At 32.9% G+C, this 117,988-nt stretch overlaps 5 protein-coding genes across 5 annotated transcripts; 1 reads left to right on the top strand and 4 right to left on the bottom strand.

Moving 5' to 3' along the window:
- Positions 1-7,991: 7,991 nt before the first annotated feature.
- LOC148275817 (transcription factor E2F5-like) lies at positions 7,992-44,129 on the bottom strand. The gene is made up of 7 exons (XM_088235163.1): positions 43,783-44,129; positions 43,120-43,391; positions 23,639-23,817; positions 22,105-22,304; positions 20,882-21,120; positions 18,335-18,749; positions 7,992-8,274 (listed from the first exon to the last, which is right to left on the bottom strand). Exons 2-7 carry the CDS (start codon positions 43,387-43,389, stop codon positions 8,141-8,143), a joined length of 1,437 nt encoding a protein of 478 aa, XP_088091289.1. The 5' UTR covers positions 43,390-43,391; positions 43,783-44,129; the 3' UTR covers positions 7,992-8,140.
- Positions 44,130-44,447: 318 nt separating this feature from the next.
- Archease (protein archease) lies at positions 44,448-45,946 on the bottom strand. The gene is made up of 3 exons (XM_088235165.1): positions 45,791-45,946; positions 45,526-45,550; positions 44,448-44,883 (listed from the first exon to the last, which is right to left on the bottom strand). The coding sequence occupies exons 1-3, from the start codon at positions 45,849-45,851 to the stop codon at positions 44,493-44,495; spliced, it is 477 nt and encodes a 158-aa protein (XP_088091291.1). The 5' UTR covers positions 45,852-45,946; the 3' UTR covers positions 44,448-44,492.
- A 3,642-nt stretch (positions 45,947-49,588) lies between these two features.
- On the top strand, positions 49,589-54,575 carry DCTN3-p24 (Dynactin 3, p24 subunit). The gene is made up of 4 exons (XM_088235164.1): positions 49,589-49,758; positions 49,835-50,050; positions 52,554-52,751; positions 54,201-54,575. The coding sequence occupies exons 2-4, from the start codon at positions 49,835-49,837 to the stop codon at positions 54,318-54,320; spliced, it is 534 nt and encodes a 177-aa protein (XP_088091290.1). The 5' UTR covers positions 49,589-49,758; the 3' UTR covers positions 54,321-54,575.
- A 3,621-nt stretch (positions 54,576-58,196) lies between these two features.
- nan (transient receptor potential cation channel subfamily V member nanchung) lies at positions 58,197-84,885 on the bottom strand. Its single transcript, XM_088235166.1, has 14 exons — positions 84,722-84,885; positions 83,326-83,504; positions 81,892-82,020; positions 79,354-79,492; positions 77,518-77,707; positions 73,535-73,688; positions 70,387-70,641; positions 68,442-68,922; positions 66,815-66,918; positions 65,725-65,984; positions 63,636-63,745; positions 62,112-62,293; positions 59,778-60,020; positions 58,197-58,407 (listed from the first exon to the last, which is right to left on the bottom strand). Exons 1-14 carry the CDS (start codon positions 84,810-84,812, stop codon positions 58,285-58,287), a joined length of 2,640 nt encoding a protein of 879 aa, XP_088091292.1. The 5' UTR covers positions 84,813-84,885; the 3' UTR covers positions 58,197-58,284.
- A 3,187-nt stretch (positions 84,886-88,072) lies between these two features.
- Positions 88,073-107,533, bottom strand: LOC148275821 (uncharacterized). Its single transcript, XM_088235167.1, has 12 exons — positions 107,466-107,533; positions 106,456-106,658; positions 105,522-105,670; positions 104,540-104,670; positions 103,518-103,602; positions 102,161-102,253; positions 101,976-102,083; positions 100,689-100,779; positions 96,053-96,123; positions 93,197-93,411; positions 90,690-90,808; positions 88,073-88,271 (listed from the first exon to the last, which is right to left on the bottom strand). The coding sequence occupies exons 1-12, from the start codon at positions 107,531-107,533 to the stop codon at positions 88,171-88,173; spliced, it is 1,434 nt and encodes a 477-aa protein (XP_088091293.1). The 3' UTR covers positions 88,073-88,170.
- Positions 107,534-117,988: the final 10,455 nt, after the last annotated feature.

A 117,988-nucleotide genomic window follows, 5' to 3' on the forward strand; every position in this document is an offset into this window, starting at 1 on the left:
TATACGGCCTAAGCCGGTTCCGTGGCTAGTGTTGTGGACTCACAGATCAGAGGTCCGAGGTTCGAACCCACTCTTCTCCAACTTGATTTCCATTTCCTAATAGTGAGTTAATTACAACCCGTTGAAAATGGCCACCAAAATTGAAATATTTGGGTAAATTGTAAGAATGCTATATTTATTATTTTTTTTTTTTTAAATAAAAAATATGAAGAAACAAATGTACAAGAACCTTATGTGGCAAAGACAAACAAGGGCAATAGCCAATCTATCTTCATCCCACACTGTTTAAGTGGCGAAGAGATCTACAAACAGCCGGAAGATCTATCCCAAAGAATTCCAAGTTGTGTGACTAATATGTATTTGGAATGTGTGATATTTAAGAGTCAAAACTGTAAAAAAAATAATTTTATAATACTCATACATAAAGCAGTTTTAAAAAAAAAATCTGGTTAGAAAAATGCGCTGATTTTAAACGATAAATGTATTTATACTGGCACTGCAGTTTTGCTCATAACATGAATGTATTTAGTATTTGTGTAAATTGCATTGTCACAGGAAAGCGCCTATAAATGTTGTACCATAGATAGATTTACAGGATCACAAATACATTTTCTTGTCTATTGAATCATATTGTGGCCACAGGGCTTGTGTCTCGGACTCACAGATCAACGGTCCGTGGTTCGAACCCAACTTGATTACCATTTTATAATAGTCAGTTATTTTACAACTCTTTGAAAATGGCCCTCAAAATGATATATTTGGTTAAATTATGAGAATGCAAATATTTTCTTTACAAAAATAAAAGAAAAAAAAAATTACCTCATTATTATTCCATACATCTTTTTGTCTATCTTTAACTTCTCCAAATGTTTAATAATATTTGCAGGATACCTAAGAATGGGCCTTTTTTTTATGCCTAAGTGAGAGCCAGCTATAACGTCACATTATTGTTGTAAACAAAATAATATGTACATTTAAATAAATAAATCTACTAAATGTTTCAATATAAAATCTGTAAAGACAATCATTCACTTAAATTCCAATAAACCACAATTAAAAAAAAACATTCCTGCAACTTTTTAACAAACAGTTCCATCTGATTAATTCGTTATCTCTTTTAAATATTTTTTGTATAGACAAGGAAAGAGTTCTGAGCATTTTTTCACATTATGCCAATAATACTTTATGGCCTTTACACCCAAGTTGAGAGGTGAAAAGGCCATTAAAAAACGAAGAAGAAGAGTAATAATACTTTATAATCCAGTTTTTTTCAAATCCACTGTATGAATGAATTTCTAATTTTAAAATGGAAATGTTAGTAGCTCTCAGTTAATCTCTAGAGGCACTCATTTTACACATTTAATAAAATTAAGTTGTGTGTCCATTATAAAATAAGAAAGAATGTAATTATTTTGTATAATATTTATATGGCACTAGCCGTCCCAAATGAACTCAATCTTATGTTGTGTGAAAATATATAGAAAAATAAAATCTAGTCATTGTAAATAATATTATGTAGGTATGCAAACAATTTTACTGTGATGAATTGTTTTAAAATTTTATATTTATCTTTTTAATCATTTTTTTATAAATAAAAGTTATGCATGAATTTTCTCAATAATTCGGAGATAAGAAGACAACACATTTTAGTGTTGTTTTTTAAACTTTTTTTGATCTATAAAATCCCTTTTTCTTTACTCAACAATATTTTAAATATGGCCAAATCTGGAATTCTAGGCATTTATAAGCTTTATGACCCGCCGTTGACTGGTTCAAGTGATCATTTTACACATAATGTTATACCATTCACTATTTGTCTATGTTAAAATATCTTTATTTCTGAAGTAATTCTTACATCTGTTGGTTTTTGTGAGTGAGATTCATCTGAATTATTTTACCTACTAGGCATTGGCCTAGTATATAATTGGGTAGTGTTTACGCTCCGCGGCTAGCAGTTATGTAGTGCCTGTGGGTACAATTTTTGGCCAGTTTTTCCAACAAATCTGGTGTTATTTCTTAAATAACACGAGTTAAACCGCAATTTTAATTCTCCAGCATTACCACATTCAAAAAGCAAAGATAAACATAGGACAGTCAAAGATACCATACAATGGTCTCGAACACTACAAGGACTTACCGTACCACTTGAAAAATTACACTGGAGACAAATTTAAAATTAACCTGAAAAAGCACAAGACTACACTTACCAGACGAGACATAACATGACTAGACCTTATATTTCTTTTTTTTTTACATTTTTTTGCACCACAACAGGCCAGGAGGCCTAATTACAGTGGTGAATTACATCACAGAGCACCCAGGCTTGAGAAAAATCACGTTTTAGTTTTTGTGTTCTCGCCGGGAATCGAACCCGGAACCTTCCGTGCGTGAGTCAAGCGTCTTGACCACTACACCACGGAGGCCGCCATATATAACCCTTAAGGTTTTTAACCCATTATACAACCCTAAAGGTTTTTTTTAAATTAATAAACCAGGCGAGAGAAGTGTGCTTGTTAATTTAATTGATGGATGCATCGAGAAAATAGGAAACTGGATGGCTGAAAACAGACTTAACATTAAACCCATCAAAAACGGAACAACTATGGGTGGCTTCAGAATTTGATCCAGGATACGGCCCTACCCAATGTAGGGAGTACCGCTTTACCCACCGTTAAACTACTGGGAGTTTTACTCAATTCTGATCTTTCTCTTGACGCTCAAATTAGTAGAACGATAAGTTTATGCTTTTACCAGCTGAGACAAATTAAATGCATATGCAAAAATTTGCCGGTTGATGCCGCCCGTCAATTAATAAATGCGTTTGTAGTGTCTAGAGTCGATTATTGTAATGGTATCTATGCAGGTCTACCAATGAACAAAATGACTCGCCTACAATCTGTATTGAATGCTGCAGCGAGACTTATTTTCGGAATCTCTAAGTTCAGTCATATCACTCCACTACTTCGGAAACTACACTGGCTACGTTTTCCACAGAGGGTCGAATACAAACTCTGTTGGCTTATGTATAAGTCACTGCACAACTCTGCTCTGGAATATCTAAGGGAACTATGCATTCCAGATGAACTAGCTGACAGGCGTCTCACGCTTAGATCAGCTACGTCTACGGCGAGAGGAAAAGTTATTATACCTCTACGCAAACAGCGCACTAAACTTAGTGAACGCGCATTTGCGGTCGCAGGCCCTATGGCATAGAATGCTCTTCCAGCAGAAGTGCGAGGCTGTAAAAGTGAAGTGATGTTTCGGAAAAAACTTAAAACCCGCTTGTTCTCTAAATCATTTGAATAAATTTGTAGCATGTGTCAACAAAATATTGTTTTAATTAAATTACAAATTTAAAAGCTTAAAAAAAATTTTTTTTTTAACTATAAAATCACTATGTAAAGCGCCCTTAAGGTATTATATTACGAAAATGGTGCTGTATAAGTCATCCATAATAAATAATTAATTAATTAAATAATAAAAAATAGACCACGGGCTTAACTTAACCTTATAGGAAATAATCCAATCGCGTAAAAAATCACAGGACCCTGGAGGCTAATTAGCAGCACCATTTCCGGAAATAATGTTGTCACCAAACTTGTCACGCAATTAATTTATGGTTTTAAAAATTGAACATGGATTTTCAAAGTAAATTTCCACAATTTGCAAGTGTTAATCCGAGTGTAAGATGTTCCATTATTAGAGTATTGTTGCAGGTTACAGAACACAAATGTAAAAAAAAATTGTCGTCATTAGTTTGACAAGTGACAGTATTACAAATCGAAAGTTCTGACAACAAAAAAAACCGTTAGTCTCAAATTTTATTCCAAAGAGATCCTTCATCTCTGTTAATATATATATTAATACTTTACTTATTGTGGGTGTTCATTTTCGAATCGTATTAATTTGTTGTGTAAATTATATAATTTGGAAAAACTAAAATTAATTTACTTTTGTATGACAGAAAATTAACCAACTTTAAAATATTTCAATTACATTAAATTTGTCACTCCTCTAAAAGTTAGCACTTTGATACCAAAAAAAAATTAACTGATAGGTATTAGAACAGAGATGGAGATTTTTTTTGAGAAGGAATATGGAAGTCAGGCATTTACGAAGCTTATAATCAGCTGTTATTAGCTGGTTTTAACATAATCGCAGTGAAACATTCGCAATTAATTTTTGAAAATTTTATGAAATATGGATGTTTATATATAGGTAGAATGATGAATGGCAGTGTGTAAATAAAATTATAAAACTTTTTTAAAAAGTAGCAATGACAGGACATAAAATCCCAGATTTCCATGCTCTCCCATCACAGCAAAACACTCATTTGTTCACAAAGATTCGGACATGGTTAAAATATTGTTTAATAAAATGATATGTTTATTTTATTTCCAATAATCTGTCTCTATAAGCGGGAGTGAATTATTACTCAGAGGTGGAAGCTATTTGTTAGTCTCATGTCTTTAAAAGAAAAAATATTTATCTCAAAATTAATACGCATTTGCACTTTGATCTGTTGCTCCTTAAATACTCTTTGATTCTGTCAGATTATTAAAGCAGTTTTCCTCAAAAAGTTTATTAAACAAATAAGCACATAGGTTTTTGTAAAAACAAATTATAATTTATTTTTTTAAATGAAGTAGTTCTACACGGTATTTTTGACACAAAATGGTAGAAAATTAATATGAAGCTTATCATGTATATGCATATGAACATTATATTAAGTTTATTATTGACCAATAAATCATACATGTGCATATTATATTATCCATAATTTGTTTTATTTTTGATTGAAAAAGAACAATGTTTGTTATGCCCAGTCAAAACACTGTGGCTGAAAATCTAAATATGTTGAAATGTATTGTCATCTATGTAAGTTCATAACCGCAAAAGAACTATTTATCAAAATGTTCAGGGGTTAAAGAAATTAAGTACAGTTTATTTTGTGTTGTTGATTTATATTAGAAAATCTATTTTTACGCGCATGCGCCTATACGAAGTTAATTGTGGCAGTCGCGCATGGCGTACTTACTGTATCGCTTTCACGCATATCAAGTACGTCTCATCAGCTGTATTGGATTTCAGGATGTACGCGGTACTGCTTGTTTCTTTACTGTGGATGATTTATTCATAATGAATTTAATTGAATGCAAGAAACCTGTTGGTCAATTTCGAAATTCAAATACACCGATCAATGCGGCTTGTCCCATTCAACCGAAAACAGCAAAAAAACATATTCTGATTTTTTTGGCTCATATGCGGTATTGAACTTCCATAGTATACTTATTATTATTGTGTCGTCACAAAATTTTAACTCCATGGACAGCAGTGTGGTAAAATTTTTAGAATAATGTGATTTTTTTATGTGCTAAAGAAAAAGGTCGTCATTTTCTATCCTCAATAACCTCTTAGGTACTACTACTGGTTATAGCTTGGCAATGTGCTTGATTTAAATGATAATGATGTTATATGATTAAATAATAATAAAAACATTCCTTTAGACTTAGACCTACAAATAGACGAGTCACGCTGACGCACTCATCTATTTATAGCATTCATGAAGAAGGATACAAAGACATCTTTTTTAGTGGTCAACTCAAAAATGCTGATTTTGAAGTCACCTAGGCCCACGAATTGGAGGTTAACATTTTAAAGGGAATAGGGACAGTAAAAGGCGGAAGTAAAATTGAATTATCAACCATTTTATTAGAAGGTTGTTCGGGGCGAAGGAGCCCACCGTGCAGTGAAACCAGACAACGGCATCCCATTACAGCCAAACTATAAAACCAAACAGCTTATGAAAGAGTTCTGTTTAAAGCTACAACAGGCACCTACGGTCAAAACCACGTTCTCATCACTGGCAATACGATACAGACAATATAGTGACTTCTAGCACCTCTACCAGTGTACAGCAGTCTAGAGATCAACCCTATCATTCCTATATACATATAGGCAACCTGACACACCCACTTTCTGGAATTTTTACTATCATTATGACAATAACCTAGATAAATATAAAACGAGGAGTAAAAAATAATAATGGCAACTAGGTATTAAATAGACAAATTATCAACATTTACAATATGTACACAGAATACAAAATATATCAGAATGTGTATTTTTTGTTACCTTTTAAAACAACAAATAAAAAAATTTAATCAACACAATTTTTAATTCTTGATGATCGTTAAAAATAAATATTTTCAAATGTAATAAGTAAACTAACATGCCGAACGCAACAAAACACTTTTAACAAAACAATTCCAAGTGAAAATATAAGTGCGCCACGAGCGCTCGGATTCAGAAAGGAGTTACGGTCATTTAGCGATACTTGCTCTGTGTTTTCACTCGTTTATTGTAACTTATTTCCACATACAGGTGACTATAATTTGCTATAAAAAGTTGTATAAAATTTAACATAACAATTTTTTGGTTCTTTCATTCTCCAATACATATTACGGTGGACAATTTTATTTTGTACATAGATCACTTACTTTCAATTATATGAATATTTGGATGTTGCCAGGAAACTACTGCCGAGCCGACGTCGAGTTCGAAATACATCCATTTTTATTATTTTTAGTTTTACGATAAAAAGAGTACAAATATACAAAAACATGCAAGTTTCAATTTGTATGAAAATATTTTGTTTTCTGTGAACTTGGGAGCACTTTTCTATGGAAAATATCTAATAGATTCTATAGAAATAAATGTTATCCAGTTCGGTTACTCTTATCTCGAGCTTTGGTATTACAGAGAACTCTTTATGTTGGTGTACGAACACGTAACTCGGTTGCGCAAATTCTATCTTTTCAACCGCTACATCGGTTGTGATCATACACTAGATAAACATGCGGAAATCGTACAACCCAAGTTAAGTGCCAAATATTTCTAGTATTTTTAACATTTCCACTCCTTGAGCACTATCCAAACCCATTTACAGTAAATATTGAGCACATTGTAAGAAAGTGTATTATTTTAAAACCCGGTAACAGATCCCAGTTTATGTTATTACTTTCTTAAAAGAAATATATGAAAAGGCACATTTACATATAATTCATTAGGTTGAGTTTACAAAATGATACAATTTTGCAGTAAGTAGTAAGCCGACTTTACATTAAAATGGCATAAAATAATCATTAATAACTATAAATAACCAACATTTATAACTTCTACAATACAAAATGGGGAAATAAATTGAGCTCGATAACCAAATCTGTAAAATGTGAATAACATTAACAAGCACAGCTCGCCCACAACTCGTGCCGTTTTCGGTGTGATGAAGTTCATTTGGAATAAATATTATATATTTTGTACAGTTTTATCTCGCAGCTGTTGTGAGGAGCTGTCCACTACAGGTTTGATTATACGTGTGAAATATAATATCTTGTAAAAACCAACATTACAATGTTTATGTGTAAAGTGAGACTACAACATATTTATTATTAAAAGTCGAGTACAAAACTAAAATTAATTGATTGCACAAATTGGTACGATTCGCAAAAGGTAAGTATAATATTGATAAGAAATAATTTCAAAATATTCACATAATACATTGAATCGCAAAGGTGATGGATGAGGCATGCGAAGTATGCCTCGAGAATCTGTGTAAATATTTTGGACTAGCTGAAAATCTGCTTCTTCCATTCAAATATAGAATAAAATTGAAATTGTTAAGTTTACATTGAACATATCACTTGCATTTAAGATTAAAATAAACATTTGCGATACAATATAACTTAAACAGAAATTAACAGTAATTATATATAATATTATATTTACAATAAAAAATATCTCTACAATCAACGTAACATACCCATAGCTGGTGTGAAATTATCCCTTTTAATGATATGTAGAAACTGAATTGATTCACAGGCTAACTAACACAAAATATTGATTAATTCTACCGGCACTCTTCTCTTGCATTATACACTCGCCGACTGTTCCATCCCTAAAGTGGTGAGCGCGCGCAGCATCTCGTAAGATATTTCGTTGTAGCCCAATATAACCGTGTATTGTCAGTTTTCATTAAAAAGTCATCCGTTTATTGTCTTTCCAACTTGTACGTATCGGTTTGTTTGGAAAATGTTGAGGTAAAATCACTACCAGAGTGTCCGGATTGGGAGAACTGTTTTTATAACGGCCTCAGATCGAAGTCAAACAGGTCAGACAGGCCCTCGTCCGGGTCCAGTGAGAATATATAATCTTCCGTTAATGGAGGGTCCAGGGGCAGGAATGGTGCGAACATCTCTTCAGCGTTCATGGCATCTGAAATGGGACACACATTTTCAGAATTACCGTCGGTTCTGTATAGAGAATACTACTCTCTCTTAAAAGTTTAAAGATAAAACTATATTAAAATAATACCTTTGCAAAAATTCACCATCATCAATCACACCTACTCACATGTAATTATGTAATTAAAGAAAAATGGTTGAGTAGACATAACTTAGACTCTTGTTTAAATACGGTGAATCAATATGGAATGATTAAATACATAGCATATTGTTTAAGATTAAGATAATTTTTTTACTAGTCATTGTAATTTTGTTACTCTTCGTGATGAATAAATAAAAACATCGCTATACTAAAAAGTGTTGAATACCTTGAAATCTACATGTTAATTTATCACGACACATTTCAATAATCTCTATCATGTGATATCTAAAAACATTATTAACATTACAATGGGTATTTTCAAAAAAACTATCAATATAATATTATAAATACACCGGTCTTCTGTTTTACACATTTTAATATATTTATTTTTTTCGAACTTTAATTTAATAATACAAAACGCTAATAAAGACTCTGGATATCTCCAGTTATGAAAACCATATTGTACCTAATGTCCATGAACGGATATGTCTATTGCCTGATAATAGTGATTTTTAAGTTTTTTTTTTTAATTAAGATATAATAAACAATTATTCATTTTTGTTATTTGATATACTGAATCAATTTTTATCAAGGAAACCTATCCATCGTTATTCTTAGTGTACTCATTTTTTTTTTTAAATATGATATTGCGTGGCAGGTGTCCCCCATGTAAAAATGGAAGCCGGTGTATAATGAACATGTGAAAATTAAAATAAAAGTTTTATTACTAAATCTTATTTAACAGTTTGAATTCTACCTATTTCAACTATTCTAAAACGGCAGTAGAACAATTATCATATATTTTAATAGGTTTTATGTAAAATATAATTAGATTTCATATAAACTGTTTTGTAAGACAACCTATGATGAAAAAAATTGGCTGCCCAAAATGCAAACACAAAACTGTTCTTTCTGTACAGACAATATCATCGAGTTTCTGGCACAAGTTAGTAACTACATTTTACTAGCTGTGAGATATTGCACTTTTAAAATTAAAAGCTTATCCTAAGTCAACAATTCAAATAAAACTCTAAGTTTGATATTATAAAATATTATTTTTAAACAAATATTATTTGATGCCATTTATAAAGATTTTTCGAAAATTTATAGTTACCAACTTGTGCCAGAAACCCAACGAAATATGAAAATGAACCTGTAATGTATGGGATTAACACGAAGCACATAAATAAGGATCACAACCAAATCACTTCCAAGCCAGGAATGTGTATGTAGGTATGTTACAAAGTTTATGATGAAAAGCGATCAAAACCAAATCCATGCGGTCTCTTACATATTATTTGTTGGTCCCAGAGAAAAACTTGCAACATTCATGTTGTCACTTTGCACAGAAACATATTTATTAACATAACATTCTGCAAATTCAAAGCGTTTTTTTATTGCAATTTTTTCTCTTTATCATATTGTAACTTCAAGGGTCAAAAATTTCTAAAGAATACCATGCCATTTTGTATTTTTTGTTGATTACTGATTTTAATTATACTTAAAATTTAAGCAAAACAGTTTATTTTGTCAAAAATTTAGTTAATGATATTAATAATAAATGTTTTGGAATCAGATTTCTACTACAGATATGAAATACTATATTTTTATGCATTTGTTCATTAACACATTGTAGTCGGGCGCTTCGAACAATAGACTCTAGCCTATAGCGGGTGTTTTTCGCGATTAGCGCAAAAATATATCGCTTTCTTAAAATTGACACAATTTCTAAACCAAATAATATTTTCGATCGAAATTTTCAAAGAAATCATATTTGACATTTGATCATCAAAAATAAATAAATTTAGGTAAAAAGTGGTCAATAATTGGTTTTACTTTGCATAATCGGTCGGAACTATCTATGATTTCTTCATTGTTAGAAAAATGCCACGCTTTCCATATCTGCCGAAACCGGTCTCTGGACATCGTTTTAGCAAAATAAGGAGTTTCGGTTGTTGGTTCAGTAGACCAGTACTCGTCCCTTATATCCTTTCGAACTTGTCCCATCAAAATAATCAGCCCCAAAAACTTTTTCATTTCTTTCAAAGTAATATTTTTCCACTTTCCCGATTTTTTATATTATTTGTAATTATGTGAGTTTTGGTGGTAATATCTATTAGATTCGTTTATAAAATATTCAAACAAATCATCACCGATAAATAACTCTATCGCATCACTTACAGTTTGAGGACAATGGACATTTGAATTCAAACCGCGGCGGCCTAAAACGATTCCAGAACTGGAGGATTATCAAACGATGACCACTCGTCCACATCCTCATCTGAGCTCGTCTCCGAATCAGAATCACTTTCAATAGTGCGACGGTGAAACGTTCTAGGTCTTGGTATTTGTTCATCATCACTCGGTTCTTTGTCTGACAACTCTTCAATGTCATCATTCCATGAACAATTAGATAAATTGTCGGCATACACTTCATTGTCACTATCATTGGCTTGTAAAGACATTTTTGTAGGGGTAACGTCCTATACAATGCTAATATATTCAAATAAGAAAATACCAAACAGTAAACAAAACAGTGCGAGCGGTATGAAAAATAGTCCAATACGTGAAATGACTCAAACTAAACTGGAGATTGAGATCGCATAAAACTCTAGATTTCTGGCGACGCCTTTACAAGTGGCACACTAGCCAATCCGGACAAGGCATCTCAAATAACGTCGACAGACTGTCGCCTATTACCCCAGGTAGCAAATCACCCTTCAAGGCGTTTTATTTCACGCTGATAACAAACCCGTTTAATGCCGTTTCCCGCCAACAACCGACAGTCGACAAAAACGGCATTTGCCGTGTCCCGCGGTTGACCGACAGTCCGCGAAAAACGGCAAATGCCGTGTCCCGACGACAATGTGTTAAAAAGCAAAATTACTTGTTGAAAATGAATACGGGTGTGTGCCATTAAGCTATTTTGGGAGATTGTAAAATACAAGTCATTAAATGACAAAGTTTATTTCTTGCAGCTTGACCATTAGAGTATGATATATAAATACAATTGATTAGTGAGTTGTCGAAAAGCCAAAAACACAATAAAAAATAATTAGATGGGAATTTTCCAATATAAAATACAGAAAAAAATGGATTATTGAAAGTCATTTTGGATTTAATACAACTCACTCCCAGCCCATTTCTAACTTTGTTCTTAATCGTTCTGCAAATAATATATTTATATAAAAATAAATTAATGAATAGTTGTTGGTTTTTTATATAGAAAGAAAGCTATCTTAAAAAGGCAAAATATTAAGACATCTGTTAATCAAGATAACACGGTTAAACTTTATTTGATTATTCAATGTAAGATAAAGCAATTTTTATTTCACGATTTAACATCTCAGTTTATAGCTATCGAGTTTTGGTAAATGTAGTTAGATTAGCAAGTTTTCATAATATCACTAAAACAAAAACTTAAAAAGTTTGAAAACTTTGAGGCTGATGACAGATGCCCTGTGGGATTTATGAATTTATTTTTAAAATGATTTATCATTTGTATTAAAGTTGACACATTTCCTTACTCATTGGGACAAAAGTCCTGTTTAATGATTAAAAAGGTTAAATAAATATCTCAAAATGGCTAAAATTTTGTGTCTATCTAATGGGGTAAGTTGTGACGATGACACTTTACAATATATCGCGGGGTAATTACTAAACTAGGTAACTTCAAAATCAGCATTTGCAAGTTGCCCATTAAAGACATTACCCATTTTTTTGTCCTCCAGGAATGGGATAAATAAACAAGTCATCTATTCAAATCATCATAATATGAATTGAATGAATCACGACTCGTCTATTTGTAGCATCCGTGGTGGAAGATACAAATGTGTTTTTAGTGGGTAATCCAAAAATGCTGATTTTAAAGTTACCTAGTTGTAAAAATCTCACGATATTATATTTCCCCGATGATATGAACCGAGTTATGGTTCTGTGGTAGTTTCGCACACTCACGTTTCAGAGGTTGGACCATGTTCTAGCAACTGATTATTCTCTAATAATGAATTACAATCGACAAATGCAAAACTAGTATGAAGGTAGTTAGAAATGAGCGGGTGTTAGGATATAATTAATATACATAATAACATTTGCATTAGTCTCTGGTGATACATAGTAGTATTTGTTAGAAGATATTTGGTGGAGTGAAGCTTGCGGACAGACACATGAGCTGAATCCCATGGTGCTACAAGCGAGTGTGGGAAGCCCTCGGGCTACACAGTGCAGCCGACATGGGATCCCGCTCACATCCTCGCCCCGTGTATAGCCTTTAGCCGCTGTTAACCTACTCACCGGCGCTTCGGTACCAGCGGGGAACTGAACCCGGGAACCCGAGCGTGCCAGGTAAGTTGCTAAAATTAATAATTGAATGCCCAATTTAAAGTCAAAATTCATCAGTTTCAAATTAGACTGACACGTAGAAATCTGCATACGGTAAGACACTTTAAAACACTATTTAAAAAAATCATTTGTACAAACGCTGATGAATATTTCAATCATTTTCTAGCCGCAGAGTGGGTGGTTTGATTATTTACTCAACTTTTCAAAGTTCTTTTGTTAGACACGCAGATTTAAGATAATTAATAAGGATTATTCTGATTTTAGATACTTTTGCAAAACGAGGTGTCTAGAACGCCCATGAAATTTACATATTTAGGACACCACTAATATTCCAATATAAAATAAATTTTCAAAATATAATCAACTTTGTCAATTGATAAAATTTGTAACTGAAAAATAATGTATTATTTTCAAAATGTAAATATGTACTTGAAATTCTCATAATGCCAAAAATTGACTCAGGCTTTTTTTAAAATTGGGTATTCAATTTACGATTAGTTTTGGATATTTTTATCCATTTCAAGTTGCGGTGGTTAGTGCGTTTAGCTGTCATGCGTGAGGTTCCCAATTCGATTCCCAGAATGGTCCTTATGAAACATTGACTGAAATTGAAATTAGGTTGGCACCTTTACCATAATTGAAGACAGAGGAGGAAAATATTTACACATTACACAACCTGATAACAAAATACAATTCTTCATTATTTATCTAATGATGAAATAAGTTTATTTAAACAACAAAGATGTAAATTTTTCATATACATAATTGTTGATTTGATTAAACTATTTTAAAAGCACATTTATGTATATATTGCACCATGAAACTTAAGTGTATTAAGCTAGAAACTTCATTATGAAATTGATTTTATTATTTTTGTTTAAGAGAATTTGGCATAAACTAGTGGTTTGGGTTATCTCTACCTAATACACTAATTTACCAATAATATTTATCATGTTAGTGCATTAGTGTATTATGTCCTAATAATACAGTAAAGCACTAAACCTCTACTATTATTTTAATACTTAGTGTTGTTACACCATTTAGCGGTATTTAAAATTTCTATAGTAAAGTAATATATTCTGAACAAAATTGTATACTTAAATGCGTAGGTTTTGACAATCAATGTTATCATTTTGGCTACCATCACAGGAGCCATCTTCAGGGTAAACTGTGTGTTTTGTAGAAAAAATCTGTGTTTATGTACCAGTAATTGGACTGTGTGCGTGCCATTTTTGCAGTCTCAACATGGTTCACGGCACACTACACGCTACAAAAATGACACGAAATGTGCCTACTGTCGACTGCGACACGGTACAAATCACTAGTATATAAAAACATATTATATCTACAAAACACACAGTACCCCGAAGATAGCTGCTCCAATGGTAGCCGAAATATGGAAACAAATCCAACTCAAACGGAATCAGCCAAAAAAGATACAAATTTAAAACTGTATACTTATCTCAAAAATGACTTTTTTTACTTAATATACGAAAGTATTCAACGTGCGATTATATCATTGTAAAAAAATAGAAAAACTGCCAGATGAAGAAATCAATTTGCTCCGCATTCAAAAACCTTAGAAAACTATATGAGTGATCTTGTTGACTTAAGCAATGAAAAGAAAAAACCCCTTAAAACCCCGTAAAACTAAATTTCTTTTGTAAATAGTGAAAAAAAATTAAAGGGTTATATAAAAGAACACTGCGAAATGTAGCATTTTAGTTTGTTAGAAAACTGTTAGTTTGAAAGGCGAAAACCATTGTGTGAACATAGTAGATGGAAGCATGTTGTTATGTACAAAGTTTTAGTGGACTTTTGAATAGGATTTTCCAGCGATTTGTCTACTTACATACTTTCTGCAGATTATCAGCCGGGCATCGTAGTGTACATAATTATTTCTTCCGTGTGTGATAAGTAATCTGCATAGTACCCATAAGACACCCGTTGTAAATCTTATCTATGTGCTTCACCACTTTGGTGAGCATTAAAATAAATGGAAATCTTGGCACCTCAAAGAATCAATTTATTAATCCTTCGAGGTACCTACCGTTAATAATCCATTAATTTGGCATATAGACACAGCAGAACTATTTTTGAATGCCATACAAGATTTTTTGTTGTTTGCGAGACATGATGCATTTTTACACGATTTTACAGGTGGACTTTATTGATTTTAAATGTTTCTGAGTAATAAATACACTTTTAATTTAGGTATTCTCGTTTAAATTCACTTCAACAGAGAGGGAAAAATTTTTGAGAAGGGAATATGGAAGTCTAGGCATTTACAGGGCTTATGACCTGTCATTGGCTGGTTTAAGTGGCCACTTTACACACTGTGTAACATTCACCATTCTGCCCATGTTTGAACATCCACATTTCCTCAACTCTTCCATCTGTTGACTTTTGGAAGAGAATGGAAGAGTTGAGGAAATGTGGATGTTCAAACATGGGCAGAATGGTGAAAGTTACACAGTGTGTAAAGTGGCCACTTAAACCAGTTCCCTCTCAAAAAATTTTCCCTCTCTGTTGAAGTGAATTTAAATATGAACAACTCCCTAGGGAGGAAATCCAGCCAGTCTGCAAGCATTTGGACATAATCAAACATTGTTAGGTATTCTCGCATTAGGTTCTTTAGGACCAGTTGCACCAAAAAATAAGTAAAATTATTGATTTGTTTTTGTTAAAATGTGATCCTAATGTCGGGGACTCGCAGATCAAAGGTCCGAGGTTCAAACCAACACTACCCCAACTTGATTCTTGCGTTCTAATGGTGAGTTATTTATAACTCTTTAAAAATTACTCTCAAAATATAAATATTTGAGTAAATTATAAGAACGCAAATATTTCATTTCTAATAAACAAAAGTTACTACAAAAATGCAATAAAGAATTAACTTGAAACTTTTTTAAACTCTTTTTTTTGTGCAACTGCCCAGACTGTTTATAGCATCAAAAAATGTCTTTAGTGTCCATAAATCCAATTTGATCAAGGGTGTTTTATATTGAAATTGAAAATATTTTATAATCTTTTGGATTATTAAAATTACAAAGCTTTTCAAGAAAACTAATATTAAGCTTAGCTAGCTGATAAATAATACAGAGCAATATAATATTCTTATGGTGATCGTTTACAGTTTGATCATATCTATATAATATATAGCCTGTTATTAAAATGGTACTCCTCAATTAATGGTATAAAATATTTCAATGGCCAAAATCTTATAATGTGATTTCTTCAAATGAAGGGCGGTGTAGTTTCCGTAGAATGGTGGGATTTTCTTCAGTTTATATATTCCAAACCATGTATCAATGTAGCAGGAACCAGCCGAGGTGTTGATATGTAGTACCGTCCTAGCTAGAACTCAGACTGTGATGTGAAATATAACAACACAGATCCCAGAATGAGATCTAGTTAGGCCGGCACATGACTTGTGCACTTGTTGATACAGAGTTATTCAGATTAATTAGGGTTATTCTGTGAGTAAACGATACAAAAAAAACAGTGACACAGCTACCATAGACATCCCTACCTTTTCCATAGATTTTGACATGAGTCCCATCATATTATTACTGTGTCAAAAGCGTTGGTAGGAATTATCGATTATATTAATTAACTAAATTATTTTAACAAATTAGGGGAAATATGTTAATAAACAGTATAAATACAGCCGAACAAGGAAGATGAAATCGACTGAATTTGCTCATCATAAGCATTACTCGATACATAGAAAGGTTTTTCTTAAAATACAATCGCAATAGCATATTATCAACAACAACAAACCATCACCCTATTTCCACTAAAGGGTAGGTAGAGAGGATAGAATTCCGTATAACTCTGTCTTTGCTTTGATCCTGCTTCCTCTACATCCATACATGTTCTCATGCACGCGTGCCGATTATTCTGACTTTTGACATGCCCCTCTAAAAATATTTGTTGGATTTGCTCAAACCATGTCTTTCTCGGTCTTCCTCTATTTCTGCATCCATTAACATTCGCATCATAAATCATTTTATATTCATAGCGGTTCGCTTGAGGTGAATGTGTCGCTCCTGCACATTTTTTCCTTTATTAACATTCATTCGTTAACAATTCCAATACATCTTGGTATAAAATAAATAATATTTTTTACCAAGATAAATACCGTTGTGAACTCACTCTTCCAATAGGTTTCTCTCATACTAAAATAACAATGTTTTCTTTAGTCAGAAATCAAGTAGCTTTATTTATTTGCAATTTCACTGCGATTTTTATTGAATTTAACTCTACCGCTTTCATTGTCCCCAACACTGAGTTTGGTCAATTATACGTAGGACTTATGTCGGATATTGTCATTCTTTATTATATATACCTGGAAAATCTATGATATCCCACCTCCACCCCCACCTGGAGTGCCACAAGTCTAAATGCGTCAAACTGATAAAAATGACTGTGGATTTTGATATTTGCAATTTTCAACCGCAGATCAATATAAAACCATGAGGAAGTTCAGTGGTTTTTTTTAAAATTTTTTATTTGTTAATAGACTGTTAAACTAAGTAATTTTTTTTTTTTTAATTTTTATATATCGTATTATCGGCGCTACGATTTTTCAAAGTTTTGTATTTCTGAAATAACTCCGCGTGTAACGTCAGAGGTTCATTTCCGCTTATTCTCATTCAGTTCTTCCTATTGGTCCAGAAGCGACAAGCAGACCGGAAATCTTCCATAGCTCTCAGATCATAGGTTGATTCACATGAACCAGTGACGTCATTCAAAGTAGGGCGTTTTTCTCAAAATATTTTTGATTATTTTTTCTGTACATTTTCAAGAAACTTTGCAGTACAATTTTATGCTCTAATTTTTACCCCGCGTAAGAAAACATTTTTTGTATCCAATTTCCCGTAGGGCTGAAGTTCCTCATTTATTCAAATCAATTATACTGCAGTACAAAATCATTAACAACAAATTTGTCTTTAATAAGGAACTTCACCCCTACAAGAAAAAAAATAATTAAATAAATACTTTGAACGACGTCAGTAGTTTATATAAATCAACCAACAATAAGAGAGTAGTGAAAGATTCCGTTTTACTTATCGCCAACTATCGGCAGAACGGACCGAGAAGAAGCAAAAGAGAACTTGAGACGTCATTATGCGGATTAATTTCAGATTTTTTTTATTTTTAAAACAGCGCTGATAATACGATACAAAAAGAATAAAATATTTTTTTTTACTTATATTATATAATAGTTTTATTATTTTTATTTTTGCACCACAACAGGCCAGGAGGCCCAATTATAGTGGTGAATTGCATCACAGAACACCCAGGCTTGAGGCCACCAATTATAGTCTATTAAGAAATATTTTTTAACAAAAAACCTACTGATCTTCCTCATTGTTAATTTTAACACTTAATGACTGCCACATTATGTATTATAACAGGCTTAAGAAATTATTAAAGATTATAGATAAATATAAGAAATTATGCACTCTGTATGCGGTTTTAGTGAACTTTTTCTCAGATTCCATTAAATGTCATACTTCAATCAAAACACATTTTTGTTACATATGGCAACCTTGATGGGGGGGTGCAATATGATTGATTTAAAAGATGTGAAAAAACAAACCGGAAGTGTGCTGGTCCTCTGTCTGGAACTGGAACCGGCCGCCGCCCATGGGCGCGAAGTCGTCGCTGTCGTGGATGAGCGCGTTCCGCACCCGGCACACGTCGCGCGCGTCCGAGTGCGGCGCGGCGGGGGCCGCGGGGAGCTCGGGCGCGGACAGTATGGGTCCCAGAGCGGGCCGCGTGAGCGTGGGCGGCGGGCGCGCCAGGGTCGCGCTCAGGTCGCGCGCGGCGCGCAGCCCGCTGGCCTGGCGCTCCATGTCGGCGATGAGCGGCCGCAGCAGCGCCTTCTTGTCCTCCAGCAGAGGGTCCGAGGTCACCTGCGCGGGCGACTCGGGCTTGGGGCACAGGAACACCTCGATCTCATCTTTCTCCGCCTTCAGGTGGATGATGTATCCTTTCTTGTCCGGTTGAGGAACCTGAAAACATGACAGGACCATGATTCTACACTGGTTTATTTATTGGACATATTATTCATTTACTTATAAACATAATACGGTAAACAGTAAACTAGCACATTTGGTTTACATTTAATAAAAAATTAAATACAAAAAAAGGTGGTCTTATATGAGGGTATTGGAAGCAAAGATGGCAACCTGCAAAATAATATTTTTTTGGTTATGATGTCATTCTGTAGTTTTTCAACTTTATTTTTATAAAAATCACGAATTGAGTTGCAAACGTAGTTAAAAATCAAACTTTTGATGGTTTGAAAATAGTGTAATATGTTCCATTAAAATATAGACGGGTGTCAAAACAATAAATCTTATTTTAAGAAATCGGGTTTGCAAACAGAACGACTAGTGTATAATAAAATCTGAACAAGTTTGTCCTTTTTTTTCTTTTGTCGAGCGGAAACAAAAGGAGACGTACACATTGTTTGTCGCTAAAAATATTTATAAAAGGGGCATCCGCAATTAAGGACTCCAGTCGAATTCTAATATAAGTGACGTCATAAAACAACCCTTTTCTAAACAATGTTTTTTTAAAGTACTATTCTTTAATATTTGGGGAACAATTATAAACATTACAATAAATGAAGTCACAGTACATTAAAACGGAGAAATTAGGTTAAAGAATTGTCGCATGTAGAAAGTCTCGAAACATTATGATTTAGGATCCTGTCATTGTTCGGAGGAAACAAAGCGATACTTTTAACTGCTCATATATTTTGGTAATGAAAAGAATTTCGAATCCTAATCAATACGTCTATAATCATATTCAAAAATAAATTAAACTTTAGTGATTAATAGTTGTAGGCCTAAATCGAATTAACTAATTAAATTATAACTCATTAGGCGAATCACTTGCTTGACATGCTTATCTAGAGACAATAATATAATGTATAATATAAGGTACTAGTCAATAATAATAAGATTAATATTTGACTGATTTATATAGCGCCACACTTGTGAAAAGGCACTTTTGAGCCGCTTTACTATTAAATACTTAAACTCTAACTAAGCTATAAACAGGCACATTATAATCTGATGTAAAATTGAGGGTATGAGGTTACTTTAAGATGTGGTTTTATTGTACCAAAAATTTATAAACAGAAGAAGAATTGTTAAAATCACTAATTCATTTGAATTCATCCTTTAATAAATTATTATTGAAGGTATTGTAAATAATATTGTCTGGCACAGAAAAACCTCAATGAATAATATTATGTAGGCTATTAGTCTAATTAGATAAATAAGTAGTTTTATATTCATTAATAAGAAGTAATGAAGAATTTGGGAATTATTGTACGAAATGTAAATGTATGTGTAAACGGTCATGCCTAAGAAAAAATAGAAGATACGCACATCATGACGAGTAGCGAGGCGATTGGACTTCTCCGATACACTGAGTAATGTTTATAACGAGCATCAGTCCAGTCGGTCCCATCTGCCTCGTAATAACTAAGTTCGACTGTATACGTTTATTTTGGAAGATCTGTAGGATACGGATTGGTTGGAGTTCCTACCCCAGTTAGAGATTGACAGAGAAGACACGAGGTTGCTGTTTGATGTTTATTTATTACATGGCGAATAAATAATGAATTGTGTCGGACGAGTGTTACGTCGATGATGGGTTGAAGTAACTGCACTTGAATTACATGCTGGAGCTGAGCGAACTGCACTGATCTTGTTAGGCTGACTAACTGAACGGGCTGACTGACGTTGGCTGCGTCCTGTGGTCTCTTTATAGACGACGTGCCTTTGTAGTTCATTTCTTCATGGTAGGGACGATGTGAATGTACTGCAGAACAATGCTCCCGGTTTAACGTGCAATACTATAAGAGTTGCATTATATGAATGTATTGCATTCGATAAAAAATTATAACATTGCATCGTCTGTCATTAGTCTACTTCAGGTGAACTAATTTAACACGTTTGTGTCATCGATTATGGACTATGGACCCTACAGATCATATCATCGGCTTACTATGAAAAACTCATGTTTATGAAAAACTCATGTTGAGAATTCAGACGGGGAAAATATAATAAATAAAGTGCGTGGTAAGTTGGTAAGGTCATAAATATAATAAATAAAGTGCGTGACGTACATTGAGCGTGGTCTCGGGCGGCGCCCGGATGGGGATGACGGTCTGGTCGTGGAAGACCCGGATGCCCTTGAGGTCCTGGTACGTGATGTAGGCGTAGCGCCGGTCTTGCGACAGGCGGCGCAGGTGGCGAGTGGCGCACGCCAGCGCTCGGTCCAGTTCCGCCTCGCGCGTGCCGAGCCGCTGTAGCGCGCGAGCGAGTCGTCGCCGTCGTCCCGAGTCCCCGCTCGCCTCTGACCCCCCTGGAAAGGGGACACGATTTTATTAATTTATTATAGGAAATATGGGCGTACAAGCAAAGGCTGCCTGCCTATAACAATAATAGTATTCTTTCCAAAAAATTTCATGAAGTTGGGACTCGGGTCCACATAATTACATAAATAATTTAGAAATACTATCTACCTATTTATCGACTATCTATCACTACCTTTTTGCTAATTTTAAAGAGTTTTTATGTTGGAAACATTTTTCCAACAATCAGAAGGTCGAAGAAGCACCTGAAACAGCTGACACTGGCATACAAAAACTGGTGCCCGGACTACAAAAATGCCTCGATCCGGACGGCGATTACGTTTAAAAATAGTTTAATAATTTTGTGAATTATCCTGTAAATCTTAAATTGAATACTAGCATTTTTCGATCCAACATAAATGTTGTGAGCTTATTTTTTGTATGACCCTCGTATTATCGAATCTAGTTGTTATTTTTAATAGATTGTTCAATTTTGAAAATATTTACTCATTTCAAATAAAAATTCCTAACAGGAGAAAAGAAAAGCCAGTGTTATGTGATCTCCTTAAAGTATGTCAGGACATATCTTAACTTTTTGAAAAAAAATAAAGCATTTAAATAAAATTACATTTTGTTCGATTTCTGAAAAATCTCAAAATATTAGGTGATGCAATTTCTGTGACCGCTACTGTAGAATCATTTGGTTGAATTATTATTGGCAAAAGTTAGCGGATGGAAATTTGAGAAATATGGATGTTCTAACATTGGCGGAATGGTGAATCAAGTTATAAAGTGAACACTTCAACCAGCCAATTTAAAATCATAAGCTCTAAACGGATAGGCTTACATATTCACTTTGCAAAAACGTTCTCAATTTGCAGGCAAAAAATTTAAATACTCAAATGTTGTTTATTAAAACAACTGGTGTAAAAAATGGTATACCTATTGTAGTCGTAAACGTAAATAAAATATTGAACATAAGAAAAAAAAATTACCACATTTCCACTGAATGTTGTTTTTCGATTTCTTCTCCAGTATGCCGATTCCCTCGAGGACGTTAGTGATGTCGTATATCCGTCTCTTTTGTACTTCCAGCTTTTCCGACGCCACATTCAAGTCCATAACACCATCGGGAGAGTTCTTCAAGAGTTGGACAAATTTCTTCGTTAACAGACTAAGAGATGTATCGAAACGACTATTGACAAAAGAAACAAATGTATCAGTTCAAACGACAACAAACATTTACCGCACACAAAACCAATAAAATTTTACTGCTCAGTAAAACTCATACAAGAATTTGCATAAGCATTTGTTTAACAAGAAAAAACTATTTTCAGGACAAATCATGACAATGATTTTACAAATTAAAGTCAATATTCATGAATCTTGGCACTTTATAAGTTATCCATAATATAAAAAGTGATAAAAGGCATTTTATGTTATTTAGGATACAACTTAATTATTTTCGCAATGTAAAAAATAATTAAATTTAAGGGAATCTATAAATGTATTCTGAGTCATTAAAATTTTTTCGGCAAATAATAAAAATTTCTTAAGGTATGGATATTATGAATTATAATCAAAAATGTAATTATACATTTAAAGGAATTTTAAAAAATTCTCATGACTCATTTAAAAAAATAAATTTAGAGGTAATATTATTATGGTAATAATAATCAATCTCTCTGGCGCGGTGCAAGTGCAACAAATGGATAATAAATATTTTTTTTAGTTCAACACATCTTTTAAACTTTTCGACTTAAACTTTTATTTGACCATCTTCTTTACGACTTTCTTTCAGCTTTAGCTTATGCAGTATTTCTATGCACACAATGATGCTGCCCTCACAAAGATTGAGACTGCGATATACAGATGTTTCGTATTGATTGAAACAAATACAGTATAGGCTTTATAATAAAAAGAAAAAATATCAAAAGTTAAATACATATATTTATATATTATACAATGTAATTATACGAGCACACACAAGAATATTTTTTAATGTGCCCTACCTTTAAGATATAAAATAAATGATCTGAACAATTGAACAACGAGCCTTTTCGATGTAACGAATTTTTAGATTACTTCACACTCATTTTTTTAAAAATAAATATTTGCATTCTCACGTTGAACCTTAATTTTAGGGCCGTTTTCAATGAGTTATAAATAACTCAATATTAGAAAATGCGAATCAAGTTGGGGTAGAGTGGGGTTTGGACCTCTGATCCATCAGTCTGCAGCTTTAGCCACAGGACCACAACCTGATTTGTGTTATTCTTTAGCAGTATTTTTTATAAAATTACTAATTCATAAAAACTTCTGGAGGAATAGAAAAAAAGTCGATATGTAAAATTAATATAGATGGCCCCATTTCTACGTATAATTATTTTACTAAAATTTCCCGGGCGTAATGGCGCTGACCACAATAATGTTCTCCGCGTGCCTATACGAAATTGAACAAGAAAAGGTACCGTTCATTGCGCATATAATACCAGTCATAGTAAAATAAATGTCGGCAAAAGTATTTACCTAGACCTTTCTGAGAACTTCTTGATAGTGTTGGCAGCTCTCCAGCTGGGCGTGTGATGCTGTTTGTGTGGCCTTTTCTGTTTCGGAGTCTTGAATTCTACCTTCATGGGGACCACAGCTGGCGTGCGGGAACTCCGACTTCCACTTTCGCAGCTCATGTTCAATCTCCGCTTGACAGCCTAAGAAAAAGAAAAAACTAACTATCGAAAATGTTTTCCAAATTAAAAGGTTCTTTCAGCATATCGCTGGTCGTCATTATCCCCAGTCCACAGAATAATCTTTTGCCGGGAGACAGAATAAACTGTTCCTAAAATCAAACCTAACGCATTATTTACTCCGATCCGCGGTACTGGTCTACTTCAGAAAGCTCGCCTCCTATTGGTCCCACACATATCGTATGATTAGGGAACATATAATAAGAGTTAGAAATCCCCAATATGAAAATATTATCTTTCTCAGAATTGTATATTAGTGATAAAGCACGCCGACCGACAATATTCTATACAATCAAATTGATATTTTTAGCGATCGATGTGTGGATCCGATTAATATAAAACTAATTTAAAATTAAAGCACGGTGAGCTTGCCTTTTTTGGAGACACACCATAATTAAATAACATTTAAATACATACACTATTTAAGTAGTAAATTTAAAAAATTGGCATTTTTGAAAAATAAAGTTTTTTTTAAAAACATAATTGAAATTGATTTTAACAGAGAGGGAAAACATTTTTGAGAGAGGAATATGGAAGTCCAGGCATTTACAGGGCTTATGTTTGGTTTATGTGGCCACTTGCACACTGTGGAATAGCTCTTGTTCACAAAAGTGGATGTTCAAACATAGGCAGTGTGTAAAGTGGCCACTTAAACCGGCAAACGACAAGGCCTTAGCCCTGTAAATGCCTAGACTTACATATCCCCCTTTCAGAAATGTTTCCTCTCAGCCGTGATAAATTTTAATTATCTATTGCGTGAAGATATTTGATAAATTCATTTGATTAAAGTGGTTTAGAAAATACTAATATCTTTGATAGAAAACCATAAACATAAAGAATCAAATGAATGATATAAACCTTTTTTTTCTCAAATTATTTATACAATATAAACTTACTTTTGCCATAATTTTGAATACTAAATATTTTTAACAAGCCGGTTAGTAGCATAATACCTTGAAATAGTAGGAAATATAACTTGAGGTGAGTAAAAATTAAGTAAAAAAAAAATAATAAATAAAAGTAGATTGAGTTTATAGAAACCGATTTATCATTTCAATTATGTTTTTGTATTATTTTCTATTGATTTCAACGATACTATTATTTTGCATATTTGATTATGTATGTAACTACTTCTTTGGAATTTTATTATTTATACTTTGTTTTTCTGGATTGTTATTCTATTGCATAATATGTTATTATAATTTTATTAATTTTACTGTGTATTTTTTATTGTTAATTATTATGGCTTAACACGGGCACACCCTGAAAAGCCTTAATAAATTCATAAATATGTGTAAACGAGTGTAGTGCTGAATGAATTAATTAATTAAATGAAAATAAAGTTAAAACATTGTATGGTCACGGTGAGGTTGCATTATTATGATATTACAGTTGCATTTGATCTAGAGAAGTGCAGTCTTGTAAGAAGTAACGTCTTGTTTGCAATAGCAGTGGAGCTGAATCAACTCATCAAGTGGTGCGTGAATTTTTTTACAAACTTGCATAACTGTACAATCACTGTTGGTTTAGTTGAAATAAAATCCATACTAACTATACTTTTTATAGGTTAAATGTCGAGAGAAAAAACTTCCTCGAGTCACTGTGTGGTTACCCGAGGTTAGGAAATGATCGCCTGATAATCACGGTCTCTTTTCATCTTATTAAAATTATGTGCGTCTTGCTTAGTGATCTAATTAGATTGCATCTCTTTCTCGCAAATGAATGTTTTTTTTATATATTTTTTATTTAAATCTTAAAGTAGGGCACACATATCATACATATTTTTATGTGTGTTCTAATAATAACATTGCAAATATATTTAATTTATAAATTGTTTATCACATATGTCTTGACCATTATTTTAAATTTTGATATGTTTTTTCTTCATAAATATTTTTTTCCATTTCGTAATACTTTTTAATTGCTTTAAATAAAATTGAATTTTGTGACTTTGCCTTTTTACTAAATGGAAGTCTAATTTTGTTCTTTTCTCTAGTATTGTGATCGTGTTCATGCTGGTTCCGATCAATTTTTTTCCAAAATTCTGTTTTTTTATTAGAGTTTATAATATGTTTTATATATTCATCTCAGGTTACTCGATATTTTGTCATTTTCGGAGATCCCGATCGACAAAATATTTCATTAAAAATTATCTAATATACCTAAACACGTATTGCAATTTTTTTCCTTATGTGTTAAGGTTTACTAGAAGATTACAAAAAAATTGTGTTCAATATTCATAGTAGTTGCCTAGACACGAATTAATTAAGTGTAATATTGTTAATTGAATCGGCATTCACTTCGTAACACTTTATTAAAATTATTATTATTGTTACACGATTTTTATTCTTTTACTACTACAGTTTCGGTGATTCATTAATTTGTTTTTGAATAGATTCTATAATGCATACAGTGAACAATATTCTGTATTTACTAGATTAGTTTTATATCACCCGTCGATGGGAGGAGTGCTACCCCGAAACTGTAGTAGTGTTCTTGTAAAAGAATAAAAATTGTGTAACACTAATAACAAAGGGCTTTACTTATAAGCCTGGTATAAATTTACGCCTAGGCATAGTGATAAAATAAGAATAGGAAAACCATTCTTATTCTACCACTATAATAAGGATGGTATTCCCATCTAAATTATAACGCTTCACCTAGGCGTAACTTTATACCAAGTTTATGAGTAAGGCTCAAAATTTATTTTCATGATAATTTAATTAAGTGTAATTTGCAAGGCCGGTTACATCACAGAAACGGGGGTGTTAATACATTCTAAATTTGATGCAACAGAGGGAAACCATTTTTGAGAAGGAAATATGGAAGTCTAGGCATTTACAGGGCTTCAGACCTGTCATTGGCTGGTATAAATGGCTACTTTACACACTGTGTAACATTCACCATATTTAGGGCATGTTTTAAAATAATGATAATATTTTATTGATCCCAAACTTTCAAAATTTTCCTTCTTTTAAAAAACACACTATCCTGGATTCAGATTAAAAATATGAACTCTTTTTTTCTATGATATATTTTGTTGCCCTTTAATAATAAGGAATACTTTTATGTTGTTTTATATTTCCTTTTTTAATCACTGTAAAAAAAACCTTTTAATCTTTTACAGAATATTTTCTTTTCTCTTTCTTATATTACAAAAAAATATTATAACTATCTATTTATTATAGGAGCAAAAATTCATAAAAATTCTTGTATACCCAGGAACAGGCCATTAATATGCATTTCATTGCTATGTAATTATCCTTTATATTTTGAATACTCCGTTTTACCTCTTATGTATATTGTAAAAAAAACAAAAAAAAAATATTAAAAAAAGTTAAATGTTTCCCTGGGTATGGGACACCCCATTTTTTTAAATAAAAAAACAAATATAAAAATTGCAAAAGAATAAATAAATATATGATAATACATCAAGAATAATTTTTTTTTTAATTCGGCAAATACTTAGAATAAATATTCAAGGCTTAATTTGAACTGTTAAAAACTATCATAATAAAAAGAATAATTTAATGAACAGGGTGATATACATAAGTAGATGTACACCTGGCTTATTCCAGCAGCATTTGTTAAATATTGTGCTAGGGGCCCAGGGACAAGGGAAGAAATTATATTGCCAAGAAGCCCCAGTTATGTTATGTGGTACTGCATTATGTAAGGGTGACCCTTCCTCTGTCTGTGTGCGTGTGTGTGCATGTGTCGGTTGGACACCAATACAAGAGGACAGCTTCTTGCAGAGGGGGCTTCTTGCAAGATGCATTCATTTGTGAATATTGGTGTTTGCATAAGTGTGGGTATTTATGAAGGGGTGGTCAAATATTTTTTGCATAATATTTTTACTGTATTTATATATTTTTTAAATGTAGGATTTTTATATGAAAAAAAATACTATTTCAAAGATAAAATTGAAGGGCTTTTTGATAAAATCCTATTTGTCAAATTTAGTGATTTTTCGGGAGAGAAAACTGTCTCGAAAGTTTTTTGTCTCCTGTAAAATCACTAAATTTGACAAATAGGATTCAAAACACCTTTCAATTAACATAGGATTAATTACATTAAGATAACTAAAATCGACCAATTTCAGAAAAAATAAATAGCCTTTTCTGCAAAGTTATTTAATATAATAAGAACATTATATAGGTAATTTAAATTTGATTAATAGGAAAATAATTCATTAATTCAGGACTGAATTTTCCTTACCAAGGAGGATTTAAGTAGGAAACTGATGAGTTTTGAAATATCTGAGTTTTTTTTTTCATGTAAATCAAATGTTTGCCTTTGTTATTTTCATATTAATGTGCCATGTGTTATTTTTATTTTTTTTAAATTATTTTTTTAAGTTTTTTATATTTATCGTGTTTCTGATTTTGTATAATATTTTATGTGTTGTGTCATGTTAGTAAATTGTTTGTCCCAGCTCAACACAGGATTTAAGTCCCGTGGTTTGAGACTTTCCTCAAAAAATGTAAAATAAAGTACTGTGAATAAATAAAGAAAAGAAGTGACAGGTTGATACTTTGGTTTACAGTTAAGTGGATCAAAGTTGTCCATTGTGTTGTTTTTTTTTTCATATCTATTAATTTCAGTTACACTTTCGTTTTTTAGCAGCTACCTATAAGAAACTTCACATTATTACACAAGTTTGTTTATAAATTTGTATAAACCATTTTAATTTTTGTTATATGTCGACCGGTTTAAAAGTTACTGCTTTATTTTCATATGTATGTTATTGTTTATCCAAATGACTTATTTTTTTGTTTATCCAAATGTCATATTTCGGTATAAATTATGAATAAACAAAAATACTAAATTAAAATAAATTACTTGTGGTTCCAAGGTAGTGTTGAGGACACACATATCAAAGGTCCGAGGTTCAAAACCCACTCAACTACAACTCGATTCCCATTTTTCCAGCACAATTTATTTACGACTTTTAGGAAATGGTCTGAAAATTTTAATATTTAAGTAAATAAAAACATAAATATTTTTCTATCTTAAAAAAAATTAAATTAAATAAAAATGCTTCGAATCTCAAATGTGTTTATTGCGACTGTATTTTTTCAGTACATATTATCTATGGAAAAAAATAATATAAAATTTTTAGAAATAAATTGCGAAATCCGGGAAGGTTGTTAACCCCTGGATGCATATTATGAATGGAGGTAAACACAATAGTTAACTGTTATAAGAAGGAACTGCCAACTAACTGGCAAGACTGCAGCTGTGTTGGGATGGGCATGCTTGTGTGAGTGAGTGCGTGCGTGCGTATGAGTGTGTGACTAATCTACCTAGACAAGGTAAACTTCTGTGATGAGCCCAAGATGGTATAGACGTATAGGGGTAATATATAATACATATATAAATATACGGGGGCAATGACACATTTGTGCAAGGGGGGGGCCAATCCCAAATATACTGGTTTTTAATGCAAATAATTATCCAGCAAATTTAAAGTGAACTGTTAAAAAAATTCCATTAAATAAGCTTCAAATTAACCCAGGAGGAAGTTCGGTGCTACAGGAAATTTAATATAACAAGATGTTATCTTATTATATACAGTAAAAATTAGAGCATTTAATTGTACTGAGAAGTTTCTTAAAGATGCATGAAAAAATTTATAAAAAAGGTTTCAATAAAAACAAACTACTTTTAACTACGTAAAAAGTTATTTTTAATATTTTATATTAACAATATATTCATTTAACATTTGTTGAGACACAAGTCCCAACTCCATGGAACCAAAGTCCTGTGTTGAGTAGGTACAAATATATGTATAAAACTTTAGACAGTCAATATCACCACATTTACTACATATTATAGCAAAAACATAATTTAAAAACACATGGCATATCATATATTGAAAATAACATGCAATAAAAAAAAAAACATTAAAAATTCATGAAAAAATCAAATTTAAATAAAACCAACTCAAATATTCAAAAACCCATAGAGGAGTTTCTCCCTCAAATCCCTTCCCTAAGGAAGATCCAGTCCTGAAACTTTTTTTTAAAAATAGATTTGTCCTTGAGAGCTTAATACGCTCTTCCAAAATAATAACTCGGGATTTTCTGTCTCGGGATTTTTGCCTGAGAGGGCCCATTGAGTGGAAAACACCCATCAAGGATTCTGATTTTATTGGCGTTTCAGAGCCAGACTGCAACACTTCAGAGGAGCATTCCTCATAGTCAACTTTAAAAAAATTTTAATAATTTTTGACAATATACATTTTTTTAAAAAGAAAAAATTCATTATCATTTGAAAATGGAGAAAATCCTTTGTCTCCGACTAGCATCCCTTCCACAAACCCCAATTCCTCTCCTACCCAACTGCTTCCCTAGTCCGCGTCCAGTGCGAATTGTTTCATTGTTTAAATAAGTTTTTAATCTCAATAAAAATAAATGTTTAAAAAAAAACAATTTTCCATATTTTTAAAGGTACATCATAAAATATGTTCCTCTGGAGGTTTGTTATAAGGCACTGAAAAACCGTGTATTTAGAGGTAATAAATAAAAATTAATCAAGGTGAGGGTATTTGCGCTATCTGTGCCAGTCTAAACTTGCATATAAAAATATGTTTGGCAGTAATTTGGAAGAACACAAAAGACGGATGTGATCTAAATATCCATCCCATCTTCCCCAGTAAGAAAGGGGAAGATGTGGGAATAAATCCCCTCGGGTGATTGGGGGAAAGTTGCATGGATCAGCAGCCTATTGTTGGAGAGAGAGAGAGAGAGATAGATAGAATAAGACACAGTAGTTGGTAGAATAGTAAGGGGGATCGTACCTACCCACCAAAGTACCAGGAACTCGCCAATATGAATCAATTGATATTAGATCTAAATTTGTTGCAACAGAGAGGGAAAACATTTTTGAGATGGGAATATGGAAGTCTAGGCATTTACAGGGCAGGGCTTATGACATGTCATTGGCTGGTTTAAGTGGCCACTTTACACACTGTGTGACATTCAGCATTCTGCCACATTTCCTCAACTCTTCCATCTGCTGACTTTTGTGAAGTAAAAGAGCTGAAACCTTTATCATACGGATGAGATTCATCCGGCTGAACCAATTCACCTAGTAGGCAACGCCTGAAAACAATTTTCCCATTTTTATGCTTCTTCTTTTAGTTAGTCAATTCAAGAATGTTTTGAGTGTGTCCAAACATTTGGATGTGACATTATGAATGCAGTTTGAAAACATGTAGTTTTTCTCTTTTTTAGAAGAACACTGACGTATCTCTGATTTTTTTTGGGCGATATATATCAAAACAAAACAAGACTCAAAACAAGCTGTATTATAAAGGACGTAAGATGTTTAATAAGTTGCCAACATATATTAGGGATGCTGGGTCTATCACATCATTTCGTGGGACGACGATGATTTGTTAAAAACAAACTTCCACATGGGTTATAACAATGTTTAGTTTTTGAAATTATTTTATATATATATTATTAGTTAAGGTATAACTAGATGTTCAAATTTATTTCTACAACTATCTAAAATAAATACAAAAAGTAAAAAAAATATAAATAATTTGAGCTTGTCAGGTGGGATAGAGGGGATATGGAAGGAGGTAATGAAAAATACACCACCCAGACCAATTGAGAAAAAAATATTGGATTTCTTTCTTACAACTGGCGGGAATGGAATCCGCGATGCCAGATTCACAGTTGGACGTCTAACCAACTGCGCCACGGCGCCTGTCCATTGTTCGTTAGAGTGACCATTGAGTAAAATATGATGCTACAGTATTCTTATATTTTAGCAGTCAAATGAACAAATACTACAAAAATACTGGGCATTATAATGTTAATATACATTGAGTTACGAGCATTAATCATTTTGAAAAAGTTTGCTTTTACTTTCCTGCAAAATGGCAAATTTTAACATACCAGTGAACTTCTGGGGATGCAATATATTTGCTATCTTATTTACCCAAATATTTTAGTCAAAAACGCTTGATAATGCAATACATAAAAAAAATTGTCTTAGTTTGAGTCTATGATGAATAAACTTTCTCATTACTTGAAAATGGAGATGTCAAAAGCCGTAACAATGGGTGCGCATGCATTAGAAGATGTATGAGAATATACAGAGTGGTGAGACGTTCTATGCTTTCTGCCTACGCTACGAAGAAACGGCACGATTGTTTATCATTAGGCTAAATTGTCAAAAACAGGAAGCGACTAAAAACAACTGTCTGATGATTTTAATGCAACTATCTTAGTGTCGTTAATCCATTTCATATTTGTTAGCTTTAACAATATGTGCTCATTGAATTTAGTCAAATATTATATCAGTTTGAGTTCACAGAAACGTGCATTATTTAAATTTTATGATTGGATCTTGAAGGTCAAGATTCACGAGTTTAAAAAAGGTTTACGTTCATAATGTATGCATTCAATTTTCCTTAATCGCACAATGTTACTACCCGTAAAGATGAAAATGTGCAAGAAAAAGTATACAAAAATGACTCGTATAAAAACCGAGATAAGTATTTTTGTTTTTATTAATACAAATTATAAATTGAACAAAAATATAATTATGAATATTTATTTGTACATCATAATCATCATTTTCTTATCCACTATGGTGCATAGGGCACTGTATCAGTAAACTAATCAGTGTATCTCGATCATTTATGACATGACGACAAAAGAATCAGTCTCGCATTTCGGGTGCCTGCCCAAGGCGACTTTAATCATATTATAACGGAGATGAAGAATATTTTAAAAGTGGGAATATGGAAGTCAAGGAATTTACAGGGCTCACGACTTGTTGGCTGGATTAAGTGGCAACTTAGCACACTGTTTAGTCGGCCTCGTGGTGTAATGGTAAGCGCGTTTGCCTACTATGCAAGAGGTCTCGGGTTCGATTCCCGACATGATTAATACGAAATTGACGAAATTTGCATCGGGTTGTGGTCCTGTGGCTAGTGTCTTGGACTCACAGACCAAAGGTCCGTGGTTCGAATCCCACTCTACCCCAACTCGATTCTCATTTTCTAATAATGAGTTATTTACAACTCGTTGAAAATGGCCCCTCAAAATGAAATATTTGGGTAAATCAAATGCAAATATTTATTTTATTAAAAAAAAAAATATTTAAAAAATGTTTTTACACTAAAATACTTCATAGCCCCTGGACTGGTACATGAAGATTAAGACTGATCATCTTACCTTCATGTAACAAAAATGATCAAGATACGCTGTGATTGGTGTACTAATGCAGTGGCTTATGCACCAGTAGGTGCGGAAAAGGGAATGATGATGATTGAGATGATAGATCAGAATGGTAAATTTTACAGTGCGTAAAGCGAAATTCATCCATTGAAATACAGATGCTCGGTGTATGTCCAAGAGACAGAATAAGAAATTAAGAAATAAGGCGCCGGGCCGGAGACGTGGATATCACGGATCGTGCAGCAAAATCAAAATGGAAGCGGGCAGGACACTCGGCGAGGCAAACTGATGGCAGGTGGACACCCAGAATAAGCTAAAACCATGGTCAAACAAAAGAAGTGTTGGAAGGCCACAGAAAAGATGGGTCGATGCCTCGATAGCCGGTAAAACATGGATGATGAAAGCGGGTGATATGGAGGAATGGAGACATGTGGAAGAGGCCTTTATTCAGCGGTGGAGACGATAAGGCTGAAGAAAAAGTAAAGCGAAAATTTCAACCAGTCAATGGCAGGTCAAAACCTCTGCGAGTGCATTAACTTTTTGAACCGTATTTCCTTCTCAAAAGGGGTCTCCAAGGCTGAAGAAGTAAAGCGAAAACTTAGACCAGTCAATGACGAATCAAAACCTCTATAAGCGCATGAACTTTTTGAACCTTATTTCCTTCTCGAAAGGGGTCTCCGTCTCAGTTGAAATAGGTATTATTTTTTTCTTTCTTCTATTTAATGACAAATATATTTAAATTATGCTGCATGCGCCAAATTCTCTATTGTATGCAAACTCTTTTTACTTAATAACCATGAACTAGTATTCAATTACTGTACACAGTGCAAATCAGTGCCCATTGCTTAGAACAAAACAAATATTGTATATCTGTGAACAGTTTTATATATTTATAGAAATAGGTAGTCCTTATTATAACTGCGACGTAATTAAATGCAAAAACCATTTTCTAAGATTGTGACTTGGCAATATTTTTACTGCTATAAAGGGCAATGTGATAAATTGTAATATTTATTAATCCAAGATAACAAATCAATTTGAAATTTAAAACAAAAAATGTTTTCTTACACAGGGTAAAAATTTAAGCATTTAATTGTACTGCGAAGTTTCTCAAAAAGGTTTGAAAAAATTCATAAATAATATACATTTTAATAAAAATTGACTACTTTAAAACGTCACAAGTTCTAGGGAACAGCCGTTTTAGAATAGCCAAGTTTTGATATATTTCCAGTTTCCGGGAAGCCATGTTTATTGTGTTTAAAAAAAAACTTGTGTTTGGCTTCACAAACATCAATAGATGGAAGAATTGAAGGTAATAATGTTCAAATATATGCAGAATGGTGAATGTTACACAGTGTGTAAAGTGGCCGCTTAAACATTAGATGTGTAAAAGTTTGGATTTTGACTAAGGGAGGAGACCATTGCAGGAGACTGCTGCGAGACATTGCATAGATTTTAATAATATTAAGCATTTGTCCAGATGTTTATTAAGATTTATGTTTAAGAAATATTTTTTATTTTTAGTGTTTTTTAATAATATGCATGATTCAGCTTTCCATTATGTTGCATCCCAACTCAACACAGGGCTTCTGGCCTCATAGAGTTAGAGATACGTTATTTAAATGAATAAATAAATAAAATAACAAGTTAATTAAGGTCACAAGCCCTGTGGATGCCTATACTTCTATATTATATGCAAAAAACACCACTTGCTTACTTTAGAAGATCGCCGTCTACTGTTGGACATGGGGGTGCTTCATGACATACTCAGTGGACGCCTTGATAGTCCGGCTCTTTTGTCAGAGTTATCATTAAATGTCCCCGGCTACCGCACCCGTCACACGTCGAGCTCTCTATTTCATGTGCCAGCAGTTCGTATGAACTATGCCCAGAACTCTCCACTTATACGTTTTGCTAGTGAATATAATTTGAACTTTCCCCTTATTGATCCATTTGATTGTAAAAAAATAACATTTAAAATGCGCGTCTTAAAACATTCTTTTTTGTCTTATACTTAGTTTCAATAATAAAGTTTTATTTTATTTTATTAAATTTTATCTCTATTTCTTAATATTTTATATATATTTATATTTTCGATACCTGACACCCTCTTTCCAATATAACACCCACACACCCACCCTCTCACTCACTTACACTCACACAAACACACTAGTATGTATTGTACGTGTATTTAATGTATTTCTGTGGATATCTGTCATTGGTTTTATTCTCTGTATATGTTATTTGTTATATTTGTATTACATGTATTACTGTTGATATCCCCAATAAATAAAAAAAAAAAAAAAAAAATATTCCCTTCTCTAAAATGTTATTAATCTCTGTTGTAATATGTTAATAGTAAAAAAAAAAATATTGTAAACTCAAGACATGATCTGGACTTTTTGGTGCAAGTCTTACTAGATTGAAAAAATCACTAAGATATACTAGATCTTGTCTCGAGGTAGTAATTATTATTTAATTTTTTGTTCTAGCTTTAATTTTCTTTATTTGTATTTTATTTCAAATGTGCCTGTATGTATTATAAAGATTTGTGTTTGCCATTTTTTGAATGGACTAAGTCCGTTAATAAATAAATACAAAAGTTATCAGATTCTTGGTGGAAATTTACCATAATTTATTTTTTAAGGAATAACCCGCTATGCTTCTATTTTAGAGGCTTTTCAGCAGGTGGGAGAGACGGGATATTTAAGGAAGTTATGAAAAATACGCCACAAGAACAATTGAGATAAAATATTTCTTGGATTTTTGTCTTGTAACTGGCAGTAAACAAACCCGCGACGCAAGTTTCACAATTGCCCGTCTAACCAACTGCGCCACGAAATAAAGGACAAGAGATGCTATAAATTAAAACAAAATAGTTGATAGTTAATCCAATTCAGATCGTGGGGTCCCGGCCGCAGTGCCGGCGGTGGGAGTGACAAATATGTAAATACTAACAAATTCGGGGAAAATGATTCCTGGCAAATTCAACGTGGTTGTACACTGCAATATATCAGTCACTGGCACCTGAAGTGTACGACAGCTCACCTTACTTTAATGAACCAGATGATCAAAGATATGCAGCATTAGGTATACAATTGCTGTGCCGTGAGCATCCTGTACGGATCAGGTACAATGATGAATTGAAAAAGGAAAATTACTTTACACATACAAAGTTACCAAGAGATGCACGAATGAAGGGTAGACGGCTAAAATGGGCTCATTAATTTTTTTTTTATTTCTTTTTTTTTTATTTGGATAACCAACAGCTATAATTATCTTATATATATAACAAAACAAATAACAAATAAGCCAATTACAGGTTTTCACAAGTAGCATCACAGTCAGTTAAAAAAGATTCTCGAACATAAAATTAATAGTAATTAAATGGAAATTCAAAAGAAAAGAAAAAATACTAAGAATTATTTTGAAAGCAAACACCGTGCGTCATTAAGATTATTTGCAAATAAATCTATATTAAATGATTTATTTATAACATTAAAAGTTCGCCATAAATATGAATTTTGCCTATAATTAGATGAAACAAGAGGTATGTGAAGAAGAGGTTTATTTCTTTAAACTTTGGAAGGAACATTGATAGAAAGTTTGCATAGTAGTTCAGGACAGTCAATTGAACCAGAGGCAATTTTAAGTAAATGAATTATATCCGCTATTTCACGACGTTTTTGCAGAGGCAATAGGTGATGTTGTTTACATATATGAATATATTGGTCGGATTTTAGACATATTAATGTCATTTTTTTTCCTGAATGAGTTTAATAGAATGCAATATTAAAATTTAACAAAATCTGGCTCCCTATCTTTTAAATTTTAGGAAATAAATATAGGGTCAAAGCTGGAAAAAAAACCAATCCAAACGTGATGATTGCTGTCGAATTCAAATGTCATCGGTGCAGTATGCAAAACTAAGACAAGCATTATCAACATAATCAGGAGAGGGTAGCTGCGTGGTTTGGACATGTAGAGCGAATGGACCGCGAAAGGACGAAAAAGATTTACAATTCTAGAATGTGGATGTAGAAAACGAGGAAGATCGAGAAAGACATGATATGACCAAATCCAACAGACACTTGAATATGGACAGGTCAATAGTCAGAATAATCAACGTGTGTGCATGAGATGTATGATGTGACATTCTATCCTTTCTGACTACCCCTATAGAGAAACGGCATGTTGATTTGTCTGTTTGTTGTTACAGAGAGCTGGTCAATAATAATTTATTTATGGGTGTGGTTTTAGATATCATTAACCAATTTAGATTGTGGTCAAATTGAGAGTATACTAAAAAGTGAATGATTATTAATTTACAACAATATAATTACATTAATATCAATTAAAAACAATTGACAAACATCTAACAAATTTTTGAAAGGGAAATATGAATGCCTAGGCATGTATTTTATTTTAAATCCAGGATAACCAATAAAGAAAGGTCATCAACCTATGTAAAATATGATTAGCGGCAGAGTTCAACATGCAACGCTATTTCAATTAGCATGCTAAGTATTTTTAAATATTAACATTACTTTTTTTAGGAAAGCTATGTTTTTGTTTTAATAAAATATCCGACAGACTGTCGGCGTTCAGACAAAAATTACTAACCCTGAATAAGTCCGTTTTGTGTCGGGTATACCATTCGAAGTGTAAAATTGTGACTTTTAAGAGGCAAACCTCAATAAGGTGACTTAATCGATAGGGACGAGATTGTCAATCTTTTTTAAGTTCGAGATTAGCAAAAATTGACTAATCTGCTTTCCTTCCATACTTTTATTTGCTTTTTGTGTATCTTGATATTTTTATGTTTTTTCATTTTGTATAATTTAATTTAGTACTCAATGGTATTTGGCATATTATTTGTTACTCTCGTGTCTTACTATTTGAATGTAGTTATGCAGAAAGCAGCCAGCTATAGAAAAGTGAAACTGAGATAATAGCACCTTTGTGAAATGAGTGAATAAACAAATCAGTTTGAATGCTTTTGGCTTTAACAAATGATAAACAATGAATAAATGAGTTTTTTTAATATAAAAAACAAGAATTTAAGTATATATTTGACCAGTTTCAATAATTATTAAAATGCGTTAAGATTTTTCTAGTGCTGTGGGTGTTTTCAGCAAATTGAGAAATGCCGTTTTTGTGATGGACACCATTTTCAGAAAGTGATTAAAACAATTTTTTGTATGAAAGCGGTCTGGCTGTTTTCAGCGGGACATAGAATTGACCTTACTGCACCCGACAACATCAATATCCAATTTTTCCAAAATTGTGGACTGGCTGCTTTCTGCATAACTATGTTCATTTATAGTATAGAGTGAGTTTATAGAAACCATATCTCAATTATCACTTCAATTATGTTTTTGTATTTTTTTCTATTGATTTCAATGATACTATTATTTTGGATTTTTGATAATGTATGAATCAAAAATTTTATAATTTATATTTTAATATTTATATGATTATTTTTTTTACATTGTCTTCTTTGGAATTTCATTAAATACACCTTGTTTTTCTGGATTGTTATTCTATTGCATCACATGTTATTATAATTTCATTTAATTCATTTTACTATGTATTTTTTATTGTTTATTATTATGGCTAACACGGGCACAGCCTAAAAAGCATTAATAAGTTCATTAATATTTAAACGAGTGTAATTTTGAATGAATAAATAAATACGAATAAGAAAACTTTACGTAATTCGTAATAGTTTGCTTTTTTACTATGTGACTTTTAATACTCTCGACAAGCATAATTCAGTAAAGGCGGATAGAGTTTATCGACAGTTTAGGGAGATTTTTACCATTTTTTTTAAGAAGTTTTCTTCCTAAAAACAACCTTTTATCTTGTGTTTAGTTATTTGTATAATAAAACATAAAAAACTGAACATGCTTAAAATCATTTCTTTAAATAAATCTTATTTTTACTACTACTACCATCACGCCATTTCCGTAGGGGTAGGCAGAGAGAATGGACCGCCACACACGTCAATCCTGACATATATTCCTAGCTTCTTCCACATTCATACATCTTGTCATACATGCCCTTCGGTTCTGTCTGCTTTTGACATGACCAGACTTAAGATTTTGGTTTATCTGATCATGCCACTTCTTCCTCGGTCGTCCTCGTCTCATGTTACCGTTCATTTAAATCACAGACATTTTTGTGACATTTTCCATTATTTCTACTTAAAATTATGCCTTCGGTAATACTTTAAAAAAAATTGAAATACTTTAATTGAAACCTTTTTTTATAGGATCGTATTCTCTTTTTTTGAGAAAAGAAGATAATTCTGGTTGTAATATTCAATTTAAAACAATATCTTATTGACTTTTTCGTGACCTTCAGACCAGCTCTTTCGAAAGCGATGGCTGGTCTGAAGGTCAGTCTATTACCTACCAAAATATTTTAATTTTGGGGGCCATTTCCAACAAATTTTAAATAACTCAATATTAGAAAATAGAAATATGATGGAGCAGTGTGCGAACCTGGGACCTGTGATCTGCGAGTCCGCAACACTAGCCACCGGGCCACAATCCGATTCTTAATATTGATAATTTCCTAAAGGGTGAAACCCAGTCCAAGTCGAAAATTCAGACAAACTCAAAATATTGCTGATTAAACTAACTGGTACAAAAAGAAGTGCAAAAATCGGAGAATATTTTCAGGCATTGCCTCGTAGGTGAAATAATTCAGTCAGATGAATCTCACAAACATCAATAAAGGTTTCAGCTCTTTCACTGCACATAAAGTCAACAGGTGGGAGAGTTGAGGAAATGTGGATGTTTAAACATAGGCAGAATGGTGAATGTTAGCGTGTGAAAAGTGATCACTTAAAACCAAATGACAGGGCATAAGCCCTGAAAATGCCTAGTCTTCCATTTCCTTCTCTAAAATGTTCTCTATCTTAATGCGTAATGTGTTGATTAATAACTCCCCAGGGGTGCTACTCTGAACCACTCTTGTGGCACGAGAAAACAGTTTTTCTCGTTTATTTTGTATGTAAATACACAAGATAATACGGCCACGAGAGCGTTTGGAATTCCAGCCCAGGGGGGTGAAATCCAGCAGATGTCTACAATCTTTTGGACAAATTAGAAAATATTGTTGAATAGAAGAATTCATTAAATACAGGTGTTTAAACACAGGCAAAATGATGAATGCTTTACAGTGCGATTACTTGAATAAGCTAATGACAGGCCATATGCCCTCTGACTTTCAGACTCTCGTGATACCTTATCAAAGAGATTCTTAGATTCATTTGACTACCATGCTAAATGTCTCAGGTTTGGTTTCTAGCAAGGTTAACCATAAAAAAAATTGTTTGTGAGTATTTTTTCAATACGATATTTTTTCCTCAGACTGCATCTGAAGTGTGTCCCTTTGCATAATAAATGATAAAGCTAGATTGCAATGAGTGTCACTTCAGTGCCCTATGCACCATCACATGTGAACAAGGAAGAAATGTATATTTAATAACAAATTTTAAAACTATACATTTGTGTTATTTACATATTGCAAACCTCGAAATCTCATCATCAAACATCAACAGATGGAAGAATTTACGGAATATAGATGTTCAAATATTGGCAGAATGGTGTTGCAGTGTGTAAACTTGCCACTTAAACCAGCCAATGACGGGTCATAAGCCCCGTAGATGCCTAGACTTCTATATTACCTTCTCTTAAATGTTCTTCATCTCTGTTGTAATATGTTAATATAAACAGCTCCCCAGGGAGTTGAATCCAGTCCTTGTCTACAAAAATTTGGACAAACTCAAAATATTGATTAAACTTTTTAACACCTCCTCTCAGGCGATCTCGTTATGATAAAGGAGAAGCATATTCGCATATGGCTAAAATATTGGGTAGCTTCTCCCAAGCCGCAAAAGACACCGTTTCCAATTGAAACCAAATGTAATAGAAAAACCTTGGTTTTCCAAAGGCATTCTGAACAAATTTGAGACATCTTCTATTTGCAGAATGCACATTGGGGACGGTTCTCATTTGTTCTGAATCCATGTCCAGGACTCCGCCATGTGCGAATGTCAGCTTGAGGAGGAAGATCTAGATCATGCTTTTTTGGATGCCCCACAAACGATTTGTTATCCTGAGTTCCTATCTGACCTGTCCGATATCAACGTCCCATTCCCTACTCATATTCGAACTCTCTTGTTCTCACCCAATAAACATGTATTCAAAATTGTATGTAAATATGTAATTTAAAAATTAAAAAAATAATAATATTAGCATTCTTATAATCTAACCAAATATTTAAATTTTGGTGGCCATTTAAACGAGTTGTAAATAACTTACTATTAGAAAATGGAACTCAAGTTGGGGTAGAGTGGGGTTAGAACCTATAATATTATAAATTAAATTAAATACTAACACACTAACTTGTGTATAGTACCAACACATGTGCAAATATTTAAATAAGTAAAATCTGAAACTCTACACTGGCTAGAACACCCCAGTTAGAGGCGAAAAAAAAAAAAAAAACATTTAAGAAGAAGAAACTTTTTAGCAATTCTATGAGTATGTCCAAATGTATGTAGATAGGCTGGACATACTTAAAGCATTGTTGATTAAACTAACTGGTATAAGGAGTATAAAAATTGAAAATTTGTTTTCAGGCGTTGCCTAGTAGGTGAAATGATTCAGCCAGATGAATCTCACCTACATGATGGGGGTTTCAGCACTCACTTCACAAGTCAACAGATGGAAGAGTTGAGGGAATGTGGATTTTTAAACATAGGCATAATGGTAAATGTTCCAATGTTTAAAGTGGCCACATAAACCAGCCAACAACAGATCATAAGCCCTGTAAATGCCTAGACTTCATAGTTTTTCCTGTTGCTTGAAATTTAAAGAACCTTTAGTTCACAAACAAATTCTACACAAATTATCAGCGACACAAAGAGCTATGGAAAGGCGAAAGCTGGGTATTTCGCTGAGAGACGGAAGAACCAACACATGGATAAGAGCCAGATCAAAGGTCAACGATGTGGTCCACAGGGTTGCCAACCAGAAATGGAGCCGGGCTGGTCATGTGGCCAGAACCACGGACTAAGAAAATCCCCAAATGGCGACCCAGGACGGGCAGAAGTGTTACAGGCCTAAGACTTATGTGATGACATAAGACGGGTTGCAAGAAGTGGTTGGATGCGGTTGGCTCGGGATAGGGAGATGTGGACACTTCAGCGGGAGGCCTATGTTCACCGTTGGACAAGCGACGGCCGATGATGATGATCAATGTTTATCATCACCTCTTTGCAATGAGGAACTTTAGCCGGTAAAAATTAGAGCATCTAATTGTACAACAAAGTTTCTTAAAAATGTACAAAAAAAAATTTATTTTAAAATTTTAATAAAAACGCACTACTTTAAACAACATCACTGGTTCATATGAACCAACCAATGATATAGGAGCGGTGAAGGATATCCGGTTTGTTTACCGTAAATGAACCAATCGGGAGAACTGACAGAGAAGAACCTCTGACTTCACACGCGGAGTTATTTCAGAAATACAAAATTTAAAAAAATCATAGCTCTGATAGTAAGATTTATAAAAATACAAAAAAAATTGTTTAGTTTAATAGTCTATTACGAAATAAAAAAATAATTTTGAAAAAGAGTAAACTTCCTCATTTAAATATTTTTCGTATTATGGTACAGCAAATACATTGTATTACTTACGGATGGTGTTAAAAAAAATATGGATATTAAATGCTCGTATTAAAAAAAGCAAGTCAAAATTATTACAAAATGAAGATTATTGTAAATGAGAAAATATTCTATAACCTGATTTAGACAAGTTTTAATTGAAACCCTTGAAACAGGTTTGACAGCATTATAAATAAATAAAATTTGACAATATGTCTCCAAATAGAAAGGAATTGTGATGAATAAGTAATACATAGATTAGGGAAACATACCACTGAAACTAAAAATAGATAATGAAAAAAAAAGACCAGGAAAATGGGAAGGTACATCTTTGTGTGGGTGAAAATGGGAAAAAACAATTGAATATAGAATTCAGAACTAACCTCCGATGTCTTAGGTGGTACTAGGGGGGCTTCTCTCATAATCTGGTGCTGAGGAGTGACTCCATATCCATGGTCCACTAAGTGGTAGCCAACCGTGTGACTCGGGCTGACTTCCTCCGCGAACGTGGTCTGCGGATCTTCATTCTTGGAGTAGCTAGCGTCCGGAGACCCGTGTATCACCCTCCTGATGATGGGCACTCCGTGCTTGTTGACCGTACATTCCATCTGCCCCACTTCGGTCATGGCCGCCCTCTTAACGCCGCGAGGCATTTCTGACAAAATTGTACAAATAATTCATCAACCTAACATCCCGTCAACATTTAAAAGAAAAACTGCAAAGAGTGCACGAGACAAAGTCGAAATTTCTCCCCCATACTCTCGCGTATAGGTTGGGAACGCGAGCCAAACACGTTACTGAAATCAAGGCGTGAAAACCCATAAATCGACCGAATTTATCGTTATTTTGTAACGTAATTGCATCGAAAGGGTATACAGAAAAATAATTCCTATTATAACTATGCTTACGTCACTTCGCGAGGCCAAAATTGGATTGAATACCATGCCTACGAAAGCGAAAATTGAATCTCTTTCGGGTGGCTGGTCATTAGAATTCCGATCATAATTGAGAGAAAAATAGTGAAATAAGAGCGTTGGTTTACTTACTGTTGAATTTGGTGACTCGAAATCGAACTGATGTCGCTCGCGGGCCGCTAATCGGTACATAAGATTTTTCAAAATGCGATCGCTACATTGTCGAGAACTAGAAATAAAATGTCCGCCGCTATGCCGCTTGTTATGTATGCAAGGGACTTGCAGCTGTCGGGACGCTCACATATAATCATATATAAAAGAAAAGCGGTCGATTTTTAAAAATAGCCGAAAACTATGTACATGGCGCGGTCCATTGAAATGAAATTGAACTGTAAAATGCGCAAAATAGTGCAATTCTCCGGTTCAGAAATATTTACTACACACGCGACAACCGTTGCAATCGAGCTTTTCTGAACATCTGGCACCCAGCCCGCTGTAGCGGTGGCGCGAAGAAACTACGCATGCGCAGAAGAACCAACCCCTATTCAAACCCCAAGAACGTCCAAATTACACCCCATTTTCCGTAAATTTCCAACTCATATTACTTAACTGAATTATCTTCACTAATATGTACACTAAATACCCTGGATAATGGAGAATCAAATAGAGCTTTTCCGCGAACGGACCTAACCTTCACAGTGTCAATAAACGTAGTGAATTGTTGTAAACAAACATGGCGTAATGAATGACAGGATATGAAGCTGATTTTCTAATGTCGATTAATAAGAAAGGGCTTATTTTAAGAAAATTTATTAATTAACATAAATCATAAATATAAAAGATCAAATATCGATAATAACAAATATTTCATAAGGTGTATCTTGGGACGGCTCGACAATTTGCATTGCAGAATAAGTGATCGCTTTGACTTCGGTTCCTTGGGGGTGCTTCCCGAGGGTGAATTCCTCCCCGAAGCATTTGCACCTAATTCTAAATTCCGAGGTATTGAATTCTAAAATCTGTAACTTTTTGCAAATCAAAAAGGGCTCGGCCGAAAACAAAAATAACAGCTCGTCAAGAAACCTATATAGGAGACCGATCATATCATCGGCTTCCACCTCAATTTCCTCGCATTTCTTTATTTCGACATAGTCCATTTCCGTCATGTAAGCGAACATCGCCATCCCGCTTTGTTCGAATGCTTCTATTAGAGTATTTCCCCAGGCATGTATCCTGAAATGAAATAAAGAATATTACATGACACGTCGATACAAGAAAATATTTTTGACTCATTATTTATATGATTGTTGTTCATAGAATTTCTTGCACAAACACCTGTTAGAATTACAAAAATTCAAATTATAAGGTCATTGTACTGCCCATACAATAATTTGATAGGTATGCAAATTTTATACTTGAGTAGGTACTTTATTATTAGACATAATCGTCATTTTTATTATCGATTTTTTGCTTAAGAAAAACTACTTTTTTAACAAAAATATTTTAAGAAAATTTCATTCTTACGATTTTTTCCGTCTAAAACCATATCTTGCTTAGTAAATTTGGTTTAAACATTTAAGAAAAAAATATGTTAAATTTTGAATTAAAGAATATTATGAATGGACGATAATTATTTACAATTATCAACTGATGGTTAAATGCTATTTTCTTAGTGAAAACATACATCAGTACATAAACATCCGAAGCTCTATTCTATATGCATGTAATATAGACATTCTGGCCAGCTGTTATATACTGTTATATATGTAGATACTACTGAGAATGAGCTAGGATTGATTGTTGACTGTTGAAATTTTTCGTAAAATGGTGTAAGATAAGATTGCTTTACATATTATCTTCCTTATCGATACTTACTGGACATCCGCCGTATGATCAAGATCTGAAAATCAACAGAAACATACATTAGATGAAACAAACCAATTCAAAATAAAGTGTTATCATTTTGATCAAATAGCCTAAACGCCAATTCCCAGAATTTACCCGCCAAATTACCGAAATAGGTATATATGCGTAAGTACTATGCGCGTGTGCGAAAGAGTGACGCATTATGTCGAAATGCTTTCGGGAAGTGTGGAAAATCGACAAAACAAGGTGGTGAAACGAATAAAAAATGGCTTACATTCATATTTTACAGGGGCGGTTGACAATTCTTCACTAGTGAAATACTCGTTATCTCCCATTGGATCACTTTAAATCGATTTAAAATTCTAGAAATAATTAATCCATGAGCGAGATAGATAACCCCAACGGAAACGTCAAATCAGTAAATACATGCGTTTCATTACAAACCTAACCATTTGAAATACTTTTTTTATTTTCTTTTATGGCTGTTAAATAATGTTTTAAATACTATAATATAACATGGTGCCTTACCGAAATAGATAAAAAAGACTAGAGGCCTTCGAGATGTAGTGCTACAGAAAAATATTAGGAATTTTCTGGAGAGACCACATCACTAATGACAAGGTTCTCAGCAGAATCGAAGAAGGGAGGCACCTAATCAAAACCATCTTATTGAGGCAAGCTCAATGGATCGGCCACATTATACGCCATGAGGGTCTTCTGCATGACATCATAGAGGGAATGGCTGAGTGGATAAACTACAGAGGGCGCCCCGGCGGGAATATTTGGAGCACGTGTGCGAGGATTTAAACTGCGTCTCATATGTCAAGCTGAAGAGGGCTGCAGATAATGGAGACCAATGGAGGGCGAGATGCAGGACTTTGCTGCAAACCAATCCCCAGGATTAAAACGAATAATACTACAAAATGAGTTAGGCAAATTTTACAAAAGTATTTCAATTTTGGTTTTCACGAGTTTATTGTATTACGAGCATTACGGCACAGAAACAAATTCAGTATAAGGTTACCTTTATTACAAAGAAAAGTAGTAACATGAAAATCGAAGTAAAACAAGATCACTCGATCAGTCCCTATTATTATTATTATAAATAATTTATATAAAGCTATTTTTGTGAAAACCACCTTAAGGGCACTGTACAATAATTATCCCAACACGTATTGCAGCTACATAGCGCATAAGTGGTTATGATTCTAGTTCCTGGTTTCCAATTGGCAATGGGCAGCAATAAGGCTTATTACGGGAGTAAAAAAATATTCTCACATCTCACAACATCTTCAAGATTTGCACTGGTTAAGAAGCCCAGAGATAATAAAATACAAGCTTTGCTTGACAGTATGCAAATCCCTTCATGACTTTGCTTCAATGTTATTCAATTGCTGTAGTAAGAGCATTAATTCCCTGTTTGAAGCATTTATTTTGTGGAACATTATTATTCATTTGATTTTTAATAAAAAAATTATATTTGAAAATATATTTTTTATCCCTTACGGATTTCTACATTTATTTTACAAAAATAACATTTCATTTTTTATTTATACTCTGTAGTTGATACATAATAATATTTTTTATATCTTTTGAAAAGTAAAATGAAATGAAATTGAAGTTGTGAATTAAATGATTTAAATGAAATAACTTTGTTTTTTTAAGAACCAATTTACCTTTTAAAAATTTAATAACAAATTAGTTAAGCCAAAACACTATGCCTTCTTCGAGGTTATTACAAACTAACATAATATATTTAAAATATACACAGTGAGGGTAGAGTGGGTGAGGCTAAGTGAGGAGAGAGGGGGTAGGAACTGGGGATTTGTGTGCGTATTTAGGGATAGAAAGCCCTGAAGAAGGTAAAGTGTTTTCCCAAAACTAGGCGGTTTTAAAAATAAAGTGGTACACAGAGAAACAAACTGATTTCATTTCGATCTATTGAATTTCCAAAATGGTCTATATATGGACTCTCGAAGGTAAACTCGGGTGGCGTAAGAGGTCAGTGCTAGAGGTCCATAGAAGTGAAATAAAAAAATTGGGAGTGCACGAGATGTAAATGGGGGTCCACAAGAGTAGATCCTATTTATATTTACCAAAATTTTGGCTTTTCGTAAATATAATAAACCACTTAATTCGGATAGTATATTTCAAACCATACATTGATTTTTTTTGTGTATTTATTTTATTTAAAGGTGTGACTAGATTTGGAATCGTTTTGATTTTTTTTGTACAACTGTAAAATTCAACATATTTTTTTATTTAAAAAAAAAATCTTCTCTACAGTACACCCTATCAAAGTGAGTAGCTCTGTGTAGCTTCAAAATCACATTTTTAATTAATGAATTTGTGAAAAATCTATATTAGAGAAGCAAGGGGGATACCCAAAACAGGAAAAATCGGCACGTGGTCTACGGGATAAAAATGTTTGAGGACCTCTGATTTAGAAGATACTTGTTTGCTATGTGCGGTGAGTATTTTAAATGACAACAACCGTTACGATTCGATAATCTTCTGTGTCCTCTTAATGTACTTATTCATCATCACAATAGAATCAGAAGTCTGGAGTTCTGGGCTACCACAACTTGACTCCCATTTTCTAGCTGTGATTAATTTACAACTCATCTAAAATACCCCCGAAAATTAAATATTTGTCTCCAATCATGGCACAAATATTTATATGTTGCTTATTACAACTATGACAATATTATGACTATTCAATACGAAGATAAAAGTATTTTTCTGATATTTTTTATTTGCGTAGGTTACTGTATGTACAAGTATTTGTTTGCATATTACAATATAAGACAAGGATATAAACTAAATAAAATAATTAAATTACATTGGAAATACTTCAAAATACAGCCATGAGATTAATGCTGAAGAAAGGTAGATATGAAATTTAAAATAGAAAAAATGCGAGAAATCAATTGGATACCAATAAAAAAAGACTGATATTATAATTGTATGCATGTTTTTCTATTTTAATGTTTTAACAATCCAATGTTCAAATATTTCATCAATAAGAAAGTGTTCAATAAAAAAATCATAAGTATATTACTAGAAATAAAAAAGAAACGATGGTGCCATTTATAAAAAAATGGAATTCCAAAATCACATTATGTATAAAGGTTTAAAAATGTACGAAGAGGAATATGAATTTAAAAGAAATTTTATGTTTACTGTTAAAATAGATATGTAATTCAAATACGGTTAAATATTAGTTTATGCATATTAGATTTAATATAAGCTAACTTTAGTAATAAATTTAAAAAATACCAATGTACAAAAACTGCCGCGTAGATATTGGTTCATGAAAACATCTAGACATAAAACCCCAAAACAACTTTTAATACGTATCATGATTAATTACTGAAAATTTTAAGTTGAAATTTTAACGTTTCTTGCTTTTTTAATATTTATTTTTCCTGTAAATTATTTATATATTTATTATTACGTATGCATACAAAATGACATAATATGACAAAATGAAACATTATTTTCATGTTCCGACTTGTTGAATAAATTTGGGTTATGACGGAACTATACACACAATCATTATAGAATTATAAATATTTATAAACATGGACTTAATATTGTACTGGCATATATGTACAAATAAAATACAACAAATTGACATATAATTTAAAATGATAATCATCATTATTCGCTTTCCGCTCTGAATGATGCATAGGGCACTACATTGGTACGCCACGTATCTTGATCGTTTTTGTTACATGAAGGTAAGATTATTAGTCTTACGCTTCAGGTGCCAGGTGCTATGAAATATTTAAGTGTGAAAACACCTTTTTATTTTAATTTAATTTTATCTCAACCATATCGGTAATCGAACCCAAGATCTCTTGCTTTGTAAGCAAACGCGCTGACCACGAGGCGCACAAAACTATAATTCATTATGGTATTATTACTGTACCTACTAGGTATTTGTTTTCTTCCTACTCATAAAAAAGGTGTGGCTTGGGTTATTTTTGTTTAACTTTACACGTAGGTAAATACCAAATACTTTTCATAGTATAAATAGCAACACCTGATATTTTGATATAAATTAATTAGTCTATGAAAAAAATGCTATACATAGACAATATCGACGATCTGTCATATTCTGACTTATTTTGGACAGCTTTCGGATTCTGACCAATTTTGCATTATTCATAAAATTTTCGTTTATTTTACTTGCACACATTTAATTAATCGTTGCATTGCTTCTGATCTGACTTCAAAGTAAGTATATTATGCTTTAATTTGTTTAAGTTATTGTTAAAATTGACATTGTTGACACGCGTATTTTTATTTTCAGATGGACCCTTTGATGGTAATTGAAAACAGAATCGAGGAAATGGACTGCCAATTGGGTTATTCTCCCGAAGAAACATACGAAGTATCAGCTGCCGAGCAAATATCACAAGCAGAAACAGTTTTAAACAGCGTCACATCCGGGCGGGAAAAAGTTACCGACATAAACAAAAGATTGGACGAACTGAATAGTTACCTTGATCCTCAGTATGTTAACCAGGTACGTTTCTATATGTATCTTGGCATCGTCTTTTTCAACAATTCTAAAACGATTAGAATTTTATAAAATTATAGATGTATCATCAGCACAAAGGCTTCAAATCACAATGAGGACAAGTTCAGTGGTTTAAAAAAAAATTGCCGGAAAGGTAGTTCCAGGGTTGCCAATTTGTGGGGAATTCCCCAAACACATCTCCAACTTCACATCACATCACAATTCCCCATTTACACTTACTCTCATACAAATACACATAAACACACCCTTTTGTTGTAACACAATTTAATAATATGTATGATTCTTATTTAGAAACTTTGCTGGTCTGTTTTTAAACTGTATTTTTTCTAATGTTATTATATCATTGTCGACTGTTTGTTTCTTTAAAATAAATAAATAAACTGCAGGGAATCTCAACTGGATTGGGGATTTTGTTTTGGTATAGTATTATGCGGGGAAAATGCCAGGATTTTGTCATTTTACCATTTATTAATTTATCTTTTGCTAACACATCGATAGTTTGATGGTAAATTATTAAAACATTAATATTATTATGAATGATATCAATATTTTTTAAAAGCAACACAATATCAACTTCAAATAGTAATTCGAGGATCCCCTTTTTAACGGAAAATTAAAACAATGACAGTCGAATGAGCACATTAAGGACTTGTACAAACGACTGCTTGCGTTTTGTTTTATTATCTTTCAAAATTATTACGGTTTTGTGCCAAAAATTAAAAATGGTTGTTTAAAGTTGTTTTATTTTTATTTATTAAGGCAAAACAACAGTTGTTATATAAGAATACAAAATATAAAAAATAGTACATACATCCAGTTAAAGTTTTTCACAAATATAATGAGAGAACATGTTACACAGAAAAGAGAAAAATAATATATTATATAAGACATAAGAAAAAAAAAGAGCTCGTAAGAAGGTTAAGGAATGAGGAAATAGAGTGGAGGAGAGGAATTTTCATAATATAGTTGACCAAGTCAAAATTTTGATATTTTAATAAAATAAACATATTTAAAGGAACATAAACTTATTACACACTGAGAAATGTTTCATTGTGTAATAAGTTTATGTAATTAAGTTCATTGTTGATAAAAAAGCGCAAGATAATCCTAAGGTAGGTTATTAACTAAATTTGTTTAAATTTTTCTTAAGAGCCCACAAACTTCCCCTCGAAATATCGAGGATGATTAGACCTTAAGTGTATTTTATTTGAATTAAAAAATATTGTAATATTATATGTGCATAAATGGCAAAATTACTGATGGTGGACCCTCACTACACTCACGATTCTAGCCAGTTTTTATTTCATGTTATTATATACATACTTATTTGATCAAAACTGTGTTTTCTTTCTTGAGATAATTATGTGGGGAATCGGAACTTCGTTTTCTCCCCATTTGGGTAATTTGATTTAGATATTTGGGGAATTTGGAAAATTAGCATTGGCAACGCTGGGTAGTTCTACCCGCGCGCCCGACTGGTGCTTATCTGTGGGAAGGGTAGAAATACCCGATATTCCGGCTCCACCTCAAAGTCAGGAAATGATGAGTTTAGTCAATGAGTTGATAAATTATGTCTATCTTCTTTTCATATTTTTATTGTATGCTCAGAATGGCGACATTCTCGGATTCTATTTTTTATAATATGGATTGTTGTTCATCATTCTGGAAATGCGAATATAGACACATAAACAAACCAGCTGTAAAAAAAGCACGGTAAAATTATAGTGGATTGACATTTGTTGAATTCGAATTGAATTGAATTCGTTTGTACCTATTTGAATTAGATAATATTTATGTTTTTCGTTTTTTTTTATAAAATGATTAATGATTTTAATAAAAATATAAATAAAAATGAATCGGTTAATATTGTAAGTTAAAAATAAAAAAGAAATACATGCGTTCTTGTAATTTACCCAAATATTTAATTTTGATGACCATTTTCAACGAGTTGTAAATAACTCAATCAAGTTGGGGTAGAGTGGGGTTCGAACCTCGTACCTCAGATCTGTGAGTCCGCAAAACTAGCCACGGGACCACAACCCGATTCAAATAATATAGTAGAACTTACCAAAAGAGATTTTAATGATAATTTTATCAAAATCATTATTTAAATTTAGCCAGTACCAGTACAGTACGTGGTTTACTTATATACTTTATTTTTGTGTTATAATTATATTCAACTTCTACTCTTATCTCTTGTTAGATTATCATAAGCAGTATATTGTAAAGCTGTTTAATTTTGAGCCATTTCAGTTGCCTATGATTCCTTCCTCGTTTTCCAGTGCCCTCAGTATAGCCCATGTTCCAACAGAATCAAACGCTTTGTGGTAATCAATAAAAGTCAGGTGTATATTTATATTGTATTCTGTAGCTTTCTCTATGAGCATTAATCTTTATCATTAGACATGCATTTATCAGTAGGAATTCTAAGATTTAAAAAGATCCACAGACGCTTAATTAGTTCTCTATGCAACTGAACAAATTTCAGGTTAGCGACAGCAAGCTGAAGATGGATTATTTGATGACAAACGAGAAGAACATCCAACACTATTGTAATTCCATGCAGCTCTGCCACGACAAGTCACCGGTTCTGAGCTCTGAACCGATCGCCAACATTGTCGCACTCAACAAAACTTTGCAGAAGCTGAAGACAGCCAATATGGAAAGCAAGGAACAATGTGATCAGGTCTGTAAATTGATTCTTCGAAATCGATAAATAAATCGATTTTAGTTCTGCTTATCAACTCATGGTATACCGCTTCGTTATTATTCTCAAAGCTCCCTCCTAATTCCCATGAACAACTTATCATTATTATTATGGACCACTTATATAGCGCCATTTTCGTAATATAATACCTCAAGGGCGCTTTACAAAATGATTATATAAAGATATAAATTTAATTTTTACTTTTTTAATTTAAGAAAAACAATGTACTTTGTCACCACATGCTAAGGATTTATTCAAATGATTTAGAGAACAAGCGGGTTTTAAGTTTTTTCCGAAGCATCACTTCACTTTCACAGTTTTGCACCTCTGCTGGGAGAGCTTTCCATGCTGTAGGGCCTGCGACCGCAAATACGCGTTCGCCGAATTTAGTGCGCTGTTTGCATAGAGGTATAATAACTTTGCCTTTCGACGTAGATGTAGCTGATCTAAGCGTAAGACGTCTGTCAGCTAGTTCATCTGGAATGCAGAGTTCCCTTAGATATTCTGGAGCAGAGTTGTTCAGTGACTTATACATAAGCCAACAGAGTTTGAATTCCACCCTCTGTGGAAAACGTAGCCAGTGTAATTCCCAAAGTATTAGAGTGATGTGACTGAACTTAGAAATTCCAAAAATAAGTCTCGCTGCAGCATTCAATACAGACTGTAGGGGAGTCATTTTATTCATTGGTAGACCTGCGACTTCTCTTTTTTATCATCATCATTACCTTTCTGCACCTAATGGTGTAAAGGGCACTCCATTGGTACACCCATCGCAGCGTATCTTGATAATTTTTGTTACATGAAGGTAAGATTTTCAGTCTTACGCTTCAAGTACCAGTCCAGGGACTATGAAATATTCTGGTGTGAAAACACCCTTTTAAATTAATATTTTATATCAACCATGTCCGGAATCGAACCCGAGACCTCTTGCATGGCCTCTCTTTCTTAACTTGCTCGTATAATGTCCAAGCAGCATGACTGTGGAATCATCTCCCACCCTCTATTAAAGATGTTTAACAATATCTCTGTTTAAATCACACCTGAAGAAACATCTCCTTTCTCTTCCTTAATCTTTCTTTATCTGTAGAACTAACAAGTGTTAAATGCTACTTTTCATCCCGAATAAACATCTCATTTCCTCGGGAAAACTCTTAGTGTAAAACAGAATAACAATGCTGCATGGCCACAGACTAATGGAGCATTTTATAAAGCAATAGTTGGAGGACCGGCAATCGATACAGGCAATTTTTTATCCTGAAATAATATATAAGTCCATCGGCAAAACTCTTATCACTAAACTAATCAATTAACTTATTTCTTCTGTATACCACGTGCGCAAAACTTCGGTTAAAAACTAGTCTATTATAATAATGCTCAAAGGCATAATACTTACCACATACAATTTCAAGAAATATTTCAATTTTGCAGGTGGAGATGTGTGTTCTCCAAGCGATGGAAACATACAACCAAATGTCCTTCTCCGTTATGGAAAATCTGGCAGCCATTAGTAAAAAGATCGACGCTCTCGAAAAGTCTAAATCTAAGTAAATTATTTATTATTTGATAAATCGTTGAAGGATAATTATTATTTGAAAATATATATGCTTTTGTACTCGTCTAGTAAATAATTTATTTTCGCAATATTATTAAATAATATTTATTCGATTACGAAACCTAATATAATCTAGCTAAAACTTTTAACTTAAAAATTACAACTTACGAAATCTTTAAAAAAAAAATGTTTGAATCCTTTAAATCATACTAACTTTAATTTAAATAATATTTTAAGTGCTGTTAAATATATATTTCTTCTGTTTTTTCTATTCCATACCTTATAGTGCAGAGGGTGATTACATAAGTAGGTATGTGATTTATAATGTGTTCAGTTTATTGAATCTTAAGTAAATTTTTGATAAATTTGACTCTGCAGCTAAATGATCACATTGATGTCCAGCGGGGCGGTTGCAGTCGGAAGATAAGAAAGCCATATCTTTTCAAAGACAGTATATTTGAAGATAAATTCTCCCGAGATTACGAAGCTGCAGTATTGTGTATCTTCAAATTCTGAGGCATAAACATTGATAGCTATCGAGGTCATTTGTACTCCACAGTACACTTATTTATGCACTTGAAAATGTTAAAAATCATATTTAAACAAGCATGAGTGCTTTTATTGTTCAAGAGTACTTTATTGTGATTTGTCTTTATTTTAAATCATTTAGAGGTGAGTACTTTCTATCACAGGAGTCTATTGAAAATACGAAACAGAAATAGATACATAAAATTTATATTTGAAGCACTAACTTTGTGGTTATTAATTATGTTATTAAAATATAAATGAAAACACTTATAATTAGTACTCTGTTAAATTATAAAACAGGATAATATTCATTTCTAAATTATAGCTTGATAAGGAATCTTGCGTAGCTTCGAAACTGGTCGGTATTTAAATAAATAATAAGTTGTTAAAAACTACGTATTTTTATTAACTAGACTGTGAGACAGCACCATCTAGTGGTTTAGGTTTGAAATTTTAAGGCAGTCACACCGCATTTTTCAGATCATTCGACATTTGAAAGGTGTAATGGTACCTATCTTCCTAAACACGTATTGACATGTCAGTAGAGCTTCATAATACCTCAGTAGATAGATATTATAAAAAAAATTAGTATACTGTCTTAACATACCGATGAAGATAGCGTTTGCAATCGCCCCATAAAAAACATTTTATAAAAGATTTCTAGTAGAATTAAACATCCTTGTTGAGTGAAAAAAATATACATAAAGTTATGTAGCTATGTTGTTGATAGCAGTTTGAAAACGCCCTTAATCGGCGAAATTGCTGTGATTAAAGTAAAAACTATTAGATAATAATTCATGTGTCTTAATCGTCTCTGTTATTATATTATAAAATATAGCTATTGTGATAATGTCATTTTACTTATTTAAATGTCAAAAATTAATCAGATTCAAATTTCTTTTACAATATTTTAATTACGTCAAAATCTTCGCAGATTTGTACTGGTTTGGTTCAATATATCATCCACGCAACTGGAATATATCATAAGCTAGCGCATATACAAAATTTTGACTTTTTTTCAGTGAGTTTTGGTGGTTACCTACCGTCTTGTGAAATGTCATAACCCAGAAAATCCATTTGATTGTTATTTTTCCCATTAATTTATATTTATATCTTAGATTTTAATGAAGCGGAAATTTATAAGCCACAAAATCATTGTCTAAAATTAAATATTACGGGGCATTTTTATTTTAAAAAAAACGTACATTAAAAATACAGTAGAACTCCGTTTATCTGGCCTCCAGTCATCCAAATTGCCAAATATCCGGATCGTTATCAAGAAATAAAAAATAAAGGATATGTTATAATAACAAATAAAAAATGGCGCTGGCGGCTGGCGCGTTTCTTCGTCTAAGCGTTAACTTCGCTGGACATGTTTAAGTAAGTTTTGATGTGATAACGTCTGGCACTCATTAATCTGGATAGTAAGAGTTTTACAGTGTTATAATTCATGAAGTGACTTAGTTTGTTCGCTCTCCTGTAAAATTAAAAATTTGTGGCTGATGTATTACGGTTACATAGACAATATATTATGTTAGCTTTGTTTTTAAAAAGCATTGCTCTTAAGTTTACTTATACTGGATTTAACCTTGTGAGAAGATCAAGTTTGACATAGCGGAATATGGAAGTCTGGACATTTACAGGAGTTATGAGCTGTATACCACTGCTGTATAACACTGTATATATCACTTTATATACCATGAAATATTCACTATTCTGTCAATGTTTAAACATCCGCATTTTGTTTGACTTTTCAATTTGTTGTTTTTTGTGATAAAAAAGAGCTGATTAAGTGAGAATTTTTTAATTTCGGTTGAAATTTCTGTCATTTCTTTACTTTCTATTTTATGACAAAGTATTTTTGAAATCAAAGATCTAATATCTTTTAAATAAAAAAATAAAAGTCTGTAGTATTAGTGAATATGTAGCTGAATATAATATTATGATAATTCCCATCACAATTACAAAATTTGCGGGAGACCGAAATATTTTTTTGGAAAAAAACACAAGAGACCAAAATACTTTTGGATAAAAAATCTAAGAGACCGAAATATTTTTAAAATCCTTCGGGGGAGTCTTATCAAGTCGAACCATTTCAGATTAACTGGCCTCAACTAAATTTAACCATGGTTGGGCTGCAAGAACCAGTCTTGTATATTGCATGTTGCAAAAAAAAACTATATTTTTCTTGAATAAATTTAATACATTCCAAGAATGAAAAAATATGTGTGATTCTTCAGTCAAAATTACATGTTTGAAACAATCATAATATGAAATTTGTAGGGGTATAGTAAAATATGATAAAATAAACCATGAACTAGCAGAATGTATTTTATTCATCCCTCGTGATAATAACAATGAGGAAGTTCAGCGCTACGGGAAATTGGATGTAAAAATGTTTTCTTACACACGGTAAAAATTAGAGCATTGTATGAAAAAATTAATAAAAATTATTTTAATCATGAACTACTCTGAACAACGTCACTAGTTCTTCCGAATCAACCGATGATAGTGTTGTGATAGATTTCCCGTGTACCAATCTGCAGAGCTCACCGAGGAGAACTTGTGACATCACAGGTGGAGTAATTTTAAAATCTTTTGGCTTAGTTCGATAGTCTATTAACAAATACAACTCGTTGAAAATGGCCTTCAAAATGAAATATTTGGGTAAATGATAAGAACGCAAATATTTCTTTAAAAAAAAATAATAATAAATATAAAAAAAACCACTGAACTTCCTTATTTCATTTTATTGCCTTTTCTATTGTGGATAACTTATAAAGCGACATTTTTGTTATGTACCTCAAGAGCGCTTTACAAAGTGACTGAAAACTTGCTTTAATTTGACTGAAAGTGAAACTTTTACCGCGCCCACGCCGCGCCCCAAAACGCTCGCCACTATGGCCAAGCACTCACGGTCTATTCTTTGTCAGTGATATAAAGCTTTAAAATAAATTAACAATTGAAGTACAATCAACAATCTATGCTTTTTTGTGTTTTAGTGATTTTTTTTCGTGTTGTATTACGTTGCTGATGTGATGCGTAAAAAAATAATATCATTAGGTAGACTTTTTAGGAATTTTGTTTTAAAGGTCGCGTATTAATTGAAGTTAAAAGATTCAGTAACATATTAAATTGTATTTATTATAAACTAAAATATTAATGACTTTGACAATTTGAAACATATAGAGTTAAGATAAATGTGGACAATACTGGAAGTGAATTTAGCCACGCACAAAAATTGATGATTCTACAAAATGAATTAAATGTCTGTTACGATGTTGTGAACATGTGAGCAAACGGCGATGATCGAAAAACGTCTGGGCGCTCTCATTTGGCGGAAGCCGGTTAAGTTCACGTGGTGCATTTGTTAACCTGGACGGCCTGGCGTTGTTGAACTGCATTGTTTGTGGCCAGGTAGTCCATAGCATACTAAAACAGTGTTTTTAGTGGGCTCGGCGCTATTTTGTCAGCTCCTAATTGACGTTTCTTCACCATTCTTTCGTGGGTTCTTTTCATTTCCAGAATCTCTTTCATTTCTTCTTTGTCTTCCTCCTGCAGATCAATACAAAAGCAATTTTTAAAGTGTACATTTTTCAATTTTTTTATTATTTTTATTTCAGTTACTAAAATGGAGACAAATACAGATGGCAATAATATTTTTCGTACCTCCAAATATTTCAGTCAAATATATCTGTTGTAACTTATTTATTTGGTTTACAAACAATGAAAAAATAATACATAATACTCATAAATATTGAAACAATAAAAAAAAAATAGACACTACTTATTTTTCATCAATTATATATAAACACTAACCAAATACATATTAAATAAAATGAGCAAAATAAATTATTAAATTGAACTTAAATTATTATAAAAATTGAAATAAAGTAGCTAAAATTGTACGAATTAATAATAAAATAAACATGCATAAAATACGTATTTAAATAAAATTAACAATAAAAATTATCAAAATTAAATTATTTAAAAAAATCATTCATTAATATAAAACTAATAAAAACAATTCATAAAATTCTAATAAAACAATAAACAAAATATGCATTGAAACAAAACCAGCAATGTAATCCATCAAAATTAATATGTTTATACAAATTGTCCTTCATTATCCGTAAAATATTAATTTTAGCAGCATCGTTTCAATAAAATTATTATATTGTTCTCTGGTCCGATCACAACTGGAATATGCATCGTTAGCTTCAAGCTTTTGTACAACTGCAACTCTCTCAACTTGGAAAAAGTTCAAAGGTAAAAAGGTCTTCTTTCTTCTTCAACTTTCTGTAGACTTAAGAATCTGTTATTACAGGATTATCCTCTTATGATGCTGAACTCAAGCTATCTCTTCGACGTTTTGAGGGTCTCCTTGGTGGACGCTGTCCATCTGGTATTCCATGCAGAGGTATGTATAGAATTCTTAAGATAAAAAGATACAGAGGTAAAAAATGTACCGGTGTACTTAAAATAAGGAAGTAATTATTTTAATTTATTTAAACACTTTATCACATACAGTTTACATTTATATACATAAGGGCGGGCATATTTCCACCTACCTGCCCTAACTGTTTAATTTGAGAAAACCAGTGGTATATGAGCATATTGTAGGCATATTAGAATATTTCAATTATAAAATAAAACATGTAATGCGCATATTTTTTGGAAACAGAAATTAACTCAATATCTACACTGTGAATAAAGAAGGGCGTCTTTGCATTAGTGGGTAGATTATTCCACAATCGAGCAGCTACTACTGTGAAAGAAGAGGCAAAATAGTTAGAGCGACGAATGGGTATTGAAAAGGTCTCTCATTACTAGAACGAAGAGATAGCCCGTGCTGTGATTGGAAGAGCTCTCTCAGATAAACAGGTGAAGTGGGATTAATTAAAATATTGAAAGTACTGTCTTACCGATTGATTAAGTCTCAGCACCAGGGCCCGCCTTCCATCGGACATGGGCTGCGAGTAGTTCAGCAGGTTCTTCAGCCTCTCGGCTGGAGCCACTCCTCTCTCCACGACCAGCACTATGCGAGCCCACTGCCTCTGCCACTCGTTGCGGGTTTCGGCAATCTTCTGGTACGTGTTACCCATCATGGCGATCAGCATGTTGACGAGTAAAATGGCCACTATCACCATGTAGATAACAAACATCAACTGGAAATTTAATGTACATATCTTATTAATTGTGGACATTTTATTAAAATTCTTAGATTTTTTTATAGCTGTTCAGATACAGGTTTGCACCGTGTGTTGTTCGCACTCTTTATTGACCTTGTACCCCTCACTGCAGTATTGTCAATTTGTGATCAATCAAATGCACATGGTCAGTACAATCACCCTTTTCTAATTTCCCAGCATGACAATGAAGGAATAGTGTTAGTTCCAATTTGCGACCACGCTTCAGAAAGGAAGAATGTTGTAATACAAACAAAACAAAAACAAAAAACCCGAATACACATAGGAAAGTGAACTGTATAATAAGTTTGACAGTGGTATTTTAATATTTGTGGGTACGATATCCATAGATCGATGACACACAAACACATGTTTTGTTTAACACAATACGAAAATATGTTAACTCTTAAAAATGAAATCAGATGACAAATCCAGTGCATATTTCTGGAGTGCATGAACTTCATCCTCTCTCCCTACTCCCACGGGTAAATGGCGTGGTGGTTTGTTTGATTGTTAGTTGTTTATGGGATATTGTGCCGTGTGTTAACACGTTCGTGGACACTTTTTTCTCATAAGATCCACTCCTATGGGCACAAATAACATTCTTTTTTTTTTTTAATATTTCACTTCCGATTGGACCTTAGTTGAAGGTTTGAAGTAAATCTTATTTGAGTAACACACTGGGACACTTTTGTTGCTGACTGTTTGTTATAGGGACACAATATCTTCTCCTACTATATAATTGGGATGGGAGGTAGAGGTCCAATCACTGGTTTCCAGATTAAGAGAAATGTGTCATGTATTCTGCTCACTCAAAACATCCTGGACATTGGCACTGTCAGAACTGTGTATTTTGCTATTTTCCAGTCAGTAGCTACCTATGGTATAGTGGGCTGGGGAGGTTGCACGCCGTCTATCATGAACTCTCTAATAAATGTATAAAAAAATATTCTTAGAGTGATGCTACGATGTCCCTCAACTATCCCATCTGAGACATTGTTTCAATTTATGAAGGTGCTGGATATTAGACAAGTTTTAAAAAAAAGAGTCATTGACATATTTCTAGTCATGTAGCTACAATAACAAATACCAGCAGAATGCTCGTACGAGGTTTTCCTGTAATTTGAACTGTAATACGTAATGTAATACCGAAAACACGTACGACTTTCGCTCAGAGAAATTTATTTCTTTTTTTTTTTTTTCATTTCATTTTTTTTGCACCACAACAGGCCAGGAGGCCCAATTACAGTAGTGAATTACATTACAGAACAACCAGGCTTGAGAAAAATCACATTTTAATTTTTGTGTTCTCACCGGGATTCGAACCCGGAACCTTCCGTACGTGAGTCAAGCGTCTTGACCACTACACCACGGAGGCCGCCTATCTTATCTTATCTTTTGTGGCCCCATGAGTATTTAATGTCCTGTATGAACATATTAAATTATTTAAAACGACGGCCATTTTCAGGAGAAGTGCACAAGTATGGGTTTTGTCTAAGGAAAGGAGACTGCTGCTAGACATTGCATATATTTATATATGGTACTATTAAGCGAGTTGTCCAGATGTTTATTGAAATTTATGTTTATGTAATATTTTTTATTTGTAGTATTCTTTAATAATATGCATGCTTCCACTTTCTATTTTGTTGTATCCCAACTCAACACAGGGCTCTTGGCCTCATAGAGATAGGGATACATTAGCAAGTGTTCATATAGCAAGCGTCTTGAGAATACGGTGGTGGACCTGGCTTGGATGTGCTGACCATGGCTCAGGAGAACTTAAACACACGTGGCCTCTTCTTTACACCTGCGGGCTCCCGCCGTCCTGGAAGGCCGTCGATGACGATCTTTCGGCTTTATTCGGAGGGACTAAAGGATGCGGGATTGACGTGGGAGGAGGCGAGAGTTCTGACTGGCGATAGCGTCTCCTGAAGGCGTCTGGTGATGTCCACATGCTCCACATAGGAGCTGATGTGTAAATGAAGAAAGATTGTAAAAATAAATACATGAATATTTATCCACCTGGATATGGACACTAAGTGATGTTTATTTTTGGTAAATGTTACTAACTTTAGCCTCGATTTCGTGGTCGGTTCTCTCAAAGGCACCATAATAGTCTCCAAAGGATGTAAGGGACATCAGAAACATTGCCATAATGCTCTCCATCGGGCTCGGCATTGGGTTGGTTATGGAGTCATCTATTCCCTCGGGCGTGTTTGGATTGTCAAACGATAGAAATATTATATAGTAAGCTGAAAGAAAAATTGTCTCTTTGTTATGTCATTCCTTACCACAAAAATATGTGCAGCGGGTAGAAGTTTGTCCACCACATACGAGGTGTGTTCAGAAAATATCGGGAATTTTTAAATTTTGCGGGTTTGGAGAGTCTGATTGTCATTTTTTTATTTTATTATGTTGGTATACATGCCCCTGAAGTCTGTTAAAATTTTCAGCTGTATTCATTGTTTACTCCTTGGTGCTGCCCACATACAAGGAAAAATTGCTCATTGTTAAACGAATTTTAATTCAGTAGGTAGTTTATTAACATTGTTAAGTGAGGAACTTCAGCCCTACGGGATATTGGATACAAAAAAATCTTTTCTTGCGAGAAAAATTAGAGCATTAAATTGTACGGCAGTTTCCTGAAAATGTATGAAAAAAATATTTTAATAAAAACGCACTATTTTGAACGACGTCTCTGGTTCGCTTACCGTTAAAGAACCAATTGGAAGAACTGACAGAAGAACCTCTGACGCCACACGTGGAGCTATTTCAGAAATACAAAACTTAAAAAATCACAGCGCTGATAATACGATATATTAAAATAAAATATAATCTTTTTGGGTTAGTTTAATAGTCTATTAACAAATTAAACAAATTGAAATAGACACTGAACTTCCTCATTCACAAATGTTAACCAAAAATTTGAATTTTTTTGCCTGCGTTTTTAGTTATTGCACATTTTATTTAGCTATGAAAAATAATATTCCGACATTTTGCGATTCTTCGAACGATTATCCGTCTTGCTCCACGATAATTTATAATCAATTTGTGTTCGTATGTGTTATACAATATATAAATATGGATTATAATTATATTTCAAAACGCTGTGATGTGTGTTTGGTGTTATTGATATTTTTTTGTCCTAATATAGTAAAACATTTTTAATCAACATGAAATTTCTGCGCCAATCTTGAAACACTTCTCTCTTGAAATCTGAGATAGGTAAGTACATTTACAAGTAATATTAAATATTTGATTTGTTGAATTAAAGAATTTTATACCATAAAAAAACAAGTCATATCTATATTTTGTCATTTGATGTGCATATTAAGAATTTTTAATTATTATGTATTAGTGTTTTGGATAGTTAGAACAAAATGATACACCTCCCCCTTCCCCCTCCAACCCATCTCATGAACCCCCCTCCCAACCACCTCCCCCCGCGAGCCCATTGTTAAAAAATTGGCAGCCCACCCCTGAGTGTATGCAAACCTACTGCGCGTGTTAGAGGAGTTGTTGATACCTAACTATGTTGTAAGAGTAGGATAGGTATGGGGATTAAAGCGGGTGCTATAAGATTTATTTACTTACCTTGAGAGAATCCCATGACGAACACTAAATAAATACACACAAATCTAAGTAGGTCTCCCATAACCATGCGGTAAATCATCACGACGAAAGGCCCCACAGTTTTAAATCCCCTGAAACCAAAAGAGAATAAAAATGAAGTTCGACAACATTAACAAAGTATCAATTAATACAATACAATAAACTTTTTTTATATTACTTTAAAATTGACATACATTGCATACGCGTGTTTCAGGGCCAGACCGCGAAAGTTCAGAGGAATATTCCTCATGGTAAATTTTTTCCAAAAACGCTATTATGTATCCCATGCCGTTATTTGAAACCATATTGAGAGATAGCGCCGCTAAGTTCCTACTTTGTGTCACTTTTATGTTCTTCCATTGGCACCACTTCATTACATTTGGGTCACCCTAGCAGAAAATCCACAAATTTTTTGTCTGTGGATTTTATGTGTTTATGTTTTTCATAGAAAACTTCATTAGTCTCAACAGGCAGAAATTGCCCTGGTTTCAAATAAGGCTGGGCACATAATATAAGTTTTAATGGTAGGTAAAACTTTTCTATTTTGTGATTTTTTTTATAATTTCAAAATTGAGTAAATCCTTAATTTATCGGATTAGCATCCCTTCCACAAACCCCCCCCCTACCCTAACCAGCCGCTTCCCTTGTCCGCGTCCGGAACGTTTCGCTTCATTGGTCAAATACATTTTTTATCTCAATTTTTTTGTAGGGGAGTGGCGGGGGGGTTTGCGGAAGGGGTGTTAGTCGGAGAAATTAAAGATTCACTCCATTTTCAAATTATTCAAATCGCTTGCCAAACACTTATTGGTCGAGCGAGCCTGACTCTTTTTGATCCATATATACAGGTGTTCTTTAAACCCGAAACCACGATGATCAGTTTGGGCAAGAAGACATATTAGCATATTAAAAAAATATTTAGAACAAAGAAAATTTTCGAAAATAAAATATTTAAAAAACCAAATGGTTGCTTACTATTGCAGGGGAGACGTGAGAGGAGCGCGGCGCAGTATCAGACTCCCCCTCCCCCTCCTCGTTTCTCCCCTGCAGAAGTAAGCAACCATTTGCTTTTTTTGATATTTTATTTTTTTAAATTTTATTCGTTCTAAAAAAACATTTTACTATGCAAATATGTCTTCTTGCTCATACTGATCATTGTGGTTTCGGATGTGACAGGGTTTAATAAACACCCTGTTTATATATTTATATATATTTTTTATTATATTTTTTTATTGCATTTTATAATAGGTATACATAAGTTACAAATACAAAAAAAAAACTATTACATAAACACAAAAAAATCCCACATAGGCATGTCCTTGTGTGTGGGTATACATTTTATTTTAAATTTTAATATAGGCTACCGAAAGAATATGATAGGTATCAAAAAATAAAAAATAAGTTCTAGAACACAATTTTTTTGTCAATAAAAATGAGAAAATTATAATTAAAGTATTTGCTATTCATTAAAAAAAAGCTATTCAAATCAGCTTTTTTATCCATATTTATTTATTTAATAAACGTCCAGAGGGCTCTTACAATATACAGTTAAAAGTACATAAAGCATTTTAGAAAATAACATAAAACAAAATCATAACTATTACACTAAACATGTCATTATAAATTATTCTAAAAAAAGAAAGAGAAAAGGGAAATAAAGTAAAGATGAGTAGATAAATACATTAAAAAGAGGAGAATTGAGAGGATAGCCATTCGATGAATAGGATAGCTGATTTGATTGCAGTAAGAGTGTTGGGATGTTTGTAAATCTCAATCGTTTCTTTAACCAATGGCGTTTGGTCACTCTTCACTATATTTAAGATTACAGACTCGAAGGACAGGCCCCGTAGCGCAGTTGGTTAAACGGTCAACTTTGAAACTGGTACGCGGGTTTGATTTCTGCCAATTGCAAGAAAAAAATACAACAAAGATTTTTTCTCAATCTTAACTTCCTTCCAAATCCTTTCTTTCCCACCCCAATTATGCCCCATATCTATGTGTTGTATAAAAGACACATACCTCAATAAGAAAAACACCCAAAAAACGCAGTTTACACAATTTGGTTGCCACAGACCTGCAGTAGAATAGAAAATATGGTGCCGTAGTCAGCATGATGACCACGGCTACATGGTCTTCCACCTCATCGAGACAAGCCAACCGTAGAACTGGAAGAATCAGCATCAAGAGGCAGGAGAATAGAAACATGACTCTGGATGGAGCTGTCATCAGGTTCTCGACAAACATCTTGTAGCCTAGAAACCGGGCTTCTCGGAGAGCAGCGATAATGTAGAGTATGGCGCCGATCCACAAAGCTATCTCTGCAGATATTCTTATCTGTAATATAGGTTTAAAAATTTATCCATTAATGGTGCGTAGGGCAGTGCGTTGGTAAACCAAATGTAGGTTTTTTTTTTCTTAAACCAACTATTTCCGCATTTAAACCATTCAGGAATCAATATTTTTGACTATCGACTGTTTGAAGTAAAAAATAATAAGATATAAATACATTCAAGAAAGTATGACGAGTAAATTTATTTCCTGAAAAAATTAGGCCGGTCCACTAAATACACAGATAAATATTTTGAAAACTAAAATGTTTTTAGTTTTTCTTAAAAATGACTGAAATGGTCAGTTTTTGGAAATATTTTTTTAATGTCCATATAGGAAAATGTTCTTTTGGAAAATGAACTGATTTTTAAACTACAAAATCACCCACAATTAGTGTGTTTTGGTGGAAGTAAATATATTAACATGCTTTGTTTCCTCAAATCTATATGATGTGATATAAAACTCAATTTTCCATATTTTAGAAATAGTCCATTTGGAAAAAAACTCTACAAATGGAGTGTGTTTCAGACCATTTGTTGTATAAATATTAGGTTACGGTTAGTCTTATGACTCGGGTGCCAATCCGAAGACTTTAAAATATTGCAGTGTAAAACACATTTTAAATTAATATTTCATACCGATCTTGCCAGGAATCGAATCCAGAGTCTAATCTAATCCAGATCTCTAATCTGTTTTCTTAAGAGTAGCAATCAAGTTAAAAACACTATGTATTCCTCATCCGCTCTGGCACAGACTCATGAGTTTGAAATGTAAGTTCAATGAAAGGAAAGCTCTTTTAGTAATGTAGTAGAAACCATTTGTCATAAGTAAATTACTTTGGCTTCAGTTGAATCTAACTGCATTAGCCGGCACTCCTCTGTTAGATCGTCCCACCATTCTTCAACTTCACTTTCTGTAGAGTTACTGGACTTAGGAAGTTCTGCAATAAAAATAATCACTATTAAAATATATTACTTAATAAAAATAATCATTTTTTTTAAACTTTTTTTTGCAGTATTTTGTTTTTATTGCACTATGTATATTTTTAATTTTTCTTTTAATACCATGAAATCGCATGGTAATCACTACAACTATAACATTTAAGTTTGTAAGTGAAAATTATTGATGGAAGTTCATTGTAATTTATTATGGAAATAAGTCGAGTGATACTTTTTAATCCACAAATTTGGAATATCCAGTGACCGGTTTCATCGCATTCGCGACATCTTCGAGACTGGTATCTTTATTATGAAATTAAATGTATTTATACAAAACAGATGTAAGGATAGAGAATTCAGAATTATATGACAGTAAATCAAATTATATTAAATTTGTTAATGGTCCGTAAAATTAAAACAAAAACGCCTCCGTTGTTTAGGTGGGTTTCCTTTATTTATTGTATAAGTAGAATATAAATATTTATGAATAAGTTTGCGTTTGTGCTTTTAGCTTAATATTTTATCAGTTAAGTTTTCATTATATCTATTATTATTACAGCAATTTTTTAATTGAAAAAGCGATTCATAATAAGACAAAGAAAAAAATAACAAAATAAACTATATTTCCTTTAGTTCACTCCTGTTTAGTTTGAGTCACGTTACCATAATTTCAAGACAAGACTTGATTTATTAGCTCCATTGGCAGCACACGGATAAAATAAAATAGGATAGAATTCAAGAGTTAAGCATACTTTGATAAAGTACTCGTATAGCTTTGAAACCGGTCGGTAGAAAAAAAAAGTGGTTAAATACACAGTTGTTTTATTTATTTTATTATGTTTAAGGCTGTAGTCTGGTAAAATGAACTCAAAATGGGGAAATCATACGATTTTGCCATTTTAAAACGAATGTTTTTTTTCAATCGCGCAATAATAAAATAAAGAAAACACATAAATTAGATAAAAACAATAATTTTCAAAGGTTTTTTTATTAAAAATTATACCTGACAGTTTTATGTAACTAAAATATAATTACTTTTAGACCGACAGATTACGCCATTTAAAATTTAGACTAAACTTAGGTATCTGGGATTTCAATAAAGACTAAGTATTGAACTAAAATTTTGTGTAATAATTTGAAGATAGTAAATTAAACATAAAAATGGCCGTAGCCAAATTTATTTTTTTTGTTTTTGAAAAGAAATACAAGCATTTTCAACCACATACGTTTTTATGACATTTTCCTTTATTTCTACATGAAATTATGCCTTCGGTAATACTTTAAAAAAATATATTTATTGAAATATTTTAGTTGAAACCTTTTTTAATAGAATTGTATTCTCTTTTTTCAAAAAGAGAAGGTAATTCAAGTTGTAATATTCAATTTCAAACAATATCTTATTAACTTTTTTATGACCTTCATACCTGCCCTTATCGGTACCGCTAAGGGCAGGGATGAAGGTCATAAAAACGTAAATAAGACGGTGTTATTCTTCCCAAATCTTTTCTATTAATGATAGACCTACCTTTGGGTGGATAATCTTTGTTCGAACTTCCACTATTACTTCTTATATTTTGACATGGCGCCGATTGGTTATTTGAGTCATTAAGCTCCCCACACTTGGCCGTTTTTCCCGATAGGATCTGCATCAAAAGGCTGGCTTTCGGTCTCAATATAACTTCTGGGATAATCGTCGACATGTTAGAATCATCTTCTGCCGACACATCGAAGAGAGATGAATTGGTGAAATTTAAAAATATCGAATTATCTATCGGTGTTTTGGCCGTGTTCGTGCTGTTCGTTGTACTGTTGGTTGAGTTTGATGGAGGGGCGGCAATTTTTTCAGGGGGTCCCGGACGCAACGTGAAGCAAACGAGAGATATTAGAAAGTAAAAGGCGAAGAGGAAAAACTGTCTGTAAAATCTCCGCTTAACAAATGCATTCCATTTAGTCTTTAAAAGGTCCACTAAGACACCATCCATCAATTCCAAATGTTCGTCTTTGTCCTGAAAGCAACATGGTTTAAAAAGAGGATTGTATTCACGTTTTGTTGATTTTCATAACGTATATTAGTATTCAACAATGTTCGAGTATGTCCAAATGTTTGCAGATTGGCTGGATTTCTTCCCTAGGGAGGAATTCATATTTAAATTCATTGCAAAAGAGAGGGAAAACATTATTGAGAAGGGAATATGGAAGTCTAGGCATTTATAGGGCTTATGACCCGTCGTTGTCTGGTTTAAGAGGCCACTTTTCACACTGTGTAACATTCACCATTCTGCCCATGTTTAAACATTCACATTTCCTCAACTCTTCCATCTGTTGACTTTTGTGAAGTAAAGGAGCTGAAACCTTTATTATGTGGGTAAGATTCATCCGGCTGAACCAAATCACCTACTAGGCAACGCCTGAAAACAATTTTCCAATTTTTCATACTTCTTCTTTTCATCATCTCTCATCATCTTTCCCTTTCCACACCTAATGGTGCACAGGGCACTGCATTGGTACACCAATCGCAGCGTATCTTGATCATTTTTGTCACATAAAGGTAAGGTGATCAGTCTTACGCTTCAGGTACTAGTCCAGGGACTATGAAATATTCTAGTGTGAAAACACCCATTCAAATAAATATTTGACATAAACCATGTCGGGAATCGAACCCGAGACCTCTTGCATGGCAGGTTAACGCGCTGACCATTACACCACGAGCCCGACTTCTTCTTTTACCGGGTAGTTAATTCAACAATGTTTGAGTATGTCCAAATGTTTGCAGACTGGCTGGATTTCCTCCCCAGGGAGTTATTCATATTTAAATTAATTGCAACAGAGAAGCAAAACATTATTGAGAAGGGAATATGCATTTATAGGGCGTATAACCGATCATTGGCTGGTTTAAGTGGTCACTTTACACACTGTGTAACATTCACCACTTGCCCATGTTTAAACATCGAACGTAATAAGTTTTACCAATCGAACCTTCTATTTATTTATTTTTATTTTTTATTTATGTTTATTCAGAAAAACAATGGCAATACAAAAAAACATTCACAATATTATAAAAAAAACAAAAAATAAAGCCAAACCAGTTTTCCACATAAATACAATTATAAAAATCCAGTTCAGTTAGATATTAATTCATTGAAGTGCATGTGTGCGAGTTTTTTTGTGCGAGGATGCGTGTGTAAAAAAGTGGAGTGTGGTTTTGGTAGATATGTGAATATGTGTGTGAGTGTATATGGGTGTGTATAGGGGTGTTTGATATGAGTGAATAGAAACAACTTAAATGTATTTCTATCACGACAAAAAATCGTTATGACTGTTTGTTTGTCTATAAAAGATAACTACGTAGAAAATAATAATTTATTAACAAAATAGCTCTATATACTACAACCCTAGTTAGTTATGCAACCAAATATGTTTTTTTTTTGTTGTTATATCTGATATTTAAAGTTGTAAATAAGTATGCCTACCCCAAAAACCACCAAATTAAGAGCTGAATCTTTCTTAATATTCCCCGTTTCGACGTCAATGGTGTCGATCTGTGACAGCGGGTAAGCGGCACATGTGATGCTGCCGATTTGCCAGTAGATTTCCCTTTCTATATTCATGATGTGGAAGAACATTTCTATTTTGGCCAATTTGGCTGCCAAAGTTAATGGAGTAAGGTTCAACATGTTTCGTACATGAAGTGCCGACCCGAGTTCATATGCCATATCAAACATTGCCTGAAAAGAAAGATTGCTCATGAACACAATTTAATAATTGTTTTAAATAAAAATATACGCAAATATAATATTTAAAACTATTTATTCATATTTTTTTCCATTATAAACTATGATTAATTATAAAAATAATGCGACCCAGAGGACACTTAACAATATACCTTTTTTATATATTTTTACATTTGAGAATAAACAAAGACTTAATAAACAGAGATAATTAACAAAATGTTCAGACAGTTTTAAACACTACGTATTTATGTTTATAATTATAGTCCTTAAAATGTAACATGATTAGGATGACAGTTGTCAGAAAAAGTGACGACATAACTTTGTAGTAACGTCAAAGGAGTTGTTTATATTGACACACGAAAAATCGTTTGTATCTGGCGTGTTAATTTTTTTTTTAAATATAATGCTTGAAACATAAATCAACATTCATATATAAAATCAGCTTTAAAACGAAAAGAAAACCAAAATAAACATAATTATTAACGACGTTCTTACAAGGTTACATCATTTGCAAAAACTTTAGAGATGGGACAAATTGATTAATGTAAATTGATCGAATAAAAAAATAATTCATTTGATGTTGTTCATGAAAAAAGTATAAAGGTCTCATTTTTTGGTGAATAATTGTGTTAAACACACTATAATAGGCTTGTTTTTGCGTTTTTATATCAATTTTCGGAAACTGAGTTTCATGATTGCATGAAATAACTGATAAAATCGATTTGATCAGTGATCAGTGATCAGTAATTTCCCATCACCAATGAAATTAGTTAGACAGCTGTCATTCTATTCAAGCTACATTTTAAGGACTATAGTAGTTGATAAGTTAGTGTACGTTTTGTATTTGACAGATGTGTTTTTTTTTTAAAAAAGGTATTTAATTAAATTTATTATTTAGATTATTATGTAACACTTCTTGATTGTTTGTTCTTTTTCATTTATTTTGTATTTCTGTGTTTATTTAACCTTTAAAAATATTTTAAAATCCCAAAAACATAATTTATTGTTGTAAAATAAAATAAAATACTACCTCCCTCAATGAACGAAACAAAAATGATTATCTGCAAAATTTCATGACAAATTTTACAGGCAAAATTGACTAGATTTATTATTTTTTTTATTTATTTAAAAGTGATAATGTTTTTAAAATACGTTTATACTTTACATTAAAGTTGAAAGTACCGTACATATAATTTATAATTACCTACCACCTACTTGAAAAATCTGATCTTTGAGAAGCAAGCAAGCAAAAGAACTCTCGAAAAACACTAAAATGGCTCCCCTGTACATTATTGATTTTGTCACTGGGTCAATTTCTCTTGTATGCCCACTATATATATATATATATATATATATATATATATATGTATCGTATTATCAGCTCTATGAAGTTTTGTATTTCTGAAATTATCCCGCATGTGACGTCAGAGGTTCTCTTCCGCTTATTCTCGGTCAGTTCTGCTGATCGGTCCGTTGACGGTTAGTAAACCGGATATCTTTCACGGCACTCTTATCATTGGTTGATTCATATAAACTAGTGACATCGTTCAAAGTAATTAGTTTTTATTTTTTTTATCGTACAGTTTCAAGAAACTTTGGCGTACAATTGAATGCTCTAGTTTTTACCGCGCGCAAGAAAACATTTTTGTATTCAATTTCCCGTAGGGCTAAGTTCGTCATTAAAAAAACACAAAATATTTTATGTATGTACAAAGCCTATCTACATATGTACAATGTCTTCCCGAGCCCCGATTACAATGGGAAGTTTACAGACTTATCAACTCAACTCAACTCCCTACCAATTCTTTAATATAATATTCAATATTTTTTAACTAAGCTTAGTGCATGTTTAGACTTGGTGGAGTTCGCATCTTTATAAATCTGCATGTGATTTATGCATTTTTGGAAAAACTATACAGGGTGTTCTTTAAACCCCGTCACATCCGAAACCACGATGATCAGTATGGGCAAGAAGACTTATTAGCATATTTAAAAAAAAATTAGAACAAAATTAAAAAAAAAAAAAATTTAAAAATACAAATGGCTGCTTACTTCTGCAGGGGAGAAGCGAGGGGGGCGTGGCCACGCGGTCAGGGGTGTGTCAGACTCCCCCCTCCCACCATTTGCTTTTTTTGATATTTTATTTTTTAACATTTTAAACGTTCTCAAAATTTATTTCAATGTGCCAATATGTCTTCTTGCTCATACTGTTAAGTGGTTTCAGATGTGACAGGGTTTAATGAACACCCTGTGTATAAACAGTGATAGTGAAGGTGGAGGTGTATTTAAGTATTTGCATGTTGGTGTAGTTAGTGTTCTGACGAAGAGACTGGTACATCTCAAAACCGGTAGACTAAAAAAGTCGGTAAGTGGTTATATACTAATATTTACTAACATTAAAGTTATCTTCGACTGTCTAAAAAGAAAAATGGAGATTTGTGTACGAAAATCGGCGGCCTCCGTGGTGTAGTGGTCAAGACGCTTGACTCATAGACGGAAGGTTCCGGGTTCGATTCCCGGTGAGAACACAAAAAAAATATGTGAATTTTCTCAAGCCTGGGTGTTCTGTGATGTAATTCACCACTGTAATTGGGCCTCCTGGCCTGTTGTGGTGCAAAAATAAAATTTAATTTAAAATTTAAAAATGAGTGTATTTGCATGAACATTTAAAGAATCTTCGCCGGTAACATATAATTGAACATGTTTAGAAAAAAAATGCATGCATATTCTGCTTTTCATAGGGAAAACTTTGTAGATAAAATTGAAGATAAATGTTAACTTCCCACTGTAATCGGGGCCCTGAAGTGAACCTAAACAGAAAAAACTGGTTTTTAAAAGTTTTTTATTTGTGTACGGTATGTGTCAAATAATGGCTGTTGTGATTTACCATTTTTTCGTAAATAACCAGCATATGAAGCACGGTATTTCCATTAGTATCCTGATTATCCGGATTAGCTCCTCTGGCAAGAAGAAACCGGTAGCATTCTTCCTGTCCGAGGCACGCTGCAAAACTCAAAGGGTACTCTCCCCAATATACATATCTAAAATTAATTAATTCATATGCATTTTTTCATTAATTAAATGCATTATTTGTATAATATACAGACATAGTGTTGTTATTGGACCTATTCTGTATATCGATACCCTAGTTCTGTAACAAAAACTTTTAGAATTTAAGTTAATAATTTAAATTAAGAAACAATCGCTTTCCATATTTCAATTAAGAAATAAGCCAAATATGCTTTATTTTTGGTAAAAAATTCGATAATTTATTTATTCGTTTTTTCTCTACATATTATATTATATCTCTTACTCTACACTAAAACCTTAAGGGATTCTGTAGAAACAAATCAAAATTTAGGATTGATAGGATTAGTAGTTCATCGAGCAAACGAATCAATGTGTATTATAACGACATTTTTTATTACAATATTTTGAGTTTATCCAAATGTTAGTAGAAAAAATACTGGATTTCACCCCCTAGGGAGTAATTAAGATTAACAATTAATGATAATCAATTCAAAAATATTGTAATAAAACCAACTGGTCCCAAACGAGTTTAAAAATTGGAAAATTGTTTTCAGGCGTTGCCTAATATGTGAAATAATTTAATCAGATGAATTTCTTCACAACAATAAAGTTTTTAACTAAAGTAAAATCAACAGATGAAAGAATTGAAGAAATATGGATATTTAAACATAGGCAAAATGGTGAATGTAACACAGTGTGTAAAGGGGCACTTCTTCTTCCAAGTCGGTCCCTCAATGGTGAGGATCGTGATCACCATGAACACTTCTAATTAGTCTGTTCCACTCCAGTCTGTCCTCAGCCCGACGTACTGACTCATCAAATTTTAGCCCCGTAGCCACCTTTATTTGGTCAGTCCATCTATGTGGGATTCTACCCGGCTTCTCCTACCTTCAACTCGGCCAGACATTATTGCCTTTTCTAGATTGTCTGGCTCACGTCTAGCAATATGTCCAAAGAAAGACAGTATCCTTCTCAAACACACCACTGATAGACGAGTTGTAATATGGAGCTCTTCCAGTATCGATGCATTCGTCCTTCTGGCTGTCCAAGGCACTCGCGTCAGCCTTCTCCAACACCACACCTCGAATGCATCGATCCTCTTCCTCTCGTAGACACGCATTGTCCACGTTTCAGCCCCATATAAGAAAACGGAGAATACCAGGGCTTCCATCAACCGCTTTTTTGTGTGTGTATTGGCTGGTTTAAGTGGCCACTTAAACCAGCCAATAACAGTTCATAAGCCCTGTAAATGCCTAGACTTACATATTTCCTTCTCTAAAATGTCCTCCGTCCCTGTTGTAATTTGTTACATCTTTAATTGTTTAAGTAATCTGATTCTATATTGTTATTTTTTTCTCCTTCTAGAATACCTTTTTTGAGGTTGTTAAAAAAGAAATTTATCGCTAACATCTAAAATTGAAGTAAAAAGCTTTTTACAAACTTTAATAACGTAATTTTAGCTATTTTAAAAGTATACGTTCTCTTCATTTACGTACAAAATCGACTTCCATAGATGCGATCGGAAAGAAGAAAATACCAAAAAATATAATTATATACAGAAACAATTAATTGTTTCCCTATAAAAATAAGGATCTCAATGGACTGTACAAGTTTGGGTAGAAATAAGTAAGAGTTTGATTACTTTTTATTTGATTTAAGAAAACTTTTATATCAAGGTGTCATAAACCATTGTGTAGGTATGATAGATTGATACATTACTTATAAGTCGGGTCTTTAATTAAAACACTTTATATCCCGGAGCCGTGTAAACACGTAATTATATAACCATGCGTTGTGTCCCGGTCCTGTGTTTTTACGTGGTTTACCAGCTGTCTAAAAAAGTGCATTTTATTGACATCTAGTGACTTTTATTAGTACTTTTTTGCTGCTGATAAACCACGTGAAAACACGGGACTGGGATACAACGCATGGTTATTATAATTACTTGTTTCCACGGACCCGGGATACAAAGCACAAAAAAAGGAGTGAGGCCCTGTATATGTGCGAACATTGCAATGCGCAATGCGGCTCTCCATAAAGGCGAATGTTGGCAAAATTACCATACAAAAATTACTTATTTCAAATAAATCAATAAAGTTTCAATTGATTTTACCAAGTATTTTCATAATTATGTCACTTTTAAGAAACCCTTCAAAAAGCATGAAATTTCACAAAAATGGGTGGGGCACAGGGTAAATTTTATGTGTATTCGGCCGGTGCTCAAAGTGTCAAGTGATATGTTTTAAAAATACCTTAACATTGGAGCCAGGTATTTGCCATATTTTATTTTATTTTATTCAGGAAACATCCAGTCATACATAGTAAGTATTAAAAATGACGGTTTTCTAACATAAAAAGACCAAATAAGTTTTCATAAATTATGCAAAAGATGTAAACATTAAATGTGAAAAAAAAAGAATAAATAAGAAACTCAAGTGAGAAATTAATAAATGTCAGCATTTGCGTTTTCCATGTAAAATAAAAATACCGAATGCACACCCCGAGCCATCCACGCACACACACATGAACGCACATATGAAACATACACAATCATATACATTACATGCGGTACATATACATAGACATAGAATTAAGAATAGGCCAGAAGGAGCGTAGAATCATATTTGAATACATCGGACTGTGTCCAATAATTCTCCTACTATGCCCGACTTTCGCCGCGCGCATTCGTGATATCGCAGAGTAATGTTGCTTGATGGGAAAAAAAATCATAACACAAATGTATGGTAAAAAAAAAGCAATCTGTTAATTTCTCTAAAATTTTATAGTGCACGCGGAAATATTGATTGACACAACAGAGTAGATAAGTAAAGGGTCATTTAATAAGAGTAATTGAATTAATGAACTTTAAACTTAAAATATAAAACAAATTTAATTTTACATAAAACGGAAATTTTTATATCATGTTAAATAATATTTGATGTTTTGAAGATAATATCGGTCAAATGTCCACAATAGAGTTATTTAATCCGAGATCCAATTTTCATTAATTCTCTCATTAGATGAGCAAAGTAGGGTAAAAAAATTTACTACCCTGGCAACACTAACGAAATCTCCATTTTGTTTCTTCGACAATCTGACAGATGGAAAAATAATTCAATTTTTAAGTAATCCATTTTTTATATACACATTTATATGCTAATTACACGTGATTTAAAGGGACACAATACGGCATAGTTGAATTCAAATCAGGAGTAGCGTACTGAGCGACGTCTACAAAGAAACTAATGGGTCAAAACGTAAACCTACTCATTTATGAGTAGTTGAGTCGCCTTCTGTTTGATGTGCGTATGCGGTTTCTGGACTATTCTTAATTCTATGTATATGGCATAAACCACCCAAGACTCGAGATGCACATTCAGCAACTATCCCAAATAATCAACTTTATGAAGAAATTTTCTGTATAAATGCAACGTGCACTACACCAATACTGAGTTAGTTGTATTTTTTACAGTTACGTCTAATTAATAAATTCGAGAAATAATTTAAAATCCGATCCGGGAAGGTCCGATGTCTTGCTGGGTACCCGCTGGCACAGCGCGGGTTTAAACTGTGTAACTCGGTTATAAGCTTAGACTATACCCTGTCTGCGTAATCTATAAGTGTGAAAGCACTACAATTAATGATATGAATCATACACGTATAAAACATGTGAGTCGAGGTCCTGTAAAAAAAATGCAGTTTTCTCCAAACGATGTAGGTATTTTATTTTAGTTCCCTATCGATATGGGATATTTGGGTTCTATGAAAACTTCAATATTTAAGATCCTCTCTCGCCCAATGTTTAATATCAATGTTTGACTTATTATTTGCGATGTTTACCCTTCATAGTTGGTGATGTGCTGCACGTTGACCCATTCATGCTCTTGTGAGTCCTGACGAGAAGCCTTTTGATCTTCAGGACTCATAAAGCACCCGAAACACCTTTCGTGGTAATCTGCTCCGACGTCTAAAAGGAATTTTACCATCGACGGGTCCTCATTCACTATTGCTATGTGCAAGACACTTTCACCTAGATAATAAAGAAATTTTAAGTATTTATACAGTGTCTTTAAGGCTGTAGTCTGGTAAAACGCACGCAAAATCAGGAAACCATACGATTTTGCCATTCATTCACCGACCCCAGCCTACCTTGATCATTTTTGCTACATGGAGGTAAGATGATCAGTCTTCCGCTTCAGGACCAGGGACTACTTATACTGGGTATAAAGGGTGGTTTTATTTATTGATTTATTATTAATTAACGAAAACGGACCATTGTCTGTTTAAATAGGTAAACTAAAATTAAGATATTGTCGTCCATCTTTCAAAAAGGCGTATCTTTAGACGCTGGATTGTTTAGGTTTAAGAAGCGTATACAAAATGCGTTTATATATTGATATATTATTTTGTACATTTAATTTTGATGGATTACATTGCTGGTTTTGTTTCTATGCATATTTTGTTTATTGTTTTTATTAGAATTTTATGAATTGTTTTTATTAGTTTTATATTAATGAATGATTTAAAAAAAACAAAAAAAATGATAATTGTTAATTTTATTTAAATACGTTTTTTATTCATGTTTATTTTACTATTAATTCGTACAATTTTTGCAATAAGGATATTCAGCCCTACGGGAAATTGGATGCAAAAAATGTTTTCTTACGCGCGGTAAAAATTAGAACATTAAATTGTAGCGCAAAGTTTCTTGAAAATGTACGGAAAAAATAATAAAAACGCACTACTTTGAATGACGTCACTGGTTCATGTGAATCAACCTATGATCTGAGAGCTATGGAAGATTTCCAGTCTGCTTGTCGCTTCTGGACCAATGGGAAGAACTGAATGAGAATAAGCGGAAGTGAACCTCTGACGTTACACGCGGAGTTATTTCAGAAATACAAAACTTTAAAATATCGTAGCGCTGATAATACTATATGTAAAAATTAAAAAAAAAAGACTCAGTTTGATAGTCTATTGACAAATAAAAAATATTAAAAAAACACTGATCTTCCTCATTTTATTTTAATTTTTACAATAATTTATTAATTTATTTTGCTCATTTTATATAAATATGTATTTAGTTAGTGTTGACATGTAATTGATGAAAAATAACTAGTGTCTATTTTTTTTTTATTGTTTCAATATTTATGTGTATTATGTATCATTTTTTCATTGTTTGTAAACCAAATAAATAAATCTCGTTTTTTGTCGGAATTTGAATATTTGAATAAAAATTAATTTATATTTATGGAGTAAATAAGCATCATACAGTCTTAAAATAATAATAAAAAGTTAGGAAAGTACAGTATAAATTTTTATTTTAAAGGCAAAAAATTTCCAAACAAATTCTCATAATGTCGTCTCAAAAATGAACGAATTCGAGATACGCCTTTTTGAAAGATGGACGACGAGACAAAATGGAAAAACAACTGTACTTTTAGAAACATGAAATGACATCAAGACAAGATCTGGACAATTTGTGTGCATAGTTTGTTCGTTTGTTTGTTTTACATTGACCATGGACTGGCACCTGAAGCGTAAGATTGATCACCTCGCCCTCCTATTTCAGATGATTTAGATACGTTGCATTTACTTTACCAATGCAGAGCGATATATGGATACATAGTAAAAGAGCTTTTTTTTTTTAAAAAAAAATTAAGAAGAAAATCTTACCGTAAAACTCGTCATTCATGTAAACGTCATTTATTAGCTTGGGGTAGAACTTGAGAAGCCGTTTAGCCAAATCTGCATTAAGAGATGTAGCGTTCAATAGACATAGATGAAGAATGGTCTCTCCAACGGCTCCTCTTTCCTGAGAATCAGAAAAGTATTGGAAATTCAAGCAGAAAATTGAACATAAAGTTTCCTAATGCTTGGATTCACAGTTAGAAGTATTAAATATATATATCTTGCCCACCACATACCGCACACATAAGTCTGAGGACATAAGTCTCCTTGGCGGTGCCCACATACGCGGAAAATTTGCTCGTTGTCAAACGAAAAAATCTGCCCGAAGGAGATCTCTGAAATCTGGTAGCCTTAGCTTTTTGTGCTGAAAGAAAGTAATCCAGAAGTACATAATATGTACTTCATTGGATTGAGAAGAGAGGGAAGTGAATTCGTTTTTGAGTGGGATTGAATTGATTGGACATGATCAATTCGCCGAAAGGATTACAAAACTTTTTAAAAGCCCTGAAATTCTTTTTTGAAGCCACCAGATCTGTATATCCGACAGGACCTATAACAGGGCCACGGATAGTAGCGAGAAGCTCTATTCGGTAATTATAGAGAAGGGAAAAGGGACAAGACCACATGATGTGTTCAGAAGATTGGTTAGGATATCCGCAGCAGCACGAAGGGGAGTCAACAATATTAAAAACAAATCATTTTTGATTAAATTTACCATGACCTGATAAAAACTGCGTAGTCCAGTGATCGAGGATAACCTAAGAAGATTCTAAGCGCTGACGGATTGAAGGAAAAAAAAGAAAGGTAACCCTCCCTGAAGGGGAAGATTCCAATCGCGATTGCAAAGCAATAAGACGAGCATTTAAAGTCTTTTTTTTTATTCGATTGATTATCAAATGTATCTGGTGAAATATTGTATTAGCTGGCGAAAAAATACAAAAAAACAAAAATAATTTTAAAACAACTTTGTTTTAAAGCACTAATTTTTTTCGACTGACCGGTTTTAAAACTATACAAGCTTCTTTATCGAGGTTCACTTAACTAATAATTTTTTTCCTATATTATTTTATCTTGTCAGTATGCTGCCAATGAAACAAATAAATCAAGTATTTTTTTCTTGAAATGATGGTAATGTGATATGGATACCTTCGAAACTAGACAGGAGTGAACTAAGAGACATATTGTTTATTTGGGTATTTATGCATTTTTTCTCATTATGAATTGCTTTTTTAATTTCTAAGATTTTTTAATAGTCTAATTTCAATATTTTTTTTCAACATGAAGTACGAGTACTTTTAATCCGGTGTCTTTATTGAAATTATGATTATTTTCTATCAGATGGTTTGCGAATTAAGAAAAAATATTAATATTTAGGCATTTAAGGTGTTCTTTTACTCTAATATTAAAGTTTCTTTTAGTTTTTCCAATGTAGATTCCAATTTTTTTCCAAAAACAAATCTAGTACATTTTTAGCTTATTGAGACTACACGTTGAGACCAGCTCTTGTGGCAGCTTATTCCAACCATCAACAACCCTATTGCTCAAGGAACGTTTCCGTGAATTCACGGTCACGATTGAATCTGATTTTCTCCAGCTGGAGGCTGTGGCCTGTAATTCTTTACATCTCAAAAGTAGCTGCATCTTCGGTGGACCATTATTGAGTACTTGGTCTATGAGGAAGAGGTTTAGAAATGGAGACGAGAGCACTCGCCCCCCATTCAATAGCCCAGCTCTTCAAGGTTTAGGCAGTAATTGGAGGCAATTATTATTTAGGGAGAGCCGTCACAATACAATTTACGCAGGTTACTGTGGCGTCAGGAGCTGGTTTCCATTACCAAGAATAAGAATAGGTAGCATGTAGAATACATCTTCCTACTGACAGCTGAAATTGAGCTATACATATATTCTAATAGCGATATAAATATGAAGGAAAATTTATGAAAACATAGTTGGTCTTTTTATGTTAAAAACATCTGTGTTTTTATAACTTATTATGTATGACTGTATGTTTTCTGAAGGGCACTGCAGATTGAACAAACACCTTGCTAGAATGAACCTTTCCGAAACTTCTAGATGTAGGTTCTGCAGTGCAGAAGAGGAAACACTTATACACATTATATGTGAGTGTGATGCTTTGCAATAAAAGAAGCCTCATCCTCGGGGGACCACTTGTTAAACCTGAGGATGTTAAAGAGCTCTCCCCCTACCTAATAGCCCGATACTTTACGGATCTGGGCTTGGAGGGGGAGATTTAGTAAAATGTTAACTCTCGCCTTCCACACAGTAGCCAGGCTCTTTATAGACCTGGGCTTTGAGGGCGATAACTATTTACGGGGACCTGTCACAATAGATCTTCACAGGTTGCAGTGACGCCAAGAGCTTGCATAGCACTGACCTCCACCACTAAGAATAAAAAAGTAGAAAAATGTTTTCTAATTAAAATAAAATAAAATTAGTATATTACCAGTAAATTAATTAATTTCAGCTCTTTTGACAGGTTATTCACATGAAAAAAAAGCGTACCTTTAGATCCCAACAGATTTCTCTATACGCGGAAGGATTCTTTGCATAATCTGCAGCCGATACTTCTGGCCAATCTTTTTCTATGTCAAACTCTTCTTGTGGGCTCTCCATTGCCCTCAAAGGTGGTAGCTATCAAAAATAAAGTAAGATGAAAAATTTAATAAATAATTTACATCCACCCTGCCAGGAATCAAACCCGGGACTTCAAAAATAGTAGGCAAACACGTTTACTAGTATCTCCAGTCTATTTTGTGTTTTGGGATGGACTGGGTTTCCTAACCTTTTTCAGCCACGGACCCCTGGAAAATCAAGCACAATTTTCAAGGACCCCCTTAGTAAAAAGAGTCACGACCCGCACGCACTGTCACTAACTGACCAGCGATGCCATCTTGACGGATTTTCCGTCATATCTGGCGGATTGGAGTGCTCTTAAAGCGGGAAAATTTCGTATTTAACGGGATTTTTAAAACGACGGAATTCCTCGCGGATTTGAAGGAAAAATGTTAAAGAGGCATTTCGAAATGACAAGGTGCCAACGCTGTAACTGACGTACTTCACTTCAGTCAGTCTCGCACATTGCTCGCTGTCGCACGTTCGCCGTGTTAAGTGACCGTAGAGATTATGAAACTTTTGGTAGCATTTATTCATTATTGTTAAATGGTCCAGAGATGAGACTGCAGACCCCATGCATATTTTTTTTTTATTTATTCATATTTTTTTCTTACAAACTATAATTAATAAAAAAATAATGTGACCTCACTGGGGTGGGGTTACCCGTGCCGAGGACACTTAACAATTTACTTTTTTTGAAATATTTTTACAATTCAGAATAAACAAAGAAGACTAACTCAATAAACAGAGATAATTAACAAATATTCAGACAGTTTTAAACACTACGTGTTTATGTTTATAATACATTTATGTACATCGATATTATTTATATTACAAAACGTTTTATTCTTAAAATTAATTAATAAATATACAATGAAAACATAAATAATACCAAAATCTCTATATGCTAAATCCTAAGTCGTTACAGTAAAACAAGAAATCAGCTTACGTCCTTCTACATCGGACAACAATTTATCTGACTCCCTACGACCAATACAAATTAAAAATGCCGTCAACATCCTCCTCAGCCTAGCAATCCCATTACACTTCCATGAATCTGGAATAAGGTTATATATCCTCGGACCTATATAGTTTTGCTGCCCTTGAGCCAAAAAAATATTAACACCTATCTGTAGAATCAGATCCTTATTGGAGTGTCTAGTATTATAGAAGAGCACAAGACCGAGGGAGACTGTCCACAGACGAGCCATGCCTGGAGTCAGGCGTAATCACCATCCTCAGACATGAGGCACGCATTGAAGAGAGTATTATGAACTGTACGGATGGACACAACATAACTCACAAATGTATTTTGACTGATACCTGCTTGTGGCGCGGTCTCTCCTTATTTCTGAGCAAGACGAGCTGCGATATTGGTATGACCCGCCCCTTCCCTTTATTGTAGAGAAAGGGCTCCACCTTCGTTTTGATGGCGTGGTCTATTTCGGCGTAGTGTTTACTCTGCACTGCCCTCTTCATCATGTCCACCAGCAAACCACCACCTGGATAATTCAATTGAAATTAATTTAAAAATAAATACATATTACGAAACGAAGCCTACCTTCATTTATTTTAGAGGTTGACATTGAACCATTAAACCTTTACCCGAACAATTACATTTAAATCTGTACCTCAGAGGCAGACGGATGCAAATCCAGAATTTGGTGAAATGACATTTCGATTTTCGTATCCAGTTTATGATCATGTCCATTGATTTTGAAGAAATGTAAGCTTTATAATGAATGAACCAATGTATTAAGGTACTGAAAATACAAATTTAAAAAGTACAAGTAAAAACGGGAGTCGCCCAGGGGTCAGTAATTGGTCCCCTAGAATACCTGATATACTGTAACTCTATGGCAAATGTCATACAACACTCACTGTGCTATCAGTTTGCAGATGATACTGCAATTGTTGTTATTGGAGACATACGAATAGACCCGCAGCAAAATTTTCAATTGTTGAATTTTTTAAATTTTTTTCATTTTTTTTTGTTTTCAATGTTTAAAATGTATTTTTAAGAACCAAAATGTATTTTAAAATAATTCAAATAGATCAAGTCAAAGAAGGAATCGTGTGCTAGAAATACATTGTAAAACGAGGCTAGCACAGAGACATGCATATTTTATAGGCCTAATTTTTTTTAATTCCCCTTTTACTGATAATATTTCATTGATCCCAAGCTTTCAAAATTTTCCTTCTTTTAAAAAAACGCACTATCCTGGATTCAAACTAAAGATATTAACTCTTTTTTTCTATGATATATTTTGTTGCCCTTAAATAAATAAGGAATATTTTAATTATCTTATTTTTTTTTTATTATCTTTTTTAATTACTATAAAATAAAAAAGTACCTTCTAACCTTGAACAGAATTTTTTTTTCTCTTCCTTATATTACACAAAAATATTATACCTGTCTCTTATTTATTATAGGAGCAAAAATCTTAAACATTTCTTGTATACCCACGAACAGGCCATGCCTTTGTGGGATTTTTGTTTACTATTTTTACTGTCAATATGTATTTCATTGCTATATAATAATTATTTATGTTTTAAATTTTCTGTTTTATCTCTTATTGTAAAACATATATAATAATAAAAAAAACATTTCACATCAACCGTATCAGGAATCCAACCCGAGACCTCTTGCATGGTAGGCAAATGTTCTGACCACACCACAAGGCCGACATTCAATATAAATACTTGATTAAATTATTACCTTTTAGGTCCACAAACTTATAGAGCTGCTGTGTAGAAGTTCCGGCTTGGTTTTTGACACCACTGGTTACATCACTCTCTGTATTTCCCATTTTAGCAGCTCCAATTTACAACATTAAACATTAAAACTTTTCAACTATAGCTTATTTTTTTATCAACATAACTTTGGAATCCATTACATAGGCCATTGCGTAGCATTTAACATCAAATGAGAACATATTACAGTGACAGTGAGATACGTTTTGATAAGGGTTAGGAAGCAACCAAACTATGATAGCGAAGTATTATTGATCAAACAGAGGGAACTGGGTATTGTCTATTTTCAAAGTATGAATCACATAGATGGCTATGTAAAAACGTGGATCCTAAGGAAGTTATCGTAGTTTTGTTTCAAACCGGCAAAATATGTTTTTATTACATTTATTTCTATGATTAGATTTTATCTACGAGCCTATTGCAGGTGACATGAGCTGACGTTTTAAAAGTGATGTAAGCGCATTGCTAGTATTATATTTCTGTTATCAATATAATTCAAAATCATTTGTTTCCTACAAACATTCATGATAATTAAAAATATTAAAATGTTTAAATTTTGAATACAAAAGTTTGACCATTTTGTCAGTTGGTTTACTTCACCTGCAATGAACTCCTATGATATATAAATATGTAATCTACATCTGACATATAATATGTAATCATACATATATTTTATTGGTTTTACCACATTGGTACAATTTTACCAGTTTTACAATTTTGGTATAATTTGAGTAATTCTAATCTTTATTGGTTTTACCACATTGGTACAATTTTACCAGTTTTACCACTTTGGTATAATTTGAGTAATTCTAATCTTTATTGGTTTTACCACATTGGTACAATTTTACCAGTTTTACCACTTTGGTATAATTTGAGTAATTCTAATCTTTATTGGTTTTACCACATTGGTACAATTTTACCAGTTTTACCACTTTGGTATAATTTGAGTAATTCTAATCTTTATTGGTTTTACCACATTGGTACAATTTTACCAGTTTTACCACTTTGGTATAATTTGAGTAATTCTAATCTTAAATTGGTTTTACCACATTGGCACAATTTTACCAGTATTACCATTTTGGTATGATTTGAGTAATTCCAATCTTCTTCTTCCTCTTTTCAGCCTGTTTCTCTCCACTGCTCGATCTATAGGCCTCTTCCAAAATTTTCCCCGTTTTTATGTCCTGGGCACTCTGTTTCCATCCATGTCCCATAAGTTCGACATGTTGTCAATCCATCTCCTCGTGGTCGTCTCTGGTTGTCTTCTCACTCTTTCTGCAATATCGGTCACCTTTGTATGGCGTCTTATCTCCTCATCCCTTATTCGGTTTCTTAAGGAGACGCCCAACATTCGTCTTTCCACAGACCTGTGAGTGCACTCAATTTTGTGAACACCTTTGGCAGTGAATGGCATGGTTTCAAGACCGTATGTTGTCACCAGAAGAACACAAGAGTCGTAGACTTTCGAATTCAGATTGTTTGGGCTTTCTTTATTTCTGAAAACTTGTTTCAGTTTTCCGAAAGCAACCCGACTTAACCCGATTCGTCTTGTCAGTCCCGCAGTTAGATTTAATTTTCCCAATTTGATTTTGTGCCCAAGATAAACGTATTCGTCAACGGCACCAATAGTTTTATTTCCAGTACAAATGTTGCTAGGTGTTAGACTCAAAATCTTGGTTTCGTCAATTTTCATTTCGTATAATTCTTTTACCATAGTTTCCTGTTCAATTACCTCTTCACTTATGATTACAATATTGTCTGCAATTTAGCGTCTTGAACGCCTTCTAAGGGTTATGTAAAACATTTTTGGAGACATCGTGTCACCCTGTCTTTCACCATTTTTAATTTTGATTTTCTCCGTTTTTAGTGCATTGTACCATTCTACCATTTTGGATAATTTTACTGGTCAAATGATTCGTTTTGGTATAATTTTACTAATAGGAAAATATCACACACCACAAATACGGATAAAAACACATGAAATGGAAATAGAATAATTAATTGTATTTTCAAAATCAATATGGATATTGCGGAGAACTGTTTTCATACATAAATGTAAAAAATAAATTTAATATAAATACTTTGCCAGAAAAACGTGATGTGTTTGGCCTTGGTTGTTGTGACGTCAAGATTCGTGATAATTTTCAAAACGAATTTCAATGGCCAGGAACAAATAAACATGAATCGTGTCGTATTAGGGGCGTGGCCAATGGAATGACAGTTTTTGTGATATTTCAAAATTACAAATTTAAAAATACTTTTTATGCTACAAATAATTAGCAAAAAAATTTTTTTCGACTCGACAGTATTTCGCAGACTATTATTACTTAAAAATGTTTTTTTTTTTTAAAGTGACATATCCCTGTTCCAATGCTTTGTTATAATTTAACCGTTTTGGATCATTTTATTGGTTATTTATTTATTTATTTGACGGACTTATGCAGTCCATTCTAACAATGCTAAATACATTTTTTTATAATAAATACAAGCACTAATAAAATAAAATACAATTTAATAAAATTAAAGCTAGGACAAAAAAAAATAAAAGCTACTACCTCAAGACAAAATCCAGTCTATCTTAGTGAATTTTTAAATTTATAAAGACTTACACCAAAAAAGTCCAGATCTTGTCTCGAGTTTACAATACGACACAATCGGGACATTGGTGCATGCAAGCCATAGTTTGTGCTGTGCTGATCGAGGAACAGCACATTATTATTTCGCAACCGGCGGATCGGAACATTGAATGGTTAAATAAATTCATCGATTTTACCCTACTGAAACAATTTTACCTGTTTTACCATTTTGGTACAATTTCACTATTCATAAACTGTGAAATATTAGTGGAGGGAATTTCGTAAGAGTGTTCGAAGATATTTTTTATAAAAATTGAATAATGTTTTTGAAAAGCCATAACCATTTTTTTAAATTGTTTTTATTGTGTTATTTATAAACAGAAAATTTCTTACAATGATTATACTTGATTTGCCTACATAATAAATACTGCAATAAACAAATTAAAGGACAAATTTATACACATATCTCGGACACTTATTTTGTTATAAAATAATAATTTATGCATTTTATAAAAAAAACGATGGTTATGAATTATATTTGAAAGGGTAATTGAACAAAGAGTTTTTCTGGGTAAATATGCCGTGTGTCGTTCGCACTTTATGTTATTTATGTGAATAAATACATATATGTAACGTTACGTGCTTAGGATTTGTATTGTGACGACTATGAAACGATAAAGATCCTAAGTAGGTACACAAAGTAACATATATTTACACAAATAACATCATCCCTGTATGATGGGCGCTGTAACGGGATCCGAAACGTCGGAAATATTGCAAACGATACACGGTATTGTAAACTAAAAAACTTAAAAGGAGAATTTGCACATTTTAAGGTTCATCTATAAGCCCCAGCCCTTATAAAAAGGAAATAAAAAGCTTCCACTAAACTCAGCAGTGATGCTCCGAAAAACAGACCAACCAATCCTCCAATTGAAACTGAAATGAATAAAAATGTATTGTTATTACTTATTTATTTGGTTTTTTGTACATAATGTTATTGTACTAAAATTTTTTTTTTTCAAAAAGTAGGTAAATTGAATAAATAATATTATAGGTGATCCAGAGAATGTCTATTATGTTAAATATTTTTATCAACAATGTTTTGAGTTTGTTCAAATTTTTGTAGACAATGACTGGATTCAACTCCCTGGGGATCTGTTAATATTAACATATTACAATTATTACATTACATATTATACAATTGAATCCAGTCCTTATCTACAAAAATTTGGACAGACTCATAACATTGTCAATAAATCCACCTGGTTCATAAAGAAGTACAGAAATTAAAAAAAAAAATTTTTCATGCGTTGCTTAGTACCTACCTATATGGGTGAAATAATTCAATTACATAAATGTCACCTGCATAAATAAAGGTTTCAGCTCTTTAATTTCACAAACATCAACAGATGAAAGAATTGAATATAGATGCTCAAATATGGGTAGAATGGTGAATGTTTCGCAGTGTGTAAAGTGGCCACTTAAACCAGTCAATGACAGGTCATAAGCCCTGTAGATGCCTAGACTTCTATATTACCTTCTCTAAAATGTTCTTCATCTCTGTTGTAATATGTTGAAATATTTAAAAAAAAAAATATTTTGATTTATTTATTAATTCATAAGAAACCTTACTGTTTATAATATTATTGTACACATAGTAAGTTTGTTGTTTTTATCAGAATTTTTAGTTCTTTTTGTAATTTCTGTCTAATCGTTGTTTTTATATTGTGAAGTAAGTCATAGTACATTTTTGGCCCATTGTTCATATATCGGGATTGGCCTGTTCTTGTTTTGGCTCTTCGTATGTGGTAGTGTTGTGATTGTGCGTGTCAGTAAGTAAGTGTTTCTAGTTATTCAGTCCTTTTTTATACTTCTGTAGCGAATTTCGAATTTAAAAAATAAGTTTTTTTTTTTCCATTAACTTGTCATTTTATAATACATCATCCTTTTTATTATGTTTCTTTACATAATAATTGTTAAAAGTAAAAATATAATACGTCTATAAATGAATGATCTTATATGCTTGTCTCTAAATGAGTTTTTCCCAAAACTCTTTGGGAATATTACATAAAATTATGAACATTGATTTTCTGAAAAAAATTAAAAATTACGTTATAATTAATATTATCAATGTAGGCACTGTCGTTCACAATAAATGGCGACACGTATTAAAAAGGTGCATTTTTTGTACGTTTTTTTCCAATGTTAGCTTTTTTGCTGTTGCCGGGTTTATTACTTTTTCCGTAATTTGACGCCGGGGGCAGTTGAGGGATAGTAATATAAAACTACAGGTAGAAAAGTTCGTAAATTGCTAAGATCTTCAACAATAAAACAAGTCTCGAACAACCATAAATAAATTTTGAGTACCAAAGTTTTTTAGAATGCAACTAGTGTTATATAAATAATAATTTGTAGTTATATTTTTAGACTAGTACATTTTTTAATTAACAATATTGTGTTTTTCACTATTTCAGTATTTGGTTCACCGCAGTCACGTTAACAAAATGGTACAATCTTTTTTGCACGTCATTTAATTCCTGTGTGCTTCTAAAAAATTTAATCAGTCTTAAAAAAAACATATAAAATGGTCGGACTTATTATGCGAGTATCAAAACCTTTTAAACATGCAGAGGCATATGAAAAACTCTACAAAACATTTGTTCGTCCCCGGGTAGAATACTGTACTCCTATTTGGTCACCTTACTATAATGTAAGTATTAATAGACTAGAAAGGGTCCAACAATTTTTTTTTAAGCAGGTCGACTACCGGTTAAACATTAACCTTTCTAATCATGCTGAAAGTATGCAGTACCATGGAATAAACTCTCTTAAAAATCGAAGAATAATGTTGGACCAGTTATTTTTATTCAAATTAATAAATAATAAAATGGATTTTCCAAACCTAGAAAGACTTCCAATCCGTGTGCCATCTAGACCGACAAGACAAAATCTTTTGTTTTACACTGAAAACGCGTCAACAAACTATTTTGAACAATCTACAATACCTAGAATATGCGACCAATATAAAAATATATTTACCGAGGCTGATATTTTTTGTGACAATGTATGTAAATTTAGGTAATAAATTACAGAAATTTTGAGAGAAGCAGACATTTAACTTTATTATATTTTTTCATTTCGTTTATTTTACATTTATTATATTGAACATAATTAAAATTATTGTATTAAGTGTAACCAATTTTTATGGTGTGTGCATGAGTTTCTTACACTAATATACAAAGAAATTGGCAATATATGTGTACATACTGTTAGTTTACCTAATAAAATAAATAAATAAAAAGATTTTCAGTAAAAACGTATAAAATTAAACGCAATGTTTTTTAAAACGCTTACCGACTAGATCTAGATTACTTCTAACAACATTTCTTCTGTACTGAATATTGGGGAGACTAACCATCTTTATATTGACTATTCGGGAATAATCGGGATCTTCGTCTTCTAATTCTTCCAATCTGAAAACATATAAAACCACCAACTGATTTTTTTAAAATTTATTTATTTTTTTATACGCCTCCACTCGTTTGCGAGTGATTTTGGCTCTTAGAAACAAGAATAAGAAATTTAAAGAATATACGCTTCAGTGAACGACAAAAAAAAAACCCATACCCACGAAAAAATACAATATAATGTGAGGTAGTTAAAATCAGTATGAAAGAGTTATGTGACAATAAAATATTATTACCGTCTAAATTAAACGTAAACATAACATGAAGTTTTGGGCCAAAAGTAAAGAGGGACATTCAATTAGACTTATTATTTAAATTTGGCAAATAATATTTAACGAATTCAAATATTTTTATTATTTGTCCTTAAAAATTTAGTCAGAAGTAAATAAGTATCCAAATCATTCTGGGCGAGTAAAAATTTTACGTTAAGAGGGAACGTATTATATTCTTCACAAATATTTTGAAGGAATTCGCTTCTTTCGTAGAGGGGACAGTACTAACTGATTTAGTGATTGAAATAATTAAGCAGGTAATGTACATATATAATAAAAATATTGTAAATATTACTACTCTTTTTTATATATCATGTATTATTAGATTAACCGTGTATTAAATTGGCTCTAGTATTTTTTTATTTTTTTTTATGTAATAGCCGTAAATTCCCGAATAAAATAAAACGACTATTTCACCCTAGAAAACTTTTAAGAATTCAGGGCTTCGATTACAAACATTACCTTCATAGGTACATATCGATGCGGTATAAAGTAAAATCAATATTTATGTACGAAAATGTGTATGTTTATATGAAAATTTAAATGTACCTTCGTCAATAGCCTATATTTGAACATGTTTGTGTATGCATTTTCTATTTTTCATACAGGAAACGTAATTTTACTTAGAAGGTATATGAAATTAAAGACGAATGTTTACTTCCCATTATAATACGGACCCAGGGCTGGTATTCTGAACGCAATAGGGAAATATCACATTTTTTTACATTTTTCAAGTAATAAAGGTCTATGAAATACTCATACATCAAGTAGCAAAAAATAAACATTTTCAAATTTGTAATTTTGAATTCCCGTAAAAACAGTCATTCCATTGGTACATACATACCCCTAATACTCGTACTTCATGATCCATTATATTTGTTCCCGGTCATTGAAATTTGTTTAAAACATTATCACGAATCTTGACGTCACAACAACCAAGGCCAAACACGTCGCGTTTTTATAGCAACGTATTTTTACTAAATTACTTTTTACATTTATGTATGAAAACATTTCTCCACAATATCCATATTGATTTTAAAAATACAATTAATTATTCTAAATCCATTTCATATATTTGTATCTGTATTCGTAGTTTGTGATATTTCCCTATTGCTCGCGAAAAGATCGCGTTAAAAATGCGTTTTCTACGCTCGCTTTTGCGTTCAGAATACCAGTCTAGGTGTTTTATTTTTTATCGTTTTCTCTATGTGTATATCCTTTAGAAATAATTTGTTTTTTAATTAAAAAAAAAAAAACATTAAATATTTATTTTATTACCGACCGGTTTCGAAGCCCCACAAGCTTCCTTGTCAAGATTTAATTTTTTACATTATTAATTATTTCTAAGTAACTAAGTGCTATTATTTTAGTTATACAGGGTGTTCTTTAAACCCTGTCACATCCGAAACCACGATGATCAGTATGAGCAAGAAGACATATTGGCACATTAAAATATTTTTTTAGAACAACTAAATTCTTACAAAATAAAATATAGAAAAAAAACAAACGGTTGCTTACTTCTGCAGGGGAGAAACGAGGAGGAGAGAGGGGGGAGTCTGATACATCGTCAACGACACGGCCGCACCCCCCTCGCTTCTCGCCTGCAGAAGTAAGCAACCATTTGTTTTTTTTAAATATTTTATTTAAAAAAATGTCTTCGTTCTAAATATTTTTTTAAATATGCTAATATGTCTTCTTGCCCATACTGATCATCGCGGTTTCGGATGTGACAGGGTTTAAAGAACCCCCTGTATAATAAACAACCACAAAGTTAGAGCTTTATACACATTAAATTATTTATTTTCATTTATAGCCAAAATCCCCCACAGACGAGCAGGCCTTTGATAACTTCAAAGTAAGTAGACCCTTATTTGATGACACCGTATTTGTCTCGACGCAATTTCAAAAATATTTCTTTTCGATATTCGGATAGAAATTCCAGTAACATTTTGTTTTATTTCTGTACCGTCATCCTTATTATTTTCCTTTAGCATCTCAAATCAAATTTTATGTAAACTTTTCTTTCGGTCAATACATAGCAATAATTGTACCATGGAAAAACTTCTTCTGTGGGTGTTCTTGAAGTAACAGAACAAACTAAATATTGGAAACAGCAACTCACTCATATTCGTTAAAAAATACTCTTCTCAATTCAATTTCTTCGCAAGATGGCAGACAGTGTTTACAAAACTCGTTAAGTCGTTCTGGGCTCAGTAATTTTCTTTCAGCAGCTGTAAGACATAAAACATATAAATGTGATAATATGTTCATTGATTTCTTTAAAAAAAATATACAAACATTGTGTTTGGACCAACTCTCAACTGAATCTATATCTACCTACCCGCCCCACTTTCCATTTCCTAGCGCACTCGATGTAACAATACTTCCACGTGTGTCAGAAAAACATTAAATCATTAGTACTAATCAAACATCAAACAAGTTAAGTGCTTTCAAAGAATTATTTAACAGGCGGGCTGTGACAGCGTCCATACAAGATGTGCCAGCGTCTCACGACCGCCAGCTTCAGCAGCCAGGTTCCAGCACACGTCACGCCTCATCATCAGCAGGTTAGTGGAGTTGCGCAACCTTCCTTCCCCAACAATACAGTCCGCTATCTAAATTTTCCTCTTCTTAGGACAAGGTAATCTTCACACCTCGGCCATTCATCAACACATTGGTTGATTTCTCACGAATTTCATTTAAGATTTTCAACCTTTTAACTTGCAATAAAATAGCGAAAGGACCGCCCATTTGAACATTTAATATGCGTAATATTATAAATAGCGTGTTTCGGTAAACAAATCAACTATTAATTATTTTACCTCACATCTTTTAATTATTAACAACATATTTAACATTATTTTAACATATATCACTGCAACATTAAATACATTAACCGATTTATTATATTTGAGTATTGTGAACGCAATTCAATACACTGCCTTCTGTAAACTTCACATATACGGGTAAAACAGTGCCACCTAGAGTTAAAATTCTATTCTAACCTTAGAGTATATACATTTTATAGAGTCCGTACTATTCCAAAAGTTTGTAAGAATTTTTGTAAAGGGGGCGTGGTCGTTTGTTTAGTGAAAACGTTTTTCGTTTCCAGATGTTTTTAAAACAGGGTTGTCACAAATTCACGACTTAAGGCGATTTTTTACAGATATTGGTAGGGACTGTAGGGAGTAGGAAGTACAATAAAAACGTTTATTTCAATTTAGTAACAAGTTTACTAAAAACATTTTTAATACATAAAAGTCAGCAATAATAAACATTATAAATGACATTGTTGAGTACATAAATTAATTTTAAAAACAAATATGCAATTACATATAATAAACAAGTAAAACTGCAATAAAGTAAATTTATTGAGTTTGAAAATTAACCAATTTGTTAAAATATTGACTTGCTCTGACGGCAGGTTGTAACTTACATCTTTAAAAACTGGTTAAACGGGGTCTCCGATTCCAAAATATTTTCCGAATTCGTTGTTTGATTTGAAAACTGAAAAGAGAAATCTCTATTATTTTTTTTGTTTAAACTTGTATCTTTGGATAGAGTGAAGATACCACTTCCAATTTGGTGATTTGGAGAAATCACGCCGTTTCACCGAAGAAGTAGGCAGAGAGGATATAACACCATATCACTCTGTCTTTGCACGAGATCTCGCTTCTTCTACATTCATACATCTTCTCACGCACGTACACTGATTTTTCCGACTTTATGGTATATAAATATAAAATAAATGTATATTTACCAATAGCGAGTTAGGTTTTTGAAAACAGGGGGGTACAGCACCATTTATTACATGTACCAAATAATTTGTTTTTGTCGAAATTAATGGACAGAAAGTGGTTGGAACACACCCAATTGTTATTTTCAGGAGACAATTGTTCCGTCCTGTCTTATGGATCCATTTATTTCGCCTTATATTATATATCGGGAATCCAAAAAAAAAAACATTAATTAACTATATTATGCCCATAAATTTAATGATAAAATGATTACACTAATAAATAACATTTAATTGAAAACGTAATATTTTAAGGTAATGCACAGCCCTGGCATTTTTAATTATAAGAGCCGCCCAAAAAGTGGTCATAAAAATATTCGAAATTGGCGCAGATGTATTGTCATCTCTTTTAGTTACGTTCAATAAACGACAATTTTACATTATTTCAGTGATATAAAAAGAGAAAGAATTATTTCTAGATGTCGGTTGACTCGGTAAAAGGTCGTCGAGTTTGCGTGTCTTGAACATATAAAGAAATATTTGGATTGAAACGATTGAAAAAAAATATTTAAATCACATAAATCCATTGTATAAGGTATTTGAATTACACAGAAACAAATGCTATAATAATTGCTCAAATGATAGTACAAAAATAGTGGTGCATTTATGTTGAAAACTACCAAAAAACGTATTAATTTTAAAATGTATAATATTAAATACCTGTGATAACTGAAGCGTTTTCTTCCTTTTCCAGTTCTATTTGAACATCTTTTCATGGCACAAGTCGACATAATGAATTTTGATGTAATTAGCACTAAATACTTTAAACAATCATAAAAATACTGACAGAGCGTTTGACAGTTCGAAACAATACTGGCCGCCTACGTAAAAATGAGCATCGTAAAATTCTAAATTCGACTACAAAACAAAAAATGAGGACCGTAACCACAGATTTTTTTTGTCTCCCTTTCTCTCATTTAGAACATATTGTAAAAAATGAGTCCGCTATAACCGGCAACATGCATTGGATTGGTGAAATGTTTTGTTATCCCTATACAAATGTATATACTATAAGATTATAACAATCATTGTACAAATTTACAATTTAACATTACAATGGCATACATCAAAGAAGCTGAAGGTGCATTGAATCATTCCACGGCAACGTAAAATAAAAATTAAACTAAAAAATTATATCCAAGATCAAATAAATATATTTAAAGGATGAGTAAATTAATCTACAGAATATATATAGTACTTCCCATGAACGGCCAAACATCCGGAGCCCGTGTAGTTACATAGAATATCTTCGTCTGAAAGAAATTACATATATTCAAAACATTCGTTCATTTATCTGTGCAAACATCAAGCCAGAAATTCCAGTTAAACTTTGTGGAAGATCTGGTTCGAAGAATTAAATGATACGCTAAATGTCATAAAACCAGGGTTACTACGAATAATTACCGGGGCTCCGATTACAATGGAAGTTAACAGAGAAACCTTCAGTTTTCCATAAAATAAAATCGATTTTATTTACGAAAATGTGTACGAAAATTTACAGCATCGTCTTTGGTAACCTGTAATGAACAGGTCCAAAGATTATATTTCATATAAATATATCAAAATTTCAGTACAGGAAATTCAATTTTACTTTATGGACTACTGAAGATAGCTCTGTTAATTTCCCATTGTACTACGAGCCCAGGTTTGTATACAGCCTTGTTCTGTCAATAGTAAAGTAATAAGAAAAATAACATTAAAAAAATAACATGGAGATTGGTCATCAATGTTTTGAGTTTGTCCGAATTTTCGTAGACAAGAACTGGATTTAATCCCCTAGGGTGCCGTTAACTCTCTCAGTACCAGCGTCATTCCTCAGGTACACGAAGAAAAAAATCATATCTCGTTATTTTCGTAATCAATCTACCCCATATTTTCCATGCATCTAGCCAGAGATATTCTTTACAAGTCAATATTTTTTTTGTTAGTAGTCCACGCTTGTTCTGACATTTGGGATTTATTACGATTGTTTTCTTATTTATTTTATAATTAAAAAAAACTTCACAATTACTAAGTTTTAATTTTTTACTTAATATGAATTGTGATTGAACTGACTAATAAATATGTATAACGTTTTTTACCATTTTTTATATGAAAAAATATAAAACAGTAATATATGCCTTTTGTACTCTGTATTTTACACTCTCTGAGCCCTAATGTTATTTATAAAGTACACGTTTTCTTTGTAAACTATACAAGCTTAAAAAAAGTTTAAATAATTTAAAAAATAATAGAATTTATAAATGCAAAAAAAAAACTTTTTTTCTCTGGTACTGAGGGGTTAATATCAACATATTACAACTGAGATAGAAAACATTTTAGAGAAGGGAATATAGAAGCCTAGGTATCTACAGGTTTACGACCTGGCTGGTTTGAGTGGCCACTTTACACACTGTAACATTCACCATGTCTGAACATTCATATTTTTTCAATTCTTTTTTAGTGAGTCATAGAGCGGAAACCTTTGATGTTGGAAAGAGATTAATCTGATTGAATTATTTCACATACTAGGCAACGCCTGAAAACAATTTTCCAATTTTTCAACTTTTTCTTGGACCAGCTGGTTTTATTACAATATTTTGAATTTGTCCAAATGTTTGATGACAAAAGACTGGATTTTTCCCCCTAGGGAGTCATTAAGATTAACAAATCACAAAAGTATAAATATAAATCCATTTTCCTAGGCATCGTATGCCATGCAGCTGGCTGTTGGGCACACCGATGTGAGTTGCAATATTTCAGGCGAATTATTTCAAGCTGACAAAGGCAACCTCTTCTGGCTCTTTCTAGAGCATATAGGACATGCTCTACGGATGCACTTCCGGTTCTAACGAACTTGTTTCCTTTGGATCTGGAGGTTTAGCGACGATCTACAAATTTCCACCGAAAAAAAGGCGTTCCTCTGTTATTGGTGGCGTCCGTCTACTCCCATTCCTTGGAATGTCTCAACGAATATTAAAAAAAATGTCTTTAAATGCTCTTCTATCAAGAAGCATCAGCTTGGCGATGGGAATCTTCCCCTTCAGGGAGGGTTACCTTTCTTTTTTTTCCTTCAATCCGTCAGCGCTTAAAATCTTCTTGGGTTATCCTCGATCACTGGACTACGCAGTTTTTATCAGGTTATGGTAAATTTAATCAAAAATTATTTGTTTTATATATTGTTGACTCCCCTTCGTGCTGCTGCGGATATCCTAACCAATCTTCTGAACACATCCTGTGGTCTTGTCCCTTTCCCCTTCTCTATGATTACCGAATGGAGTTTCTCGCTACTATCCGTGGCCCTGTTATAGATCCTGTCGGATGTACAGATCTGGTGGTTTCAAAAAGAATTTCAAGGCTTTTAAAAAGTTTTGTAATCATTTCGGCGAATTGATCATGTCCAATCAATTTAATCCTAGTCAGTGAAGAATTCACTTCCCTCTTTTCTCAATCCAACGAAATTCATATAATGTACTTCTGGATCACCTTCTTGATACCAGATTACAGAGAGCTCCTTCGGGCAGCTTCTCTCGTTCGGCAACGAGCAACTTTTCCGTGTATGTGGCCACCGCCAAGGATACTTATGTCCTCAAATGCGGTGTGCGGTATGCGGTGGGCAAGCTGTAGATGCCTTGACTTCTGTACTACTTTCTCTAAAATAAAAGACATAGGGGTCTTTTTGTCCTAACTTCTACGTGTTTTTTTACTTGCGCGATTTATTTAGTGGCTACTTCGAGTGAAAACCCTGAAAAAAGAAACCGAGTGGAGATCATTCGGCCTCATGATGTACTGGTTTCTGCGTTTGCCTGCCCTTAAGGGGACCAGAAAGGTTTGAAATTTCGAAAAAACAATATTTGTTTTTTTACATAATCGGTAAATAGAAAGAACAGAGTGCTTGTAATCTTGTTCCAAAACTTGAACTGTTTTTTTTAAACATTATTTTCCGCTAGTTTTGCCACGATGACTCAAGAACGGCTAAAGATATCGACTTGATTTTTTTATTTATTGAACTAACCCCAAATAACTAGAATTTTTCGTTTTTACTAACTATTTTTTTATTTCTTGGCCGCCATTGCTCTAATTTATACGATTCTTTACAGGATTTAGGTTCATTCTATAAAAGAAAATCTCGTCAACAAAATGACGCTAAGAAAATTTTAAAAACTCCTACTTTTACACCCGGAATCGCGGCAAGAAAAAATCAGTTCGTGAGTTGCGCGGTCGCCTTTAGATAATTTATATCTTTATATATTTTATATGTATATTTAATACCACCTAATTATTTTGGTTTTTGAAAACTTCGAAGCTTGTTTTGTTCATCACAACCGTCATTCGAATCTCACCCAGTTTTCAGCCGTTGGAACCTTTCTGTAGCTCAATCATAATTAACTATCGACGTGCTTAAAAACATTGTTAGAATTTGAGCGATCACAATGAACAATAATGAACATGATTAAGTTATCGTCGTCATAAGACAACGCGTGTCTAATCTCTAAGTCAACGCTCGTGTCGGTTTGTTTTTTGTTTTCCTCGAAAATAAATACAATTTATTGGCGAAAAATTGGCGTTTACTTTAAAAAATAATACAATATATTGCATTTGCAAAACATTAAGGAGTATCTAACACAAAAAAGTGAAAATTAAATCACAATTACTATGGCGACTGTTTTTCTTGACATTTGGCTTGCCAACCGTCGGCTAAATGCAATAAATAGCATGTTAAATAATAAATAAATAAATATAAATAGCAGTTTTAGAATATTTTCTATATTTACACCGGTGAAAATCAAATATGTGATTACGCAGCAGGATTATACGTCGCGAAACGTAAATATGTTGACATTTAATATTAGCTGTTCACGGATGTTCCATTGTGATCGCGAATACGATAAACAACCATGGTGAGAAATTTTTATCACGTTGCTTATTAGCACGTCGATAGTTTTTTGTGATTGAGCTACTGGTCCCCTTAAATTAATAAAAAAATACCATAGTGCAATAGAGCAATCACTTAATCTGTCTTCATCGGAGAGACGTAGAACTGAGATGGACCTTATATGCATTTTCAAAATACTTAATGCTTTAAGTGATGTCCCATCTCTGTTGCAATCAATTTCTTTTCATGTTCTCAACCGTGTCACCAGAAGTCAAAATCTGCTATTTATAAAATCGTCTTAGAGCAACTTTGGTTTTTATTTTTTAAACATTTAAACATTTTTTAAACATTTTTTTTATTTTTTTTTGCACCACAACAGGCCAGGAGGCCTAATTACAGTGGTGAATTACATCACAGAGCACCCAGGCTTGAGGAAAATCACATTTTAATTTTTGTGTTCTCACCGGGAATCGAACCCGGAACCTCCCGTGCGTGAGTCAAGCGTCTTGACCACTACACCACAGAGGCCGCCGCTTTTATGCCCTAATGTCCAAAATGTGTAGATTAGTCAATACATCACACGACTTGGAATTCTTTGGGATAGATCTTCCGGCTTTTCGCAGATCTCTTCGCGACTAAACAGTGTGGGATGAAGTTGGATTGGCATGGTTTAGCTCGAAGTCTTAGGTCTTTTGTTTTATGAATATATTGTATACAATAATTGTTTTGACTTTGTTTGTCTTTGCTTAATAGTTTTATGTTCTTTTTGTTCAGTTTCTTGCATTTATGTTTCTTCATGTAACTGTTGAAATTGGCTTCGGACGTATATATAATAAATAAATAAATAGTGCAACGAAAATCGACCCACTTTATGTAATTTTATCGTTCTGTGTGGATTTTTACAGTCGGATAAAATCGGCCATTATCTCTCTTTCCGTTTTTCATCACAAATAAAGGACTTACATATGGAATCTCTGAGGTGATTTATACATCGGCACTTCTCAAACATAAACTCAGTCTCACAATTTATGATACATGTTGAATGTCCGTAAATCTAGAAAAAAAGCAAAAAATACCACATTAAAAACTAATTTCGAGACGGAGAACAATTCGAGAAGGGAAAATGAATGTCCGGGGATTTACAGGACTTCCATAAGACTGTACAATGTATTTTTTACTTTGGAATCAGTGGGGTCCCAATTAGAAAAATATTACTCGTTCTAGGAGCCTCACCAAAGTTATTACTGAGCATCCCAACCAAGGAACGCAAAATGATAAATATATAAGAACTTTACTAATATTTGTATTGCCACCGAAAAATGTGAAAAATAAAATACTAGGTAACACAATGGGGAACTTCAGCCCTACGGGAAATCGGGTAAAAAATGTTTTCTTGCGCGCGGTAAAAATTAAAGTGTAAAATCGAACGTCAAAGTTTCTTGAAAATGCACGAAAAAAATATTAAAAACCAAATACTTTTAACGACGTCACTAGTACATATGAATCAACCAATGATAAGAGAGTTGCGGAAGATTTCCAGTTTATTTGCCGTCAACTGAAAAATCGGCGGAACTGACCGAGAAGAAGCGGAAGAGAATTTGTGACGACACGCGCGGAGTAATTTCAGAAATGCAAAATTTAAATAGAGCTGATAACACGATTCGGCCTGGTGGCGTAATGCTCTGTGCGTTTGCCTACCATGCGAGAAGTCTCGGGTTCGATTCCCGACATGGTTGATATGAAATATTTTCTTAAAAGGGTGTTTTCACACTACAATATTTCACAGTCCCTAGATTGGTACCTGAAGCGTAAGACCGATCACCTTACCTTTATGTAATAAAAATAATCAAGATTCGCTACGATTGGTGTACCAATGCAGTGCCTTATGCACCAATAGGTGCGGAAAGGGAATGACGATGATGATTATACGACACAAAAAAAATGTCTGGGTTAAATACGCTTTTTAAAAATAAAAATAATAAAACCACTGAACTTCCTCATTATGTGTGAAAATCTACTGTACCCACTATAATTTCAATAAATCAGAGTATCTATCAAATTGGAAACGCTCATATAGGATTCAGGTACTATTTCACACTCAGAACTGCATTCTTCACCCGCCCGGACACACAATGAATTGATAATATAAATGCAAATAGTAATTTAGACAAAAAAATTATGGCTTAGTTTAATAGTCTATTTACAAATAAAAGATAATAATAAAAATCACTGAACTCTCTCATTAAATACCTGAAAAGATTTTCCGAATTCGCTAGGGACTATTTCATTAGGAAATCGACATTTTCTTATGTCAAAATCCAACTGCGTCACCTCTTGATCATTCGCCATTTCAATTACCTAAAATAAAATATTAAAAAACGTATCAAAAACACATTTTCACAAAGCTAGGACATTTTGCTAAATCATTAACTTACTCTGAATATAAAATTGATATTATCTTCCGCTTCAAACTGCATGTCTGGTTCGGTTTTAACCCACGGAATGTCATCTCCACCGTGGATATAAACCTGAAATAAATTTAAAAAATAAATAAATCTTATTCATCGGTTTTCATACTGTTACTGGGTGTACACATGAGTTTAAATAGTGTTATTTAAATAAGCTTAAATACATAATATATTTTTTTTATTTTATTTTTTAATTTTATTTATTTGGATAACCAACAGCTATAATTACATCATATTTATATAACAAAACAAATAACAAATAAGCCAATTACAGGTTTTCACAAGTAGCATCACAGTAAGTTAAAAAAGATTCTCGAACATAAAATGAATAGTAATTAAATGTAAATTTAAAAGAAAAGAAAAAAAATACTACGAGTTATTTTGAAAGCAAACGCCGCACGTTATTAAGATTATTTTCAAATAAATCTATGTTAAATGATTTATTTATTACATTAAAATTATTAAAAGTTCGCCATAAATATGAATTTTGCCTATAATTAGATGAAACAAGAGGTATGTGAAGAAGAGGGTTATTTCTTAAAACTTTGGAAGGAACATTGATAGAAAGTTTGCAAAGTAGTTCAGGACAGTCAATTGAACCAGAGGCAATTTTAAGTAAATAAATTATATCCGCTATTTCACGACGTTTTTGCAGAGGCAGTAGGTGATGTTTTTTACATATATGTATATACTGGTCAGATTTGAACTCAAGTTTCAACCGGAAACACATGAACTTTACGAATTTTTTTTGAATATTTTCAATGCGTGATATCTGCACATTGTACATAGGATTCCATATTTGTGATGCATATTCTAAGTTGCTTCGCACAGTAAAGGATTTTAAGTGTCTTTGCCATAGTGAACGACGTAGAGCTACGCATAACAAAGCCAAGCGCACGCGATGACTTTTTTATGATGCTGTCAACATGGGCGTCAAAAAGTAATTTACTATCATGGAAGACACCTAGATCCTTTACACATAATGAGCGTTGGAGGTTTTGACCCTTAAGCACATAGTTAGTACGTAAAAATTTTACTTTGCGACTAAATGTAATAACTGTCGTGGCTCTTCTTCGATCAAGTTCTAGATTATCCTGTCCTGGTGAACCTGACGATTGTCAATTAGGACGCATGAAAAACTAATTAAAAATATCTAAAAAAAAATTGTAGGTGCGTAGACGATATACTGATCTTATGGGTTGGCACAAGATGTCAGCTTGATGTTTATCTTAAAATTATACTCACTCAACAATTCGTTTCCATTCAAATTGGAATTAAGAGGAGACACAATTCAATTGAAGTAAAAACATTAATATGAACTTACATTTAAATCTTTGTACTTCAAGAAGGAGAGATAACCCGGACCAGTAGATATGTTGGATTTGAAAATGGGAACACTCCCTGATAACCTGGAAATGTTAATTTTTTTTTAGTTAATTTGTAAATAATACCGTTTCGGGAAGACAGTGTGTATTTTTCAAATCAGTTTTTTTTTACTTTGACTATAATTTATTATGAAATATTATTACTATGTAATAAAAATACTTTAATCATACTAAATTTTAAACATCACAAAAATTATATAACCCTTAAGTCTCATGTTGGGATTCCTTAAAGGATTAAGCAAACCCTTCAGAAAACAGAAACTATTTAGAGGTTTGATGAAAAATGCTCGGAATTTTAAGAACCAACTTTTTTTCCAGATCGATATACGTATTTGTGACAATTCTTTCAATTTTCGGCCAATTTGGACGCGTAGCTGGTTTTTGATATAGAAAATTATTAAAGTTATTCCAGAACAAAAATGGCGGACGCCCGCTCACATCTCGCGGCTGGTTCGCGACTTTCCGATAAAAAAAAAGAATACATTATAGCCACTGTATACCGGACTTGCGACTTTTTCCTTTTCCCAAAGATGAAGAGCAATGAAACACACCATACACCTTTGGCCCCGCATGTATCGTAAATACTGACGAAATAACGAGGTAGACATGTTTTATGATCATGATCAACTTTTGCGAATAATCTCTGAGGAATAAATTAAAAAATGTGAAAGAAAAATTTGTCCAACACACGTCAAATGCCAAATATAATTATATATATTCTATGTAATTCTGAAATTGGGAATATACGAGTATGCATGTGGAATTGTATCGACGATTATCTACAAATTGCATATTTTTTTTAAAGTACGTATCTTTGTTAAATTTCCAAATAACAAACTAAATTTAAACGTTGAAATATAAATAAACGAGTACATAAGTCTAATACAAATTTATTAGTAGAATTTTGAATTTATTATGTTGTTAGAATTGTTAGATAATAAAATTTGTTTATTAAATTTACCGACTTTGAAGGGTGTTGAAGGAATAGCATGTGCCGAAATCAGAATCCAATGGTAGAAAGTGTTGACAGCAGTCGATAGGATCTCCCATCCATCTGCAGTCGTGGATAAGGGACGAACACGGATTCCTGATCTAATAATCAAATAAAACATTCAAACATAGGCAGAATGGTGAATGTTACTCAGTGTGTAAAGTGGCAACTTAAACCAGCCTAAAAATTGCCTAGACTTCCGTGTTCTCTTATCTAAAATGTTCTCCATCTATGTTGTGATATTTCTTTTTTTTTCAACATAAATTCAATTTTATTGGACCTAAATAACGACTCCTAAATCAAAATATTTTAGATGCTAAATTGGGACAAAATATCAGGCCAGGAATTCTTAAGCAATAGCTCGATATTATGAAGGTGTAATACTCTCCGATAGCAATAGTATTTGCCTCTTAAACCTAGTTTTCCTAATGTGAAAGATGTCGATCATCATGTCCTGACTGCTCTTTCAATTGGCATGAACAGGGGTAGGTTGATTCTGGAAGCCGTGAGGTAAAACAGCCGACGCTGTCGGAGACATCCATCCAGACCATAAAAATATAGTATTTTCGAAAATGGCTGACTTCTCGATTTAATCTCTTTTCAGTCTCAAAAAATGGGTCAGTGTAAACCCATCCCCTCTAAGTTGCAAACTGTTAGTCCCCATTAAGCCCTTAGAAGAATGCAGTGAGAATGATTCACGGGTAACATTCTCCTTATGTTTATGTTGCTACTTTTAATATCATTTGACCAATTCAATAGGCGTGCTTGGTACCTTATATTCGTCGGTAACGAACACGCTCTATCCATCTATCGTTAAAATTCAAGCGATATGCCGGTCAATATCCATGTCAACTGACCGATAGCACATAACCGTTCAATTGATTCTTGTTCTATCTCATACCTCCATCAAATTACCTAATTCTTTAAAAATAATTTGAATTGATTTTCTTACCTGGTCTGCAATCGTCCTGAAGTTGACGGAGCAGTTGACATTTTCATGGCATGGCTGATTGCAGAGATCACAACTTGACACACCGAAGCACATGTCGGCAAACATTTTCTTATAGTCGTAATTATACTTGAGTTTACTCATAAATTCCGCTAAAAGAAAACTAATTGTTAGTAACTAGAAATACGGCCCATAAGTAAATTAAGCGATCGGAATGTAAAAAAGAAGAATCTGTTATTCAAAATATTGCCAGCATCACACACAATATTCAAACTTGTTTTGGGTAGTGTGTTGTTTATAGCTTCATCGCTTCACCACAAAAATGACAATAAATGTACTACTGAGAAATTGCGACACGGTACAAACTACTAGTGCATAAAAATGATCATTTTATTCTACACAACACATCGTTTACCCTGAAGACATCGGACCGAATCCAATCAATACAAAATCCCCCAAAAAAGACGATACATATTGAAAGCAGTGACCACGAAAATCAACGCACAAAAATAGTTATTGTTTCAAGTGGGAGAAAAATTGATAGGAAGACCATTGGTCTTTAAAACGCTTTTCGAGTATGTAGCCGTGCAGATTTTGCAAGTGAGGAAAAAATCATGCTCCACAGGTTTACAATGCGGCGCGGCGCGTTGAATGAAAAGCTTTAATATAAAAAAATATATCAATGTAAAAGAGCCCTATTCCCTTGCCCAAAATACGGTTTTTTACAACGTACGGGCAATGCACACGACATCTTCAGTATATTAATTTAGTGACACTTCTTCAGATAACATGTGCTGCAAGCAAAAAACATGTTTATTTTAATGTTCTTAAGGTTGAATTTGGAGTTTATTAATATCGGTTAGGCACTAAGTAAACGAGCCTCAAACGTTTAGAGAAAAAAAACTACGATCAGTTCGTTCAGTGTTGGAAGACTTACGGTACAGAGTTTCCAGTTTCTGGAGAGTGGCCTTGTATCGATACTTCTCGCAGACAGTGACGGCGGGGAAGGGGGTCTGCCAGGTCAAGCGACTGGTGTCGGGAGTGAAGCTGAGGGGAGCTTCTCGAGCACTACGGACTGCACTGCGCAGAAGGGAGCAGAATGCCCACGCGCTCGCGGCGAGAGCCAGGATCCAAAATAGCCTAGAGAAGAGAAATACAAACTGGAATACATTCATAGAAGCATAATGCAGAAAACCAAATACGCTGGATAAGATAGACTTTGGATGTGTTTTTGTTTATGTGCCATGCCAAAACGTCGAAACTTTGCGTATTAGCGCAAGACTGACAACAGAGAGTGATGTATAAACACGATAAAATAATGCGAGAGATAATTTTTTTCCCCGCCGACAGTCTCCGAATTAACATGTGACATTAAATATATTTTAAGCTCTACATTATAAAATTATTCTTGCCATTTGTAAATTCATTGAAAATAAATATTATTTTTTACATTTACATTACATTTTTTTTGCACCACAACAGGCCAGGAGGCCTAATTACAGTGGTGAATTACATCACAGAGCACCCAGGCTTGAGAAAAATCACATTTTAATTTTTGTGTTCTCACCGGGAATCGAACCCGGAGCCTTCCGTGCGTGAATCAAGCGTCTTGACCACTACACCACGGAGGCCGATTATGCAAGTTATCCTAATCGCGTATTATCGACAGACGCCGTGGCGCAGTTGGTTAGACGACTAACTGTGAAAATGGCGTTGCGGGTTCGATTTCTGCCAATTGCAAGAAAGAAATTCAAGAAATATATCAATTTAATGGCTCTAATTTTTACCGCGCGCAAGAAAAAAATTGTGTATCCAATTTCCCGTAGGGCTGAAGTGCCTCATTGATTATTAAACAGAAAATAAATATTTACATACCTGCAAAACCAACTTCTCCGTTCTTCGCTGATAAACTTTAATCCATGCAAGCTACTATTGTCACCAAAATACAATATTTTCCTCGACGTCTTCCACAGCAAGTTGAATAAGACTCTCTTCACTGATTTCTTGGCTATCATACTCCTCAAATTTGTTAGTTGAAATTCTTGGTAGAAGTTCATTATAATTTAATATAGGAATAAAAGACGAGTAATACTTAAATCCACAAATTTGTAATAACCGGTGACCGATTTCATCGCTTTTGCGACTTCTATGAGGCTGGTATTTTTATTGTAATATTAAATGTAGTTTTAGTATTATTATGTAGCCATAAAGTTCAAACTCTATGTTGGCTTTCTAAGTTAATTTTTATTATTTGACAAACTTACGGACAATGTCCAATTTAAACAATAGGGTATTTTCATAAACTGGGGATATGATTTTTAATGTATTCAGTATTTAAAGAATATTTTTACGATTCGAACCATATTACTATCAAAATCTGAAACGAATGTTTTCATTTATAATTTCCTATTTAAAGTTTGATAGAAATAAAACGGCCCGTAGCTGGCCAAAAGGGTTGATGACGTCACGCGTGACTTATATATCCTACGTTCACTCAAATCCTATACTGAGATACTCCGACGCGGGCGGCTTGTGGCTTTTTATTTGTTTTTTGTCGTTAAATTTCGTCTTTTCCTTTGTTTTTTTTTGTTTTTATTTATAAACATCCATAGCATTATGACTAAAATTGTTTTTTACAAGGAAAGTCCGATAACTTGCCCAAAATAGATATAATCATGATGGGTATTTTTTTCTCATCCAATATAAACTTTTTAAGTTCGAGTATAGAAATGTAAAGGCCGTAAGGTAAACAAATATATAATTTTTGCTTCCAGAATGTATTCATTGAAATAGTTGTATTATTTGCATGTACTATAAATATATTGTTTAGCGTACATTTAATGCAAAAGGGAAGTAACGTGACTTTGACACAACATAATCCATAAAATACCATTGCTTGTAAACATCTCTGTTGCTCGAGTGCGTGTTAATGCCTTTTTTTATTAAATATGATTTACTTATTAATATATCAGCTAGGGTAAATTACGGAGACAGTGCCATAGATTACATTCAAGTAAAACGGACGGGTGATATTTGAATGGTAAAAGGTCGAGTCACCCCAGCAGAACTTAAAGTTAGAACCAAATCGTACTCGGTGACGTTGATTTGCGATGAAGTCTAGGAAATAATAGATTCCTGCAAGTGTGAAGACTGTCCAGCATCTCAAGGTCAGTTGCCATTTTGTAAATGCAATAAATTTCACAAATAAATAAGGTAGGTTTTCATACGGGATTTTTTTTGTAATTTTATTTTTTATTCATATAGAAAACAAACAGTTCCACAAATTAAACTAGGTAACATAAGTACAGAAATATAAACAATAACGTTCAAAGAATAAACTATTTTAGTATTGTAGTACCTGTCAAGCTTTATAAGTGCTAATTTCAGTACCTACTGTTAGTAAATGTTTATAGTCTACAGTCTACAGTCTACACCATAAAATATAGTATTTTGTACTGAACAAGACCTACGGAAAAAAGAATAGTGGTTTGTTTTTTTTAACATCTCGTTTCATAACGTTCAAATGCGTTAAACCATTTTTTCTGCATTTTTTCATTAGGTACTAGGAATGGCGAAAAAAGCTTTATTTTGCGTCTTCACTGTAGTGTTTGTGCACATCGGAATTAAACAGTACTTGTATCTTATAACTAAAGACATTTTATGCGCGTTAATTAGTTAAAACAACCAATTACAACAAAAACAACACGTAGGCTATACAAATTCGTATGAATTTGTTTGAACGGTCAGTCAAATTCGTAACGCGTGACGTCACAAGCCCATACGGCATCCGAATGTTTGTTTTGGCGCCAATTCAAAGTATACGTTTTTAAACCGCTCTGAAAAATTAACGCGTGGACATAAAAAAATAAAAACTGTACAGTTACTATCGTAATTTTTTTTCTATTTTTTTGCAAAATAAAAAAAAAACGTGAAAATACCCTATTTAAACAATATGACGAAAAACAATAATAATACACAAATAATAGAATCAATACAACAAAGAAAAGCAAAGACAAGTTAATACATTAGACAAGCATAATGAAATCCAGGTTAATTCTGCAAATATACAGCAAATTTATTCGGAATATTTTTTCAGTCTATTTGTAAAAAAAACTCAATTTACAATTAAAATAATTAAAATCTTTATTTTATTTACAAATCTAATCATTCTGGGTAAAGGCGCATGGAAACCATAATTAGATTTATGGTGACCGAGGAACAGAATTTTATTATTTCTGAGTCTACGTGAAGGAATATTAAGAGATATTTGTTGGAGAATGAATTGTGTTTCTTCGTAATACCTTTGTGAATTAAATTAATCTGTCGACTGAGTTTAATTCCAAGATAAACATATCAAGCTGGCGTTTTGTACCTACCCATAAGATTACGTCGTCTACAAATCTACGACAAAATTTGGCAAATAAAATTTAACTTTTTTTTTAATACTTTACTTTTCCCACGTCCTAATTTACGATCATTAAGTTTATCGGGATGGAAAAGAAGATTATAGAAGAAGAACCACAACAATATACATACATGTATTTAAACTTATTAAAATTACATTATATAAACACTATTTTATTTACTACTGAACGCTTTGTAAAAATGTCCTACAGACAAGCATAATTTAATTTTATAATAAGGATACCAGCCACGAAGTTGTTGCGAAAGCGATGAAGCCGGTCACTTTTTATCCCAAATTTGCAAATTCAATCACTCATTTTTTATTTCAATAATATATTCTACTTCTTACAAAGGATTAACATACATCTCATAACTTTTTGTCTTTGTTCGTCGAGACCTGTTCACTTATATTTAAAAGTGGTCATAAAACTATTTGACCATATTCACCGATCTGGTAACTACTGAATTTTAATATCAATACTATAACACTTTCCATCTATTGCGTGACTGACAAAATGACGTAACTCAGTGCTGTTCAAACTGTACGTTGTTTCGTCTGAACCAATCTTTTGAACACATCCTGTGGTCTTGTCCCTTTCCCCTTCTCTATAATTACCGAATGGAGCTTCTCGCTACTATCCGTGGCCCTGTTATAGGTCCTGTCAGATATACAGATCTAGTGGCTTCTAAAAATAATTTCGAGGCTTTTAAAAAGTTTTGTAATCATTTCGGCGAATTGATCATGTCCAATCAATTTAATCCCAGTCAGTGAAGAATTCACTTCCCTCTCTTCTCAATCCAATTAAGTACATATTATGTACTTCTGGATTACTTTCTTTCAGCACAAAAAGCTAAGGCTACCAGATTTCAGAGAGCTCCTTCGGGCAGCTTTTCTCGTTTGACAACGAGCAAATTTTCCGTGTGTGTGGGCACCGCCAAGGAGACTTATGTCCTCAGATGCGGTGTGCAATATGTGGTGGGTAAGCTGTATGTTGTTTCGAAAATATGATGTCAAGGGTTTTTTCAAGCGTATTAAATTTAAAATAAAAGAAAAACAAATGTTGGTATGTGTTTTTTTTTATTGGGTTCAAAATAATGAAAATACACGTTTGTTTTTTGAAAATGGTACCCGGCAAATGTCCTCCGCGATTAGTAGTTACGTAACGCATTCTGTCAATCCAATTTTTAGCCTCATTTATTTTATTTCTTTTATTTATTTATTTACCCGAAGTTACCCCTAACTCCATGAGACCAAAAGCCCTGTTTTGAGTTGAGATACAACATAATGGATAGTGGAAGCATTCATATTATTTGGAAATTAAAAATAAAAATGATTACATCGGTTTTAATCACCATCTAGACAACACAATTAAGTTAGTTTGTTTGAAAATGTCCTAACAAGACGAAACGCGTCACAATATACGCTTTGTATATTTTATAAAAAATAAAGTAGAATTACAATCTAATAAACTTGTTTTATTTTGGATATATTACCAAATTAAATATGGAATTCTACCAATTGTCTGCATACACAATAAAACAAAAATATATTAGAATTGATCTCGAGAGAGCTCATTGCTTTTAGAGCAGCCTGACTGTCTGAGAGAAGACAAATTTTAAACTTAAACATTTCTATTGAAAATGGCTTTTGTTTTGTAAAACTTAATATATTAATCGAGGACATTAAACACTCTAGGGGCCTCAAAAGAGAAATTTCTCTGAGCAAAAGCCGATTTTTGAAATGATGGTTGTTATATAGGCTTCCAATGAAATCAAACGTAACCCCATGGGATACAACCAAATGGGGTTCACAAAGAGCCCTATATGTGTGGCAAAATAAACAGTGATTTTTAAAGTAAATTTCTTAAATGTTCAAGCGTTGTTCGAGTGTAAGCAATTCCATTATTAATTTAAATACTGTTACACAGCACAAATATATTTAAAAAAAACTGTGATTATTGGTGAAATAATTCGGTAAAATTTCACCCACATCAATAAAGAATTCAGATCTTTTACTCAATAAATATCAAGAGCAGTCTTATATTGTTGATGTTAATTGAGTTTTTCTTCAAAAAGCAATTAATTTTCAAACAATGGAAGAATGGTCAATACTACCCAGTATAAAAAGTGATCATTTAACCAATTATGAATATTCACTAGAGGGTAATTAATTTGGGGATATTTATTTTTTGCATGCAACTAATTTTTGCTTCATATATGGCCATACTGATGATTGAACGTTAAAAATGATCACGTGAAATCAAATATGATGATTTTATTTATTTGACGGACTCATGCAGTCCATTCTAACGATGGTAAATACAATTTTTTATAATAAACACAAAAACTAATAAAATAAAATGCAACTAAATAAAATTAAAACTAGGACAAAAAAAAAATTACTACCTCAAGAAAAGATCCGGTCTGTCTTAGTGAATTTTTAAATCCAAAAAGACTGACACCAAAAAAGTCCAGATTTTGTCTCGAGTTTACAATACGACAGAATCGGGACATTGGTCGTCATTAATTTAGAATATATAATTACGTTGAATAGACCAAACCGTATTAGTTATTTTCCCTTTTTTAAACAATTTCATAGACTCCTTGGCGTTTAATCATTGGCGTGGCCATTATACGAAGCCGAGTGTCGTCGCATTAAAAAAATAAAAATCCCCAAATTAACTCTCTAGGGGAATGCTTCAGAATACCACCCCTGGTCGTAAGCCACGCCAATGCCTGGGTTAGCGTATTCCTTCTTAAGATATTCTTCATCTCTGTTCAAATATAATTAATTGCCTGAATCTGGGGGGTAAAATCCAGTAATTGTCTAAAAACATTTGGACTCCTAATTTTTTTTATTAAAAATATTTTTGATGATGAGATCCGCAGCCTTATATTAATATTTGAATTTGTTGCAACAGAGAGGAAAAACATTTTTGAGAAGGAATGGCTTATGACTTGTCATTGGCTGGTTTAAGTGGTCACTTTACACACTCACCATTCTGGCTATCCACATTTCCACAACTCTTCCGTTTGTTGACTTTTGTTAAGTAAAACAGCCGAAACCTTTATCATGTGGGTGAGATTCATCCGGCTGAACCAATTCACCCACTAGGCAACGCCTAAAAACAATTTTCCAATTTTTATACTTCTTTTACTAGGTTGTTAGTTCAACAATGTTTTGTTGTCTCTCTGTATCTCTCTGTTGCAACAAATTTAATTATAAATAACTCCATAGGGAGGAAATCCAGCCAGTCTGCAAGCATTTGAACATACTAAAAACATTGCTATATAAATATCATCATCATCAAAAGTCCGACAGCCCTGAATGGGCCTTGGATAAATCCAAAAGTCTTATCTCCTCCATTATTACACGTCTTTCCAGTATAAGACCCCAACAAGGACCTGTTTTCAAATCTTTTCATATATTTTTTTTTACATGGTTTTTAAATTATTTTTTTTTTTTTTTAACTTCAAATTTAATTATTTTATGTTATTGTTTTGTAGGTTGTGCGCGTTATTTGCATACGATTCATTGGGCAGACTTTATTATATCAGATACATTATGAAGTATTTTAACTAATTAAAAATATATCGCAGGGCGAATCTCTAGTTAAAAAGTATTAAAACAAATATGTTATCTACTTGTGTGTGAACCATTTACTGATAGACATGCTAACTGAGTCACGAATGTAGATAATGAACTAGCAGATTACTAATGTCTAACGATCCGTATTGACAAATATATTATACAGGGGAAATGCGGCTGGTTCTGGACGCATGTGTGGGAATATTTTGTTGAGGGTTGGAGATTGACAGAGAAGACACGAGGTTGCTGTTTGATGCGTATTTATTACATGGCGAATAAGATACAGCACTTGGTTGTGTAGCACGAGCGTAGTAATGATGGGTTGAAGAGACTGAACTTGAACTACATGCTAAAACTGTGTGACTTCGTCGAGCTGGACTGGAGTGAACTGATCTCGTTGGGATGACTGACTGGGGTTGCCACGCCTTAAGGTCTCTTTGTAGGCAACGTTACTTTGTAGTTCATTTCTTCATGGTAGGGACGATGTGAATGTACTGCAGAATGATAATTCCGATTTCATGTCCAATACTGATAAATCGCATCAAATGTGATATTTAATTTTACATAAAATGATGACATTGCTTTCTTCGGTCATCGCACTATATCGGGTGAAACGTTTTAGCACGTGCGTGTCATCGATTATGGACTATTAACCTCACACATGTAAGCAAAATCCTCCAATTGAGTTTTATGCAAAATCTGATTTTTTAAAAAATGGCTCTAACAGTTATCATACCACTAAGTCACCACTGAGTATCGCCTACTAACATCGCTCAATAAAAACATCTTCATTTTTATTACAGTATCTCGGCTGCGTCAAACATTTTCTTACTATCAAGCGGACACTTCTCAGTAAATAATCATTATTATTCTTAGGCATAAACCACCGCAAACATATTCCACCCTCGAAGTTGCATTTTGTGGCCAAGCTCACTATAAGAGTTTTTTTTCATCATCAGAGGTCGTATTTAAAATTCAGTTACAGTGGATTTTGTTTATATGCACCCTAAACATAGAAAAAAAAAACTATGCGTTTTCGATTTCAAATGAATGAAATTTAACATATTACAATAGACATGTAAGAATCAGACAATTTTCGGGTTTGTCCAAATTTCTGTAAACAACGACTGGATTCAACCCCCTACGGAGCCGTTAACATTAACATATTACAACAGAAATGAAGAGCATTTTAGAGAAGATAATATAAAAGTCAAGGTATTTCCGAAGCTCATGTCCTGTCTTTGGCTGTTTTTTTTATTTTTTATTCATAAATTTCATAAATGTTAGATTTAAAAAAAAGATTCTTTACAAATTTACTTTTATACATCTAGCGAATGTTATAACTATAAATCTCCTAAAAAAAGAGACGATCTTTTGTGCTTGGAGAGTGACTTACATTATTATAGTTATTTATTTATTAGATTTTATGTAATTTTAAATATAAAAGTACTTGAAAAGAAAAAAAAAGAAAGGATATATAAAGATAAACAGAAAATAATAATATATTTATACTAAATAGGTGCGAAGGTTTTCACGGTCACTGTTATCAATATTATGTATCTTTTTTGGGTGATACCGTGTATGTTGGATTTGATCCGACGTTTCGGCTACCATTGCAGGAGCCATCTTCAGGGAAAACTGTGTGTTTTATAGAGAAATGTATGTGTTTAAGTACTAGTAATTTGTACCGTGTCACAGTCAGCAGTAGGCACATTTCTAGTTTTGTAGGAAAAACAAAACTAGAAATGTGCCTACTGCTGACTGTGACACGGTACAAATTACTAGTACTTAAACACATACATTTCTCTATAAAACACACAGTTTTCCCTGAAGATGGCTCCTGCAATGGTAGCCGAAACGTCGGATCAAATCCAACATACACGGTATCACCCAAAAAAGATACATAATATTGATATTTATACTAATTAAAAATTAATGCAGTTTTTACACTTGTTCAAAAAATTTATTTAGATTTACTTTGAATTTATTTATGGTTAATAGTTTTTAGTTCATAAGGGGAGATTATTGTAATTTTTTACACCTTTGAAGACAAAGCTATTTTGACCATGACTTGTGTGGAATTTAGGGATTTTAATATTATTTTGGTATCTGAGTGACTTAACTCTTCTTCTCTGAGTGACTTGACTGGTTTAAGTGGCCACTTTACACACTGTGTAACATTCACTATTTTGCTTATATTTGACAATCCATATTCCTTCAATTTTTCCGTCTGTTGATGTTTGTGAAGTTAAAGTGCTTAACCCTTTACTGATGCGGTTGAGATTCATCTGACTGAATTATTTAACTAATATTTTTTTCAGTTTCAATGCTTGTTTGCTTGTTGTAATTCAAATATATAAAAAAAAACTTTGCTGCCCAATTCGACTCAGCAGGCACGCTTCAATAGTTTGTAAAAAGTAAAAAGTAACCGGGTTGTGATCCTGTGGTACTGTCGCAGATTCAGAAATAAGCGGTCCAAGGTTCAAACACCGGTCATTTTAAACAGCCCGAATAGTTCAAATGTCCCCAAAATTAGATTATTTTAGGTATTAGTAAAAAGGGATTGAAAAAATATTAAAAATGCATTGTTAGTGTTAGACAAGGGCATCTAGCGAAAATTCTCAGATACTAACTTATCCGAAACTGCAAGCTGTACGGGGTTAGGGGCTTCTCCCCTATATTAGCATATACTCTCCCCTATATTAGTGACGATTTTCTTTACACGCGAATTAATAGGGACATGCATTGTGAATTTAGCTATGATGTATTATGGTGTGTTATTAAAAATATTAATTACATTACTTCTTATTTTAATCGACGTCAAATTATGCTTATAATATCTTTTGCGGCCTCGCGGTGTAATGTTCAGTGCATTTGCCTACCGTGCAAAAGGTCTCGGGTTCGATTTCCGACATGGTTGATATCAAATATGACTACCTGAAGCGTAAGACTGATCATCTTACCTTCATGTAACAAAAATGATCAAGATACGCTGCGATTGGTGTACCAGTGCAGTGCCCTAGGCACCATAAGGTGCGGAAAGGGAACGATGATGACGATGATGATATTTTGCAATCAAATTAACAATAACAGAGAGGGAAAATATTTTTGAAGAAAGAATGTGGAACTCTAGGCATTGATAGGGCTTATGACTTGTCATTGGCTCGTTTAAGCGACCATTTTACATACATTTTTACATTTTTTACATTTTTTTTTTTGCACCACAACAGGCCAGGAGGCCTAATTACAGTGGTGAATTACATTACAGAGAACCCAGGCTTGAGAAAAATCACATTTTAGTTTTTTGTGTTCTCACCGGGAATCGAACCCGGAACCTTCCGTGCGTGAGTCAAGCGTCTTGGCCACTACACCACGGAGGCCGCCAAGTGTGCTGTGTACTGTGTAAGATTAAACATTTCAGTTTTTCAGCGCTGCAGAACAGCGTTTATTTGGTATTTTAAAAACATATTGTAATTAATTAACCACTACCTATTTTTTAACGTCCACATTTCCTCAACTCTTCCGTTTGTTGATTTTTATAAAGTAAAACAGTTAAAACCTTTATTGATGTGGGTAAGAATCTTCTAACGTAATTATTTCCCTTACATACTGAACAACGCTTGAAAATATTTTTCCAACCCACATCAATAAAGGTTTAAGCTTTTTTAATCTATAAAAATGATGAAAAGAAGAATTTAAGAAACACGGGTGTTCAAACACTTAGGTAGTGGTACTGGGTAAAATTGAAAATGTTACATAACAATTAGATTTCAAAAATAATGTTTCATTTTCAAGTGGGACTGAGTCCGCTAATTTTCACAAGGTTCAAAATCTCGCAACTCGGCGTACCATGTTGGATATGAGCTTTCTCTACAAAATGGTTAATATCCTAATTGATAGCCCAGAAATTTTTAGAGGCATTTCATATCGAGTCCCTATCCGTAGAACTCTGTACTCTTCGACATTCCTAACTCAATGACTAATTATATGAAAAATAGCACTCTTCGAAGAATACAGATTCCTTATAATGACAGTTTTAGTGATATCGACATATTACATTGTAAATACCATATTTTTATCAGATCTGTTAGACATTTTAAATTTGTCTCCTGCTTGACTTTTAACTATTAATTTGACTTTTAATTTTATCTTTCAATTTTAACTTTTCAATTTTTATTCTTCATTTTAACTTTTAATTTGAATTTTCACTTTTACTTTTGATTTTAACTTTTAATTTCAACTCTTAATTTATACTTTTCATATGTACATCTATTACCTGCATCTAATTAATTATTGTTGGTTGTGAATTTTTACAAAGAAATATAAATGTTCATGGAAGCAGAGAGAGAGCGAAGGAAAGTAAAGTTGGAGCTTTACAATGTCTTCTCCCTTTTATGTACTTTTTATTTAATATTTATATTTTTACTTTTTTGGAATTTAATTATTTTTTCCTCTCTCCTCCTGCATTCATAATAAT

This window comes from Micrasema longulum, unplaced genomic scaffold (genome assembly GCF_059751315.1).
Source record: "Micrasema longulum isolate JH-2025_06_02 unplaced genomic scaffold, ASM5975131v1 h1tg001339l, whole genome shotgun sequence".
Lineage (NCBI taxonomy): Eukaryota > Metazoa > Arthropoda > Insecta > Trichoptera > Brachycentridae > Micrasema > Micrasema longulum.

Bases quoted from the DNA above. Each gene is read 5' to 3' on its own strand.
- LOC148275817 (XM_088235163.1), bottom strand. From the start codon at position 43,389: ATGCCTCGCGGCGTTAAGAGGGCGGCCATGACCGAAGTGGGGCAGATG. The intron at 23,818-43,119 runs GTTAGTTCTGAA...TCTTTTTCTTAG, and splicing joins TACCACCTAAGACATCGGAG to GCTGTCAAGCGGAGATTGAA. The intron at 18,750-20,881 runs GTACGTCACGCA...TCATGTTTTCAG, and splicing joins CGCCCGAGACCACGCTCAAT to GTTCCTCAACCGGACAAGAA.
- Archease (XM_088235165.1), bottom strand. From the start codon at position 45,851: ATGGGAGATAACGAGTATTTCACTAGTGAAGAATTGTCAACCGCCCCT. The intron at 45,551-45,790 runs GTAAGCCATTTT...GTTGATTTTCAG, and splicing joins CGCCCCTGTAAAATATGAAT to ATCTTGATCATACGGCGGAT. The intron at 44,884-45,525 runs GTAAGTATCGAT...ATTTCATTTCAG, and splicing joins GATCATACGGCGGATGTCCA to GATACATGCCTGGGGAAATA.
- DCTN3-p24 (XM_088235164.1), top strand. From the start codon at position 49,835: ATGGACCCTTTGATGGTAATTGAAAACAGAATCGAGGAAATGGACTGC. The intron at 50,051-52,553 runs GTACGTTTCTAT...AACAAATTTCAG, and splicing joins ATCCTCAGTATGTTAACCAG to GTTAGCGACAGCAAGCTGAA. The intron at 52,752-54,200 runs GTCTGTAAATTG...TCAATTTTGCAG, and splicing joins GCAAGGAACAATGTGATCAG to GTGGAGATGTGTGTTCTCCA.
- nan (XM_088235166.1), bottom strand. From the start codon at position 84,812: ATGGGAAATACAGAGAGTGATGTAACCAGTGGTGTCAAAAACCAAGCC. The intron at 82,021-83,325 runs GTATCAGTCAAA...TATTTTTGATAG, and splicing joins AGAGACCGCGCCACAAGCAG to CTACCACCTTTGAGGGCAAT. The intron at 60,021-62,111 runs GTTAGTAACATT...TTAAATTTCCAG, and splicing joins ACCACGAAATCGAGGCTAAA to TTGATGTTTGTTATCTACAT.
- LOC148275821 (XM_088235167.1), bottom strand. From the start codon at position 107,533: ATGATAGCCAAGAAATCAGTGAAGAGAGTCTTATTCAACTTGCTGTGG. The intron at 105,671-106,455 runs GTAAGTCTTCCA...GTTTTCTTTTAG, and splicing joins GAAACTGGAAACTCTGTACC to CGGAATTTATGAGTAAACTC. The intron at 102,254-103,517 runs GTAAGTTCATAT...AATTTATTTCAG, and splicing joins TGAAGTACAAAGATTTAAAT to GTTTATATCCACGGTGGAGA.